A 144,179-nucleotide genomic window follows, 5' to 3' on the forward strand; every position below is an offset into this window, starting at 1 on the left:
TTTAATTTTGGCTTTATCCACTAATGGAAGAGCTCTTCCTCTGGGAACAAAGACCTTTAAATCTTCTGAACCTAGAATGTAAAGACAAGAAGGACAAATCTCCCTGTGTATCACAAAGAGAAATTGTAAGCATTACCTCCCCTACTTCAATCCCTTATTACCAGATTTTTGTGTTCTACTTGGGAACATAGCATCATGCAACTGTCATCTCAAATTTTCATGCGGCTCTCAAAAATTTAACTCCAAGCTGGTATAACAGTAATGCCTTCAAAACTCTCTTCTATGTTCTAACAGAATGGCAGCTTCTCAGGAATATGATATGTGGTAGAAGAAGTAGATCTCATAATTATTCATGCAGTACCATACCTCCCTTTAAAAAAACAGTTTGTTGTCTATAGTGATATCATGTAGGATCCCTTATCAGCAAAACAAATACTCTCTAAGCTCTCAGATTGTGGTACTGTCAAAATTGTGAGAAGAAAAGTCAAATTCATACCTAGAATATGTGTTAATTTCAGTCTGAACCACTCCCCCTTCCAGTGTAAAAAGGACACATTACAATAAACTCATCACCGTTTGAAAGCATTTTCACATACTAAGCAAAGCGTATTAAATATACCCATATCACAAGAATAGTTCTTCTAGACAATTTAAAAATAATTTTTATAATTTTGCTTCTGAAATTATTTGGCAGAAAGATTATATTCACAGTGGGTTACCGTTTTGGTCACCATTTTGCATATTTAGAAATGTTTTCAAAATAGGAGCCATTATACTAAGACTTGTTTTCAAATATATTGATATTCTTGAAGAATCAAACAATTAATAATGTTTACATCAGGTCATTTTCTGTAGATCTTTTATAACCTTAAATACTCTAATTTTTAAACTTTTAGTTTTATATTATAGAGCAAATTTAAGTTCTAAGCAGGGTTTTGTTTGTTTTCTTAGAAGAGCATAAAATAGCTCAGAGTCCCAATGCCTTGTGTGACTCATGGGTAAATAACACTTTTTGCAGTGACTATGACCTTTTTTCCAGCTTATTTTTTCTTCTGGCTAATTATTCACACTTTATTTTATTCATAACAAAAGTTCTCATAGCACTTAACTTTCTAGGCTTTTTACTTTCTGTGTGGTATTAAATACATTGTAAGGGAGGTTTGTTGACTTGTCAAATTTACTAACCCTGAGTTGTTTTTTTTTTTAATAAAACATTCTTTATAAACTCCAAAAAAGCATCTCTAAATATACACACTTGGGGAATAATTTACTGCAGTAGACTACTGTTTTTTGAAGTTGTTCATCCCTTATTGAATATTCTTGAGGTTTCTCTATATATGAAAATAAATATACTCAAAAGTAGGAAGATTTGCTGCAGAAATAAAGTAGGTCTGCTCCCAATTCTTTCTTCCTTTGACTTATCATTTGTTGGTGTCTTTATGATGTAGGTTTGTTGATAGAATTCCACTGCTTGGCCTACAGCTTATGTGAAGACTTCCACATATCTTATAAAACTCTCCATAAAACTGTCTTGAACACTATAAACTCCGTATTACTCATACACTGAACATGCAAAGATGAATAGGACAATTACATAGGAAGTGTTTACTTTAGGGGGCCATAGAAATGACCACAATATAAAATGCACAACTCCAGTGTATTTTAAATAGCATTGTGTATAATTAGCAATATCAAAATATAAAAATTAAATAATTAGAGGTTATTTTTCTATTATTTCTTATCTGTGGCCATATATATCATCATATGCTCTGTATATCTATATCTAAATCTGTATTATATCTAACCCACCACCCCTGCAGAGTTTTGTGATCATTTATGATGACTGGCATAAGCAGGCATTGACTTTTTGAAGACAACACTTACCTGATTATAATTAAGACAGTCATTATTTATGTTTTTCAATTGCTTGAATCCTAAGTTAAAAAGCTTAAAAATGACATTAACTTCAATGTAAGTTGTAATGTAAACTAGTTGTTTACATTAATGTAATATAATGTGACGTAAACAATTGTTTTTTTAAACAACTGTTGTTTTAAATTAACACGATTCATCTTGTGGAATGACTAATAAAAGATATATTCCTGGGTATTATCCCACATCAGTGCCATGGGAAATCAACAGCATTCGAAACTTGCACTGAAAACAGACTTTATTTCAGGTATAGCTAGTGCAAGAACTAATGCTTCCTATATAACACTGCTGTAGAGATTTGCAGTGTTAAAGCTATGTTTACTAAGGGACGCATGCAACTGCTTAAGAGCTTCTCTGTCCAAAAAGGCAAACATACAGTTTGTGTGCCCATAAAAATAAAATTATTTGTGCAATTTACATGACATGTATCACCCTATTTATAATTCTAGGTATTGAAGTAATATATTTCAATTCATTTCAATGTTCAGAATTTTTTTGTTAAAATAATATTGCTTTGCCATTTATTCATCTGTTTTTCCACAACAAAATCATTTTTAAAAAATACTTTCTAGGTGTCTTTCACATATGCAAAACAATAAATTTTGTTCTGGGGTGGCTATATAAATGAATAAACTTAGTCCATTCACTTGCTTTCCCTATAATAGAGTTGAAATTAAGCAGCAGCTGCTGACTTCATAGCAACATAAGTCAGAATGTAATGTACCTCTTAAATAGTATGATTATATCATAATGAAAACCATAAATATTTGAAAAAAAAATTATGCAAGAATAAGGCAAATAATAATGCTATAAATGAAGAAAAAAGAATTTAATTTTGTCTCCAGATAGTTTTTTGATCACAAAGATGCTCTAAGACAAGAACACATGAGTGAATACATAGAGATGATTAACTTCAGGATGTTTTCTAGAAAGATCAAGTTTCATGATTTGGCTAAGGTATTAGTAATGAGAAAAAAATGGTAAATAATGGTTGAAACTTGACTACAGGTAAGGGGAGGGGAGAAATTCTTCCAAGTTAAGAATTTATCTTTATTTATTAGGTGTTGAGAAGTCACTGAAATATTCAAAGAAAATGTAATGTTCTTTAATATTCCAAAATATTTATTGAAAAGGCATCACATTGTAGATCTTATATTTTTTTTTCTGAATATAGGCAGGGTCACAAATGTAGACAAAATATGTTATTTCCCATAAGAAATTCTTACTGTGATAGGAAAGCTAATAATATATTTCATAAGTGACAATAATATAAGACAGATGACAAGAAATCCCAGAAGAGAAACACAGATACTTCGATGGAAGAAACAGAAAAAGCATCTTGAAGAATGTTTATCTGAGATGAACATTTGAGGATTTTGAAAGTCCTAGATTAGGGTTAGAGAGGGGGTACATTCCAGATTCAGTTAATATATGTGTAAGCTGGCAGGAAAATAAACTTTTGTGATGATCTTAGGAAACATTTAATGGCTTATAGTTAGAGCAATGCAATTATAGTTATATGCAGAGTCCTAGAAGGCAGCTAGTTCGTAAATTGGGATGTGAATGAACTGTAGATTTATATAGAGGGGAAGAAGGGAACTCACTGATAGTTTGACAGTGACAAAATTTAAAAATAATCATAGAAGTTTTTAATGATCAAACAAAAAAACTATGGCTTAACATTTTTTTTTACAGTAAAACCAAATCATAAGTTTCCTCTTTCAAAACCAAATGAAGTAATGAAAAAATATAGTGATACTACCTCATGGAAGCTACAAATGTCTGCTTACTTTTTAAATAGAGCTTAATATATTAAAACAGTAAAAGAAAAAGTAAGAGAAGAAAAACACAGCAAGCGCAAGGGTAATTAAAAAGTGATGGGTGCAGCACACCAACATGGCACAAGTATACATATGTAACTAACCTGCATGTTGTGCACATGTACCCTAAAACTTAAAGTATAATAAAAAAATTTTTAAAAAAGTTATTATCTTATGCCTTCAGAGAAAGAAGAACTGTTTATAATAGAGAGAAAACAATCTACAATTTTAAAATGTAGTGCAAAGGAAAAAAATAACTTCGGTCATGGAATAACAGGTCAAAAATAATTTGAACACAGTAATAAGGAGAATAACTACTATGGAAAATGAAATCCATGAGAGTAACTAGAAGAAAGGAGACTAAAAATGAAAACGAAGAGAGAAGATATGATAAATGTGTAGGAAAACAAGGAAGATGGAGTGTTTTTTAAATAAATATTTACAAAGACAACAAAACAAAAACACATCAATTGGAACAAAAGAAAAATCAAAGACTACAGGAAAATTTGCCTGAGTTAAAGGAGAGACTTGGGAGGGGAGAAAAGAGGCTTATAAATATCCAGTCTAATTATTTGCAAGTATCAAGATCTAAACAGTCATTTCAAAAGACAAAGGAAGAGGAAACATTGTTAAGTACCAATTGTACTATCATTCAAGTTTTCTGTTATATATGAAAAGAACTAAAGAATATTTTTAACATATACAGGGATTGTATGAAACATTCTACACCGGTAAACAGGGAAGTTCTTTGAAGGCACAGACGATATCTACATTATTTATTACTTTATCAACAGCTATTAATGAGGATACTTACACATAATGCTCTTCACCAAATATTCACTGAATGAATTAAACATTCTTAAGCAAAATTAAATATGCTTGTGTGTGTCTGTGTTTGCGTGTGTGCTTATATGTGTACGTGAGTTAAAGTTATAAGTCAGCATTATAAGAGGATTTCAGGACCACCAATTAGCTTTGCAAAAATTTAACTCAGATAACCCTTTACCAGTAAATGAGAATATATAACCACAATCTTCACAATCTACAATAGAAAAACCCTGCTATGTTCAATCATCACAAAAAACAGTAACTTGTACTAAATTTTAAGCTCTATGATGCAAGGACTATGTTTATATTGTTCACCATACTAGTTACAGCATTGATTACAGATTAGCTTCCAGAGCTGATAGCCAGTCCATATTTCCTGAGTAACTGATATAATGAATTATCAGGGACAGAAATTTTAATAGTTACTAAATTATTATAACAGCACCAGAAAAATTGCTAAACAATTATATCGATTCATTCAATTGCTAAATGTTTGTTAAATTTACCACTGTGAGTCAAACTATTTTTGACAACGGAGAGACAGAAATAAAATAGATAAAGTCAATTCTGTCCTCATGGAGCTTGCACTCTGGGAGTGGGAAGACAAGGCAAGAGACACAGATGAATATTGAGAGATGTGTGCTAATGACCGAGAATAAACCTTTTCCAAGTGTCCTGATGATTCTGGAGTTTACCCCTAATAAAGGCAGTATATATATTCCTATGAAACATACTCTGCTTGGGAAGTTAAGAGTGTGCTATTTCTCAGTCTGTAACAGCCCAATGGGTTCTTCCTCACTGCTGCACAAACAAAAGCAATTCACCACAACCATGGCTTTGACACAAGGCTGGCCATGCCACGCAGGAGACACTTATTACTCGAATCAATCTCATCAAGCTCTCAGAGGTTCGAGTTTTTCAAGATAGTTCGGTGGGTAAGAGACTAGGTTATGGGGAGTGCTGATTGGTTGGGTTGGATATAAAATCATAGGGAGTCAAAGCTGAGTAGATTCTTGTGCTAAGCGGTTTCTGTGCGGGGCCACAGGAGGGGTTGGTGGGTCCAGGTAGAGCCATCAGTTGTCAGACATGCAAAAAGCCTTGAAAAAAAAATATTTCAAAAGGCAAATCTTAGGTTCTACAATTGTGATTAATCTGCAGGATTAATTGGAGAAGTTCCATGTCTTGTGACCTCTGGAATAATAGTTGATAGTCATTTACATCTACACTTTAGCAGAATTCAGGCTCCTGTATCCTCCTAGCCTGGTGGTGTCTCATTAGCTTTATTAAAGGGGCTAAGTTTTGGTGAAGAGCTATTATCATTTGAACTATAAATTAAATGTCTCCCGAAGTTAGCTTAGCTACAGCATAGGAATACTTAAGCACAGCCTGAAGGCTAAAGGCAAGATAGGAGTTGGCCAGATCAGATCTCCTTCACTGCTATAATTTTCTTGCTGATATAATTTTTGAAAAGGCAGTTTCAAGTCTAAGCCTTCAGAGACCTGGCATGTTTCCCCTTGTCTGTCCTTATGCTTCTGCCATGCTCATCACCATCAGAACATGCCCAGACCAGCCTGATGGAAGAAGAGAGCCAAGTGGACCACAGCCTTGGTCAGCTGAGAGTCACTTGCCACCATCACCAGTCCAGTGACCATCTGTAGAACTGTCTAACCAATCCCAGGCTGACCCAGATTCAGGACCAATATCTGCCAATTATTTTATGCTACTGAGATTTTATTTTGTTTATGCTGCATTGTGTGACAATAGATAACTGACCGGAAGTAATTATGCCAAGTTTCAGATGGTGATCATTGCCAGAGAGAAAAATAAAGCAAGGCAATGGGGACAGAGAATGGCAAGGGCAGGGGAAAGTTGCATTTAACAAAGTGATAAGAAAAACCTCATAGGTGATGTGACATTTGAGTAGAAACATGAAAAAGGGAAAATTCTGATGAAAATGGCTTTAAAATTTCCTTCAGCCTGACTAAACATTAGAAACATTCTTCCTGCCCCTAAGCCCCTGACCTTCCTTTTCATGGATCATTTGCTTTAGAAAATTGTAAATTCTTTCTCTACTGCTTTGAGATACAAATCCTTTTAAAAGCTTCTTGTCAACCAGTTTTGCAACATGGAACTGAGTGTCTTTGTCAAGGATCTGGGCATTATCCCTTTGAAAAATAATTATCAAGGAAGACAGTGAAAGTTTCTCCCAATTTCTGTGGGAGGGCAGGAAGCTAACTTTGCTCCAAGTTATGAAACTACCTCCTATCTTGAAGAGAGCATTTACTTTAAAAGATTCTACCTGATTTGCATACAGAAATTCATTTATTGGTGTTTAGAAATCTGTGCTAAATGTACATTAATTCTTAAAGTGCACTGTGTGTTTCTTAATGTCAGAGACATGGAATCAGGGCATGAATGTATTTTTCATAGAAAGTTAAATCTTTCTAATAAGAGCTTTGGTATTAAAAATATATATATTCAAGTGCAGGCAAAACATATAAGCAGTATAGTGTTAGAGCTCTTGTATTGCTCTCTGATACAAACTCTCTTTCACAGAACTTTAAGTCTCCCTCTCTATGGGTGTGTGTATATATATATATATATACACACACACACACACACACACACACATATAGGTACACAAACTATGTATAATGTATATAATGTGCACAAATAGATATGCCTTCATATGCTTGTAATACATAATAAATATTAATATGATTTCCCTGTCTCCCCACCCAAATATCATCTTGAACTCCAATGTGTTTTGGGAGGGACCCAGTGGGAGGTAATTGAATCATGGGGGCAAGTCTTTCCCATGCTGTTCTCATGATAGTGAGTAAGTCTCACCACATCTGATGGTTTTAAAAAGAGGAGTTTCCCTGCACAAGCTCTCTCTCTTTGCCAGCTGCCATCCATGTAAGATGTGACTTGCTCTTCCTTGCCTTCTGCCATGATTGTGAGGCTTCCCCACCCACATGGAACTGTAAGTCCAATTAAACCTCATTCTTTTGTAAATTGCCCAGTCTCAGGTATGTCATTATCAGCAGTGTGAAAAGTGACTAATATAGTAAATTGGTACCAGGAGTGGGATGCTGCTGAAAAGGTATCCAAAAATGTGGAAGTGACTTTAGAATTGGGTAACAGGCAGAGGTTGAAACAATTTGGAGGGCTCAGAAAAAGACAGAAAAATGTTGCAAAGTTTGGAACTTCCTGGAGACTTGTAGAATGTCTTTGACAAAAATGCTAATAGTGACATAAACAATAAGGTCCAGGCTGAGGTGGTCTCAGATGGAAATGAAGACTTGGTGGGAACTGGAGCAAAGGTGACTCTTGTTATGTTTTATTAAAGAGAATGGAGGCCTTTTGCTTCTGTTCTAGAGATTTGTGGAACTTTGAACTTGAGAGAGATGATTTAGGGTATCTGGCAGAAGAAATTTCTAAGCAGCCAAGCATTCAAGATGTGACTTGAGTGCTGTTAAAGGCATTCAGTTTTATAAGGGAGGCAGAGAATAAAAATTTGGAAACTTTTCAGCCTGACAATGTGATAGAAAAGAAAATCCCATTTTCTGAGGAGAATTTCAAATTGGCTACAGACATTTGCATAACTAAGGAGGAGCCAAATGTTAATCCCCAGACAAGAGAGAAAATGTCTCCAAGGCATGTCAGAGGTCTTTATGGCAGCCCCTCCCAGCACAGACCCAGAGGCCTAAGAGGAAAAAGTGGTTTTGTGGGCTAGGCCCAGGGTCCCCATGCTGTGTGCACCCCAGGGACTTGGTGCCCTGTGTCCCAGCCACTCCAGCCATGGCTGAAAGGGGCAAATATAGAGCTTGGGCAGTGGCTTCAAAGGTGGAAGCCTCAAGCCTTGGCAGCTTCCACTTGGTGTTGAGTCTACCAATACACAGAAGTCAAGAACTGGGGTTTGAGAACCTCCACCTAGATTTTAGAAGAGATATGAAAATACCTGAATATCTAGGTGGAAATTTGCTTCAGAAGCAGGGCTCTCATGGAGAACCTCAACTAGGACAATATGGAAGGGAAATGTGGGGTCGGATTCCCCACACAGACTCCCTACGGGGGACCACCTATTGGAGCTGTGAGAAGAGGGCCACCATCCTTCAAACCCCAAAATGGTAGATCCACCGACAGCTTGCACCGTGTGCCTGGAAAAGCTGCAGACACTCAACACCAGTCCATGATGGCAGCCAGGAGGGAGGGTGTACCCTACAAAACCAGAGGGGCAGAGCTGTCCAAGACCATGGGAACCTACCTCTTGCATCTGCATGACCTGGATGTGAGACATGGAGTCAAAGGAGATCATTTTGAAACTTTAAGATTTGACTCCCCTGCTGGATTTTAGACTTGCATGGGACCTGTATCCACTTTGTTTTGACCAATTTCTCCCATTTGGAATGGTGGTATTTACCAAATACCTGCATCTCCATTGTATCTAGGAAGTAACTAACTTGCTTTTGATTTTACAGGCTCTGAGGTGGAAGATGCTTGCCTTGTCTTGGATGACACTTTGGACTGTGGACTTCTGAGTTAATGCTGAAATGAGTTAAGATTTTGGGAGACTGTTGGGAAGACGTAATTGATTTTGAATTGTTAAGACATAAGATTTGACAGGGACCAGGGGCCGAATGATATGGTTTGGCTGTGTTCCCACCAAATGTCATCTCGAATTCCCATGTGTTGCCAGAGTCACAATGGGAGATAATTGAATCATGGGGGCAAGTCTTTCCCATACTGTCCTCATGATAGTGAATAAGTCTCAAAAGATCTGATGGTTTTAAAAAGAGCAGTTCCCTTGCACAAGCTCTCTCTCTGCCTGCTGCCATCCATGTAAGATGTGACTTGCTCTGCCTTGCCTCCCACCATGATTGTGAGGCTTCCCAAGTCATGTGAAACTGTAAGTCCAATTAAACCTCTTTTGTTAATTTTCCAGTCTCAGGTATTTCTTTATCAGCAGTGTGAAAATGAACTAATACAAATATGTAAGTGCGTGTATGTATATATATATAAATTTATATATATACATACACACACACACATGCTATCACACTTATATATTTCTTATTATATATTATAAGTATTTGAAGGAATCTATTGAGACACTGGCTGAGTAAAATTTAAACTAGTTTAGGCCATTCATAAGTAGGCTATCGTGAAATTTAGGTCTGTAAAAAGACTTATAAGGAGATTATTTTGTAAGAAAGAAAGAGAAGCTGAAATGATTAGAATATGAGGTGCATAATTTGTAGAGAAAAGACTGAAAAGGAGTAACATAGAAGTTATTTTGGGCATGCCAGTAGCATTTGGAATAGTTGAGAGAATGAATTAAAGATATTAAAAAGGAGAAGGTAAAAGGAAAGAGTAGAGAATTATTGAGAAAAGCATGTTCTATATGATGGGGTTGTACTTTTTCTATCAAAAACAAAAATAAAAATAATTTTCAATGTAGTAATTAGGCCAGTCAACATATTCACCCTGTTTCCGCTTTTAAGTAGTCTATTTGGGAAATACTAATACCACTGTGCAAATTACTTGCTGGATTTCTTTTTTTTCATAATTACAAATTGGTTTTCTTTCATAATATGAGAGCCATTGTTAAATATATTTTTAACACTGGTTAACATCTTGGTTAACATTTCTCTCAGCTCAAGGTTACAGATGCCTTTTAATGATATAAACAGCTATTTAATATTGTAGAATAATGGGCTGAACTTGATTCAGTTTAGGCCTCACCTAATGTTCGTACACTTATCCTGCTTATTGAGCTACAGCAACTCTCATTAAAGAAACAAAGGATCTCTAGACACAGTATGTGCTATGAGGGGAAAGGCAGCAGAAGGATCCCTTGGAACATCTGCTCTTAGGTACATTTGACTGGATTGGTATATCAGTCCCCAGCCACTGTGAGTATTGGCTCCTAAGTCTTCTCCTAATTGTTTTTCTCAGTTGACACAGACCATTGCACCTGTGAACATATAACCTAACTTGATTGCCTCAAGGGGAGGAGGGCAACTGTGTAGTGCTTATCGGTTGAAGCCCTCTCCTCGTCGATCAGACTAGGTCTAACTCTATCACTTCCCATGTATTTCTCCTTTCATATCTTGTTCTATTCAATAATTTAGAGGTCTACACTGAAGAGCAATCTTTCAGTTGATCTCCTATATCAGAATACTTATCTCAGACCCTGTTCTAGAGAACTTCACCTACAATGATGATTTTTCTGTTGCTTGTGGAGACAAGTGTTTCATCTCTCACCTGCAGTGGGAGCCTCTACGTTTTTACTCTAAGACTTCTTTATTGCCATTAGTGTGCAAAACAATCTGAAACTCACTTCCCACATAGGTGTAAAAGACCTCGGAGGTAAAATGTGTGGGAATTAATGGTTTGGGTCAACTTTCACTAGTGGGGGAAAGGATGCTTCAGATAGAGTATTCTTGCTTCCCTCTCCCTCTCTGTCCTTTGCCCCATGGACTGTTGGAACACAGATTCTTCTTTTTGCTCCTCTAACTACACTTGAAATTCAGTGTAAGATCAAGCGGTCTGCTTGTCAAAAGGTGGCTATTTTAGTAATATACCTGCTTGTACTTGCTCTTTGTATCACTCACTCATTAAGTCTTACTCTTTCTCAATCTTCAGCCAGGGATAGCAAACTAAATCATGACAAAATTTATTTTTTATGACTTTTGTGAGTATAAGAATCACATTTTTTCACAATGATTGTTGTTCCACAGGTAATAAGAAAGTAGAAGAAAAAAAGAAGGAAGAAAATTCTGGGGAAAAGAATTTAAGAAGCAAATTGAAGGAAACCAAGGTAGTAAAGAAAATGACACTAAGAGAGAAAAGATACATATGTGTCCCATAAAAGAAAAGAAAGAGAAATCTGTTGTAGTTCTTATAGATGAAAACCAAATTGGCATTAACAAGGATTCAGACACACTTAAAAATAACTAAGGACAGTTGGCTCAACAGGACTCTTTTTGCATGAGAGATGAATAATATTCTATGTAATGGCCCATTTTTATTGAATGGAAAATTAATGCATATACCAGCATTATCGAAAGCCAATGACTTAATATAAAAGGTATGCTACCATTCTGAGCATAGCACAGTATCTATTTCTCAAATCATAAAAAATTATCTGAGTTTTATGAAGACTCAAAATAAAGATAAAATAGTTATTTTCTGGTGGGCATTGTTTAGGAGTATAATACTGAATTTCTTTGTAGCTTATTCAAATGCAGCACCATTGGCAATTAATATATGCTTTCTGTATTGAGGGTAACAATTGCAGGAAGTGGGGAAAGAAAAAGGGTGAACTTACAGGCTTATGTCATAGACTAGAAATCCGGGGAAATAGAAGACTATATAAGTTTTAATGAGCTTTAAGGGGGGAAAGGATTGCAGTCATTTAAGTAGGCAGAGCTAATAACATCTGATAATATTAATAACACCCTCAGTTGCTAAAGGAATACTTTAAAACTGTATTCTATTTGTTTTGTTGTTGTTACATTCTTTTCCGTAGGAAGCATCTATTGTTTAGAGTGATCTGTGCATAAGAAATTTTGGCCCACGGGAGAGGTTTGAGGTGTCCACTAAGAAACAGGAGACAGTAGTGAAACAACACACAGGACAGGAGTGACAGAAAGTGATGGGTATCATGCCAAATGCCGTAAGATTGCTTATGAATGTAGTGAGACAAATGCAAGAATTCCTGCAAAAGGAAAAAGACTGTTGCATATCATGAACAGAAACAGTAAAACAGATGGTGAGTGGAAGAGACATCGTAAGAAGAAAAGCTGTCAGCATCGTCCTGGCAATGACTTTTTTATCTGGTCAGTTTGAATTTTTTTCTGTCTAATTTTTGAACACATTTGTTGTCAAAGGAAGACGACTAGATTGTTACCTAAAAGAAGAAGGAGAACTTAACTCATGCTGTCATCAGGTTTCTGGCATGGAGTCAGAAATACGAAAATCTACATTTCTGTAATCAGAGATAACAAACCTAAATAAAGTAGGCATGACAACACAGGCAACCAGAGTACAGAATTCCTCATGTGCAGATGCAGTGGTTGGAAAAGAGATGCTGCTTAGGCTAATGAAGTAAAAGAGTGTAAAGCCAAAGTAACTTAGCAGAGAGGGTCTCAAATGCACAGCTGTATCTACTGCTGTCTCTTTTCCCACCTGGTCTTCAGTTGCAGGTTAACTTTTTCTCAATGCAATCTGTTTGCTTCCCTACAGAGCCCCTAACATTTTCTGAGTTCAAGCCAAGTTGCTATCAATTATCTGTTTTGAGTGCCCTGTAACTGATAAAATTTGATTTTCTTCTGTTGGTGAGCCCTGAGCTGAAATTAGCTGTATTTGTCAAATCCCAAAGTTCATGTAAGATACCTGCATCAGATTAAATTATAAAAGTCCATTTTAAGTATCAAATAGCTAGACATGGCTTGAAACTATACAGGTACAAAAAATGTAGTTCATTGTAAAAATGTACAACAGGCAAGTTGTGTGTTGGATTTTTAAAAGACAATAAATGAAACACTTCTTTCTTCATCAGAGTTGGAACGAATTAAGAAGGATGATACAGGAGATGAACAGATGGCTTTATTGCTTTAACGCTGATTGGGAAATGTGGCCTTCATTTTGTCCAGATGGGCATGCGCATACTTGGTCTCTGAATTAGGAAAACTTACGATGCTAATCACTGGCAGAACTGGACAAATTTGTTTTCTCACGGATGTCAAAGATCGTATCACATAGTTCATTCCTACTCTGTGTAGAGAATATAACAACAACAATCACAATAACAATAATAAAATCTCACAATGTCCCTCTAGAGCATAAACATGTTGTGGTTACTCCTGTTACAATGAGATAGGAAAGCAGAGTGGAAGGATTTTTCTCCTGAAGTAGAGATGTTCTTCACTCTCTGGAACCTCTCTGAATGCTTAGGACTCTAACAGGTTTTTGAGAATGCGTCGGTAAGGGCCACTAAATCCGATTTTTCTCGGTCCTCCTTGTGGTCTAGGAGGACAGACAAGGGTGCAAGTTTTCAAGAATGCATCGGTAAGGGCCACTAAATCTGACCTTCTTTCGTCCTCCTTGTGGTCTGGGAGGAAAACTAGTGTTTCTGCTGCTGCATTGGTGAGTGCCACTATTCCAATCAGCAGGGTCCAGGGACTGTTAGGCAGGGGTTGTTTCTGCTGCCGCGTCGGTGAGTGCAACTATTCTGATCAGCAGGGTCCAGGGACGATTGTGGGCTCTCGGGCAGTGGGAGAAACAAAACAAACCAAAACTGTGGGCAGTTTTGCCTTTCAGATGGGAAACACTCAGGCATCAACAGGCTCACCCTTGAAATGCATCCTAAGCCATTGGGACCAATTTGACCCACAAACTCTGAAAAAGAGGCAGCTCATTTTTTTTCTGCACTATGGCTTGGCCCCAATATTCTCTCTCTGATGGGGAAAAATGGCCACCTGAGGGAAGTAAAAGTTACAATACTATCCTGCAGCTTGACCTTTTCTGTAAGAGGGAAGGCAAATGGAGTGAAATACCTTATGTCCAAGCTTTCTTTTCACTGAGGGATACTACATAACTATGCAAAGCTTGCAATTTACATCCCACAGGACCTCTCAGCTTACCCCCATATCCTAGCCTCCCTATAGTTCCCCCTTCCTATTAATGATAATCCTCCTCTAATCTCCCCTGCCCAGAAGGAAATAAGCAAATAAATCTCCAAAGGACCACATCCCCCCCTGGGCTATTGGTTATGTCCCCTTCAAGCTGTAGGGGGAGGGAAATTTGGTCCAACCTGGGTACATGTACCCTTCTCCCTCTCTGATTTAAAGCAGATCAAGGCAGACCTGGGGAAGTTTTCAGATGATCCTGATAGGTACAGAGATGTCCTACAGCATCTAGGGCAAACCTTCGATCCCGCTTGGAGAGATGTCATGCTACTGTTAGATCAAACCCTGGCCTTTAATGAAAAGAATGTGGCTTTAGCTGCAGCCTGAGAGTTTGGAGATACCTTGTATCTTAGTCAAGTAAATGATAGAATTACAGCTGAAGAAAGGGACAAATTCCCTACAGGTCAGCAAGCCATCCCCAGTATGGATCCCCACTGGGACCTCGACTCAGATCATGGGGACGAGAGTCATAAACATCTGTTGACCTGTGTTCTAGAAGGAGTAAGGAGGATTAGAAAAAAGCCCATGAATTATTCAATGATGTCCACCATAACTCAGGGAATGGAAGAAAATCCTTCTGCCTTCCTTGAGCAGCTACAGGAGGCCTTAAGAAAATATACTTCCCTGTCACCCAAATCACTCGAAGGTCAATTGATTCTAAAAGATAAGCTTATTACCCAATCTCCAGATATCAGGAGAAACCTCCAAAACCAAGCCCTCGGCCCTGAACAAAATCTGGAGGCATTATTAAACCTGGCAACCTCGGTGTTCTATAATATGGACCAAGAGGAACGGGCCTAAAATGGAAAGTGGGATCAGAGAAAGGCCGCAGCCTTAGTCATGGCCCTCAGACAAACAAACCTTGGTGGTTCAGAGAGGACAGAAAATGGAGTAGGCCAATCACCCTGTAGGGCTTGTTATCAGTGTGGTTTACTAGGACACTTTAAAAAATATTGTCAAATGAGAAACAAGCTGCCCCCTCATCTATGTTCACTATGCCAAGGAAATCACTGGAAGGTGCACTGTCCCAGAGGATGAAGGTTCTCTGGGTCAGAAGCCCCCAACCAGATGATCCAACAACAGGACTGAGGGTACCTGGGGCAAGCGCCAGTTCATGTCATCACCCTCACTGAGCCCTGGGTATGTTTAACCATTAAGGGCCAGGAAATCGACTTCCTCCTGGACACTGGGACACTGGTGTGGCCTTCTCTGTGTTAATCTCCTGTCCTGGATGACTGTCCTCAAGGTCTGTTACCATCCGAGGAATCCTGGGAGAGCCTGTAACCAAGTATTTCTCCCACCTCCTCAGTTGTAATTGGAAGACTTTGCTCTTTTCACATGCCTTTCTTGTTATGCCTGAATGACCCACACCCTTATTAGGGACGGATATATTAGCCAAGGCTGGAGCTATTATCTACATGAATATGGGGAACAAGTTACCCATTTGTTGTCCCCTACTTGAGGAGGGAATCAACCCTGAAGTCTGGGCATTGGAAGGACAATTTGGAAGGGCAAAAAATGCCTGCCCGGTCCAAATCAGGTTAAAAGATTCCACCACTTTTCCTTATCAAAGACAATATCCCTTAAGGCCTGAAGCTCATAAAAGATTACAGGATATTGTTAAACATTTAAAAGCTCAAGGGTTAGTAAGGAAATGCAGCAGTCCCTGCAACACCCCAATTCTAGGAGTACAAAAATTGAACGCTCAGTGGAGACTAGTGCAAGATCTTAGACTCATCAATGAGGCAGTAACTACTCTATATCCGGTTGTACCCAACCCCTGTAACCTGCTCTCTAATACCAGAGGAAGCAAAATGGTTCACAGTTCTGGACCTCAAGGATGCCTTCTTCTGTATCCCCTGCACTCTGCCTCCCAGTTTCTCTTTGCCTTTGAGGATCCCGCAGACCACATGGCCCAACTTACGTGGAGAGTCTTGCCTCAAGGGTTTAGGGATCGCCCTCATCTGTTTGATCAGGCACGGGCCCAAGATCTAGGCCACTTCTCAAGTCCAGGCACTCTGGTTCTTCAGTATGTGGATGATTTACTTTTGGCTACCAGTTTGGAAGCCTCGTGCCAGCATGCTATTCTAGATCTCTTGAATTGTCCAGCTAATCAAGGATACAAGGTGTCTAGGTCGAAGGCCCAGATTTGCCTAAGGCAGGTCAAATATCTAGGCCTAATCTTAGCCAGAGGGACCAGGGCACTCAGCAAGGAACGAATACAGCCTATACTGGGTTATCCTCTCCCTAAGACATTAAAACAGTTGCAGGGGTTCCTTGGAATTACCATCTTTTGCGGACTATGGATCCCCAGATACAGCAAGATAGCCAAGCCCCTCTATACTCTAATCAAGGAAACCCAGAGGGCAAATACTCATTTAGTAGAATGGGAACCAGAGGCATTAACAGCCTTCAAAACCTTAAAGCAGGCCCTAGTACAAGCTCCAGCTTTAAGCCTTCTGACAGGACAAAACTTCTCTTTATACCTCATAGAGAGAGCAGGGATAGCTCTTGGAGTCCTTACTCAGACTTGTGGGACACCCCTACAACCAGTGGCATAGCTACGTAAGGAAATTGATGTAGTACAAAAGGCTGGCCTCACTGTTTAAGGGTAGTTGCGGTGGTGGCTGTCTTAGTGTCAGAGGCTATCAAGATAATACAAGGAAAGGAGCTCACTGTCTGGACTACTCATGATGTAAATGGCATACTAGGTGCCAAAGGAAGTTTATGGCTATCAGACAACCACCTACTTAGATAACAGGTGCTACTCCTTGAGGGACCAGTGCTTCAAATACGTATGTGTGTGGGCCTCAACCCTGCCATTTTTCTCCCAGAGGATGGGGAACCAATCAAGCATGACTGCCAACAAATTACAATCCAGACTTATGCCACCCGAGATGATCTCCTAGAAGTCCCCTTAGCTAATCATGACCTTAACTTATATACCGATGGAAGTTCATTTGTGGAGAATGGGATATGAAGGGCAGGTTATGCCATAGTTAGTGATGTAATCATACTTGAAAGTAAGCCTCTTCCCCCAGGGACCAGTGCCCAGTTAGCAGAACTAGTGGCACTTACCCGAGCCTTAGAACTGGGAAAGGGAAAAAGAATAAATGCATATACAGATAACAAGTATGCTTATCTAATCGTACATGCCCATGCAGCAATATGGAAAGAAAAGGAGCTCCTAACCTCTGGGGGAACCCCCATTAAATACCACAAGGAAATTATAGAGTTATTGCACACAATGCAAAAACCCAAGGGGGTGGCAGTCTTACACTGCCAAAGCCTTCTAAATGAGGGGAGAGGGGAGAACAGCAGCATGAGCAGCTGGCAGAGGCAGCTGAAAGGAAAGAGACAGAAAGTCAAAGAGAAAGAGAGATGGAAGTAGTAAAGAAAAAACTGTACCCTATTCCTTTAAAAGCCAGGGTAAAGTTCTGTCTACCCAGCCAAGGTATATTCTTATTATGTGAAATGTCGACCTATATATGCCTCCCCACACCAGCACCTGCACCTTAGTCTTTAACATTGCCCCTGGAAATCAGACCTTATCAGTACCCCTCAAAGCTCAAGTCCACCAGCGCAGATCCATACAACTAATACCCCTACTTATAGGGTTAGGAATGGCTACTGCTACAGGAACTGGAATAGCCAGTTTATCTACTTCATTATCCTACTGCCACACACTCTCAAAGGATTTTTCAGACACTTTGCAAGAAATAAAATCTATTCTACAATCCCAAATAGAGTCTTTGGCAGCAGTGACTCTCCAAAACCTCCGAGGCCTAGACCTCCTCACTGCTGAGAAAGGAGGACTCTGCACCTTCTTAAGGGAAGAGTATTATTTTTACACTAACCAGTCAGGGATAGTACGAGATGCTGCCCAGCGTTTACAGGAAAAGGCTTCTGAAATCAGATAACGCCTTTCAAACTCTTATACCAATCTCTGGAGTTGGGCAACATGGCTTCTCATCTTTCTAGGTCCCGTGGCACCCATCTTGCTGTTACTCACCTTTGGGCCCTGTATTTTTAACCTTCTTGTCAAATTTGTTTCCTCTAGAATAGAGGCCATCAAGCTACGTTTGGTCTTACAAATGGAACCCCAATTGAGTTCAACTAACAACTTCTATCAAGACCCTGGACCGTCCCGCTGGCACTTTCACTGGCCTAGAGAGCTCCCCTCTGGAGGACACTACAACTGCAGGGCCCCTTCATCGCCCCTGTCCAGCAGGAAGTAGCAAGAGCAGTCTTCAGCCAAACTCCCAACAGCAGTTGAGGTGTCCTGTTTAGAGATGGGATTTAGAGGTGACAACATGCTAGCAGCCCTTGCTTGCTCTTGGTGCCTCCTCAGCCTCAGCGTCCACTCTGGCCATGCTTGAGGAGCCCTTCAGCCCACCGCTGCACTGTGGGAGCCCCTCTCTGGGCTAGCCAAGGCCAGAGCCAGCTCCCTCTGCTTGCAGGGACATGTGAAGGGAGAGGTGTGGGTGGGAACAGGGGCTGCACGTGGGCTTGCAGACCAGCACGAATTCCAGGTGGGTGCAGCCTTGGCAGGCCCCACCATTGGATCGGCCGGCCATCTCTGCTGGCCCCGGGCAGTGAAGAGCTTAGCGCCGGGGCCAGCAGCTGCAGAGGGTGCGCTGGGTCCCCCAGCACTGCCAGCCTGCCCACGCCATGCTCAAATTCTTGCCAGGCCTCAGCCACCTCCCGTTGGGGAAGGGCTGGGGACCTACGGCCCGCCATGCCCTAGCCGCCCTGCTTCCCCTGTGGGCTCCCACATGGCCCAAGCCTCCCTGACGGGCGCCATCCCCTGCTCCGTGGCACCCTGTCCCATCAACCGCCCAAGTGCTGAGGAGTGCAGGCATGCTGGGTGGGACTGGCAGGCAATTCTGCCCGCAGCCCTGGCGCAGGATACGCTAGTTTATTAGGGAAGATTGGCTCACATAATTACATGACGAAGACCCAAAATAGGCTGGGGAAAGCGAGAAGCCGGTACTGGCTTAGTCCAAGTCAGAAAGCCTCAAAACCAGGGAAGCTGAGAATGCAGCCTTCAGTCTGTGGCCAGAGGCCCGAGAGCTCCAGGAAGGTACTGGTGCAAGTCACAGGGTTCAAAGGCCAAATGACCTGGAGTCTGATGTTCAAGGGCAGGAGAAGAGGAAGCAAACATCCAGCAAGGGAAGAAAGAGAGAGCCAGAAAACCCAGCAAGTAAGCTTATCCCTCTTCTTTCACCTGATATATTCCAGCTGTGCTGGTAGTCAATTGGAACGCGTCCACACACACTGAGTGTAGGTCTTCCTCTCCCAATTTTCTGACTCAGTCAGTCTCCTCCAGCAACACCCTCACAGACACACCCAGAAATAATACTTTACCAGGCATTTAGACGTCCCTCAATCCAGACAAGTTGATACCTAATACTAACTATTGTAATAACCAAACCGAACATGACATGGGAAGGATGAAGGGTCTTCCTACCATCTTTGAGGTTGTCAGTCCGGCTCTATGAAACCAACCTAGTATGTGAATTTAAACAATTTTACATTTCATACAATTGTATCAAAATCCTACAGATTGTTTAAGCGATAGAAACAAGGCTTCAGTTTTTAGAACTATGAGTATTTGCCTTTCAAATGTTCACATATGCATTTAAAGGAAACTTGGAAAATAATGTTTTTGAACTGCTGGCCATATGTTATTTCTAACAAGCTAAATTTAAAATAGGTATAGAAATGAATTTCTATATAATTATTCAGTTTTCTTAATACCTTTTTATTGTCTAAATGTCAGAAGTGAGATAAAATAGAAAGTATTTTCATTAGTATTTATTTCAGTTGATGAAACATCTAACATTTTATTTGAAATTATAAAAATTATTTTTAAATCCCTAATTTTTCTATATATTATTTAGATAGATTGAAAAATATGAAAATATTTGAAGTGCAGATGTACTTTAAAATAATTGCACACTTTGGTAGTATATGATTCAAAGGTAAGTTTTCACTGTAAAGTACAGAGGAGGATTTCATAAAATTGCAAATAAGCACCATTTATCTGGGTTAGATTTTGTAGATGCATAGAGTAATATTTTATACTTATTGAAGTATTATAACAATATTTTTTATTATTTATTGCCATATAGTCTTATAAAAACTATTTTTTCCTATTACAGAAACATTTTTATTATGAGTGCCAGAAAAAAAATGAATATTAAATATTTATGTATCTATCTTGCTCTCAAGTAGAGGTTTTGATAATTTTTTAAATGACATATCAATATAATTCCTAAATGAATTTTTAGTAAGGATGATGGATTCTAGTAATGTACCATAAAGAACAGGGCAATTGAGCAATTAGATTAGTATGTAGATGGTAAAATATTCAAAGTTTTGCCATGCTTCATGAAGGCCTATCATTCTGTAGTCAGTTGTTAATGTGTAAATTCAACTTCCATGTGGACCTCCATAAAGAATTGCTTCTTAGAATCACAGAATAGTGTAGAACATTTTAAATAATCTGCTATAATTTTCCATTTTGGAAAAAAATAAGTAAATGCTGACACACTAAGAGCATACTTAAATCCACATTGGTATTTGTGGTAGAGCAAGGTATAAGACTCTGATAGTCTACCTCCCACATATATATTTTTACAAGTGATAATGTTTTAGATTATTTATTATGCTACTTAAGATATATATGTTAGTATATATAGAAACACTTTGTGAAATGCATATATTGTCCTAATATGCCAATAAAATCTCTCTAGAATATATTTCAATGGATCATTGACTATTTATGAATCAGTGACTGGAATTATTAAAATTAATAAATGTGATGCAACCCTTTAAAAACATATGCTCAGTAAAAACTTGATTAATAAAATATACAGTAATCATAATATTCATTTATATTTATTTAACTCTAAATGTATTATATTATTAATAACCTTCTAAAGTTGTTTTTACCATTTAGATAATTAAAAGTGCTTTTATTCAAAGTTATCAATAAAAATACCCCAAATGCCTATGCATTTAATATTTATTAATCCTTTTGAAAAATGAAACATAAATAGTAATTCAAAAATTTCTAAATTTTCAGCAAAATTAGTTTTCGAGATCAGCATGTTTAATATATATTTAAATATTTTTAATATATGTTATAACATGTAGTATAATTATAATAACATAGTTTATAATGATAACTGAAGGATTTGACTTAGGAGAAATTACTAATTGTGGTTATTAAGTGAATGAAATATTTGGATTCATTTACTAGTCTATGTACTCACATCCTTGTTTTGTTTGGTAAGTTTTAGTTACAATGCCTATTTTATTTTGTTTTTCTAAAAGATGTGGTAGCCTAAAAGTAATGTTTTTTCGATGGTAGTTCCGTGGATATGGAGACGTCTCATCTCAGCCAGCAGAATAACGCAAAAGGAGAAAGACAGGAAGGGAGAGAGAGAGAGAAAGAGAGAGAGAGAGAGAGAAAGCAAGGGAAAAAATACATTTTTAAGAGGAAGTAGTTATATAACAATGTGAATTATTTTCCAAGAGTATCTCACTGAGCATCACCTGAAATGCAGACATTTCTACTACAATTTTTAGATGCCGTGTGGTGGAATAAGTACTGCAACTGGAGTTAGAGGACCTGCTCCAGAAATACCTGTCATCTTGAGTGTAAATTTGGGTATCTCATGAATTATCCAGTCTCAGACTATTCATATTAAAATGCATATAATGGTACTGCATTTTATTTTACCACAATCTTATAATTATTGTGTGAAATCAAGGATATGAAAATGCTTTATAAGATAAAATCTGGAACTGTGTTTACCATTAGAAGTTTTATAAATGTTAAAATTTATTCATCTGTCTGTAGATCTATTTAAGACATTTGTATATTCTTGGTCACTGAAAATAAGAAGATAGTGTATGAAAATTTTCTTACTGGAAATATCTGGTTTGATGTTTGGAACATAAGATACATGGTATATTTAGATATATGAAATTCCTGAATCATCTGGTTGTTTTGGTTATTAAAGGAAATAACAACATATATAAATTACATCAGCTAATACCTTACACATATTAGATACTCAATAAAATGTCGAAATCACACTAAATATCAGTCCCAACAGAAAAGCAGTTTTTAGTGCTTCTGCCAGTACTATCAGACTATAATTCCACATTTTATCTCTTTACTATATAAAGCACTTCTTCCTTAATCATTGTTTGTTCTTCATTTAAGACCCTGAATAAGAATTATGCAAGTGTGGTGAAATGTAGAAGGGAATTTAAAAATGTCTTCAGTATTTTTTGTTTTCTTTACTGCCAAACAAAAAGCAATACTAGGAGTTAGCTGGCATATGTAATACTTTGACATTTGTAATCACCCTTGTTCTCTAGGGCCAGAATTATTTGGTGAGGGTATTGCATTTTGTGAATTGGTAGAAAAATTAATTTTCTTGAACATCCTTAAACTTATATTTTTTACCTGAAGTGTGAATTTAGATGGCTCTATGTTATGTTGTATCATAAAAAATTTAAGAATACCAGCTGGACCCAAAACCTGCTTAGACTTTTTACTGAGTCTGTATTCTGTTGTTTACCAGATTATCACCATTTATAAATTCAGTTTATGCAAAACAGAAAGATCTTAAAATGTAAAGCAAAGAGACTTAATAGCCCCTACAATTTTCTTGGCGTTTGCATGAGAATCATACATGTTTTGGTGTTTAAGGAAATACAATTTATATTAAATAGGATGCATTCTTAATAATAAAGTTAATCAGTTAATTTTTGAAATAAAAATATCTAGTACTTGTGAAGTTCACATATGCTTTGATATCTAATAAAATAATATATTTTAAATGCAAACTGTTTTTGAAATAATTAAACATAAAATGAGATTTGGATCCAAAAATGCTTTCGGTTGGTAAAAAAAAATATTTCATTACCATAATGTTCTTCTTATATAAAAATCTTATAAGTGTGGGTGTTTTATTTACATCATCTTTTAGTTTTTGCTATTTCCGTGTAGTTACTACATATCTGCCCCCCAATGATGGAACTTGCTGGCCCATATTCTCCTCTCACAATCAGACACACGCTTGACAATGTAAGTACCTGTTGAAAAGCCATAGGATCATAGAATGTTGTGCTCAAAGGGACTTGTAAATTGATGCTGTTAAATTTTTTACTTGAATGAAAACACCATTGTTTCCATCACATAAGAGCAGTGCAAATGTAATTGCCTAGTTGCCACTGAACAGGAGGGTTAGAATTCACCTTTCTTATTGTTCTCCTTTTTATCCCCCTTCTGATCCCCATCCTAGTGTGGTCTGAAATGCACCAATTCCAAGAACAAGCACTCTGTGGTAGATTTGATTTAGCTGAAGCTCAGAGAGATAAAGTACATGTTAATAGTCACACAGCTATTAGTGACAACCTTGATTGGAATTCAATTGCCTAGTGTCCAAATATATTATCCTTACTTCTTTATTGCATAATGTTAGCAACCAATGCTTTATTCTTTTTTTTTTTTTTTTTTAACCTTTTGATTTTCCTTTATTTCTTCTCTCATATGTTGATTTACAGCAATTCTGGTTAGAGATCTGGAAAAACGAATATTAATATAATTGATCCTTCCTTAAATGTTTAGAACTGATGCATATAACCCAATGTAATCTAATACTTTGTTTTTTTGTTTTTTTTTTTTTTATTATACTTTAGGGTTTTAGGGTACATGTGCACAATGTGCAGGTTTGTTACATATGTATCCATGTGCCATGTTGATTTCCTGCACCCATTAACTCGTCATTTAGCATTAGGTGTATCTCCTAATGCTGTCCCTCCCCCCTCCCCCCACCCCACAACAGTCCCCCGAGTGTGATGTTCCCCTTCCTGTGTCCATGAGTTCTCATTGTTCAATTCCCACCTATGAGTGAGAACATGCGGTGTTTGGTTTTTTGTCCTTGCGATAGTTTACTGAGAATGATGTTTCCAGTTTCATCCATGTCCCTACAAAGGACACGAACTCATCATTTTTTATGGCTGCATAGTATTCCATGGTGTATATGTGCCACATTTTCTTAATCCAGTCTATCGTTGTTGGACATTTGGTTTGGTTCCAACTCTTTGCTATTGTGAATAGTGCCGCAATAAACATACGTGTGCATGTGTCTCTATAGCAGCATGATTTATAGTCCTTTGGGTATATACCCAGTAATGGGATGGCTGGGTCAAATGGTATTTCTAGTTCGAGATCCCTGAGGAATCGCCACACTGACTTCCACAATGGTTGAACTAGTTTACAGTCCCACCAACAGTGTAAAAGTGTTCCTATTTCTCCACATCCTCTCCAGCACCTGTTGTTTCCTGATTTTTTAATGATGGCCATTCTAACTGGTGTGAGATGGTATCTCACTGTGGTTTTGATTTGCATTTCTCTGATGGCCAGTGATGATGAGCATTTCTTCATGTGTTTTCTGGCTGCATAAATGTCTTCTTTTGAGAAGTGTCTGTTCATGTCCTCTGCCCACTTTTTGATGGGGTTGTTTGTTTTTTTCTTGTAAATTTGTTTGAGTTCATTATAGATTCTGGATATTAGCCCTTTGTCAGATGAGTAGGTTGCAAAAATTTTCTCCCATTCTGTAGGTTGCCTGTTCATTCTGATGATAGTTTCTTTTGTTGTGCAGAAGCTCTTTAGTTTAATGAGATCCCATTTGTCGATTTTGGCTTTTGTTGCCATTGCTTTTGGTGTTTTAGACATGAAGTCCTTGCCCACGCCTATGTCCTGAATGGTATTGCCTAGGTTTTCTTGTAGGATTTTAATGGTTTTAGGTCTAACATATAAGTCTTTAATCCATCTTGAATTAATTTTTGTATAAGGTGTAAGGAAGGGATCCAGTTGCAGCTTTCTCCATATGGCTAGCCAGTTTTCCCAGCACCATTTATTAAATAGGGAATCCTTTCCCCATTTCTTGTTTTTGTCAGGTTTGTCAAAGATCAGATAGTTGTAGCTATGCGGCATCATTTCTGAGGGCTCTGTTCTGTTCCATTGATCTATGTCTCTGTTGTGGTACCAGTACCATGCTGTTTTGGTTACTGTAGCCTTGTAGTATAGTTTAAAGTCAGGTAGCGTGATGCCTCCAGCTTTGTTCTTTTGGCTTAGGATTGACTTGGCGATGCGGGCTCTTTTTTGGTTCCATATGAACTTTAAAGTAGTTTTTTCCAATTCTGTGAAGAAAGTCATTGGTAGCTTGATGGGGATGGCATTGAATCTATAAATTACCTTGGCCAGTATGGCCATTTTCACGATACTGATTCTTCCTACCCATGAGCATGGAATGTTCTTCCATTTGTTTGTATCCTCTTTTATTTCATTGAGCAGTGGTTTGTAGTTCTCCTTGAAGAGGTCCTTCACGTCCCTTGTAAGTTGGATTCCTAGGTATTTTATTCTCTTTGAAGCGATTGTAAATGGGAGTTCACTCATGATTTGGCTCTCTGTTTGTCTGTGATTGGCAAATAAAACCCGTGTGCTTTCCTCCTCTCTATCTCTCGGAACCCTTATTAGTCTTTCATTGTCCTGGTTCACTAGGAACTTTTTCAGGTTCTCAAATGTGCCAAGATCCTTTCTACTCATTTTACCCTGAATGATCTTCTTTTGATCTCCATGACGCTCTCTCTTGCGAAAGTCACCTCCTTAGAACTTTCCCTCTGCGCAATTTAAAAAAAACACCCAATAACTCTTCTTTTGCACTGTTTCTATTCATTATGTAGTGTGGTGTTCTCTATGGACAACAGTGCTTCATTATGTGCTTATTTGCTGTAACTGGTCACAAGAGCAAGGATCTTGGCCATTTTGTCTTCTGCTGAGTCTTAGACCATGGTGGGCATTCAATAAGCATTTGTCAACAAGAGGTATGCATAAACATCTGTGTGGTTTCAAATGGCACTCATCATTTTCTACCTGAAATGTATAGTTATTCACATATATCTCCTACCAATGATATTAAAGTATAACTCCAACCTGGAGCCATATTCCATATCTGTTTCATTTCTAGATGCCAGTTTTTTTAGTGATCAATTGTTTTACCACTTGAGTCATGTCCCAAAATCATTAGCAGCTGGTATAAGGCAAGAACATTCTGCTGCTTTATTTCAGTATTTTTCAATTACACTTAATTCGCACTCTCATTTTCTTAACCCTCTTAGGAGCTCTCTTTAGTATATTAAATGAATGCCCTCCTAATACAGCTGGGAGGGCATTCATTTAATATACTAAAGAGAGCTCCTAAGAGAGTGAAGAAAATTCACTCCCTTTAAATTTAAAATGTTTATTTATGTATTTATAAATATATATTTATTATATATTTATAAATATGTTTTATTTATATATTTAAATATAAATAATATATTTACATATTTATAAAAATGTAAATACATATTTTTATATCTATAAATATAAATTTATAAAAGATGTATTTATATATTTATATTCATGTATATATTTATATGTATGAAACATATAACATATATATCTTTTAATAAAAATAACATCTTTTGTATGTTTGTTTAATTTACATAAATTCTATTATATTAAATATCTTTACATTTTCTATTTGTAATACTCAGAGCAATGCTGTGAGGTCGATCTGTATTACATTAAATAAATCCAATTAATTACTTCATTGTACTACATGGTATTCCATTGTAAGCAAATACCACTTTATACTTCACTTATCTAGAGATAAAAACTAATTTGTGTTTTTTTTTATACCATCACATCTAAAATTTTATATGTCAAATTTTTTTCTGTAAGTCCTATACTGGACAAATTATAACTGAAAATGATGAATTTACAAAATCAAAAATGAAAGATTTGTGTTCAATAAAGGACACTATGATAATAATGTGCTATTGGCTGGATAATGGACTGGAAAAAGATATTTGTAACATCCACAATCGATGAGGAAAGCAAAGGTATAACACACAAGAAATTTAAGCACCCCATAGAAAACACATAAATGGGCATAGAATTCATGAGTAGGCAGCTGTTTTGCTTTAGTTTTGGCCTTTTTTTTTTTTTTACCTAATATATTGGCATTCCATTAGAAATGTCTCAAATATAACACACACTACACACCACACACACAAACACACAGACACACACACCACTCAGTAATAACTGAGTGAATGCATGGAAAAATTAATGTACATATGAAATATGGCATTATTATGTAGTCTCTTACCTATACACAGGTATATGTAAATCTAGTCTTATTTAACTCAACATAAATATATATTAAAATTGGATCTATGTCATAAAAAAATTAAAAAATAAAATCTTGGGCTAGAATATCATTCAATTCCACATGATATCCACTTAAAAACATAAATTTTACACTTAGGGAGGCCGAGACAGGCAGATCACCTGAGGTCAGGAGTTCAAGACTAGCCTCACCAACATGGAGAAACCCCGGCTCTACTAAAAATACAAAATTAGCTGGTGTGGTGGTGCACGCTTGTAATCCCAGCTACTCAGGAGGCTGAGGCAGGAGAATTGCTAGAATCTGAGAGGCAGAGGTTGCAGTGAGCCAGGATTGTGCCCATTGCACTCCCCTCTGGACAACAAGAGCGAAACTCCATCTCAAAATATACAAATTTTAATGTTTTATTAAGGAGAGCAAAATAGCTTTAAAATTTTTGTTTTCATAAAATGAAAACTTCTGTTCATTTATTCACCTCCTTCTTCATGATACATAATGCTGTGCATGATGACTCTTTCTACATATGCATAATGTTGTGCATACCTTTTGTTGTATATGGTTTTGCAATTTAAAACTATTTGGTTTATATGTTATAATTTTTTATTCGTTATCTTTGCCTTGGTACTGTTAAAGTGTGCATGTCTGATCTACAAAATGGACTCCCCATGTCTAACCGTGATGAGTTAAAATAGAACTAGTCTGCCAGAGTTGAGTGAGCAAGTGGTTACATACTCTGTGTTCTCAGAAAGGTGTTGTAAAAGTGTAAGAGGACTGCCCTTTCTATATAATCAAGCCAACCAGTTTCTGCTGTAGGTACTAAGAAAGATTACAGCAAAGCCTCTCTCATCATTTTAAAGAAACATTGACGGAGACTTCTGGTTTAGGGCTTGTAAATCAACCGATCAGAGCTTACCTGAACCAACCAATCAGAGCTCATCTGAACCAACCAATCAGAGCTCACTGTATTGACCAAACAGGACCCAGCTGTGTTGACCATTTAGAACTAAGTAAGTTGGATTCTTTCATTTGCATAAACACACTTGATTGGGAACCTGGGTAAGAACTATTGTTTTAAAACCTAAACCCTCTCTTTGTTCTTTAAAATACGCCTTCACTTTACTCTGAAGACTGCATCTGTTTGCTAAGCGTTCACTGGAATAAAGCCTCTGTCCTCCGAATTACTTTTCAGATAAGTTTGGTTCACTGTATTCATCATATTTTAATTTTATTACTTGATATTGCATTGTATATCCTAATCCTGTAAATGACTCTTTTAAAACAGAATATCCCTTTGTGTTTTACTCCGGCCTCTTGACCTTGGTTCTTTGAATTCATCACTGCTTGATGCTCTTGCACAGATGACACAGAACATTCTGTGGTATATAATGGCACTTGGAATAAGTCTATAAGTGACAGAGTTGATTGGAAGTTATTGGTCCTTCCCTCCCCTCCCAGCAATGTAGTTTGCTGTTAACAAAGCTAAAGAAGCAAGTATCGTACAGCAAAAGGGAAAGAAAAATAGATTTATCTTCATCATGAAAATGCCAATTTTTAAGGGGTTGTATTTATATAAACAAAAGAGCTAAGACTTCTACAGGTAATAGGGCAGGCTGTTAACCTTGGGCTATATCTTTTGCGGTGGTAAAGAAAGTCAGTTTGTTTCAAGATTATTAAGTTCGTTTTTCTACCAACCTTCAAAAACAAGACTGCAGATAAACTTCATGGCATTTTTTGAAGAAAATATATCATGTCTTTAAAAAAGAATCTGGATTCTCAGGTCAGCAGTAAAGCAAAGAAAATTACCTCTGAAGCAAGACCCAAACGGAGGTCACTAGTAATTCTCTTATATGTTTTTCCTAAAATTAAACTACAAATACTATAAATAATCGGTCATGAAACTTGAAGGAAATACTGCTTACCTAACATGGTGACCCCTGAAGTGACTTTCTAGATCAAAGTGGCACTTTATTCTCAGAAATAGGACACAAACAGCATGCTTGTGTTCAAAGGGAAAAAATAAGGTGCTCTAGTGTCAAATAGAACCAACTAAAATGAATGTAGCGGTGAGTTAAAACTGTTTCCTTAAAGCAGAGAGCCAGGTTTTCTTAGCTAATAGGTTTCTCGGCATACTGAAACTTTAGTATTAATTTTTAAAATTTATGTTTGCTCATTTTAAAAATAGGTATTAATATTCATAGCACAAAATTAAAAGTCTACAAAAAGGTATTATAGAAAATAAATTTCCTCACCATTTCTTCCCCAAGCCATGTAATTCCCTACCCAGAGGCCACTTTTAATACCACCTTTTGTGTATCCTTTCAGAGAGATTCTATCTCATATGTTAGAACAGGGATGCATGGCAGTACAAACTCAGCACTGTACAATCCAGGGACACCATTTATATGTATTAGGATGTAAACGATGCTTCTAAAGTGGTGCAGTCGAGGAGCTCTTTTATCAACAGACACATATTTACACACATTGTAGTATAAACTTCACCCTGTTCTGCATTCTTTTTTTCTCTCCACTTACAGTATTTCATAGTAATAGATATAAAGTTACCTCAATTTTAGTAGCTTTGTGGTGCTCCAGTTTATAGATATACTATAACTTATTTAACCAACATTTACTTTATTTATTAATTGATTTAAATTGACAAAAATTGTCTATACTTATGGTATGTATAATGTTTTGAGATATGTATATATTGTGGAATGTCTCAATGAAGCTAATTAACGTATGATTAACGTATGCATTACCCCACGTACTTTTTTTTTTTTTGTGGTCAAAACACCTAAAATCTACTCTCTTAACAATTTTCAATATATTGTTTCAAACTGTAGTCACTGTAATATACAACAGATCTCTTGAACTTATTCCTCCTGTCTGACCGAAATTTTGTATCTTTTGACCATCTCCCAATCTTCACGCCCTCCAGCTTCTGATAACCACTATTCTGCTTTAACCAACTTTTAAGAAAGGGTTAGTTTTTCATATTTAAAGCAATGCTGCTATAAATTTCTTATACATATTTATTTCACATATGCTGGTATATCTATAGGACAAATTCTAGTAATTTGAATTTCTGTCTCAAAGAGTATATGTATTTTTGATATTGAAAGTTATTATCAAATTGTTTTAATAGAGCTTACCCAGTTATAGTCCTACTGACCAACAGTAGAACATTTTAATTTTTGATCCTCATTCTGATAGGCAAGAAAGTGTATTTCAATAAAGTTTTAAGTAAAAATTATAAACCAACACATCCAGGAAATTCAGCAATCCCTCAAGGCAAGAAAATAAAGATAGATGTATGTGCATATAAAGAATTAAATTTTAAATTATAACTTCACAATTTACAAAATTTTACCAAAAAATGTAAATTATACATTTTAAATGTATGCAATTAATTGTATATCAAATATATCTTCAGAAGGTGTTATATAAAAAAAAGAATATTCTATAGAATGGTTATTGTAAATATGGCATTTTATGTAAGAGAACTTACTCTATTTGGCTGGTCTAGAATGGCCTTGTCTCTCATCTTTTACCTAGCTATCCTGGGCATGATTTCATTTTTGAAGAGGCAAGAGTCACAATAGACCAAGACATTTTCAAGTTCCTGCATCCTCATTGCTAACATTCTATGAGTTAAAGAAAGTCAAATGGATGGGACGGACCATCCCACTCCCAATGGGAAGAGTGAAGAAAAGCATGACCAAAACTACCCGCTTATTTTGAGGCTGACATTAAAGTACAAGTTTTACAACCATAATATGAAATGGGAGAATACGTTTATGTGGAAGTCTAATATTTAATTCACATTAATTTAAAATCATGGTGACATGGTATATAGTTATAAATCGAGTATACAAATTACAATTGTTCATGGAACCAAAAATTTAAAAAAAAATTACTCCATCCAATCTAAATAAAAAACAAAATTTCAATTTGTGTTTTTTCTCTTAGATAAAAAAATCAAATGTTTAAGACTATGTCCTTTTCTGTAAAACATCTGTTGATTTCTCTGGACATTTTTCTGTTGAGATGTTTTATCTTTTACTCACTTAATTACTTTGCAAACAAATTTATCTAATTCCTTAGATAAGGATAATAGCCTTTTATCTAGGAGTTTCAAGCATTTTATTTTTCGTTGTATTATTTTAATTTTGACATTATGGGGTTGTTGTTTTCTGAAATGTTTTAATCTTTTGAAGTCTTATTTTACAGCTTTTGATGGTTTGGGATTTGAGTCAAATGCAGAGAGGTATTCTGTAAGTTGAGAATATAAAGAAAATATCTCAACTTGTTTCAAACATTTTTATGACATTTTTGACTTTAAAGTATTTTCTTCATTCTTACTTTTTTAGTAAGATCTGTTGTAAGTATCCAGTTTTACTACTTTTTTGTATTTCTATTTGTCCCTGAAATTTATTGAATTATGTATATTTTCCTGACATTAATGAGATGCTTTTAAGTATACATTACTTTTAGTACATTTGAAACTATTTTCAGGCTTTGTTTTTTATTGACATTTTTCAGTATTCTTGTGCCATATAAAAATATTATCATGAATTCGCAGTTTAGTATATGGTGACAATCGTTCTTACTACCACTTTCTTTTCAGAAAGGTCTTTTTTCTCCTTTTTTAAAATTTTTTCAAATGAATTTTGTAACTAACTTCCTTCCCTACTTCCCCCAATTCAGTTGTTTTGCTGTTGTTGTTGTTTGGTATTTTTATTGAGATGGAGTTTCACTCTTGTTGCCCAGGTTGGAGTGCAATGGCACAATCTCAGCTCACGGCAACATATGCCTCCTGGGTTCAAGTGATTCTCCTGCCTCAGCTTCCCAAGTAGCTGGGATTACAGGCATGGTTAATTTTGTATTTTTAGTAGAGTAACCACGCCCGGTTAATTTTGTATTTTTAGTAGAGACAGGGTTTCTCCACGTTGGTCAGGCTGGTCTCGAACTCCCAACCTCAGGTGATCCACCAGCCTTGGCCTCCATAAGTGCTAGGATTACAAGCGTGAGCCCGTGAGCCACCATGCCCAGCCTCAATTTTTTAAATTAGGCAATGATCATTCATAGAACAAGATAGCAGCAGAGAAATCACTATGATGTTAACACTTTCTATTCAGATGTTCTTCTATGTGCCCCAGCAGCATTTCAAACAAATCCTTATATACACCATCCACATTTCTTACAAAGTTTATTTCTGATTATTTTTGCTACTTTAATACCCATTTTTATTATTCAAAGAATAGTGCATCAAATTTTGTGTGCAAGACACTGTTCTAGGCAACAGTTGAGATTTCAGAAGATAGTCCTCTGATAGCAATGCTTCTGCTCTCCATAGTGTACCACGCAACACCATCGTTTCCATGCTTAGAAGAGCAAATATAATTCTTTCCATATTGATGGTTTTTAGGAAGTAACGATTAAGTCGTTTTTTAAAGTTATACATGTTAATGGAGCCCTAATAAAGCATAACTCTAGTAACAATGAGTTAACAAGAAATTTCCTAGAGCAGAGAGACAAACAAGGCTAGAAGGAAAAATACACAAAAAGAGGGAAAAGGATAACTATCCCTTGAAATTTTGTCTTTATTTTTTTAATGTGCACAGAAAAAAAAATTAGAATAAAAAAGTACAGTTTTTTCCTCAATTCTATATACAAAATAATTATATAATTAGAATACTTAATCATTCCAACTCAAATCCAGGAAGTAAGAACATATACCTTCCTAAAAAATGCAATTTAGGTTCAATAAAGCATATTGACCACTTAATGATGTGCTAAGTACATATGCTTCAAATACTCATAGTGACTCATTTTAAAAATATTTTTTAAACTATTAGTTGAGAGAACTGAGAATCAAGGTGATTAAGTAATCTGAGGACATCATACTAAGGGTCTCTGAACTGGAACTGCCACACGTAGATTTTGTTATTATATTCTAATATACTTGATTTACCATATATTTATACACCTATTTATCTTTTCATTTATTTTGTGGGTTTTTTTGCATGTATATCAGTACATGTTATATAAAATACTTCATTGTGCGTAATTCTATTAGAAATCAGTATTTGCACATGCCTTTTTCTTTTGAACATATGATGAAATAACTAGATAGTTTGATGAACAAAATCCTAACCTCCAATCAAATATGAAACATCACCATCACCCCAGAAAGCTACCTCATTTTCCTCTGCAGTCAGTCCTTATTCCTAGAGGCAATCACCATCTGATTTTTCTCTACCATGTATTAGCTTTGCCTGATCTAGAATTTCACATGACTGAAAGCATACACTATTTTGTCCGTTCCATAGAGCTTTTTCAATCAGTGTAAGACTTTTCAAGATTCATGTATGTTGTGTGTATTTCCATAGATCTTCCTTCTTGTTGAATATTATTTATTATTTTTAGGGTGTGTATATATATGTGTGTGTGTGTGTGTGTATAGCTATATATATACACATCACCATTTGTTTATTCGTTCTTCTGTAGATGAACACCTGAAATGTTTTCAGTTTTTATTATAATTACAGCTGCTAGGAACAATTTTGCAAACTTTTTGAAGATAAAAGTTTGCATTTATCTTGATAAGTATCTATGATTAGAATTGATCGTGTAACTGCAAGATAGATAGTCTGACTGCTCACTACCTGTACAAGAAAGCCAAAGTAACAAGAGCAAGGTATGATAAAAAGAGTGAATTTTTAAATCTGTTGCCAGCAAAGGGTAATAAGACTGGAATCCTTTCCAAAAATTGCCACTTTCCAATTTCTGGAGAGAGGGCAGGAGTTTAAGGAGAGGGGCTTGGAATACAGGAGAGGCAAGGGGGCTACGAGGTGCTGGCTGTGTGACTTGTTCCTATGGCTTATCTTGAATTATTGTTTTATCTAGTGAAGGGACCGCATCATCTTGGGCCCAACCAGGTTACAAATCAACTGCAGTCAATTTTGCAGTGGATCCCTAGCCAGAGGTGAACTTGGGCTTTGAAGTAATCTTCTACTAGGGAGAGAATTCTCCGGGTGTCTGGTTCATGTCAGAATTTGGCCCCTGAAGCTTCTAAGGAAATATATGACCAGATAAGTGAGCATAGTGTGAGCCTAACAAGCATCCACGTAAATAAATGCGCATAAAGTATGGAAGCATAAGGTGGGAAAAGGAATGCAGCGAAGTTTTAAAACACCTGCGAAGGCTATATTTCCAGACAAAAGAAAATACACCTGTAGTTTGTCTCAAAGCTACATCTTAAGACTAGGGAGAAAGGAGGAAAGATCAAGTATTAAAACACGGCTGGAAGCTAAGCTGCTCTGTTACAATTGGTCATAGCGTAGTCATAAAAGATTGTACCATGTCACACTGCCACCAACAATGGATCAGAGAAAACCCAAAGTAGTACAGTCTAGAGTAACAATTATAACTGCCATCCTGTGTGTATATTTTCCAAGTCCACATGCCCAAACCCATTCTTCTTGTTCAGTATGTTATTCCCACATTTCAATTTTCTCACAAAAGAAATCCTGTGCCAGGTGCGGTGGCTCACGCCTGTAATCCCAGCACTTTGGGAGGCCGAGGCGGGCGGACCACGAGGTCAGGAGATCCAGACCATCCTGGCTAACACGGTGAAACCCCGTCTCTACTAAAAATACAAAAAAAAAAAAAAATTAGTTGGGCGTGGTGGCGGGCACCTGTAGTCCCACCCAGCTACTCGGGAGGCTGAGGCAGGAGAATGGCGTGAACCCGGGAGGCGGAGCCTGCAGTGAGCCGAGATTGCGCCACTGCACTCCAGCCTGGGCTACAGAGCGACTCCGTCGCAAAAAAAAAAAAAAAAAAAAAAAAAAAAAAAAAAAAAAAAAGAAAAGAAAAAGAAAAAAAAAAAAAAGAAATCCTGTGAGCCTGTCTAAGTCCTAAGGCTGGAAAGCCCCAAAGAGAAAACTACTGCTTGATATTTCTTGCCCATTGCTTCTCAGTAGGTTGCAGTTTTGTTTCCCAAGGAACATTTAACAAGGCCTGAGAAAATTTTTGACTGTAATAATTTGGGACAAAGTGCTACTAGCATCTGGTGAGTGGAGACCATGGATACTGCTAAACATCTTGCTATGCATAGAATAGCTTCTGAAAATGTGAATAGTGCAGTCTGAAAAATCCCACTTTACTGTGAAGATTATTTCTTCCTAGATTTCTGTCTTAACATGCCCTTTTCTCAGAAACAATGACATTAAAAACATTGACTGTTTCAGGAAATCGTCCCCTCCCCACCACACATACCATCATACATTGGAGGAAATTAGGATTTCGTTTCATTCTTTGGTCCCCAGGGAACTAATTACTTCAGAAACAGTTCAACATCTGTACTTCGGGGGTCCTGAATTAATACCAATAATTGTATTTAGTTCTTTTTTTTAATGTTTTCAAACATGAAATAAAGAATGTGCCCTTTGAATTCTCTGTAGCTGCCTCTGTTTTAGCTCTTCTTGTACTGGAAACAATTGCTCATAACGTTTAGAGCACACTGTTCCCCCAATTCAGCTTTCAAAATGAAAGAATTGGGTACAACAATAGAAAGATATTGACAAAACTAAGAAAACAGTACTGAAGTTTTAAATTTGTATTATTTATTCCATTGAAATAGGGACTGCATAGATTTTTTTTCCCAAAAGCAAGTAAATCTGGTTATAATCCTTTATGTAGAGCAATCAAGTATTTTTTATCAGAAAAAAAGGTAAGTCCATTCCAAGATGAGTTTTGGTATCTTTGCTCTTTAGGATTTCAAACTGCCTGATAATATGTGCTAACTCCTGATCCAATTCAATTTTGTCAATCTGTCTTTGGTTGGTGAGAAAGGTGTTTTGACTAGAAAATAGAAAATAGGTGTACCAGCCATACCCTGCTGTCTAACAGACATTCTGATTCTCCATGGTTGGTACTCTAGGAAAACAAACAGGCTATCTCTGCAAAAATGAACTTGCAACTAAGAAATTGGATACTGAATTCTTTCCATCAGAAAAATTAATACGGCATATAACAGCGTGATGCCCTATCCTTTTAGCTGAAACTCTCTCTCTCTAGTTTACTTAAAAATCAACCACTTAGGCAGTTAGGTTCTGTTAAATACTCTGTTAAGAGTGGAGAATAAAACTTTTAGGGGGCTGTAAATCTACAATCTCTTCTCAATCCCTAATTTTGACTTCTGGTGTTCATGAAAATGGCTGCACAAAACTAATTTCAGCCTTCTCTGTAGCTCTGCTGTTTTACTTCCAGTTTGATAACTTGATTCCAGCTGTTTATCTTGATTTGTTTGTTTATTTGATAATTTGCTTTGGAATTTCAAACCCCAGTGCATGACCTGTTTTCACTTAACCACAACTAAGCTGTAAAGTGACTAGCAACTTTCTCCTAAATTGCTATTTTTATCCTAAGATCAAGATTCTTTTAGTGCATAGGTTGCCGATGTTACTTTACAACAGTATTGATTACATATAAGGCAAATATAGATAAACGTGGGTGTTAATAAATGTATCATTTTTTATCTCATAAGAGTAAGAAGTAAGATTATTCGTTTTAGGTACTGTCAATTTTATATTCAACCTAGTTTTTAATTTGCTAAGTCCTTCTTTGTTTTATTATGATTTACAATCAACTAGGAAATATTGATATAAAAATTGATAATAAATGTGAAAATAAGTACAGCTTTTTCCACTTAAAGTGATTTTTTTTCTAAAATTTTGCATTAGAAAGGAATTTGACATTACTCATTGCATGTTGCTAGCATCGTTGCAGGAAGGCAGCTTGATTAACAATTCTCAGTCTCCACTTGTAATTTATAATCTGACAAAAGAGTCAGTGAACATTAAAAGAAGTTTTTACAGTAGATTGCCTTTTACAAAACAAAGGACAATACTTTCCACAGGAAGGATGATAACTCAAGACACCAAGTATATTTAGCAACAGGTAACTAACATGAGACTGTTCTCCCTGGAGCAAAATAGATTCCTGACCAGATAGGATAGAAATGAACTTCAGATAGAAGACTCAAGGGAATCTAAAATTAACTGCATATAATTTTCACACCTGAACTCAATCTTAGTAATTAATTAGTAGAGCACAGAAGACCTTTAACAAAGGATATTAGTAAAGGAATCTAAGAGAGAAATAACGAATATTTATTTGTAGTCTTTTATACCTATTGTTTGTATTCTAAAATTGCACTCATAAAATAAATCCAATATATTTAATGTTAAATGATTGGTAATTCACTATGTGGGAACATGAAGTAAAGGTGCAATGTATGTTTTGTACATTGTTTCTATTCATGGCAACATATTCACAAAATAAATAATAAGCATTTCAAAAAACATAATAATAATTATTATGAATAACTATTGCTGATTACTTACTTCACACCTGGCATAGTTCTAAATGCTTCATGTGTATTTATATTCATTTTTCACAAGAACCCTGGTAGGCAAGAACAATTACTACATACAATTTACAAATTAGAACACTGGAAATCACAGACATGGAATTTTTATAAACTCTGATATTGAGTTTTGTTATTTACACAACGAAGGAGTTCATTTGGAAAACTTGTAATTTCCAATATAAAATGGTATTATTTAGATTATGTTGTTTTTCTATTATTTGTTTTTGCAAGTGATTATTTGTAAAGTGATTATTTTAAATAATTTAAATTACAAATAAATAAATAATTGTTCTAATAAAAGTTTGAGAAATTCAAACAATTTTGAAAATAATATTTTGTGTGAATCATGGTAATATAGTGCTTTACTTAATAAAGATATTTTGTTCCTAGAGTGTGAATCTTACTTTTCACGGATTCAAATTTTAGAATTGGTGATTAGAATAAACAAGCACTAAGTGACAGTGATATCTTACTTCTACCTAGTTAACAATTTTATTTTTTTGCTATAAATCTAAGGGGTACAACTGCAACTTTATTACATGAATCTATTATGAAATGATAGATTCTGGGATTTGAGTCTAACTGTCAACCAAATAATGTTCATTTCACCCATTAAGTCATTTCTCATCCCTCACTCCCCCTCCCACCCTTCCATGTCTCCAGTGTCTATTATTCAACACTCTATGTCTATGTGTACACATTACTGAGCTCCCACTTATAAGTGAGAACATAAAATATTTGGGTTTATGTTTCTGAGTTGTTTCACTTAAGATAATAATCACCAATTCAATCCATGTTGGTACAAAAAATATAATTTATTCTTTTTTATGGCTGAATAGTACTCCATTACATTATTTGGTGTGTGTGTGTATGTGTGTGTGTATATATATACATATTTACATTATATATATATTTACATTATATATATATTATTCCATACATATATAAACACACGTGTATGTGTGTGTGTGTATATGTGTATGCTGTTTTTAGGTTGATTCCATATGTTTACTATTGTGAACAGAGCTGTGATAAACATATGAGTGCCCAGATATCTTTTTAATATAATGGTTTATTTTCCTTCAGATAAATGTCTAGTATTGGGATTGATGGACTGAATTGTAGATCTGTTTTTAGTTCTTTGAAAAATCTCTATTTTTTATAGAGGTTGTACTAATTTAAATTCCCATCATTAGTTTATAAGTTTCCCTTTTCTCTGCTTTGTCACCAACATTTATTTTTTGACTCTGTAATATTAATTTGTCTCTCTGACTGGTATAAGATAGTATGTCATTGTGGTTGTAGTTTGTATTTCCCTGATGAGTAGTGACATTGAACATTTTTGAATATGCATGTTGGCATTTGTATGTCTTCTTTGAAAACTGTCTATTCATGTTCTTTTCTCACTTTTTAATGAAGTTATTTATTTTTATTGTTGTTGAGTTGTTTGAGTTCCATATAAATTATAGTTATCAGTCCCCTGTTGAATGCATAATTTGACAATATTTTTCCCATGCTGCAGGTTGTCTGTTCACTTTCCTGGTTATGTGTTTTGCTGTGCAGAAACTTTTCCGTTAAATGAAGTCCCGTTTGTCTATTTTGTTGTTGTTGTTGTTGCTTGTGCTTTTGAGGTCTTAGTCATATATTCTTTGCCTAGATCAGTGTCCAGAAGAGTGTTCCCTAAGTTTTCTCTCAGGAATTTTAGAGTTTCAAGTCTCACATTTACATCTTTAATCCATTTTCAGTTGAGTTTTGTGTATGGTGAGAATCAGGGGTCTAGTTTTATTCTTCTGCATATGACAATTCCATTTTCTCAGCATCATTTTTTGAAAAGCATGTCCTTTCCCCAGTGTATGTTTTTGTTGACTTTTTCAAAGATCAGTTGGCTGTAAATATGTGGATTTATCTCTAGGTTCTTTACACTACTTCACTGATGTATGTGACTGTTTTTATACCAGTACCATGCTGTTTTGGTTACTATAGCTTTGTAGTATAATTTGTGGTAAAGTGAAGTGATGCCTCTAGTTTTCTTCTTTTTGATTAGATTGCTCTGGCTATTTGGGGTCTTGTTTTTTGTTCCATATTAACTGTAGGATTTTTTTTTCTAAGTCTATAAAGCATGGCATTGGCATTTTGATAAGAATTACATTGATTCTAAATATTGTTTTGGGTAGTACGGTCATTTTAATGATATTAACTCTTCCAATCCATGAGCATGGGATGTTTTCCTATTTGTTTGTGTCATCAACAATTTCTTTCATCCAGGCTTTTTGGTTTCCTTGTAGAGATCTTTTACATCCTTGGTTAATATAGCCCTTGTTATATTATATTTTTGTAGCTATTGTAAATGGAATTGCTTTCTTGATTTTGTTCTCTGTTTGATTGCTCTTGGTATATAGAAATGCTAATGATTATGTTGTTTTTGTGTCCTGAAACTTCATTAAATTCATTTATGAAATTTATGAGCTTTGGGGAGGACACTTTAGGATTTTTTAGTTACACAATAATATCATCAGGAAACAGATATAATTTGACTTCCCCTTTTCTGATTTGGATGCTTTTCATTTCTTTCTCTTGTTCAATTGCTCTGTTTAGAATTTCTAGTACTATGTTGAAGAGGAGTGGTGAAAGTGGGCGTCCCTGTCTTGTTTCATTTCTTGGAGGAAAGGCTTTCAATTTCTCCCCATTCAGTATTATGTTGCCTGTAGGCTTGTCATATATGTCTTTTATTATTTCAGGTATGTTCCTTCTATGCCTAGTTTGCTGTGAGTTCTTACCATGAAGGGATGCTGAAATTTATTAAATCTTATTTTTGGCATCTATTGAAATCATGCTTATTTTTCTTAATTCTGTTTATGTGATGAATCACATTTATTGATTTGTGTATGCTGAACTATCCTTACTTTCTTGTAATAAAAACTGCTTCATTGTGGTGTGTTATCTTTTTGATGTGCCGTTAGATTTAGATTGCTGGTATTTTATTGAGGATTTCTGCCTCTGTGTTTATCGGGGATATTGGTTTGTAGATTATTTATTTGTTGTGTCCTTGTCTGGCTTTGGTATCTGGGTGAAAATGGTTTCACAGAATGAGTTAAGGGAGGATTCCCTCCTTCTCATTTTTGGGACAGCTTCAGGAAGATTGGTACCAGTTCCTCTTTGTACATCTGGTGGTATTTGGCACTGAATCTGTCTGGTCGTGGGCTTTTTATTGTTGTTGTGGGGAAATTTTTAAATTATTATTACTGATTCAATCTCACTTATGTTATATTAGTCTGATCAGGATTTCTATATCTCCCTACTTCAACCTTAGGAAGTGGCATGCTTCTAGGAATGTAATCCTTTTCTCCAGGTTTTCTAGTATATGAGCATATACTTGCTCATAGTAGTCTTTTATATGATGATCTTTTGTTTTTCTGTTGTGTCAGTTGTAATATTTCCTTTTTCATTTCTGACTATGTTTATTTGGATCTTCTTTTCTCTTTTATTGGTTAGTCTAGCTAGTGGTCTATGAATTTTATTTATATTTTCAAAGAATCAAATTTTCAATTTTGTTGATCCTTTGAATTGTTTTTGGTCTCAATTTTATTCAGTTCTGCTCTGACGTTTGTTATATTTTTTTCAATTGCTAAATTTGAGTTGGGTTTGTTTTTTGTTTTTCAAGTTCCTTGAGGTGCAATAGATGGCTAATTTGTGATTTTTCTACTTTTATGATGTGAGCATTTAATGCTATTAACTTCCCTCTGATCACTAATTTTTGTTGTATCTCACCAGGTTTGGTATGTGTGTTTTCATTTTTATTATTTTCAAAACATGTTTGGATTTCTGTTTTAACTTCTTCATTAACACAGTGATCCTTCAAGAGCATCGTGTTTAGTTTTTGTGTATTTGTATAGTTTCTGACATTCCTTTTGGTATTGATTTCTAGCTTTATTTCACTATGGTCTCAGAAAATACTTGACATGATTTCAACTTTTAAAAATTTATTAAGACTTGTTTTGTGGCATACATGTGATCTACCTTGGAGAATGCTCTATTTGCTGTTGAGAAGAATGTGTATTCTGTGGTTGTTGGGTAGAATATTTTGTAAATATCTGTCAGATTTATTTTGTCTACAGTGTATAATTTATATCCAAAGTTTGTTAATTTTCTCTCTAAATAATATATCTTGTGTTCTGAGTGGGGTCTTCAAGTCCCCTACTATTATTGTATTGCTGTCTCTTTAGGTGTAATATTTGTTTTATGAAACTGGGTGATCTGATATTAGGTATATATATACTTAAGATTGTTATAATCTCTTATTGAATTGATCCCTTTGTCACTATAGAATGAGTTGTTTTTAATTGCTGTTAATTTGAAGTCTGTTTTATCTAATACAACTATAGCCACTCCTGCTTGCTTTTGGTTTGCGTTTGGCATGGAATATCTTTTTTCATCTCTTACCTTCAGTCTGTAAGTTTCTTTACTAGGAAGGTCTGCCTTTTCAAAGCAGCATATAGTTAGTTCAGGTTTTTAATCCATTCCATCTCTCAATATATTTTTAGTTGATCATTTAAGCTATTTATGCTCAAGGTTAATCTCGACATGTGAAGTTTCGTTTATGGCATAATGTTAATTTTTATCTAGTTGTCTTGTAGACTCTTTGTTTCATTTTTTTGTATGTTTGTCTTTGAGGTTTGATAGAGTTCTGTCATGATATCATTTTATTTGTTTTTTATCCTCATTTGTGTAATTGTTTTATAAGACCTATTTGTTTTGTACTTTGTGTGTTTTTATAATGGCAAATATTGTCATTTTGTTTCCATGTTAGAACTCCTTTGATCATCTTGTAAGAACAGTCTAGTGGTGATAAACTTCCTAAGTGTACTCTCTGGGACTTCCTTTCTCCTTCATTTCTGAAGCTTATTATGATAAGAGAAGAATAACCATGCCAACCATGAACTTATGATGAGATAAGTTATACTTACCAGGTATTACAATAAGAATAAAATCATGATTGGCAGGGATTTTTACTTTAAGTACTTTGAAGATAATATTCTGAACTCTTCTGGCTTGTAAGGTTTCTGTTTAGAAGTCCATTGTTAATCTGATGGGGGCTTTTTTTTTTTTGTAATAGGTGACTAGATGCTTTTCTCTTGTTTGACTAGATGCTTTTCTCTTGCTGATATTTAGATTTTTTTTTCTTCATCTTGTTTTACACAGGCTGGTGACTATATATTACGGTGAAGCCTTTCTTGCAATATATTTATCTGGGGTGTGTTTTTTGGGGGTCCTTGTATCTGGGTGCCAAATATCTTCCTAGACTCGGGAAGTTATCATCAACTATGTTCTTAAATAGATTTTGTAAGCCTTTTCATATTTCTTCTTCCTCAGGAATAACAATAATTTGTAATTACAGTCACTTTATATAGTTCCATAGTTCCTGAGGGCATTGGTTTTTTTTTAATTTTTTATTTTTGCCTGATTGAATTAATTCAAAAGATTTGTCTTCAAGTTCTGAGATTCTCTCTTCTACTTGATCTAGTCTATTATGGAAGTTTTCAACTGTAATTTGTAAGTCCTTCAATACATTTTCTTATTTCCAAAAGTTCTGTATGCTTTCTTTCCAATATCTATTTTCTTAGTAAACTTCCCATTCGTATTCTGAATTGGTGTTCTCATTTATTTGCATTGGCTTTCAGATTTCTCTTGCATCTCATTGAATTTCTTTAAAATCAATATTTCGAACTCTTCATCTGGCACTTCTAAGATTTCTTTTTTGGTTAGGATCTACTGCTAGTGTACTATTGTGTTCCTTTTGGAGTGTCATAACCCATTGCTTTTTTATGTGTCCAGTATTATTCTGCTGAATTATTTGCATCTGGAGAAAGTCACTTCTTTTTATTTTTGAATTTGTTTTTGTTGGGGCAGGTCTTCTGCTTTCTATTTTCTCCTTGAGTCACAGCCTTGAGGCTGTGACTATGATGTGTGTTGAATAAGGCTGTTTGGCTTTGCTTCTTAATATGTTTAATGGAGAAGACTCTGTATAATTTTGTTACTTATAAATAGCCTTTATGTGATGACTTGGCATGCCATTTAGCTGAGTAGGTTCTCTCCCTCCTTGGTAGCCAAGTTACTATGGGTAATAATGATAGCAGAGGTATCAGGAAGCTTGTCTATTTCCTGAGCACTGTAGTAATGAATTTTGTCAGTGGACCTCCAAGCCAGTAGGTAGAGCTTGGATATGACAGCCAGATGCAGTGGTAGCAGTATGGTTTATACTTAATCTTTGTTAACGAATAGAAGTACTCATGTCTCAGGTGATTAATTGGGCTGTGAAACTCTCAGTTGTCTGGAACATATGCTCTGCATCTAAGGTAGGGGGTGGGGCAAAGATGGTAATGGCTGGGTTGAGCAAGACTTTTCTTGGACCCCAATGGTAGGTGAAAGTGTTGGCCCTGACAGGGGTCAGGGAGCAGATCTCAGGCCCCTGGAGGAATGTCCCAGTGAGGAGGAAAACAACAATCACTGTTGTGCCAAAGTTCCAGCCTGGGTAAAGAAGGGCAGTCCTAGCTTCATTGCCAAGCAAGAGGAAGCGAGAGCCACTTTGCTCTCATGCTCCAGACCCAGGGGATTGCCCCCAGTGGCCCAACTCAAGCAGCAGGTGGTGACAGTCAGCCAAGTCACATGCAGTTTGCCTTCAATCCGTGAAACTGCCCCAGGTTGAAACCATGCCTCCCAGGCAAATCTTCCTCCCTCTCTAATCCCAGGAAGGAAGGTGCCCAACTCCAGCACACCTGGTCGGTGCCCATTCTACACTTGCTTCCCAGTTCTGGCCATGGAGGCCCCTCTCCTGCTTGATCAAGTCCAGATTGCCAGTCCCTTTCCTGAGACTCAAACCAGTGTCTGCCACCCTGGAGAGCTGACAGGCTCCCAGGAAGCCTGATATGTGCTAGGATGAGAAATGGTTTTCTTCTCTCAATGCCTGTGTCTGGAAGTATACGTGGGACACATCCCAATACTCTTCCTTCTCACAGTTTCTCTGCTACTCCTCAAGTTACATCTAGGGCTTAGGAGTATCAATGAGTTTCCCTGTGGCCTGGAATGCATGATGCTTAGTGGAAAGTTCGATCACAGAGGGACAGTCACTCACTCACTCCTGTACTGGGGCTTTACTGACAGTTCTCAGCCAGGCCTTTCCATGCAGCCTGCCTGTCCAACTTCTTTTCCCCATAATCTGAAATGTCCTTTGCTTCCGTTGAATTCCTCTGCTCTTTATTGGATAAAAGTTCACATTGTGAATCTCCACACACCACTTTGATTCTTCCAAGTGGGTGAGGGATACTAAAAAAGCCTCTGGTTTACCATATTGAAAAAAAAAAAAAACCTCTAGTTAACAATTTTAAGCAGTAGATATGTTTTATAGTTGAGCCTATTTTTAATATAATTAAAAATTAAAATAGTCTTCCAGAGTAATTTTATATTAAAAATGCCAAAGCACAGTTTATTAATATTGTCACTGCCTTATGTGCTTTCTTTTTTAATCAAATTTTACCTTTTTAGTGAAAAGATCCTCAGTTGTCTTCTGCCTATTTATATCAAGGATCAAGGACATTCCAACTGTCCTCTCTGGAGAGATATATGCTGGAGGAAGAAGTGCAGGAGGGACAAGCTAAATGAAAGTTAGAATTACCCCTCCTGCAGTTCACTGTTCTTGATTTTATGATTACCACCAACTAAGAAAGCAAAAATCATAAAGAAACCTACATGATAAATTATTAACATTATACTGACCGATAAGGATTTTGTTGTATTCACCTCTAACTATTCTAGCATTTCCTTAAAGTAGGTTTTTCAGGGTTTTAATTCTCTTTTCAGATCTTCTTATGCAGCTCACTTTGCAAATATGAGCTACTGACTCAATATTCCCTTATCATTTTAAAAAGTAAATATTTTATGCAAAAACAAAGATAAATACCAATATAACAAACACTTATATAAACCATAGAGTTTAATAACCAAAACATTGTAGATATAACTGAAGCTTCTTGTTTACTTAATTGATCTCAGTCCCCCACAATGATTCCAGAGATAACTACAATTCCAAATTTAGTGTCTATAATTCCTACTATGTGTTAATTTAAAATATATGTATAAATATAAAGAATATATGATATTTTAAAAATATATATGGTATTATTTCGCATGCATACAAACTCCACGTAAATGGAAATCTGATGTATATGCCTTTTTACCTCTGACATTTTCATGGAATGTCATTGTGTTTTAAGATCTTTTTCATTCTGCCAATAATATTAGTTTAATTATCTTCTAGATTACGTATAGGAATATACTTCAATACAAACATTTTTATGGTAGAATTTCTCTAGGGTATATACCTAATAGTATACTTTCTGGGTTATAGGATAGATTCAAGATTCATATTAATACTTATAACTGAATTGTTCCCCCACATGTTTTTTTCCGTGTATTTATTTTCACTTCTGTCAGCAATATTCCTCTGCATCAAATCTGAAATTTTATTTACATTAGTAAACTTTTCTTTTTGGTTTGAAGTGAGTAATATAAAATGATTTCCTTTTATTACTTTAATGTGTATCTATTAGACTACTTAGCTTTTATGTAGCTTCAAACATGTATTGTCTATTGCAATTCCCTGTATAAGTTGCTTGTTGTTATGGGTTGTCCTTTTTTCCTATTTTGATTTTAATTAATTTTTATAACATTTATTTTAGAAAATAACCCTTATTTCTGAGATATCTTTATCTGTAAATGTACATATGTAACTATCAATATACCCATCAACGAATAACTTCATTAAATGTAACTATTATTTCGCAAATCTTTTTTTTTTTTGGGGGGCGTGGATGGGGTGGAGCGAGTCTTGCTCTGTCACCCAGGCTGGAGTGCAGTGGCACATTCTCCCTCACTGCAACCTACACCTCCCAGGTTCAAGCAGCTCTCCTGCCTCAGCCTCCTAAGTAGCTGGGATTACCGGCATGCACCACCACACCAGCTAATTTTTGTATTTTTAGTAAAGACAGGGTTTGACCGTGTTGACCAGGCTGGTCTCGAACTCCTGACCTCAGGTGACTCACCCACCTCAGCCTTCCAGAGTGCTGGGATTACAAGCATAAGCCACGGCGCCTAGTCACTTTTCACGTTGTATTTGGTGTTTATATTTTATATTTCACATTGTATTTGGTGTTTATATTTTAATGTACTATTATTCTCTTCAGAGCCTCTTTATGTAGGTAGTGTATCTGATATAATTTTCAGGTATTTAGTATTCTAAGGATACCCGTGTTTTGACAATGATGAAAATATTAATGTGAATTAAATAAAATCCTATTATTTCAGGATATGGACATCAATCATTGTTCCATTTCTTCTTGTGCAACAAACTCCATGGTAGCTCCCAGAGCACTTTGTTTGTTATTTCATTTATTCATTCAACAAATGTACGGGGAGAAACTTAAGAAGAGGGGTCAGAGAGAAGCAAAAGATAAATATAGTGACTTTCAAATTCATTTGCTATGACATATTTTAACTTGAATTATAGAATCAAAATGATAGCATTATTATTACTGGTGGTATAGATGGGTATTATTTGGAGCCATTGAAAACAACATCCCAGTGGCTCACACTTGTAATCTCAGCACTTTGGGAGGCTGAGGCAGGAGGATTGCTTGAGCTCAGGAGTTCAAGACCAGTCTGGACAATAAAGTGAGACCTCATTTCTACAAAAATATAATAACAATCAAAAACTTAGCTGCATGTGGTGGCACATGCCTGTGGTTTCAGCTGCACATGAGGCTTAGGCAGGAGGATCTCTTGAGCCCATGAGGTCAAGGCTGCAATGAGCTGTGATCACGCCACTGAACTCCAGCCTGAATGATAGAATGAGACACTATCAAAAAAAAAAAATCCCCCCGAATATGCCTTTCATTCATTATTTCCCCAGATACTTGTTAGCTTAATACAAGGTAATGAGAGCTTGGGACACTCTGTGGAATGATAGTAAAAACTAAGTGACTATCTGCATGGGTGGGGAGTTTGAGAGGAAATTACTGAACATCACCTCAGAACACAGACACTTGAGCAAATTTTTGCAGGTTTGCTCCTTTCAGACACAATCTTTAAGGCTGACAATACCTGAATATAATTTTTTTTCACTTAAAAATTAAATCTACTTGCATAGATAGGCTGAAAGTGTTCAATTATACTTTATGATTTAATTTTTACTGTGAAGGTTTTTTATGAGGAACAAATATTATTTCTCAGCTAGACCATAATGAAGGAAAAAAGAAAGTTGAAGACCAGACTGATCCGACCACAATATTTTATTTGAATATTTAGCTAAATAAGACCTATTCTGATGTTTCAAATATAACTATTACTAGCTATAAAAACATTTATGTTCGTGTAGCAACTTGATACTTAGAACTAGAGTATGATGATAAGTGCATTGCATCTAAGTGATTATTATTTTCAATGATTTTTTTCTTGCCTACATTCAAAAGCTTTTATAATCACAAGTAAATGTTTTGCAACAAATGCAGATGATTTTAAATTACTCTTAAAAGTTGGGCCTTCAAATTCTGGTTCTTACTTTTCTAACTGTGGGTCTCCTTCTATGGTCTTGTCTTTTGTAAAAAAAATTGTGAGCTCACACAACAGAATTAGTGAAATTTAAATGAAATGTTGTATTTGTTTTGTGTTCGTATGTATACATAATTCATTTTATGTAACAACTTTAACTTGCAATTTGGCTTATTTGAAATCTTTAAAAAGAATTACAGAAATGTTCATTTAAAATTGTTTAGATCATATATCAAAAAAAGAAGTAAATAATTTATATGTGTTTTTATCTATAAATATCATGCAGCCTAGGGAAAGATATATTTGCAATTAAAGGGAATGCAAGTATCTTTCACACATGAGTGAATCCAAGTTATTCATGAGAACATAATGTGTTTGAATTTAGGTGGATTTAATTTACTTCTCTGATTGTTAATATAATTAAAAGATAAAATGAAATTCTTCTGACAAAAATAATGAATCATTTCTACTTATATAATTTTACATTAAGATTTTACATCACATTACAATTTCACATGAAGAACAATATTCAGTGTGAACTGTGCATACAAGATGTTCAGTAGTGGATATTGACTAAAATACAGTGTAACAAATTTATCTGGATTACAGGAAACCAATTAAATTATAAAAATAAAATATTTTAAAATAAATTTCGAACCTAAGGATCTCTTCTGGCTGGTTCTGATTCAAATTCTGGCAATTTGAATTGATGGTACAACAGCACCAATCAATATAGATAGATATTTTTGATTTAGTATTTAAACCATCCACAAAGAACATAACGCAGAGTGTACTAAAAAGGCCCTCCTGGAGAGCTTCAGTTATACAAATGACTTACTTTAAAATGCACTGCTCCCTTCAAGGGACTTTTATCATGTGTACATACGAGTTACCATACTTTTGTATTTCATATGCCTGCTTCTCCATTTGACTGTAGCCTCTCTGAGGACCTTCTGAGTCCATCAGTGAATAATCTTTGTTTCTCAAGAAACCAGCTGTGTCTGGCAAAAAATTACCAGTCGAACTAAACTGAAGCACATCGTAGCAAGCGAGGCTACTATAGTGGTAGATGTCTTCAGAGTTTTCAAGAAAAGATGAATCTGAAGAAAGAGGATGATTTATTGAGTTATATATGAGGGGGAAATATCAGAAAGAGAAAGTCCAGGAATACTTCGTAAAAATCTCATAATTAAGTCAGGAATTTGAGGGAATGAAGGAATACTAAGATACTGGAAAACATTATTTGAGTTTATAACATTCTCATATTTGTTATTTATATTCTCTATTGGTTTCTCTGTAGTGATTGGGGAAAAACCCCAAAAACCTAAAAGCCAAACATGACTTGTGCTCATTTGTAAAGAAAGCAAATATGTATGGGATAGAGTTAGCATATTTAACATTAAACATTTTCAAACTGTGTGCCACAGAAGACCCTAAGAGGCATCTGAGAAGCCACTGAAGTCCAAAAATGCTGTCCTAAGGCTCTCATCCAACCTGCTTAATAAGTTTCACTTACTGAACGTCAGAGTTAAATTTCATTTGAAGAAAGCATTCCCTGTCTTCAAATTTTGAAATCCACTATGCTTAATGCAAGCAAGTAATTTTGTTTACTTAAAAAAATTTACTCTTAGTTTGCTTTTTCTCTTGTCATTTGTTCTCCTACAGAACTCAATATTATACATGCATACACACACACACACACACACACACAGACGTAGTATATATATATATATATGTTTATGTAAAGGTCATCATTTGACTCTCTCTTGAGTTTAAGAAAAGAATTGCAAATACATGTCATTATTATTGTGATATAAATCTTAATTTTCTTAAAGCAAATTATATCTGCAATCCCAAGTGTATTGTTTAATTATATCTTGTAAGACTATTTTCTTCAGATTTTTCGTATATTGAAATAATAAGAAGCTCATTTTAGTTGTACCAAATCACCTAGTAATTGTCAAATGCAACTGTCTTCATTCCTGAACTGCTGTGGGGGCTGTAATCAAGGAACATATATAATTAGATTATGTAGATCTATGTAGATTTTTCTTATAAAAATGACTTTCCTTTCATGGTAAATTGCTACATTTAACCTAAGGAAACAATAAGAATAAAATAATGCATCGTTACCAGTATCCTCAGAGGAAGTTGGTATCAGCTTTGAAAAACGTTCACATATCACTGATAATCTGCCAGAGTGATGAACAAATGTTTCCACTCTTAACAGTATTAAACATATTTATGCAAATAATGTAGAGCCTAATGTAATTAATTGAAAATTTAAATAGGAAATAATGTCACTCTACCTAATATACTGCATATATTAATGCAAATATTGTTTTTTCTTCAGCTTCCCATTATATGAAAAGTGAAATACGAAGTGCTTTAAGAAATCATTGAGTGTACCAAATAAAAAGACAGAGAGAGAAGTCAGTATATAATTTTTTTCCAATGTAAATTTTTTCCAAATCGATTGCAAACATTCAGTGATTATACTAAAACTTAATAGTAGTTTATTAGTTTCCTGTGAATAATAGGGTTCTTAATAAGATTATTGGTTTGTCACAGGATAATAAAGCCCTGTCAAGTTACACAAATAGATTTATTCTTCATTAGATACAGCACGTTCTTTTAGCAGTCATTTAAAGAGCTTTGAAAATATGCACTAAATGAAGTTGAAACCTATCAGTTACCTCTCTACTACCCCCGCTTATAGGTTATCTCAATATAAGACAACTTGGGTTAACTAATCTTTTATAGTAGCCTCAGGGCATATAACGTGGAGTGAAAACAAGTTAAGTTCATGAATATTTAATTAGTTTATACAAAAATTAGAAAATATGCCCTATCTAGAGAACTAGAAATCTGTGTGAATTCAGTGAATGGATAATCCATGACAAAAGAAATATACTATACGATAATGGATGAACTCCCACAAGTTGCTTATTAGTGTTCTCCCCAAAGGGTCTATAATTTGTCAAGACTATCTCTTGTTCCATACCACCTGCCAATATCTGAAAATGAATAGATGGCATCCACAATTGCTGATGGCATTTTAACAGATGAGAAAATTAGAGTATTATGAAGTATTTCTACTTTTTCTTATTTTCAACTAAAACTTGAAGATTTTCCAGATGATAAAATCAGCCATTTATCTTAATTTGTTCTTTAAAGGTCAGAATGACAAAAAAGGGAATTAGTGACAATATAACACACCATGTAAGAAACAATATTTGGTATATGTCACATAATGCATATTGCTTGTTTGCGTATATCTACATATGCTTATATAAGTGTATATACTTATATGTCTTCATGAATGAATAAGAATAGAACTCATAATTTAATTGACTTTAAAATATGTTAATACTCTGCAGAAGTAGAAACATGGCAAACTCACACAACTAAATGTAAAAATCTTTCTGATTTCCAGATGCGTAGAGAAACTCTCTCTCTCTGTGTATAGGCACAGAGAGAGTTCATAGGTTCAATGCTACCATGTGTCATGGGTCAATAGTAAATATGGAAACTTTTTTTTAATTGCATGTTCAATTAAGTAGCTATTCTCATTTCTGGTAGAAGTGAAAACCTTGAGTGATTTGAACTCAAAGTAGAAAAATACAGAAACAAACAAGGACTAATAAGCCAGGTTTTCTGTAGTCTTTCACCCAAAATAAAATAGATGTCCGTAACAAACAGAGCTTACCAGATGTTTAGACCATAAAACCAAATCTTCAATCTTTGCTGCCACCAGTGGAAAGTAATATATCAGTTGTAAATGAATCAAAACACAAACATAATAGAGAAACGAATTAAAATTAGGAAAACAAGGAACCATCAATATTCTGTTTTCACTTTGGATGAGAAGTTATAAATGATGTCAGTTGGCTTAAGCAGCTGGTGAGATACAGCACTCTGGAGATAAAGTGTATCTAGGCTTGTCAGGTAAATCTACCATGCATCTTGGTGAGACCTCCAAACTATTAAAAGGTACATTTCCTTAAAAAACAAAATCACAACTCATACATTTAAAAATAGTACATATGAATAATTTTATTTAGCTCAATAATTAATTTGGGAAATTGGAAAGTTGTTACCACTCAGCTAAAAAGAAAAACCAAAAAATAGACCTTTTTATAGATTAGGAATGGATACAAAACTCTTAACATGGGTGGATTGTCTCTTCGTATTTATAAGCAAGAATAATTTTTGCAGTGTTTTCAGTTATCTACAAAGGTTAAAAAAAACTCAAAATGGATAAGTACTTCAGAGCTTTCGTAGAATCAGAAAATTCTGAAGGACATGCTAAAGAATGAAGTTTTTCGGGAGGCCGAGGTGGGTGGATCAGGAGGTCAGGAAATTGAGACCATCCTGGCTAACGCAGTGAAACTCTGTCTCTGCTAAAAATACAAAAAATTAGCCGGGAGTGGTGGCAGGGGCCTGTAGTCCCAGCTACTTGGGAAGCTGAGGCAGGAGAATGGCGTGAACCCGGGAGGCGGAGCTTGCAGTGAGACGAGATGGCACCACAGCACTCTAGCCTGGGTGACAGAGGGAAACTCCGCCTCAAAAAAAAATAAAAAATAAAAAATAAAGTTTTTCACTGGAGGACAGCTTTTTACTTGCATGGGGAACCCTTCCTTTGGACAAGCCTTAGTTCTGGTAGGTATTCAGGGCACTAGTGCTGGAACCTGACATCCCATTCTCTGGGATATAGAGCTGCCCCCACCACAGTGCTCAGGATCCAAAGGGATTCTCAAAGATTAAATCCCTTCCCCTGTGCTTTTAGCCACTGACTGAGGCTCAGCTTTAACTCAGACAGATTACTGGAAATTCCATGTGGTTACTTGCCTCAGAATGCACATTGCCATTGCTTGTTTGGGTCTTTTGTTACCATGCAACTGTCCATAACATTGAATTTCTTAGAAATCAGTAACGGAGAAATTGAGATTAATTTTATCATATTAAGTACTTTGGCATAATTTGGTCCTTGGGTCACCTCGGTGGGGAACAAATCCAGTCTATCAATCCACATACCTGGTTTGATCTCCTTCTTGCTCGCCAAACATCCTGGCGTAAATAGACCACAAAGTTGAGTACAGTCATTCCCCATATGATGACGTTTTGCTTTGCAACAGATCACATATATGATGGTGGTCCTGTAAGATTATAAAGGAGCTGAAAAATCCCTTTCGCCCAGTGACGCCAAAGTCATTGTAACATCCTATTGCAATTATTGTATGTTTTTAATAAATACAGTGTAGCCTAAGTGTACAATGTTTATAAAGTCAAGAGTGGTGAAGTATAATACCCTAGGCCTTCATATTCAGTCACCACTCACTGACTCACCCAGAACAACTTCCGGACCTGCAAATGTCATTCAAGGTCAATACCTGAAACAGATGAACAATTTGTTATTTTTTATACTGTATTTTTGCTGTACCTCTTTTATGTTTAGATATGCTTAGATACACAAATACCACTGTTATACAATTGCCTACAGTATTTAGCACAGTAACATGCTGTACAGGTTTGTAACCTAGAAGCAATGGGCTATACCATTTACCCTGGGTGTGTCATAGGCTATACCATCTAGGTCTATGTAAGTACACTGTGTTATGTTCATGCAACAATAAAATAATCTAAGAGGCATATCTCAGAATGTCCCCCCTTCATTACACAATACATGACTGTACTTGCAGCCCATGATTGAATTAGAACTCTAGTCTATTAAAGAATGAATAAAATACTATAAAACAGTTAAATGGTTTGTTCAGTACAAAAACTGCAACTAGAACTCAAATTGTATTTGTTCTATGATAGCCTATGTGCTATAATAAGCACTGGATTAGATATCAGAAAAATAATTATATTCTCACCCTTTAAAAACAAAACAGTTATTATGTGAGAAAGACAGATAATAAACAGTATGTAAAATAAAAGATAAGTGCAATGTACCATAAACGTCTAGTCCAAGTTTCATTACATGTTTCTCAGCTTATTACTTATGAGGATATTGGCATCTGAGAAACTGAGCAAAAATTTCAAAATCATTAGTCTACTAAGTGAAGAGCTGAAACCTAGAACAAATGTTATGATTCTGATTCTCCAGTTTACATTTCATTTCTTATCTTGATCTCAATATTTTAATAACTTGAAGTCATAAATACCTAGTCCAATCATATTTTAAACATACAAGGCAAAAATGAGCTAATTTATGCTTACCAAATTGTATTACTTACTGAAAATGACATACTTAAATAAATGTATTTTTTTATAAATATGTCTCTCTGCAACAGAATGACTTACGGAAAGCACAGCTATTATAATTCTGAATTGTACTATAGTTGTATCACACAGCATATTGAACTTGAGAACTGGAAACTAATCATTGTACCTTTTTAATTACTCACTTTGACTCTATTTAAAACCACGTATGTATAGAAATTTAATTTTTACTGTCTGTGTGTCCCTGCAATTTCCAGAATTTCACAATAAAATTTTCTAATGTAGCATACTGAGCATTATTTATAGTGTCTCTTATAAGCTAATAAGGTTGTCATAAATTCAGAATAAAATGCATTTAAAAGCCTGATTGTTATTACAATAATAAGACTTAAGAATTATATGAGAAAAGATGAAGGGGGAATTATTTGTGTTAGAAACCAAACTTAAGCATACTTTGCTTTACTCATTTTTTCCAGGTTTTCTAACAGCCATAGCAAAAGGAAAATTAATAGATTATGTAGATGCTATTATCAGTTTTAATGAGCATATTTATTTTTCAGAATAGACAAACATTTTTACCTTTTCACTAAACTCAAAGATTAGTATTCCGTATTAATTTTATTTGTAAGTTTAGTCAGAGTTTAAGACATCTTCATCAATATTTCATTTATTGAATTCTTATATAGCTTCTGTTAACATCTGAGAACATATTACATTACAGCTTTATGAAAACATTTTTCTATAATTACATATTAATATGTACTTTTGTTTGTAATCTAGTTTAGTGGAATCACAAATTCTATGTAATACAACAAAAGAATTGATGGTTAGCATGACCAACTGGCAATTTTGATCACATTTGTAGAGAGCCATGCAAACAAGTCTTAAGATTAAATAGTGGCATTTCTATTAATTTCCTGATGTAAAGATATTTGTTCTAATAGAAAATTATTACTGATTTATAAATGCGTACTTCATTATTGCCTAATAACAGTTATAGGATAAAAATCAAAGATGGTCGTTTTATTGAGCCTACTTTGTTATCCTGTTGGATTATTGACCAATTCTTTCACTAACCCAACATTCTTGCTGCTGTAGGTGTTTTGACTAATGACCTCTCAGCTTTACTAGACGATAATCACTGGGAAATTGGGACCACCTTTCCTGGATGTGCCTGGCAGTTATGCCGCTCCCCTATGCATGATGGTTTGTGTTCAATGATTTCCTGGTGCAGTGACTGACTCCCTGCAAGGGGCTACAAATTGCCCTTCCCCTATCTGAAGGTGGGAAAGACACTGGAGCTCCATGTGAGATCAGAATAAAGCCAGACCTCACCTCAAGCCACAGTTTTAAGGAGCTTCATCCCCATCTTCAATTCTGCTTCCCTCCTCCCAGTTTCTCCTGGTAGTGCTCTTTCAAGAAATCTTTACAAACAACTCCCATTTTAGTTCTGAAGCTAGTAAATCCAATACAAAATATTCATGTTCTGAAAGATTTGAATGTCTTCCTCTGGTTCCATTTTGTTCTATTATGGTGTGCTTTTCGTACATCAGGAAAAGTTATTCTTTTTAAAAAAAATTAACTTTCTGATTAAAATCCTATTACAGTAAGAATGTCATGAATGTTCTTACCGTGGTTTATAAGGATTGGTAAAATCTGTTCCCTGGTTACTTCTCCATGCAAGTATCCCACTACTGTTTTAAGTCGCCAAATCTTATCTGCAGGTTTTATCTTGTTTCTGAAAAATAAATAAAGAGGCAAAGTCTTGGGAGAAGAGTTCCCTAAGCATAATACAAATGACCCGAGGTAAAAATAAGCTTCTTATTTTTCTTTACTTCCTTCTCACCATTCAGATTTCTTTTCAAATGTCACCACTTTCAAGCTAGCACTCTTGAAAATGGTGTATAACGTATTAGTTATATACCACTGAAAGTAATGGCAAAAAAGACAATCATTTTTGCACCAACCTAATATTTTCATATACCTAGTAATAATCTGTCATGTGATGACATTGAAGAAACACAATTTATTCAATTTGTAAGAACACGTATGATAGCACTGGTGATGAGGGGAGTTATTTCTATAACCATAGATCATATAAAGAATGTTAAATGACAGTCCATAAAAAATACATATTTTTGTCATTATAGTCAATAATAACATATCATTTCCCCCACAATTGCAGTAAAAACGTCTATCAGTATCTCTCTTATTTGTTTTATTTTTAAATATAGAATGCAAATACTGTCATTAGTTTCTAATATCTTCATACTTGAAAAACATTTTTATAATGTCTAATTATGTTATTATAAATATAGTAACTATCATAATGAGTAATTATAACATTTATCTTATTATTATTTTTTAATAAAATAACTTTTTCCTTCAAAATTTATTTTTCTGACCTTCTGGTCCAAGTTAATAAATTGATTCCTTCACATTCAACTCTAATCTCTGCAATATTCTTAGTGAAATAATAAAGGACAAATTAATACTTGAATAAATATATACACTGAAGAGAATTTTCGGGATCTGTTTATATGATTATTTCTTCAGGTTTAGGTAATTCTTTGTTATTGTCTTTTAGTTTTAGGGCTAGTAATGACTGCAGGATTTTACTATGCTTGGATACTCCACCATCCTTTGTTGCTTTTTCTAAATTCTGGATTCACTTTCATAAATAATCTCTTTTTTTTTTTTTTTTTTTTTGAGATGGAGTTTTGCTCTTGTTACCCAGGCTGGAAAGCAATGGTGCGATCTCGACTCACTACAACCTCCACCTCCCAGGTTCAAGCAATTCTCCTGCCTCAGCTTCCTGAATAGGTGGGATTACAGATGTGTGCCACCATGCCTGGCTAATTTTTGGATTTTTAGTAGAGATGGGGTTTCGCCATGTTGGCCAGGCTGGTCTTGAACTGATAACCTTTATAATCCCAAAGTGCTGGGATTACAGTCTTGAGCCATCACACTGGCCCATAAAGAATCCTTTATTAAATTACCTTAAAATAATCTCACTTGAATGTGTCATCTGTTTCCTGCCAGGACCCTGACTATTGCATTATGACATTGATACAGGTTTAATATTCCTTATCTGAAATGCTTGGGACCAGAAGCATTTCGGGATAAGAAGGTTTGTTTTTTCTTTTTTATTTTGCAATATTTGCATGTACATAATGTGCTGTCTTAGATACGGGACCCAAGTCTAAACATGAAATTAATTTATGTTTCATATATATCTTACACCCATTTTCACTGCAGTCCAGTTTTCCCAGCAGCTTAATTGTGGGAAAATTATCTGTGCTAAAAATAAACATAAATACTTCTCTTTCTACTTTTCTTATCACTACTACCCATAGAGATATCTGCAGGCCTTTGTGACACTTTTGATAGTGTCTTTATATCACCAGGCATAGAATAAGCAGAAAAACACAATGAATAGTATACATTGGTCTTGGCCCCATGTGAGGCTTTGTGGGGAATTTGGTGTGTTCAGCCTGCACATGTGCCATTTTATTATCCTCTGTGAGTGTGCTTGAGTGGAGGAATATAGGCATACACAGAACAGATATATCAGAACTGAAGGGGGTTGGGAAGGTCTTTTTTCCCTTGGGAACACTGAATAAGATGTGTGTCTCCTTTTGACTACAACCCATTATATGTGGTCAGGTGTAGAATTTTTCACTTGTGGCATCATATCAGCACTTAAAAAGTTTCTGATTTTGGAGCATTTTAGATTTTGAATTTTTGGATTAGGGATGCTCAACATACACTTCTAAAAATTATTATCGTTTCCACAAAGATAAGAAAATTAGCACCATGTACGAGTTCTAAATCATACTTCATATGAAAATTATCTCCCATATCATACTAAAATGAATCCCACTTAGAAAACTCTCATTATAATACAAGCAAAAACATGCTTTTTATCTTAATAGGATATATTCAGCTAATGAGAATATGTTGTTGGTATTTAAAATTAGAAGAGGTATCTTTTCCTAAGAGAAACCTTTTAGAAATTAATTCTTCTTAACATTATGTCGCTTTATATAACCTTGTTTACATTTGTCCAACCAAATACTCTAACTTCAGACAATTTAACAGTATTATGTTCATATATTATGCTTGTTTTAAACTGGCTTCATCAGTGATTTTGAAACTGTATTTGTTGTCAATCTATTGTTTAAATAAAACTTTTTAGTCATATGCAATAAGAAAAAAATTGGTAAAATATTATTCAGTTTTCTCTTTAGTAGTTTTAAATATAATTGCATATTTAATTAAATATGATTTTATGAGAATATGAAGTAAATATTGATACTACAATATCAGAGATGACATAAGTGCTTCAATTTTTATTTTAGGGTAATATAATACATGTTCTTGCTACTAGGCAACCCTTTTATTTTATTATAATTCATGTTAAATAACTAATGTTGCAATACTCAATATATTATCATGATGAAACATCAATATTCCCTAAGCTCATTGGAAGACACATAAGATTTACAACAATTAAATGTAACTCCCTAATGACAAGACCTATGGGTTGTTCCCCATTGAATTTATTATGCATATCAAAATCATGGTACATAGAATGTGATAAGCATATAAAAGTTTTGAGAATTAAGACAGGATTTCTGTCTTCCATGAGTTTATATTCGAGAGACAATTATATTGTGATCTAATCATGATATTACAATATATAAGGAAATGTCTAGTCTTATGCTTCTAGTTGCATGTAACAAAATACCAAGATAATATGGTTTAAACCATGAATAACGATGTGTATGAATTTGCTGTTGCACTTTTTTACTCTTAATTACGACAGGACTACTTGTGGTTGGAGTACTCTACCATTCCAGTACTAAGCCTGACACATGAAGGACTGAGAATACTAATGTCTTATCAACTCTGGAATCATTCACAGTCAACATCTTGGTGATCAAGTTTAAATAACTGGGTTTTCGTAATTGGGTTTTGATATGACATCAAGCACAAGCATTGCTAATCAAAAGATGATTAATTTAATAACATAACAAATTCGGCAAGAACACTGGTTTTTTGCAATTCTCAACTTCGTTATCTTCATGTTTTTCTCTTTATCTCATGTTTATCTTATTAGTATTTCAAGATATCCACAGCTTCTGCCAGCATCAGGCTCATACATAAGTATTGCCAAAAGAAAGAAGTTGGAGAGTTTCTACTTATAAACTATGCATCTAATTTTACTGGGGAACACCACTTTTCCCATAAGCTCTCATATAATCTTCTCTTTAAGTCATATTGACTAGGAGCAGATCACATCCATGAAAGTTCAGGCACATGAAATACTAGGAAAATATTTAAACTTCCATGAAATCAATACCTAACATGTATTGATTTCTGCCCAATATGAAATCAGTGAGAGGGATCATGTGAAAAGGAGAAAAAGAAGTCTAAGGTTATTCAACAATTTGTACTGTTTGCCATGAAACTCAAAGAACAATTCAGTTCACAAATAGAAAGATATAAATATACTGGAGTAGCATACCGCAGATTAAAATCTTATTTTGGAGACTTTTTGTTTTTAAACTAGAAAATTGGAAAAATAAACAAATAAAATTTGCAAGATAGCATTTTCATTTGTGATAAACAGAGTGTGATAGAGAACAGTTTTAACCTAACACTTTAAAGAACCCCGATAAAATGTCAGACCAAAGGGCACTCAAACTAGAATTTAGGATAAAGAAACTCATTCAAAACTGCTCAACTACATGGAAACTGAACAACCTGCTCCTGAATGACTACTGGGTACATAACGAAATGAAGGCAGAAATAAAGATGTTCTTTGAAACCAAAGAGAACAAAGACACAACATACCAGAATCTCTGGGACACATTTAAAGCAGTATGTAGAGGGAAATTTATAGCACTAAATGCCCACAAGAGGAATCAGGAAAGATCTAAAATGGACACCCTAACATCACAATTAAAAGAACTAGAAAAGCAAGAGCAAACACATTCAAAAGCTAGCAGAAGCCTAGAAATAACTAAAATCAGAGCAGAACTGAAGGAAATAGTGACATAAAAAACCCTTCAAAAAATAAATGAATCCAGGAGCTGGTTTTTTGAAAAGATAAACAAAATTGATAGACCACTAGCAAGACTCATATAGAAGAAAAGAGAGAAGAATCAAATAGCTGCAATAAAAAATCATAAAGGGGATATCACCACCAATCCCACAGAAATACAAACTACCATCAGAGAATACTAGAAGCATCTCTACGCAAATGAACTAGAAAATCTAGAAGACATGGATAAATTCCTCGACACATACACCCTCCCAAGACTAAACCAGGAAGAAGTTGAATCTCTGAATAGACCAATAACAGGCTCCGAAATTGAGGCAATAATTAATACCTTACCAACCAAAAAAAGTCCAGGACCAGACGGATTCACAGCCAAATTCTACCAGAGGTACAAAGAGGAGCTGTTACCATTCCTTCTGAAACTATTCCAATCAATAGAAAAAAATGGAATCCTCCCTAACACATTTTATGAGGCCAGCATCATCCTGATACCAAAGCCTAGCAGAGACACAACAAAAAAAAGAGAATTTTAGACCAATATCCTTGATGAACATTGATGCAAAAATCCTCAATAAAATACTGGCAAACCAAATCCCACAAACCTTATCCACCATGATCAAGTGGGCTTCATCCCTGGGATTCAAGGCTGGTTCAACATACACAAATCAATAAATGTAATCCAGCATATAAACAGAACCAAGGACAAAAACCACATGATTATCTCAACAGATGCAGAAAAGGCCTTTAACAAAATTCCACAGCCCTTTATGCTAAAAACTCTCAATAAATTAGCTATTGATGCGACATATATCAAAATAATAAGAGCTATTTATGACAAATCCACAGCCAATATCATACTGAATGGGCAAAAACTGGAAGCATTCTCTTTGAAAACTGACACAAGACAGGGATGCCCTCTCTCAGTACTCCTATTCAATATAGTGTTGGAAGTTCTGGCCAGGGCAATCAGGAGGGAGGAGGAAATAAAGGGAATTCAATTAGGAAAAGAGGAAGTCAAATCGTCCCTGTCTGCAGATGACATGTTTGTGGATCTAGAAAACCCCATCGTCTCAGCCCAAAATCTCCTTAAGCTGATAAGCAACTTCAGCAAAGTCTCAGGATATAAAATCAATGTGCAAAAATCACAAGCATTCTTATACACCAATAACAGACAAACAGAGAGCCAAATCATGAGTGAACTCCCATTCACAATTGCTTCAAAGAGAATAAAATCCAACTTACAAGGGATGTGAAGGACCTCTTCAAGGAGAACTACAAACCACTGCCCAATGAAATAAAAGAGGATACAAACAAATGGAAGAACATTCCATGCTCATGGGTAGGGAGAATCAATATTGTGAAAATGGCCACACTGCCCAAGGTAATTTACAGATTCAATGCCATCCCCATCAAGCTACCAATGACTTTCTTCACAGAATTGGAAAAAAACTACTTTAAAGTTCATATGGAACTAAAAGAGAGCCTGCACTGCCAAGTTAATCCTAAGCCAAAAGAACAAAGCTGGAGGCATCATGCTACCTGACTTCAAACTACACTACAAGGCTACAGTAACCAAAACAGCATGGTACTGGTACCACAACAGAGATATAGATCAATGGAACAGAACAGAGCCCCCAGAAATAATGCCACACATCTACAACCATCTCATCTTTGACAAACCTGACAAAAACAAGCAATGGGGAAAGGATTCCCTATTTAATCAATGGTGCTGGGAAAACTGGCTAGCTATATTTAGAAAGCTGAAACTGGATCCCTTCCTTACACCTTATACAAAAATTAATTCAAGATGGATTAAGGACTTTAATGTTAGACCAAAAACCATAAAAACCCTAGAAGAAAACCTAGGCAATACCATTCAGGGCATAGGCATAGGCAAGGACTTCATGTCTAAAACACCAAAAGCAATGGCAACAAAAGCCAAAATTGACAAATGGGATCCAATTAAACGAAAGAGTTTCTGCACAGCAAAAGAAACTGCCATCAGAGTGAACGGGCAACCTACAGAATGGGAGAAAATTTTTGCAATCTACTCATCTGACAAAGGGCTAATATCCAGAATCTACAAAGAACACAAACAAATTTACAAGAAAAAAACAAACAACCCCATCAACAAGTGGGCAAAGGATATGAACAGACACTTCTAAGAAGAAGACATTTATGCAGCCAACAGACACGTGAAAAAATGCTCATCATCACTGGCCATCAGAGAAATGCAAATCAAAACCACAGTGAGATACCATCTCACACCATTTCGAATGGTGATCATTAAAAAGTCAGGAAACAACAGGTGCTGGAGAGGATGTGGAGAAATAGGAACACTTTTACACTGTTGGTGGGACTGTAAACTAGTTCAACCATTGTGGAAGTCAGTGTGGCAATTCCTCAGGGATCTAGAACTAGAAATACCATTTGACCCAGCGATCCCATTACTGTGTATATACCCAAAGGATTATAAATCATCCTGCTATAAAGACACATGTGCACGTATGTTTATTGTGACACAATTCACAATAGCAAAGACTTAGAACCAACCCAAATGCCCATCAATGATAGACTGGATTAAGAAAATGTGTCACATATACACCATGGAATGCTATGCAGCCATAAAAAAGTACGAATTCATGTCCTTTGTAGGGACATGGATGAAGCTCTAAACCATCATTCTTTTTTTTTCTTTTTTTTTATTATTATACTTTAAATTTTAGGGTACATGTGCACAACGTGCAGGTTAGTTACGTACATATACATGTGCCATGTTGGTGTGCTGCACCCTTAACTTGTCATTTACATCAGGTATATCTCCAAATGCTCTCCCCCCCACCCCCACCCCACAACAGGCCCTGGTGTGTGATGTTCCCCTTCCTGTGTCCATGTGTTCTCATTGTTCAATTCCCACCTGTGAGGGAGAACATGCGGTGTTTGGTTTTTTGTCCTTGCGATAGTTTGCTGAGAATGATGGTTTCCAGCTATTCAGTATGTCCAAGAAGATGAAGAAAAAATTGAGTATGTTAAGTAAAACCACTAGCATACAAAAAAAATCAAATTTCCAGCAGCGAAAACTATGATATCTGAAATGAAAAAAATGTGAGGGTACGGAAACTATAGAAATCAATGTAAAGACTCTTTTTTAAGTAGTTAAAATTTATTATAAGACAGTAAATGTTAAAAAGCATATACTAACCATATTTTGTGGTGTTAATAACTTACATAGTAAAATACCCTGAAAGACAACACTAGTATAAAGGGTGGGAGGGAGAAGTATAAGTATTTTGGTTCATGGAATAAATAGAATATTGTTTAAATATTAATATTTTATGTATATATTTTATAGGAAGATGTGATAAGTTAAATATGTATACTTTAAAACAAGCATGAAAAAATAAAGAATTATGTCTTATAAGCCAATAAATGTGATAAAATAGAATCATAAAAAGTACCCAATTATCCTTAAAAAATGGATGAAAAACAAACAACAGATAGGAAAATAGAAAACCAACAACAAGATGGTATATTTAAATATTTAAATAGTGATTCAACTTTATATCACCTACCAAAAGAGAACTCACTTTAAATAGAAAAATAAAAATGGATTAAATGTAAAAGGACAGAATATATCATGCATATGCTAATTAAAAGAGAACTGGAGTACTCACATTAATATCAGATGAATCAGGTTTCAGATAAAAGAGTGTTACTATGATTTTTAAATTATGTCATTTCATAATGATAAAGAGGTTTATACATCAGTAAGATATAATTCTAAACATATATGCAGCCAATATCAGAGCTTCAAAATACTTGATACAAAAACTGATAACATGTAAGGAGAAAAAGGCAAATTTAAAATTGGAGTTTCAGATTTCAAAACCATTTTCTCAGTATTTTATAAAACTAGTAGAGATAAAATTAGTGAAGATACAGGAGTTCTAAACAATACTACTAATCAACTTCACCTAATGGACATTTGTAGCACACTTCACCCAACAATAGCAGAATAGAAAATCTTTTTAAGTGCACATAAATAGACCATATTCTGTGCCATAAATATCTCAATGGATTTTAAAAGATTCAAGCAATCAAAGTATCTGACCACAATGTGGTCAATAATGAAAAAATAACTGGAAAAGTTTCAAATATAATAGACTTAAGCTGCTTCTACCTGATCAATAGGTCAATTAGAAATAGAAGTATAATTTCAAATAATTTGGAACCGAATGAAAATTAAAACACACCATATCAAAATTTGTAAGATGCAGCTACAAAAAAGGAGGTACTTAGAGAAAAATCTATAGCAATAGTATCTATATTAAAAAGTGAAAGATCTCAAACAAAGTTCTCAGATACTCAAGAAATTAGAATAAGGAAAGGAGACAAAAATGCTCAATGTTATGAATGAGAAGACATCTCTAACATATTAAAAGAATCAAAGATTATAAATGTTATGCCAATACATAGAAAACTTAGTGAAATGAACAAATTACTTGAAATATGTAAAGTATTAAAGTCAACCCCCAAGATAAGCATATACATATATATTAAATAAATCAAATGTAAGAAGTATTCTATAAATGTCAATTACATCCAGTTGATTAATGGCGCTGTTTGTTCAATTACATCTTTACTGTAGAGTGATGAAAAATGATTTTATGATCCATATTTAAAGGGTCAAATAACACTGTACCTCTTCAGAGTAACTGCAGGAATCTTGCAATAGAGTTTTACAAATTCTTCCCTTCTATCTATCTTAATATTGCTATCATTAACTATGCTAATCCATCCATAAGATATAATCCAAAATGCATTGTTGCTATTATTACTTCAAACAGTTTTCTATTAGATCAACTATGAATTTAAAAAAAAATAATTTCAACTTTATTTATTCTTTCTCCAACGTTTTACCCCTTTTTATACAGATCCAAGTTTCTGACATATTTTTTTCCTCTGAACAATTTCTTTTAATGTTTCTTGCAAGGCAGGTTTATTGGTACAAAATTTTCTCAGATTTTGTCAGAGAAAAATCTTTATATCTCCTTCACATTTGAAAGGTAATTTTGCTGGCTACAGAATTCTAGGTCAGTATTTTGTTTTTTTCTTTCAGTGCTTTAAATATTTTACTTTACTCTCTAGTTGCTTTTTTTAGAAATATATAAAAAGTGCAGTGGAACATCTTCCTTGTTCCTGTAGAGGCAACTTTTTTTTTTTCTCAGGCTTCTTATTTGCGTTTTCTGCAGTTGGAATATTATATGCCTAGTTGTAGTTTTTTGGTATTTATCTTTGGTGTTCGCTAAGCTTCCTAGATATGTGGTTTTGTATCTGTTATTAATTCTGAACAATGCTCAATTATTTTTGCTTTATTTATTTATTCTATTATATCTACTCTTTCTCTTCCTGTGGTATGTCATTTTCAAATACATTTATGTTACACATTTTAAAATTGTTCCACAGTTCTTGGATATTCTGAGGGTTTTTTTTCCCCATTCCTTTTCTCTTCGCATTTTAGTTTTGGAAGATTTTATTGACCTTTCTTCAAGTAACTATTTCTTATGTTATCCATGTCCAGTCTACTGATGAGCCCACTAAGGTATTCTTTATTGCAGTTACAGTGTCTTTGAGTTTTAGAATTTATTTTTGAATCTTTCTATGAATTTCATAGCTCGTATTACTCATTTATTCTCAGATGTTTTCTGCTGTTTTCCATTAGAGCCCTCAGCATATTAATTATAGTAATTAAAATTTCCTATGTGATTATTTTAAAATCTGTTTCATATTTGAGTTTGGTTCTGATGCTTGTTGTATCCCTTCAGGCTTTGATTTTTCTTGGCTTTTAATGTGCCTTATAATTTTTTGTTGAAAACTGGACAGAATGTATCTGGCAGTAGTTTAATGATTGCTATAGTTGTAGGTGCCAGTGGTTCCAATTTTTTTGTAATTTCCCTTTTTTTTATCCCTATCGTCTTTAGATGTTCCTAATGATTTCTTCTTAAATGCTGTCTGTGTCTTACAGCTTCTTAGTTGTAATCTACTGTTACATACTAGAGCCCTATTGATGGGGTAATAAGGTGATGGGGAAAAAGTTTTCTGTAAACTTATTATAAAACTCAAAATTTCAGTGAGTCCAAGTTCCTGGGCTGTGACTTTCAGAAAAGCCTTTCTTGGACTCTTTTTCTCCATTTGGGTGAGACAGGAGAACTACAATGGATGAGTTTTCTAATTGTCCTTTTCTCAGGTAAGGCAAAGCTCTCATAGTTTCTCTTGTGTACCAGCCTTTGTTATGGAGAATGTTCTGTGCTTATTTCAACATAGTTACACATACCATATTCTTGCTTGATGCACATGAGAGTTTTTCTCTGATTTTCACGTGAGAACTTACTGGGGCTCCTGAAAGTAAAATGCACAAAAGTGTGGACCCTCCTTAAGGCAGGAGCCTCAAGCAGTTTTTAACTTTAAGATGGCACATAATTATCCTCTTGCATTTATTGATTGCTATTTAAATGTTCCTACTAGTTACTCGTTCCGATGGCTTTTCCTCCAGGTAATCCGATCTGTGCTGTGTAATTTCCTATATTTACCTTTCTTTCCAGTTTTTTGAGTGATAGTTTGTCTGTGACCTCAATTCTCTGAAAGATCTAAGAAATGATGTTGATTTTCAGTTTGTTCATTTTTTTTCTTATTGTGAAGATAGATATGATGACTTCTAAGCTCTCTACTTGTCAAAGCTAAAACTGGAAACAAAAAATACACAAACTGCCCCAGAAACAGAGTAGGAGGAAATGTTTTTCAACTGTGCTATCAGCCTACCATTATACTGATAATCACAACCAATGACATTACAAGAAAAAAAAACTATGAATTAATATCCTTTATAAATACAGATCCAAAATTTTAATTAAAATGTTTGAAATGAATAATTTCTATTATGTAAAATGCATACTATAGTATGACTCTGAGAAGTTTATCCCAGGAATGGGATATCCCAGGAATATGACATCAATTAATAGGATTCACAATATTACTAGAGAAAAAAATAAATCCATATGATAATCACAGTGCACAGAAAAAAGTGCTTAAAAATCCAATATCAGTTTCTGTTTAAAACAAACAAAAAACCTCACATCTAGTGGACTGATAAATGACATCTAAGGAAAACATGTAGCTAACACAATTAATGGTGAAAGCTTAAAAACTTATTCCCCTAGGATCAAGGACTAGATTAGTTCAAGTTACCATTTTCAGTCAACATTTTAATGGAGAGTCTATCTAGGTGCAATTAAGCAAGAAAATAAATTATGTGCATCCAGATTGAAAAATAAGTATTAAAATTGTACTAAATCATAGAAAACACACATTTTTACATAGAAAATGTTAAGGAATGCATAAAGAAGTTGCTAGGATTAAGTACATTTAGCAAATGTTAAAGATATAGAACTAATATACAAGCGGGCGCAGTGGCTCACACCTGTAATACCAGCACTTTGGGAGGCCGAGGTGGGTGGATCAGCTGAGGTCAGGAGTTCAGGACTTGCCTGGCCAAGATGGTGAAACCCCGTCTCTACTAAAATTACAAAAATTAGCCGGGTGTGGTGGTGGGTGCTTGTAGTCCCAGCTACTTGGGATGCTGAGGCAGGAGAATTGCTTGAACCCAGGAGGTATAGGTTGCAGTGAGCTGAGATAGTGCCATTACCCTCCAGCCTGGGTGACAGAGTGATACTCTGTCTCCAGAAAAAAAAAAAAAAAACTAATATATACACTAACTGCATTTCTATAGTGTACATAGTAAAAAAAATAAAATTACCTATTTACAATTGAAGTTTTAGAAATACTTGAAATGCTTGGGGATAAATTTGACAAAAGATATGCATAACTTGTACATTGAAGATGATAAAACGTTGCTGGATAAAATTATGGAGGAACTATGTAAATTAGATTTATACATTATTAAGGGATTGGAAGACTCAATATTTTAAAAATATTGGTCATCCAAAAATTGATCTGTAGATTCAACACAATTCTAACCCAAATCTCAATTATTCTTAATTTTTTCATTTGACAATATCATTCCAAAATTCATATGTAAAAACAAAAGACCTAAAAAGCAAAAATAACTCTGAATTTATGTATCCAGTTGGAAGACTGACTCTACATCAATTATAAAGCTACAATAACTAAAACAGGGAGAAGTCAGCATAAAATTACACAAATAGATCAATGGAACAGATTAGAGTTCTGAAAGAAACTTACCTATATATGGCCAACTGATTTTAGATAAAAGTACAAAAGCAATTTAATGAAGAAAGAAAAAATTTTCTATAAATTATGGTGTAATACTTTTTTACATCAAAAAAATAAACTCCATCCATATCGTGTTAAAAATTTAACTCAATATTAATCACAGACTAAGTTTAAAAACATCAAATTATAAAATTTCCAGAAAAAAAACAACAGAAACTATTTTGGATCATGAGTAAAGCAAAATTTCTTTGATATATTACCAAAAGAATGTAAAAGAAAAAATGAACTCCATAAAATAGAGCTCACCAAAATTATAAATTATGCTTTCAAAAAACATTCTTAAGGAAGATAAAAGATAAGCCACAAACTGTAAATTAACATATGAAATAACAGACATATCCAGAATATAAAAAGAACTCTCATAACTCAAAACAAGAACACAAACAAAATAAAAACAAAAATGTAAAAAAGAAGATATACAGGTGACAAATGTTGAAAATAATTCATACAATTTACTATGGATATTCAGACCATTAATCGTTAGGCAATTGCAAATTAATATACAATGAGATACCACTGCTGGCCTATTATAGAATCTCAAAATAGAGATATCATTATGCCTGGGTTTGGCAAGGATTTGGAACAATTGAGATTCTTATCCACTATTCCTGGGAGTCTAAAAAGTCGACAGACACAGTAAAAAATGCTCATCATCACTGGCCATCAGAGAAATGCAAATCAAAACCACAGTGAGATACAATCTCACACCAGTTAGAATGGCAATCATTAAAAAATCATGAAACAACAGGTGCTGGAGAGGACATGGAGAAATGGGAACACTTTTACACTGTTAGTGGGACTGTAAACTAGTTCAACCATTGTGGAAGACACTGTGGCTATTCCTCAAGGATCTAGAACTAAAAATACCATTTGACCCAGCCATCCCATTACTGGGTATATACCCAAACGACTATAAATCATGCTGCTATAAAGACAAATGCACATGTATGTTTATTGCAGCACTATTCACAATAGCAAAGACTTGAAACCAACCCAAATGTCCATCAATGATAGACTGGATAAAGAAAATGTAGCACATATACACCATGGAATACTATGCAGCCATAAGAAAGGATGAGTTCATGTCCTTTGTAGGGACATGGAGGAAGCTGGAAACGATCATTCTCAGCAAACTATTGCAAGGACAAAAAACCAAACACGGCATGTTCTCACTCATAGGTGGGAATTGAACAATGAGAACACATGGACACAAGAAGGGGAACGTCACACACTGGGGCTTGTTGTGGAGTGGGGGGAGGTGAGAAGGATAGCATTAGGAGATATACCTAATGTAAATGATGACCTAATGGGTGCAGCACACAAACATGGCACATGCATACATATGTAACAAACCTGCACGTTGTGCATATGTACCCTAGAACTTAAAGTACTAAAAAAAAAGTTGAAGGAAAAAAATAAAAATAAATAAATAAACATTTTAAAATTCCTTGAAATTCAGTAACACAGACTGAGTTATCAAACTCATACACTACAGAACCATCTTATTATTCAATATTGTCTGATTTTTTGGTTAAGTGAACACTTGAGAAATTTTTAATGTTTTCTGAGTATACCAAGTGGGTTGATTGAGGTTTCTTTCTACATATTAAATATTTTTTATGAATTTGAACCTTTCATCAAAAGCACATGATACGTCTCTTAACTTCAAATTCCTTTAATAAAATCTCTGAGAGATTTTAAAATTTTTGGTGTAAAGTTCTTGCACTTTATCAATTTTTTCTGTTTCTATGCTTTTGTAAATACATGGTTTTTATATTCAGTCGACTGATACTGAGATATATAAATGCAATTGATTGTTAATACTGTATTTATCTTCTGGCCTCTGATCTTGCTAAATTAACTTCACAATTTTGATAACATTTTTGCATATTATTTATATTGTTGGTGTATAAAATCAAGCCATCCCCAAATAAATAATTATATATTTTAAAATGTATTTTAAAACCTTAATCTGTATGAGTTTTTTTCTTGCCTCATTTCACTTTCCAGGACCCCGGTATAAGTGATAGTATAAAAGAGATGAGACTGGGCATCTTTTCCTAGTTCCCAAACTTGAGCAAAATATTTTGTTTCAACACTAAATATGATGTTACCTTATTATGTTGAATAAGTATTTTCCCATGGAAATTAATAAAAGTTAAGTTAAATTACTAAATTACTATTATATAGTACTTAGAATAACTTCAGGATTCTAAGTATGTGAATAATTTATTATTTACTGCAAAATAGAGTAAGAAAAAAGTAACATTTACTTGATCAATATGTAAATTTCCTATGTATGGAAAGTTGTTGTTTTTCTCTGAATTTTGAGATTTTCAAATGTTTATTTACAGTTTTACTTAATAACCATTATAAAAACTTGCTCAATGAAATTATAGTCCCTAATTAAAAATTATTAACAATAGTAATTATACAAACAATAAGCATAAATTGTGTCTAAAGAAAACTAAAAAAATAACTTCAAAATTTGGAAAGTTCCAAGGTGACTCTAGCATATACTACTAACACTCTCCCATGTCATAGTCCTCTTCAATCACCAACACTTGAGTCTCTGTGTTGATGGACTTTCCCTAGGATACTGGGGCCTATTTTACTTGTGGGCACAAAGAGGCCCTAGGAAATAACACCTTTCCACCAGGTTACCACAGCTCTTGAAAAATGACTGGAGACTGAATGATAATGTACTATCTCCCTCATCCCCGAATGGGAACAACTCAGAGGTGTTAACTGAATTTCATGGTCTACAGGGCTGCTTTTAGATTTCCCCCCTACTGTATTGAGTCTAAGTTGACCTCTATGTTACTTTAGCTTCCTTTACTTCCTGAGGCTTCAGTTTTCTACCATCGTTCAACTAAAGAAACTCCTTAGTAAATCATTTTCTTTTTCTTTTCTTTTTTTTTTTTGAAACCAAGTCTCACTCTGTTGCCCAGGCTGGAGTGCAATGGTGCGATCTCAGCTCACTGCAACCTCCACCTCCCGGATTCAAGCGTTTCTCCTGCCTCAGCCCCCAATTACAGGCTCCGACCATCACGCCCAGCTAATTTTTTTGTATTTTTAGTACAGATGGGGTTTCACCAGGTTGGCCAGGCTGCTCTTGAACTCCTGACCTCAGCAATCCACCCGCCTTGGCCTCCCAAAGCACTGGGATTACAGGCGTGAGCCACCACGCCCAGCCCAATAGATCATTTTCATATGACCCTTGCATTAGTGTCAGTTTCTGGGGCCCGAAACTGAGACTGTGGCCATCTTGTAGTTATTAGCCAATAAGAAGATACTCTAATTCATCTGCAAAGGATTAGTGTTTGGAACCAATCAATATTCTGCTAAACTGTTGCTCTTTTGATACATAACTAGAGCACCCTAATGTATAGTGCATTTGTTGAAAACATTAAATGATGGTAGTGCTAGAAAAAATATGATTAATAACATGTAGACATTGGCTAATCAAACAATGACACAAATATTAATATTATCTATAAATTGTTGTGTGCTTTAACATTCTTAAATAGTGAATGTAGAGGTAAAGCTGTCTTTTCGGTTCTTCTAAATTGCTCTTTTAAATATCTATAATATATAACATCTTGAATAATATTCACAATAATTTTAAATTATTAACATACAAAATTATTTCTTTGTATGTAACTATTAGACACTTGGAAGCATGATTCCTTTAGTTGAAATTCAGTAGATTGTTAAAAATAAAAGAAAACTTATTTTTGAAATAAATAATGACATAAATGAATGAAGAGATTGGTATTGTGGCTTAGGTAGTGTTAACAACTAACAGACAAAATTGAGTCTCAAAGTCATAAATCCAGAATTAATACAATTCATAGTAACTTGAGTGCTCAGTTAGCCTTTTGCTTTTTCTTTAAACATTATTAAATAAAACTGTAATAAAACTATAACAAATGAAATATTTATTCCCCTATTTTTATAATAACCAAATGCTCACAGGTGTACCTCATCTGTATGTATTATGACTTTAATGATTTATCATCATACTACTTTTAGAACTTAAATTTGATAACATATGGATTGATGATAAAATGTTGACATTTCTTAGTCTTTGACTAATATCTGTGTTGGAGGTAATAACATAGCAGCAATAAGAAAAAAAAATCAAAACATTTAGTACTTCCCTAGTGCATCTCTGGTTTCAGTGATATCCTCACAGCATCCCGTTAACAGACTGACAGTAAGCTAATTTTAAGCTGGTAAGATACAGTAATGCCATTTCAAAGCCAACGGAATGTCAGAATCATTGTATATTGTGAAGCTGAACTGAGTCATAGGAAAAATTCTTTTAGTGAAAAGAAGATAATTCTGAAAGTATCATTTTTTAAAGAAATGCAGGGTGACCCTATAGTGGAGTCAAATGTTTCTGACTTTATCTTACAAAGGGACACATATGTCTATATCATAAATTATATTTAGAAGAGGGCAGTATACCTCTTATCTTTGACTGCAATCACACAATATAATTTTATGCAACACACCAAAGTGTCCCATTATCCACTTTTCTATTTATATTGAAGCAGGACTTTGATAATACAATTTCTTTTCTAAATACACTTCTTTATTACAGTATAAAATTTTCATAATTGGGAAACCCATTTCACTCTAATCTTTTTTTAATTGAAAGCATGTGAACTATAAAAGAGCAAAAAGGAATGTAACTTCATGAAATCCGCTTTTATCTTTCTGTGCACAAACGAGCACTCCAATAGTCTAATTAGTAATTGTGCTAATAGCTTTGGGAATATATTAAAGCACTAACATTTTTGGTAGGGCTTACAAATAATGACAGCTATTTTACAAATGTGTAAAGCTGCTGATTAGTATTTGATTCTAGTGAGTAATTCTAATTGAAAGAGTGGATAGATAATGTGTGTATATTAAAAAAGTTAAGAGTGTCATTATAGAAATTGTCCATGCTGTATAAAATATCCTTTTAGCTGTCCTAGATTTCATATTTTTAAGAGCAGTTGTAAAACATGCTCAACTGTGCAAGTTTGCAAGCACATACACATACATTTATACATTTAAAACTTAAAACAACTTGCTGCTTAAAAGTTCCAATATTTCTAAAAGGAATAAAATCTAGATATTCAGAAAATTCACATAATTCTGTTGAAGGAAAAACTAAAAATCCCATTCTGTTTTTTCTTTTGCCTATTGGCCATTTGTTTCTTCTCTTTGGAGAAATGTCCATTCAGGATTTTTGCACACATTTTAATCAGCTTATTTGGGGTTTTCTTGCTGTTGTGTAAGTTCCTTGTAAATTCTAGATATTAACCCCTTGTCAGATACATAATTTATATATATTTTCTCCCATTCTGTAGGTTGTCTCTTCACTCTGTTGATTGCTTCTTTTGTTGTGCACAAACTTTTTAGTTGGTGCAATCCCCATTTGTTTATTTTGCTTTTGAGGTCTTAACTAAAACATCTTTAACAAGTTCAGTGTCATGTAGCATTTCCTCCTTGTTTCTTCTAGTAGTTTGATAGTTTGGGGTTATACATTTAAGTTTCAGCCCATTTTGAGTTGCCTTTTGTATACGGTGAGAAATAGGATCTGGTTTTATTCATTTATCATATTTATTGCAGCACTATTTACAATAGCCAAGGAATGGAATGAACTTAAGTGCCCATCAATAGATGAATGGATAAAGAAAATGTGGTATATATGCACAATGGGATACTATTCATCCATAGAGAAAGGATGAAATTCTGTCATTTTCCATAAGATGAACAAGCTGGGAGGGCATAATGTTAAGAAATAAACCAGGCACAGAATAACAAATGCTGCAAGATTTCATTCATATGTGATATCTAAAAAAAATTACCTTATAGGAGTTGAGAGTAGGACAATGGTTACCAGAAACCAGGGAGAATAGAGGGGAAGGGGAGATGGGAAGATGTTGGTCAACAGGTACAACGTTACATTTAGGAGGAAGTTCTGGTACTCTATTGAACAGTAGGGTGACACTCATGCTAACAATCATGCATTGTATATTTCAAATAGCTAGAAGAGCGGATTTTGAATATTCTAACAACAAAGAAATGACAAATGGTTATGCTGATGGATATGCTAATTATGATGATTTGAACATTGTATTATGAGTTTAAGTATCAAACCATCCCATTGTGTCCCATAAAGATATGAAATTATTATGTGTCAATAAAAATTACTATTTAATTTGCTTCATTATAGCTACAAATATACTTTATTTGATATAATGTGACAAAACATTTTTAAATTGAAAGCCATTCTTTAAGGCACGGTGTTATCTGGCTTTCCCCATTTTCTTTAACTGTATTTGCCACTACTCTGCCTAATCTCTCTCTTACTGAATTCTTTACTGCCAGCATTACTGCCTCCTTTCTCTTTCTAGAATGTGAGGGACATTTACTTTGCCTCAGAACATTTTACTAGTTCTACTCTCTGTCTATTTCTCGAGACAAAGCCACAGCGTAGTCACTTCTGCTTAGACACTTCTCAATGTAAACTTTCTTAAGCTTTATATTTTTTTTGAGCAGTTTTTTTTTTATTATACTTTAGGTTTTAGGGTACATGTGCACAATGTTCAGGTTTGTTACATATGTATCCATGTGCCATGTTGGTTTGCTGTACCCATTAACTCGTCATTTAGCATTAGGTATATCTCCTAATGCTGTCCCTCCCCCCTCCCCCCTCCCCCCCCCCCCCACCCCACCCCACAACAGTCCCCGGAGTGTGATGTTCCCCTTCCTGTGTCCATGAGTTCTCATTGTTCAATTCCCACCTATGAGTGAGAACATGCGGTGTTTGATTTTTTGTCCTTGCGATAGTTTACTGAGAGTGATGGTCATCATTAAAAAGTCAGGAAACAACACGTGCTGGAGAGGATGTGGAGAAATAGGAATACTTTTACACTGTTGGTGGGACTGTAAACTAGTCCAACCATTGTGGAAGTCAGTGTGGCGATTCCTCAGGGACTTAGAACTAGAAATACCATTTGACCCAGCCATCCCGTTACTGGGTATATACCCAAAGGACTATAAATCATGCTGCTATAAAGACACATGCACACACACGTATGTTTATTGCGGCACTATTCACAATAGCAAAGACTTGGAACCAACCCAAATGTCCAACAACGATAGACTGGATTAAGAAAATGTGGCACATATACACCATGGAATACTATACAGCCATAAGCTTTATATTTTAAATTATGACCTATTTCATGCCCACATTTTTAAATCACTTTGCCATGCTATCTTTTTCATAGCGCTTGTCTTCCCCTTACATATTGTACCATTTACTTATCCATTGTGTTTAACGATTATCTGTTTACCCCACTAGAATGTAGATTCATGATTATTGGGTAATTTTGAAATAAATGTATCAGAAGCTTTGAATAAAGTATCTGGGAGATAGCAAGATGCTCAGGTAACTTTCAAATGCATAAACTGAACAACAACAATGAAAACACAGATTAAAAAAATACGGCAAACAATAAATAATGGAAATGTTATTATAACAAGTCCTATGCTAAAGACTTGATATTATATTAATTGCTTAGTTCAATAAATCAGGCATATTTAGGAACTAAAGCTAAATGTATTTTCAAACTGAGATTACTTACTTTCATATACATTCATTTTAGTAGCATTACAGTTAAATTACTTATCATTGGAAAAGAGTGTAGAGGAACAAGACTTGCATTTCTTTGTGTTTTGATGTATAGGTTGAAGGGATAAGTTAACAAATTATCCAAAGAGAAGCCCTCAAATACTTTAATCATAGATGTGCAAATATTAAATTCTTTTTTTTTTGTAAATGTGAAAGCTGCGTTCACATTTTTCTAACTGGAAATATTCCAGAGTAAATTAGAGATACTCAATCCTGGTTCAATTCTATTTCCAGTGAATGTGGTTACAAACAGGTCACTTTTGCTATCGATGTAAAAAATAATTTCAGAATATAAAAAGGGTAAGCCTGTTAAGAGGAAGCTTTTGAAAAGGCCTGAACACTTACAAAAGCATGGCGTGGTCAGGGAATGGTGAATCCTCCAATAGAATTAGTTGATATGGAATTTGCAATGAAACATTAAGCAGGAAAACAAAAAGGTGAGAATAATTTTATGCTAAACTAGCTTTATACTGGATTTATCCTGGATGTTTTTAAACATAACAAGGGGAGAACTAACTGAATAAAACATAAAACAAAATATGTTTTTTGACAAGCATTTGTTAGTCCCACTACATATATTTTGTATGAGTTTTTACTTGTGCACTTCTTTTATTAAATATAAAAATGCTGATTAGAACAAAAATGTAAGGCACATTTAAAGACAAAGATGAAAATGTAACATATTTCTACAAAAAGAAATTATATTTTTTAGAATAGAAAAAAGCTGAAATTTCTACTTGACAAAAGTAAAAGTTATAATATACTAAAGTTACCATTTGCTAAATTGCTTCCAGTATTTTAACGAACTTGTATGTGATTATAAAACCATAAAATTTAGTGATATAAATAAATATTAAAATTCATTATTTATCTCAGTAGAATGCTTTTCAAGTTTATTTTAATGCATAGTAAATTGGAAAATTCACTTGCTGTTAAGTGATGTGCTGTTTCTCTATTCTGTTTATTAGTTAATTGTAAGTATTTTCACTACACACTATTAGTTTAATTTCTGGAAAGTGATGATATATTATGACTTCACAAAACTATTTCATAGTTATCTAATATTCAAAAATGTATTAATAATTATTTTATTGGTATTTGTCTTTTAAAAATTGGCATAAAAATTGGCATTAAATTATTTTTAATATTTAAGACAATATATCTGTAGAAAGATGATAAATTGAGCAGTTTTCTGCTATAACTTTCAAGTGGGAACTCTTTGGAATCACCATGGATATGAAGTTACTTTTTAAATTTTATAAGTGGACTTTACAAATGTGCAAGATAATAGGCCTTTCATTAATTATTATACACAACACACACATAAGACTGATTTTTTAAAGAAATGCCCATTAAGAAAGAAAATAAACTTAAGAATTAGGGGGAAAAGAGAATAGAGTGCTTATTTTATATTGTCAGTTCAGTATTTTCAAGGAAGACCCTCTTTGTGAGGTGAATAAACATCAGAATGTTGTTTCATTAATGCAGAAAGCAGACAAAAGGAATGGAACAGATTCTCTTCCATAGTCCTCAGACTGAACCAATCATACTGACACCTCCATCTTGAACCTCTAGCCTCCAGAATTATGAGACAATGAATTTCCGATTTTTAAGCTACCCACCTTGTGGTGTTTAATTACAGCAGCTCTAGTAAACTGAACAGTTAGTCTGAATACTTTGTTCTTTAGAGGAGAATATTTTTAATAAAACTTCTCTTTCTCCTTATAAGGTAAGTACAGCATTAAAAACTTTGTCTTATTGATATATGTTGGTTGCTGGCGATAATCTCTAAATTCTGAAGTCTTAGTCTGTTGACACAACTCTCTTGCTGATTGCCCCATTGCTAATCAGTCAAACAAACAAACAATAACAACACCACAAAACAGCAGAAAGAGACACATCTTTGGAAAGCTTTATTCTGATAATATCTTTTTAAAGCAGATATTATCATCTACCAAAATAATGATACAAAATTTTAAACTTTGAACTAGAAAAAGAAATTAGACTAGTGTGAATTTTTATCAGGACACATATTAAAGCACCTTTTTTGTCCAATATATTGGGTTAGCTGTTTTTATTTTCTACTTCATAGCATATAGCAAGTTATTCACATAAATGTACAATAAAGTATTTTATTTAAGATAATTTATGTAATTAATAACACTTTATTTGGGAAGCTACAATAAATGAATTAAATTTATCTAAAGGATATCAAATATATTGAGAATACACTCTGTGTTTACTTTCCAGATGAATGTTTATTTTTACCTACACTATCATTAGCAGCAGTATTAATATTGCTAACCTCCATAATGAATGCATATTTATTTTTGCTATTGCCACACTACCTGTGACTATATATTTGCAAGGCAAATGCAAACTTTATAGTTGGCACTAAACAATGAACAACTAGAGATTAATTTGATAACAAAGTGAAGAACAAGCTGGCAGGTGAAAATGAGAGGGCAATGGCACTATAGAAAAAGAACCATATGGCATTACATAATTCCTTTCATACCCAAAGGCCCACTCCACAAACTGCCAAGACACATTTACTCATGATTCTCACTTGAAAGTATTTTGGGGGGTATATAGACGGATAATAAAGCATTTTGAGAGATCTTAAAATGCAAAATACAGAAGACTGTTGGCACTCATTACAAAAATGTAACATAAATAGTATTTTAAATTCATGCAATGATAGGCTGTTAGGAAGTGGAGAAATACATGAGCAAGATCATTGTTATAACAGAGACAGATGTTACAATCTGTTTCTTCTTTGGTCATTCACTGTCAAGATACTTAAGAAAATGCTATAAAAAGAAATGTCTTTGATAACTATTCATTATGGTAACATTAATCAGAGCACATATTAGTTAATACACTACTAGTACTACAAAATGATTAGTTAATTAAGAATATTTAAAAGATAAAGGTGGCAAGTAGAGAAATGAATCATTATTAGAAAGAGAGAGAATAGATAGATGGATAGATAGATAGATAGATAGACAGAGGATAGGAAAGAATAGGGAATTTGTAGTGAAACAAGAAACACAATTTTTAATTCTATTCTTTAAGAGCTGGATGTCCTTCTGTATTCACAAATACTTTAATTCACTTAATATATGATGTGAGAATTCTTCAGAGAGTTTTTTAAATCAAAGAGTATGTGTAATGATATGAATAAAAATGTTTAATCCTCAAATGCTTAATTAGCTAGTACTGCCAAGGGATTTTTAATGGCTTTACAGAGAATGCATTAAAAATGAGTTAATTTCAGCACCAACTCTTATAAAGCAGTGACTTTTCTTCCCAACTGAATTTTAAAAAAGCTATTTTACTGAATTTGCCAAAAACAAATTAACCCAGAAAAGAGAATGTGGACATTTTCAGTGCTCATTCAGGTTAGAAAGAAAGAGACTCAGGCTTTGTAAACAAATAAAACAATGATCAAAGTAAAAACAGAAAGAAGAGTATTAATTTTACAGCAAATATTATGGATTTCAAACCATACATAAACATCAACTAGTATAAATAATATGAGAGAGAATTATTAAGAAAAATGCAAGTAAGTATCTATTGCGTATCTGTTAAAATATAGTTTTTTAGAACTTACTATAGAAAAGTTAAATCTACAGAATCAAATCTGATTTATTTGGCAAAATAAAAACTATAAGACAACAATATACTGGAGTAAGGATATTCTAACACTGATAATGGTTTTGTACACACACAAAGAGAAAGAAAGAAATATAGTGGCTTAAAGGTATAAGGACTTAAGTTCTTCTGTTTCTAGCCAGGACAGAGTAACAGATTTACCTCCTTCATCACACAACCAAAAAATGGACAAATTATATTAAATAATAGTTCTTACGCATGAGAAAATAACTATCACATAACAGCGAATCTTGATACAAGAAAAAAGAATCAGCTGTAAACGAACTACTTGCGAGAGTTACCAGGCCTCAATATAAGTATATAGAAACTCGATAGAACATGTCTTCACTCTGAGTTGAGAAGACAGAGTTGAGTATTCAGAAAGTCAAAAGTAGCTTGAATTGGCAGACTGTTGCATCAAAGTTGAGGAATCTGTAAGAGATGAGAGGGTGGCCAAAGTCAGAGCCACATATATCTGCGTGGGTTTCTCCTCAAGTCTACAACTGAAGACTGCCAATAAGCAAACAGGGCATCAGTGTATGTGGGGAAACTTCTACTACTATAGATGTAGACAGAGTTACCGAAAGAGAGGAGAGAATGGAGGGTTTAAATATATTAAAAATAATAATAAAGACCAATTTTTTTTTCAAATTTGATCAAAACTCTCAACCTACGTATTCAGGAATACAAAGAAACATAAAATTCAATAAACAGAGAGAAAACAAAATGAGGGTATGTCACAATCAGACTGTTCAAAACAAGTAATAAAGAAATCTCAAAAGCAACCAGACAAACAGGATACATTACCTACAGAGGAATAATGAAAACAATGGTAGCAAATTTCTTGTGAGAATCAATACAAACAAAAAGACAGTACAGCAACATATTTAAGTGCTGAGTAAAGAAAACAGAAGAACTGTCAACCTATAACCTTACAGTGTATATAAGGTGTACGTATCTTTTTAAAATGTAGGTAAAATGAAGGCTTTTTTAGATATAAAAAAGCTGACAGAATTAATTTCCAAAGGATTAAAAAAAAAAACTAGCAAAAGAAGGTTCTTAGGCATACAAAATATACCAGATGGAAATCTACAACTACATAATCAATAGCAACAGAAGTGGCATATATGTGAGTAAATGAAAAGTTACTATTTTTTTTAAATCTCCTCAAAGATAATCAAAAACAATAATGAAAATGGTATTCTAGAATTTATGACATATGTAAAGTAAATGTAAAACAAAAATAGAATGAAGGTTTGGAGAGCGAAGAAGGAAGGAAGTCTTAAATGACAATTTTGACCAACTGCTGGAGTCAGTGTGGACTAAAATGAATACTTCCAGGGTCTAAAGTCTTGGAGGAGCCGCCACAATTATATCCAGAAACCCCACTAGGTTCTCACATTGAAATCTCAAAACAGTTTTCTAATTTTGGGGGTAAGGGAAAAATAATTAGCCATTTGAAATACACCCAGAGCATTATCTCCATAAGAAGCCTAATCTAAGAGGAGAGAAAATTTTACAATAGCCTTAACTTAAAAAAAAGAAAGCAAGCTACAGATGCAAATGTTATTTTAAAAGATATTCTGAGGGCCTGAAAAACAACAGGGAGATCAAATGAGGACAGTACAGTAAAATAAAACCTCAGGCATTCATATGCGCACTGAAATACATCAGTTCTTGTAACCAATATCCCAGCTGCTAGCCAGATAAACATAGAACCTCACAATAAAGACCTGTTTAGCTCAGTTCTTACTACAAGTTCAGCATTTTCAACACCCAACAAAAATTACAAAGCATGTTAAAAGGAAGAAAAAACACAATCTGAAGAGACAAAGCAAGCATCAAAATTAAGTTACAATGAAGCTTGTGAAGTGATCAGATAGGAAATTTAAAATAAATAGTAAGGTGTTCAATTGAAAAATTAGACAACATGAAAGGTGTTTTCAGCAGAAAAATATTTCTTCTAAGAAATAATCAAAAGAAAATGCTAGAAATTAAAAACATTGTAAAAGAAATGTATGCCTTTGATAGGCTCATAAGTATCCTGAACATAGATAAGAAAAGAATCATTGACTTGATGATAGGCCAAAGGAAATGCCCAAAGCTGAAATAGAAGGAGAGAAAAGAATGAAAAAGAAAATGACCAGAATCTCCTAGAACTGTGCAATAATTTAAAAAGGAATAGCATAAATGTAATGGATTGCCAGAAGGGTATAAAGATAGAAAGGAGATGAAGAAATACTTGAAGTAATAACGGCTGAAAGAATTCAGTAACAATGTAGGACAACAGACCACAGATATAGGAAGCTCAGAGATTACCAAGCAGGATAAATACCAGAAAATCTACACCTAGGCATGTCATATTTAAACTGCGTGAAGCAAAATTCAAAGAGAAAATTTTAAAAGAAGGCTAAGCAGAAAATAAACTTTATCTGTAGAGCAACAAAGATATGAATTACGGCAAACATGTCAGAAACCAGGCAAGAAAGAGAGTAGAATAAAATATAAAAAGTAAGAAAACATCAACCTAGAATTCTATATCCAGCAAAATTATCCTTTATAAGTAAAAGAAAAATAGAGACTTCATCAGTAGAAGTCTTTACAGTAAAGCTAAAACAAGGTTTATTTTGTTTTTTGTTTGTTTTTTTCTTGAGACAGAGTCCTGCTCTGTCACCCAGGCTGGAATGCAGTGGTGTGATCTCGGCTCACTTCAACCTATGCCTCCAGGGTTCAAGTGATTCTCCTGTCTCAGCCTTCCGAGTAGCCAGGATTACAGGCACCTGCCACCACGCCTGGCTATTTTTTGTATTTTTAGTAGAGATGGGGTTTCACCATCTTGACCAGGCTGGTCTTGAACTCCTGACCTCGTGATCCACCCGCTCAGGAAGAAAAAGGTACAGTTCACAAACTCTGATCTACAGAAGAAAAGGAGATTGCTGGAGTAGGAGCATATGAAGGTATATAAACACTTTTTTTTTCCTATTCCTAACTGACCTATAGATAATTATTTAAAATTATAATAGTAACATTAAATTTTGTGATTATATCATATAGATAAGTAAAATGAATACCTGCACTATCTATGAGCACTATAATACAATTTTTAAAAATCGATTAGTTGTAAATGGATATCACATACTCTAGGAAACTACTAAAACACATCTTTTATACAGAACTATAACTGATGTGCTAAAAGAAGAGAGAAAAAATAAGGATATAAAATTATCATTTGAAACCAGATAAATCAGAAAGAGATGATAAAAAGGAAACAAAGAAAAAGTGCAACAAACAGAAAATAATTACAAGCATGGGAGATACTATTCCAACTATATTAACAATCAGTTTATCTATGAATGCTTGAAATACACAATCAAAGATAGACATTGTCAGAGTGAAAGAAAAAAATATATTGTCTAGAGGAAACCCACTGTATACATAAAGGCACACATAGATTATAACTAAAGGGATAGAGAAAGATACGTCATACAAACACTAATTAATAGAAATATGGAGTAGCTATATTCATTTTGGGTAAAGCAGATTCCGAACACGGGGAATTTTCAGAGATAAAAAAGAGCATTATATAATGATAAAGGAGTCAATTGTCCAACAAGACATAACAATGATTACGATGTATGCAACTAACAGCAGCGTGCCCAAATATGTGAGACAAAACTAATAGATCTGCCAGGAGAAATAAACGAACCCACTATTACAGTTGGAGACTTCAGCATCTCTCATACTATAATTGATAGATCCAGCAGACAGAAAATCAATAAGTATATAGTTGAACTCAACAGTACCATTAATCAAGTGTATCTAATTGACATTTATAGACTAGCTTATCCAGTAGCAGTGGAACACACATTCTTCTCAAGCTCACATGGAACATTTACCATGATAGACCCAATTCTGGGCCATAAAATACACCTAACCAATTTAAAAGAACAGAAATCTTAGAGTATGTTCTCAGACCACAACTAAATTTAAAAAGATATTAATAATAGGAAGATATCTAGAAAATTACAAAGTATTTGGAAATTAAACACCATACTTCTAAATAGGTCATGAGTCAAATGATATATTACAAGATAAATTAATAAGAGAGCAAAGTTGGTATAAAGCACATAGGAACATTCTATTAGCTTTGAAATTATTTAGTAAATCTAAAATTATTTTTATAATTAGAGTCTTTAAAAACAGATGTAGCTAATGGACTGATAAAGGATATAAAAGATGGTAAAAAAGATACTCACCTAATAAAAATAATGCCAAATGCTGGAAAAGGGAGTAAATAGATGGGACATATAGAAAACAAGTGGCTAGGTATGAGATGTAAACACACCTATATCAATAATTATATTAAATGTAAATAATCTAAAGGCAGACAGATTAGATTAAAAAAACAAAATTTCACCACATGCTGCATAAACTATTAAATTAAATTAAAAGTAGAAATGCATCTAAATAAAAGTAATAGGAAAATACACAAAGCTAAGAGTAACCCATAGAAAGCGATAGTGGAGAAAGGAATACTGGGTGGAGCCAAGATGGCCGAATAGGAACAGCTCCAGTCTCCAGCTCCCAGCCTGAGCGACACAGAAGACGGGTGATTTCTGCATTTCTGCTTGAGGTACCGGTTTCATCTCACTAGGGAGTGCCAAACAGTGGGTGCAGGACAGTCGGTGAAGCGCTCTGTGCATGAGCCGAAGCAGGACGAGGCAATGCCTCACTCGGGAAGCGCAAGGGGTCAGGGAGTTCCCTTTCCTAGTCAAAGAAAGGGGTAACAGACGGCACCTGGAATATCAGGTCAGTCCCACCCTAATACTGCGCTTTTCCAACAGGCCTGGAAAACGGCACCCTAGGAGATTGTGTCCCGCACCTGGCTTGGAGGGTCCTATGCCCACAGAGTCTCGCTGATTGCTAGCACAGCAGTCTGAGATCAAGCTGCAAGGTGGCAGCGAGGCTGGGGGAGGGACGCCCACCATTGCCCAGGGTTGCTTAGGTAAACAAAGCAGCCAGGAAGCTCGAACTGGGTGGAGCCCACCACAGCTCAAGAAGGCCTGCCTGTCTCTGTAGGCTCCACCTCTGGGGGCAGGGCACAGACAAACAAAAAGCAGGAACCGCCACAGACTTAAATGTCCCTGTCTGACTGACAGCTTTGAAGAGAGTAGTGGTTCTCCCAGCATGCAGCTGGAGATCTGAGAACAGACAGACTGCCTCCTAAAGTGGGTCCCTCACCCCTGAGCAGCCTAACTGGGAGGCACCCTCCCAATAGGGACAGACTGACACCTCACTCGGCCAGGTACTCCTCTGAGACAAAACTTCCAGAGGAACTATCAGACAGCTAAATTTGTGGTCTCACGAAAATCCGCTGTTCTGCAGCCACCACTGCTGACATCCAGCCAAACAAGGTCTGGAGTGGACCTCTAGTAAACTCCAACAGACCTGCAGCTGAGGGTCCTGTCTGGTAGAAGGAAAACTAACAAACAGAAAGGACATCCCACCAAAAACCCATCTGTACATCACCATCATCAAAGACCAAAAGGAGATAAAACCACAAAGGTGGGGAAAAAGCAGAGCAGAAAAACTGGAAACTCTAAACAGCAGAGCACCTCTCCTCCTCCAAAGGAATGCAGTTCCTCACCAGCAACAGAACAAAGCTGGATGGAGGATGACTTTGACGAATTGAGAGAAGAAGGCTTCAGATGATCAAACTACTCTGAGCTACGGGAGGAAATTCAAAACAATAGCAAAGAAGTTAAAAACTTTGAAAAAAAATTAGAAGAATGGATAACTAGAATAACAAATGGAGAGAAGGGCTTAAAGGAGCTGATGGAGCTGAAAACCAAGTTTCAAGAACTACGCGAAGATTGCAGAAGCCTCAGTAGCAGATGCGATCAACTGGAAGAAAGGGTATTGCTGATGGAAGATGAAATGAATGAAATGAAGCGAGAAGGGAAGTCTAGAGAAACAAGAATAAAAAGAAATGAACAAAGCCTCCAAGAAATTTGGGACTATGTGAAAAGACCAAACCTACGTCTGATTGCTGTACCTGAAAATGACAGGGAGAATGGAACCAAGTTGGAAAACATTCTGCAAGATATTATCCAGGAGAACTTCCCCAATCTAGCAAGGCAGGCCAACATTCAGATTCAAGAAATACAGAGAACACCACAAAGATACTCCTCGAGAAGAGCAGCTCCAAGACACATAATTGTCAGATTCACCAAAGCTGAAATGAAGGAAAAAATGTTAAGGGCAGCCAGAGAGAAAGGTCGGGTTACCCACAAAGGGAAGCCCATCAGACTAACAGCTGATCTCTCGGCAGAAACTCTACAAGCCAGAAGAGAGTGGGGGCCGATATTCAACATTCTTAAACAAAAGAATTTTCAACCCAGAATTTCATACCCAGCCAAACTAAGCTTCATAAGTGAAGGAGAAATACAGTACTTTACAGACAAGCAAATGCTGAGTGATTTTGTCACCACCAGGCCTGCCCTAAAAGAACTCCTGAAGGAAGCACTAAACATGGAAAGGAAAAACCGGTACCAGCCACTGCAAAAACATGCCAAATTGTAAAGACCATTGAGGCTAGGAAGAAACTGCATCAACTAACGAGCAAAATAACCAACTAACATCATGATGACAGGATCAAATTCACACATAACAATATTAACTCTAAATGTAAATGGGCTAAATGCTCCAATTAAAAGACACAGACTGGCAAACTGGAAAAGGAGTCAAGACCCATCAGTGTGCTGTATTCAGGAAACCCATCTCATGTGCAGAGACACACATAGACTCAAAATAAAGGGATGGAGGAAGATCTATCAAGCAAATGGAAAACAAAAAAAGGCAGGGGTTGCAATCCTAGTCTCTGATAAAATAGACTTTAAACCGACAAAGATCAAAAGAGACAAAGAAGGCCGTTACATAATGGTAAAGGGATCAATTCAACAAGAAGAGCTAACTTTCCTAAATATATATGCACCCAACACAGGAGCACCCAGATTCATAAAGCAAGTCCTGAGTGACCTACAAAGGGACTTAAACTCCCACACAATAATAATGGGAGATTTTAACACCCCATTGTCAACATTAGACAGATCAATGAGACAGAAAGTTAACAAGGATATCCAGGAATTGAACTCAGCTCTACACAAAGTGGACCTAATAGACATCTACAGAACTCTCCACCCCAAATCAACAGAATATAACATTTTTTTCAGCACCACACCACACCTATTCCAAAACTGACCACATAGTTGGAAGTAAAGCTCTCCTCAGCAAATGTAAAAGAACAGAAATTATAACAAACTGTCTCTCAGACCACAGTGCAATCAAACTAGAACTCAGGATTAAGAAACTCACTCAAAACCGCTCAACTACATGGAAACTGAACGACCTGCTCCTGAATGACTATTGGGTACATAATGAAATGAAGGCAGAAATAAAGATGTTCTTTGAAAACAACGAGAACAAAGACACAACATACCAGAATCTCTGGGACACATTCAAAGCAGTATGCAGAGGGAAATTTATAGCACTAAATGCCCACAAGAGAAAGCAGGAAAGATCCAAAATTGACACCCTAACATCACAATTAAAAGATCTAGAAAAGCAAGAGCAAACACACTCAAAAGCTAGCAGAAGCCTAGAAATAACTAAAATCAGAGCAGAACTGAAGGAAATCGAGACACAAAAAACCCTTCAAAAAAGTAATGAATCCAGGAGCTGGTGTTTTGAGAAGATCAACAAAATTGATAGACCACTAGCAAGACTAATAAAGAAGAAAAGAGTGAAGAATCAAATAGATAAAATAAAAAATGAAAAAGGGGATATCACCACCGATCCCACAGAAATACAATCTACCATCAGAGAATACTATAAACACCTCTACTCAAATAAACAGAAAATCTAGAAAAAATAGATAAATTCCTCGACAAATACACCCTCCCAAGACTAAATCAGGAAGAAGTTGAATCTCTGAATAGACCAATAACAGGTTCTGAAATTGTGGCAATAATCAATAGCTTACCAACCAAAAAGAGTCCAGGACCCGATGGATTCACAGCTGAATTCTACCAGAGGTACAAGGAGGAACTGGTACCATTCCTTCTGAAACTATTCCAATTGATAGAAAAAGAGGGAATCCTCCCTAACACATTTTATGAAGCCAGCATCGTCCTGATACCAAAGCCTGGCAGAGACATAACCAAAAAAGAGAATTTCAGACCAATATCCTTGATGAACATTGATGCAAAAATCCTCAATAAAATACTGGCAAACCGAATCCAGCAGCACATCAAAAAGCGTATCCACCATGATCAAGTGGGCTTCATCCCTGGGATGCAAGGCTGGTTCAACATACGCAAATCAATAAATGTAATCCAGCATATAAACAGAACCAAAGACAAAAACCACATGATTATCTCAGTAGATGCAGAAAAGGCCTTTGACAAAATTCAACAACCCTTCATGCTAAAAACTCTCAATAAATTAGGTATTGATGGGACTAACATGAAAATAATAAGAGCTATCTATGACAAACCCACAGCCAATATCATACTGAATGGGCAAAAACTGGAAGCATTCCCTCTGAAAACTGGCACAAGACAGGGATGCCCTCTCTCACCACTCCTATTCAACATAGTGCTGGAAGTTCTGGCCAGAGCAATCAGGCAGGAGAAAGAAATAAAGGGTATTCAATTAGGAAAAGAGGAAGTCAAATTGTCCCTGTTTGCAGAGGACATGATTGTATATCTAGAAAACCCCATTGTCTTAGCCCAAAATCTCCTTAAGCTGATTAGCAACTTCAGCAAAGTCTCAGGATACAAAATCAATGTACAAAAATCACAAGCATTCTTGTACACCAATAACAGACAAACAGAGAGCCAAATCATGAGTGAACTCCCATTCACAATTGCTTCAAAGAGAATAAAATACCTAGGAATCCAACTTACAAGGGATGTGAAGGACCTCTTCAAGGAGAACTACAAACCACTGCTCAATGAAATAAAAGAGGATACAAACAAATGGAAGAACATTCCATGCTCATGGGTTGGAAGAATCAATATCGTGAAAATAGCCACACTGCCCAAGGTAATTTATAGATTCAATGCCATCCCCATCAAGCTACCAATGAATTTCTTCACAGAATTGGAAAAAACTACTTGAAAGTTCATATGGAACCAAAAAAGAGCCCGCATCGCCAAGTCAATCCTAAGCCAAAAGAACAAAGCTGGAGGCATCACACTACCTGACTTCAAACTATACTACAAGGCTACAGTAACCAAAACAGCATGGTATTGGTACCACAACAGAGACATAGATCAATGGAACGGAATAGAGCCCTCAGAAATGATGCCGCATATCTATAACTATCTGACCTTTGACAAACCTGACAAAAACAAGAAATGGGGAAAGGATTCCCTATTTAATAAATGGTGCTGGGAAAACTGGCTAGCCATATGTAGAAAGCTGAAACTGGATCCCTTCCTTACACCTTATACAAAAATTAATTCAAGATGGATAAAGACTTAAATGTTAGACCTAAAACCATTAAAATCCTACAAGAAAACCTAGGCAATACCATTCAGGACATAGGCGTGGGCAAGGACTTCATGTCTAAAACACCAAAAGCAATGGCAACAAAAGCCAAAATTGACAAATTGGATCTAATTAAACTAAAGAGCTTCTGCACAGCAAAAGAAACTACCATCAGAGTGAACAGGCAACCTACAGAATGGGAGAAAATTTTTGCAACCTACTCATCTGACAAAGGGCTAATATCCAGAATCTACAATGAACTCAAACAAATTTACAAGAAAAAAACAAACAACCCCATCAAAAAGTGGGCAAAGGACATGAACAGACACTTCTCAAAAGAAGACATTTATGCAGCCAAAAAACACATGAAGAAATGCTCATCATCACTGGCCATCAGAGAAATGTAAATCAAAACCACAGTGAGATACCATCTCACACCAGTTAGAATGGCCATCATTAAAAAATCAGGAAACAACAGGTTCTGGAGAGGATGTGGAGAAATAGGAACACTTTTACACTGTTGGTGGGACTGTAAACTAGTTCAACCATTGTGGAAGTCAGTGTGGCAATTCCTCAGGGATCTCGAACTAGAAATACCATTTGACCCAGCCATCCCATTACTGGGTATATACCCAAAGGACTATAAATCATGCTGCTATAAAGACACATGCACACGTATGTTTATTGCGGCACTATTCACAATAGCAAAGAGTTGGAACCAACCCAAATGTCCAACAACTGGATTAAGACTGGATTAAGAAAATGTGGCACATATACACCATGGAATACTATGCAGCCATAAAAAATGATGAGTTCATGTCCTTTGTAGGGACATGGATGAAATTGGAAAACATCATTCTCAGTAAACTATCGCAAGGACAAAAAACCAAACACCGCATGTTCTCACTCATAGGTGGGAATTGAACAATGAGAACTCATGGACACAGGAAGGGGAACATCATCCTCCGGGGACTGTTGTGGGGTTGGGGGAGGGGGGAGGGACAGCATTAGGGATATACCTAATGCTAAATGACGAGTTAATGGGTGCAGGAGATCAACATGGCAAATGGATACATATGTAACAAACCTGCACATTGTGCACATGTACCCTAAAACCTAAAGTATAATAAAAAAAAAGAAAAAGAAAAAAAAAAAAAGAAAGCGATAGTGGAAGTGGCATATTAATACAGAATAAATTAAACTTTAGAGACAAAAACTTTATCAGGGATAAAGAAAGTTGGTCCATAATGATAAAAGGGCCAGTTCATCAAGATGATATAAAAATACTAAATATTTCTGCATCTTATAGCAGAGTTTCAAAATCAAGAACCAAATGTTATAGAAATGCAAAGAGAAACAGACAAAATCAAATTATGTTTATATAATCTCATACCTCTCTCAATAATTAACAAAATTAATTACAGAAATCATTCAGAATGTAGGGGGCTTGCATAATACTGCCAATTAATTTAACCTAATTGATAATTATAGAATATTTCAACCAAAATAAACAGAATACGCCTTCTTCAATTTACTTATTGCATATACCAAGATAGACCATATTCTGGGCTATAAAACACCTATCAATACATTTCAAGGATTTGAATACATGTAAGATATTCTCTCACACAATCCAAAGAAAGTAAAAACGAGTAAATGTAGAAATCTAAAAAATCATCAAGTATTTGAAAAAAATTACACATATTAACATAATAATTGGTTAGTAAAGCTATATAAATAGTAATTAGAAATTAACTGAACTGAATGAAACTGAAAAGGTGACCTGTCAAACCCTGTAAGACATCTGAAACACTGCTTATAAGAAATTTCATAGCAAAATATGCCTCTATTAGAAAGAAAGGAAGGTCTTAAATCAATGACCTAAGCTTTCACCTGAACAAACTAGAAAAAGAAAAGCAACGTAAATCCAAGTAAGCAGAAGGAGAGAGCCAGTGAAAAAATAATTAGAAAGTAGCACATTAAAATGAGAAAAAAAAATCAATGAAATAAAAATCTTCTTCTTTGAATAGTAACAATGAAATTGATGAAAATTTAGGTGGATTAATTTCATAAAATAAAGACATAATGGAAGAAAGACAGTATCACGTATCTTATAAGTAATATAGACGTAAGAAGAATCATAAGGGATTATTATGAATAACCTGTATCAATTAATTTGACAACTCAGATAATATAAATAAATTTCTTGCAAACAGTCTGAACAGATTAACAAAGCTCACTCAGAAAACTTGAGAACCGGAATAGCTGTGTTAAGGCAGACTTTGTAACAACCTGCATAGCCTTGTATCTATCAAACGCATTGAACTTCTGGTTAAAAGCTTTCCCACAAAGAAAATTCTGATGTATATTGCTTCAGCTGTGAATTCTATGAAATATTTAAGGAAGAAATAATACAAAATGAAACAAACTTTCTCCAAGAAAATTAAGAGGATAAATCACTTCCTAATCTATTTTATGAAGTCAGCATTGCCAGAAAAGATATTAAAAGGAAAAGAAAACATCAAACCAAACTCTACATACCAACAACTCTCATGATGAAAAAAGCAAATATCTTCAACCAGATATCAAACTGAATTCAGCAATACATACAAAGTATAATAATACATCATGATAAATCATGTTTCATTTCAGTAAGACTGGTTTAACATTTGTAAATCAATCCATAATTTATCAAATAAACAGTAAAAAAAGTTTTAAAAATTATCTCAATAAAGGCTGAAAGTACACTTGATAATATTCAACAGTCATACATGACAAAAATCCTCAAGTGAACAATGAATAAACAAACACACTCATACTTATGAAAATCATACAAAAAAGACTTGGCATTTACATCACCATAAATGGTGAAAGACTGGTATTTCTTCTATGCTTAGGAATATTCTACAATATATAAAATGTGACATATACAGGAATAAATTTGGATAAGCATATGGAAGACATACATCTTGGAAAATAGAATTACTGCTGATAAAAAATTTAAAAGACCCATACTGATAGATAGGAAAACTCTTTATTATTAAGATGTCTATCATCTCAATAAGTTATTTATTCAAGAAAACTTCAACCAATATTCCAGCAGGCTCTTAGTAGAGATTAACAAGGGGATTCTAAAATTATACAAAAATGCAAAGAGTCTAATATAGTCAAAAAAAAACATTGAAATAGACAAAAATAAGAGGACTTACACTACCTAATGTTGTCTTATTTTAAAGCTTATAGTAATGAAGAGAGCAAGCTATTAGCATAAGAGTAAACATATTAAATACTTGGTATTTTATTCTGTAAACAAAATACAGAGTCCTTAAATTGGCCCATAACCTATATGATCAATTTTCCACAAATATGACAAAACAATTCATTTACAAAAGAATGTCTTTTCACTAAAGAATGCTGAAAACAATTTGATAAACATTGAGTAAGCACCTTGGCCCTTAAATAATATCACATGCAAAAATTAGCTCAAAATGTATCACAAATCTAAATACATGGACTAAATCTCTAACAAGTATTAAAAATAATAGTGAAAAATATTATTAATAATGGTTTTCGCAAATTTTTTTTTTAATTATACTTTAGGTTTTAAGGTACATGTGCACAACGTGCAGGTTTGTTACATATGTATCCATGTGCCATGTTGATTTCCTGTACCCATTAACTTGTCATTTAGCATTAGGTATATCTCCTAATGCTGTCCCTCCCCCCTCCCCCCACCCCACAACAGTCCCCGGAGTGTGATGTTCCCCTTCCTGTGTCCATGAGTTCTCATTGTTCAATTCCCACCTATGAGTGAGAACATGCGGTGTTTGCTTTTTGTCCTTGCGATAGTTTACTGAGAATGATGTTTTCCAGTTTCATCCGTGTCCCTACAAAGGACACGAACTCATCAAAAAACACATGAAGAAATGCTCATCATCACTGGCCATCAGAGAAATGCAAATCAAAACCACAGTGAGATACCATCTCACACCGGTTAGAATGGCCATCATTAAAAAAGCAGGAAACAACAGGTGCTGGAAAGGATGTGGAGAAATAGGAACACTTTTACACTGTTGGTGGGACTGTAAACTAGTTCAACCATTGTGGAAGTCAGTGTGGCGATTCCTCAGGGATCTAGAACTAGAAATACCATTTGACCCAGCCATCCCATTACTGGGTATATATCCAAAGGACTATAAATCATGCTGCTATAAAGACACATGCACACGTATTACGCAAAACTTCTTAAATACAGCACAAAATGTATGAACTATAATAGAAAAAGGCACTAAATTAGATTCATTAAATTAAAAATATTTTCAAAGCATATATTTGACAGTTGACTGATATTTATAATATATAAAAATTCTTACAATTGATGTCAACAGAAGTCAAACCATGCAAATTTTAAAATAGAAAAACTATTTCAGCAGACATTTTACCAAAGGATATATATAGATGGCAAATAAGCATGTGAAAAGAATGTTGAACATCTTTAATCATTAGGAGAATACAAATTAAAATTATAATAAGAGACTACTACCTACTTCCAAGAATGGCTAAAATTTATATATACACCCAAACACACATATATATGCACACACATATTTTTATATATATATATATATATACAAATACATATAAAAATACAAATTATAGGTTAAGATGTAGAGAAACTGGACCTCTTTTACATTGCTGGTTGAAAAGTAAGATTGTGTGCTTTGGAAAGCACTTTTTTTCACTTTTGTAAAAAGTTAAAGATATGTTCACCATATCGCGCTTTATTCCATTTCTACAAATTTACCAATGAAAAATGAATACACATGTGAACACAAAGACTTTGGCACAAATGTTTACAGTAGTTTTAATTTTAATAGCCCCAAACTGGAAAGAATCCTCATGTTCTACAGTATATTCACAAAATGAAATACTACTAAGCAATAAAACATTGAATCACATATTGTTACATGAAATATCAGTGAATCTCTAAATAATTACCATGTGTGAAAAAGTAAGTTTAAAAGTACTACATATTTTTTATTGTTTTTATATAAAATTCTGGAAAATGCAACCTAATCTAAACAGAATAATGGTTGATTGAGAATGAAGACAGTAAGGGAGAAAGGTTGAATTTCAAAGAAACATGAGAAAACTTCTCAGAAGGACATATATATGTTTAATAGCTTAGGTTTTGAGGGATTCACAAGTGTTTACACGTTTTGAAATACATGCAGTTTATATACATCCATTATATCTCAATAAAATTAAAATGTAGAAATAAAGGCATTTTCAGTCTTTGTGTGAGTATAAATTCATACATTCTTCTGTAAAGCTCTCTAGAAACCATAACAAAGGTTTTAAATAGCATTTATTCACTTTGACCATTATTTCAACATCTACAAATTTAATGAAAAAGTAAATAATAAATGTCCATGAAAAAAATGAGGAAAGAGTGTTTTGCCTTTTTATCTGAAAGTATAGCCTGGTTTAACCATATACACACATGATTATCTTTTTTAAATTTAATTTAATTTATTTATATATTTATTTTGAGATAGGGTCTCATTCTGTTGTCCAGGCTGGAGTGCAGTGGCAAAATCACATCTCACTGTGGCCTTGACCTCTCAGGCTCAAGTGATTTTCCTGCCTTGAGTAACTGGGACCACAGGCTCATGCCACGATGCCTGGCTATTTTTTTTTTTGGTAGAGACGGGGGTCTCCCTGTGTTGCCTAGACTGGTCTGAAACTCCTAGGCTCAAGCGATTCTCCCACCTCAGCCTCTGAAAACACTCAGCCTCTCAAAGCGTGAGCCACTGTGCCTGATCTCATAGTGACTACCTTTGCAGTGATTGTGATTATTAAGATTGTCCAAAGAGAATCCACTAAATTATACTCCCACCTTAGGACATAAACCTGTTTATGTTTACTTTAAAATATTAATTACCATTTATATCACAATCAATGTTTTTCAAATGCTTAACAGACATCAAAAAATTAAATATTTAAAAATAACACTATAAGTGGTACTGATAAACATATTTTCCCAAGGCAGTTACCAAAATATTGGTGCCTTCCATAAACGTTTTAAGTACCACAATCAGGAAGAATTGTGTTAGGTAACGATAAAGTTAAAAAATTGTTGAAAGCAATTAAATGCAAATATATATATGTGTGTGTGTATATGTATATGCATATGCATACGTATACATATACACACGTATACATACACACATATATACATATACATACACACACACTACATATACACACACATATATATGTATACACACACACATATATATGTAGCAATTAATTATATGTTCTCTTCATTATCTCTCAAAATAACTTGTGGAATCCTGTAATGAGAGTGAGTAAGAGAACATTTTTTATACTCGTCTAATTTGAACCCCTCCTTATATTGTCCAATTGTATAAATTAAATTTTCTTCATCCAAACTTAGTTTCTAATGCTGATTTGTACTGAGATATTACTCACATGCTGGTGAAAAAAATGTACAATGACAAAAACATCAAATATATTTTTAATCTCTGGTGTTTCAAGAGGAATTTCATTTGTATAATTCAGACTACCGAGCTCTTTGACATGAAGGTCTGGTCCTAAAATGACCTGACATGAGGATCAGATATATGAGAGTCAGATGGTGGGAAGAGAAAAGTAAGAAATGGTTAATAATACTTAAATAAGTAGAATATCGATTTATATTTAATAAAAATAAAATTATATTTAATTATTTAATAATACTTAAATAATTAGAATAGCTAATCTAATTAGATTATAAATCTTTACTTCCATCCTAACAGTAAGAAAACACTGGTTGAAGCCAGGCACGGTGGCTCATGCCTGTAACCCTGCCACTCTGGGAGGCCGAAGCAAGTGAATCACTTGAGGTCAGAAGTTCAAGACCAGCCTGGCCAACATGGCGAAACCCCATCTCTACTAAAAATACAAAAATTAGCCAGGTGTGGTAGTGCACACCTATAATCCCAGCTACTCGGGAGGCTGAGGAAGGAGAATCGTTTGAACCCGAGAGGTGGAGGTTGCAGTGAGCCAAGATCACGCCACTGCACTCCAGCCTGCATGACAGGAGTGAGACTCCATCTAAAAAAAAAAAAGAAAAGAAAGAAAAGGAAACACTGGTTGAACTGATAAGCAACATCTTTTCTTGGGGCCATCAGAGAACTGAGGTCACTGGAAAACCTGCTACTCTGAAATCCTACAACAGACTTACCAAGAGAGATGCAGAAACAAAGATCAAATTGTTGGGAGCATAGGCACAGCTTCACATGGCTTCAGAGAAATAGATTGGGAATGTAGCAGCCAGGGAAAAAAGTAGGAGGAAGTGAGAAAAAGCTATGGAGAAACACATGTAAAGAACAGAGCTCTCAGACACAGGTGCACTAAAGGACTGAGTTAATCGGAAGTTTAGAGAATGCTTCCCCTCCCTTTCAAAGAACAACGTAACACTCACAGGCCTACAAAATTAAAAAGTATTATATATTACAAGTAATATTTAATAGCATGGCATATACTATAATATGCAACATATCAATATTAATATGTTATATAATATACACCATAGTATATACACTATACTATTGTATATTATATATACTAATACATACTATAATATATTAACATAATATATGTCATATTAATATAATAGATATATAGACATATATATTTAATCAGAGTGGATTATAGCTGAAGACTCTCTGTGAAGTACATAATAAAAAAATAAATATAGGAGACAAAAATAAAAATAATAGAGCAGCACCTGGTGTTGTCAAAGAAAAATTGCACCAGATAAAATTAAACAGGAAAGACAGACTTTATTTAAGATTCTCTTGTTCCTGCTCCTGCCATGTGACATGCCTGTTCCCACTTTGCCTTTCACCATGGTTGTAAGTTTTCTGAGGCCTCCCCAGAATTCACGCAGATGCCAGCATCATGGTTCCTGTTCTGGTTGTGGAACTGTGAGCCAACTAAACTTCTTTTCTTTTTAAATTATCCAGTATCAGGGTTTTTTATAGCAATGAGAGAACAGACTACTACAATGCAATATTCCAAGCAAAGCTGCCCAATTTCTTTGGAGATAATGGAGCTCTGTTCTTTAAGGCATTTTCTGTGAACAGTTATTTTTCATTAGAGTCTTCAGGCCTCTTTGAGATGAAAAATAGCATTATTTATTTAACTCTCAGAGGCTGATTATTTACTTTGTGAATCAATTAGATTATTTGTTTTTCTTTTCTATAATCTGCACACTGTTATTGCTCAATAAATAGTTATTGGTAAAAAAAAAAGATTATCATAATAAAAGAGAGAATTAAACTCTGTTAAAACAAAAAGCAAGAGAGTTTTTAAGCATTCAGGTGAACTAGTGGAAAAGTACTAGTATTATTGTCTATTTAAAAATAAGCTTTACTTATTTGATAACTTATTCCAAATAAAGTAGATTCATTGTTTAAAAATCAATCAATGCAATTCACTATATTGTATCAATTGAAGTAAAGCAATCATATGACAAAATCTAACATCCGTTCAAGATATAAACTATCATTACATATGAATAGGAGGAGATTTTGTGAAGTTTATGAGGAATATTTCCAAAAAAACTGACAGCTAATATTATGTTTAATGGTAAGAGATGAGAATTTTTACCTTATTATTGAGAAAGAGTCAAAGATGTTCCCTCTCATCACTCCAAGTCAACATCATATTGAAACTCCTAGCTAGTGCAATAAGATAAGAAAAATAAATAAAATATATGCAAATTGGAAGGAACAAAATAAAACTACTTTTGATTCATTGTGTAGAAAAGGCCAAATAATTTATAGACAAACAAATTACCTGCAATGAATAGGTAACTAGAGCAAGGTTATATGAGATACAAGGTCAATATGCAAAAGTCAATTTGTTGTATACATGCCAGCAATGAAAAATTTAAATTTAAATTTAAAAATGCAATACTATTTGCAATAGCACCCCAAAAAAGTAAAAATCTATCAAAATGTGTATAGAGTTTATAATGAAAAACTTCATAACTCTAATAAAATTAATCAAAGATTTAAATAAATAAGTTATTCTGTGTTCATGGCTCAAAATATTTAATATTTTTGTAATTCTTCCCAATTTGAATTCAATGAAATCAAAATTCCAGCAAATTATTATACAGATATTGTTAAACGCTTCTAAAAATGCATATAAATATATATACAAATCAAAGGAGCTAGAATAGCCAAGGGAATATTAAAGAAAAATAAAATTGAAGATGTCACATTTTCAGATTTCAAGACTTATTGTTCTGAAGTACAGTAATGTGGGCAGCATAGTATTGGTGACAGATTAGGCATATAAATTAATGCAACAGATCAGAGAGCACAGAAATAGACTAAGACAAACATAGTTAATTTCTGACAAAGGCACAAAGGCAATTCAGTGGAGCAAAGGGTAGTTTTTAACAAACTGGAAAAATAAGCAAAACAGAGACAGACTGCCCAGAAATAGACCTTACTTGGACAAAACTTAACTCAAAATGCATCATAGAAGAAATTGTACGATGCAAAATTATAAGCTTCTAGAAAACAACAGAGGAGAAAACCGTGTTGACCTTGGATTTGCTCCTAAGTACAGTAAAATAACAAAAGCATAATGTGTGAAAAACTAAGATGGACTTTTTAAAAATTGAAATCTTCTGCTCTGGGAAAATACGATATGAAAGACAAGTTAAAATTGGAAGGTAATATTGCAAAGCACATCTGATAAAGGGCTTACATCCAAAATAGTCACAGGTTCTAAAGATTAGGAAAGAAATCCAAAATATAACTGGAACTTAAAGAAAATCAACAGTAAGAAAACTAATTGAAAAGTGGGCCAAAATCTCAACAGACATCTCTCAGAAGATATTCAGATGGTATGTTAACTGATGAAAAAATACCCAATGTCATTTCTCATTAGGAAATTGCAAATTAAAACATCAAAGTGATACGATTATACACACATTATAATACCTAAAATCCCAACTACATAAATATCGATTGCTGGTGAAGGTACAAAGAACAGAAACCTCCCATTCCTTGCTGGTGGGAATGCACATGACACAAGTAGTTCTTTGGAAGACAGTTTGGCATTTTCTCATAAAGCTAAACATAGTCTTAGCATATAATCAAGTAATCCTGCTCTAACGTATTTACCTAATTTACTTGAAAAGTTATGCCTGCACAAATAACTGTGAGAAAATGTTTATAACACATTTATAAATAATTGCCCCAAACTGGCAGCCATCAACATGTCATTCAATTCAGGCGTGGTGTTGTGCACCTGTAGCTTGTAGTTCCAGCTATTTGGGAGGCTGAGGTGGGAGAACTGCTGGAGCTCAGGAATTGAAGGCTGCAGTAGGCTATAACTGCACCATTGCAGGCCAGCCTGGGCAACACGGTGAGACCCCATCTCTAAAAAAATAAAAATACTTACATGAAAATATCATTCAATAGGTGAATGAATAAGCATACAGTGAAATGCTATTCAGTGATAAATAAAAGACTTCCATCAAGACACATAGAAACACAAATAAATCTTTTTTTTTTTTTTTTGAGATAGAGTTTTCCTCTTGTTGCCCAGGCTGGAGTGCAATGGTGCAGTCTTGGCTCACCACAACCTCCACCTCCTGGGTTCAAGCTATTCTCCTGCCTCAGCCTCCTGAGTAGCTGGGATTACAGGCATGCACCACCACGCACGGCTAATTTTGTATTTTTAGTACAGACAGGGTTTCTCCATGTTGGTCAGGCTGGTCTGAAACTCCCGACCTCAGGTGATCCGCCCGCCTTGGCCTCCCAAAGTGCTGGGATTACAGATGTGAGCCACCAAGCCTGGCCGAAACACAAATAAATCTTAAATGGATAATATTATGTAAAAGTTGCTAGTCTGAAAATGGTGCATATAATTTCATTTATATGACATTTAAAACTCGCCACTCTTGAGTATGTACTACATGTACTGACTTCCTTTTTACAATAAAAAATGGAAATGGGGTGAAATAAGTTATGTACAATGGAGAAGATTAACAAACTGTATCCCAGGAATGGGATCGAGTAAACATGAAGAATGATTAAGTAATGATGATAGTGTGTTTCCTGATATGATGCAATTAGAATGACACTTTATCTCTGTGTGGTCTTGTTCCAAAAGTCCATTATTATACGCTAGTATAATAATGAAATTTCTCTATTCAGGAACATTCTATAAAATGTCTTAGCATTTATCAAAACCTTCAAGGTCATCAAAACAAGGTAAGTTTGAAAAACTGTCACAACCAAAAAGACCCTTGGAAGACATTAAGACCAGTTTTAATTTTATTTTATATGATACATGGGATGTAGGAACAACAAAAAAGACACTGTGTAAAAACAAGAAAATCTCAATAAAACATGGATTTTAATTAATAATAACGTATCTTCAATCATCCATAAAAGGTGGTAAATATATCATATATTGAAAGATTTAATAGTAGAAGATACTGGGTGTGCAATATATGGGAACTTTCTGTTATGATTTTCTGTAAATCTAAAACTGTTCTAAAATGAAAAGTTTATTTAAAAAACAAAAATGTGTAACTCCGAAAGGAATAAGCTATGATACTTCCTAAATGAACCCCATGTTGAGGGCAATAAAATTAATGTGCACATTGTTTAACGAAAACCTGAAGATTTTTAAAATATATTTTTGGTGGCTTTTTTCTATACCTTACTGCTTCTTTGAGTTCTAATCCCATAATGATTAACAATCCTTAACATTAGAGAATTTTCTGGGAACCATTTATTTAGCAACAGTACCAAAGAATATGGCATAATGAAGAATGGTGAAACAACAGATAATTATTTCTTACTTTTCAATTAACATGGGGTAAATTTTTTGGCAACATGGGATGCCGTAAGTCTAAGTCAATTATTTAATCATGTTTCATGTCTATAATATCTATATATGATACAGATATTAATACCATGGTCGCACATCCTTTTTTCTGCTAGCTGAAATATTTTTTCATAAAATCTGCTAATATATAGCTTTTATGCAAAATTTCCACTATATCTTGTTTTAGAAAAATGTAATTAAGGTATATAACTTATTTACTCCTTAGATAAATATAAAAATCTATACCAACTCTTTAAAAATATTTATATGTAATTGTATTACCTAATCCAAGTAGTTTTCTATGTGTGACTCGAGTTTTATGCTTCATTCCTATTTTGCTCAAGCAAAATGAATGAATAGCTCAATCAAGCAAATTATTCTTCAGAATGATTAATACTAAAGATGAGTGCCTAAACACACACACACACACAAACACAAATGCACTCTCTCTCTCACACACACACACACACATAGAAACCCGCATGCAGAATCCTTAAACATAATTCTCTTTTAACTTATCTTTTGGAACTGACCTTCAATGATACCTGGCACAAATGGTAAATGGAAGTAAATTGTTTTATTATGTGTACGTTTATCCTGTCATCTAGAACTACTCTTTCAAGACTTTGTTCATACGAGATAAGTTATAAGCAGGGCTTTTCCCATTTTTTTCTGTAAGCTCTGTCTTTTCTACCAGATCCCATTCTCCACTTGAGGAATCAGGAATCCTTAAAAAAAAAAAAAAAAGTAGAGCAGTAGGTGGTGCATCAGAGTCAGTTTGGGGACATTTGTTTCCTTGCCTGTTATGCCAGAGCATCTAAGAGAATCATATTTATGCCACTCTACTGAAGTTTTATGAGTCTGTATAATAGTGGTACATAGTTGAGATTGATTCAACACATTTCAAAGTGGGAAAATAAAAACTTTATGTTAAAATAAGAAAATAGTACAATAGAGCCATCATTTCTAGGTAACCCCAAAGCAAGATGCATTCTACATGGATCTGCAAGTAATTTTGCAGCATAAGGAGGACAAAAAAAGAGAAAAAGACACAGACATACATACATGCACATGTATTTTTTTTTACATATGCTATACTTCTGAGGTTAAAAGGCAATTTCTCTGTGTGAATGTATTGATTCTTTTGCCTTTTGAATAGCCCAAGCCCTTTCAGCTGTCATTAGTGAATTGAGTTTTTGTGGGATGACAGTATATTATGTTTGAAAACCTATATGCAATCCTATGAAACCTAAAGTTAGACCACCTAGATTTGAATTCTATCTCGGCTATTTACTATCAGCATAACCAGAGGAAATTTTCTCCAATTTTCTCATATTTAAAGCTGAAATAAAAATAACTTATTCATAGTGTCATTGCATTGATTTTCTGAATACAAGCAACTTAATGCATTGTTGAGCATAATAAACATATAAGAAATGGTAGGTACTCAATATTATTGTCTACTAGTAGACTGCCTCTTCAACAAAATAGTCAAGAGACTCATTTCTATTGATAATCTCTTAGGTAGTACTGAGGTTTTGGAATATTTGAGCGAAAGTATTATTTTACCATAACAAAGCCGTATCTTTGCCAGATAATAGGGATGCATAACGTTTGTGTCTACATTCTGAAACCAGAGAAGTAAAAAAGTTTCTGTCACATTCTTACATCAGAATGAAGTGATAGTAATGGAAGTTTACTGCAATGGGCATATTAGATTATTACTTGTGACTAGAAAAAGTTGTAAGTACATAATTGACAAACAATTTATGTGGTCATTATTTTAAAAATGAAAAATTGGCTGGACGCAGTGGCTCACACTTGTAATCCCAGCACTTTGGGATGCCGAGGCAGGTGGATCATCTAAGGTCAGGAGTTCGACACCAGCCTGGCCAACATAGTGAAACTCCGCCTCTACTAAAAATACAAATATTAGCTGGGCATGTTGGCGGGCACCTGTAATCCCAGCTACTCGGGAGGCTGAGTCACAGGAATCGCTTGAACCCAGTAGGCGGAGTTTGCAGTGAGCTGAGATCACACCACAGCACTCCAGCCTGGGCAACAGAGTGAGACTCATTCTCAAAAAAAAATAAAAATAAAAATAAAAAAGAAATACTGTTAGGATGCAAGGATAAATTAATCACAGCCAGGAGTACCAGTTATTATTCAAGATTATTTGGCATCAAATCTTGTTTTGTCTATTTGTCAAAAGGGCCATTTGTCTAAAAATCACTTTATTTTAATTGATTGTATTAAATATCATCCTAAATTTTATAATGCAATTTTTAAGATGGTAAAATAGTCACGTTTATTTTTATTTCCAAGATGTGAAAATCAAGTGTGAGGTGAATTATTTCCTAATGGCTTCCTCCGTTGACCTTTTTGATCAACATCCTATAGGAGCAACTTTTTTGTGTGTGTCTGTTTTTATCTCACTTACACTGTGTGACAAAGACCAAAGCTTCTTCTCATATATACTTTCCTCACTTCAGATCTTAGTTATAGGAAATCAATTTTGTTACTGTTTTATTGTCTCTTTCCTGTATAAAGACAGAGATTAGTGAATGTTTAACTGACATTCCAAGAAGAAAAGGCCCTGATTTGTAGTGTTTGCTGATTTCTGTGGCAAAAATGCTCCCATCTGGCCAATTTCAAACTACCAATGTGATGTTGCTGAACTAGGAGTTCAAAAAAGATGTGAAAAATTGAGTTGTGTAAACTATTAAAATCCAGCTCCAGCACATTTTGTGTGTGTGTGGGTGTGTGTGTCTTGATATGCCAGGATTTGTTTCAGATAATGGGGAGAAAACAGACAAGAATATAAAATGTCTGTTTTTGTGGTATGTATAATTTAGGGGGAGATACAAACATTGAATTAGTAAATGAATTAATAAGCCCAATGATTTCCAAAACACTAAGCAGGGAAAAAAATAATACAAAGATATGTTGGAGAGTGACTTGGGGGATTTGATGGTCAGGAGAATTCAGACAGTTGTGTCAGTAAATCTCTTTTTAAGAAAGGGGCATTTGAACCGAAACATGTATTATATCAAGGAAAAACCTTACAAAGTATTGCGAGCAGTATGCTCAAAACTGCCCTGAGGTAAGAACATGCTTGGTGTGCCTGAGGAGCAGAAATAAGCCCAATGTGACAACTGGGAAAGGAGCGAGGTGAGATGTAAAAGATGAGGTCAGAGAGATAGGGTACATTATGTAAAGCCCAGCTGTGTATGATACTACATCAGAATTTTAGTGTTACAGGCCATAGTGTATTAGAACCGAACATTTGCCTCTAGAGAAACAGTTTTAGGCAGAGACTTCGGAAAAGTATGAGGATGTCTGTACTTGGCATTGAGAGAGACAGCAAGTTAACATAGAAGCCTTTTGTCTCAGTAACATTTTGACTTTGAAGCACTGCTATGGAAGTCTTCATATTTTGATGAGCAGGCAAAAGTTGCATGTTACATACAAGATTAAAAATTAGGACTCTTCCAATTGCTATGGACAAATTATACACTGTACCAACATAATGAATATCAGTGATTTGCATTTGTCCACATGTTGAAATTTTCAATAATTTTCTCACTATTTATTTTCTTGTATTAACATAATTAGTCTGGAGATAAGTCAGGTATTTCTTATTATTCAAAATTAAAGTGTAGAAAGTGAGAGTCAGGGAATTCTGGTGACTGGACCATGCCTGATACAACTTTAATTCTTATCTTTTCTATTTCTTTCCCATGTTAATTATTGCTTCCATAATTTTTATTTATTTGAGACATCCTAATTACTTTTTGAATGTTATTCATCTCATTAAATATAAATTAATGAAATTTAACAAGCCATTAAAAATAGATTCAATTGTCATGTTTAAAGCGTTAAGTCATAGTGTAGTAGCTTTTCCTCATAATACTCTACTTCTGTGTCCTATTATCTCTGTGAATTTTTGATCCATAAAGATCCATAAGTACTATTTAAATTATAAGAGCCTGTTCAAATATTAATATGATCTCAGAGAGTATTGAGTTATAAAATATATAATATATAATATATAGTATGGTATAAAAACAGCAACTTTTTTTCCTCGATCCTCAGTTTTATGTATGATATTTTTGAAGAATTTTATTTCAGTTTAGAAGTAGCCTTCACTAAGAAACTTATTAATGTCACTTTGATAACTCTGCTCCATGCCTTAATATTTCAATTAGATAACATATAATTAAGTTATCTTAACTGTCTTTCAAAGAAATAGCTCAAAAACTTAGTGCATTAATGGAAATAATTTAAGAAGTATGGAGGAATAAACTAGAAAAAATTTAAATGTGAATGATTATAAGTTACTTAATTTATAATATTTGATAGAGTTTACAAAATTGATTTTGTCAATTTATTATGTACCTATATTTAGCCTTCACTAAATATGGATGAAATGAATAATTCAGTAGCATAAAAACATTTATTACCACCAGAAGAAGGACTTTTTGACTCTCCACTGCTGCCCAGGCCTACATACAACAACTCCTTCTTAGCTCCTCTTACCTTTGGGAGTTGGAGTTTATAGTCTGATTTGTCAAAGTTAAGGTCATCTTATAGCTATTATGATACTTTTATTTTCATTCAGAGATTCTCTGTTATGTGTAGATTTCCCTTGAAAGTCCTCTAGGAAAGTGATATAAATGGCAGGCTAAATTTAGCTATCCTTAGACCCCTGGCCTTCATGCCATTATAACAGCACAGAAAGAAACCTGGGACTCTTTGAATTTTTTACATCCTCATAATTATGGTGTTCAGGGGGATAGTTATAAAGATGGAGGACAGTATACCCGCCATCAAGAAGTTCATAGTCTAACATAGGAAACACTCATATAAATAATGAAATCTTGTTCCATAAGGACAAAAATATAGGGGAACATATTTGATTCTGCACTGGTGTACAAAGCAGGAAAATTTTTCATGGAATGTGATATTTGACTTTGACCCTGAAGGGCAAATTAATTTATTTCTAGATGTAGAATAAGAAAGCACATAATAGGATATAAGAAGCAAGCTTGAGTAAGTATTTGAATGTCCATGACTAAAATAATCAGATAGTTAACATAAGGGTTGGGACAAGAAGTGAAGATGAAATTTAAAAAAATGCTTTATGTAGGTAAGAAACAAGATTGGGATAACCATAATGTCTTTGAATTGAGAGGGAAGAGTGAGGTGAAGAAACTCAAGTGTCTCTGTGGATAGAGATCATGTTGGGCCTCAAATGGGAAACGAAAGTAGATAAACATATTTGGAAGGTGAGTTATGAGAAACCTTTAGAGATTGGTTTGAGGAATCAACACAAATGTAAGTAGAGAAGTATAGGGGACAATCAGACATGAATATATGTTGCTCAGGGTAGAAGGCAGTTTTTAAGATATGACTTTGAAAGCCATCGTGGTATAGAAAATACCATGTAAGCTGAGAAAAATATATACTGACAATACACCTCCAACAATCTAGCTAGTGAATTGTGGTTTAAAATTTCCCTTTATTTCTGCAAAAGATATGAATGTTGAGTTGAAAGATGGATAATGAAGAGTGGGAAGGATGTTGATAAAGCCTTCAGAGACTTGCTGGATGCTCCTTTCTGAGATTCAAGTGACCAGAGTCAGGCAGATATACAGGGAGGGACAGGAAATAGAAGCTTTAATAAAAATCATTATCTGGTGAAAACAAATGAGACCAAAGGCCAGTCCTAAGCTGAACAGGGTGATCAATTAGTATTTCTGAGTCTACTGCTGGTAAATATAATAATCTCACTGGAATAAAAAGACTTTATCTCATGTAAATATCTCAGGAGCTCCAATACTGTCTGAAAGTCCAGCCCTTCATGGATACAGAGCACTCAGCTGAGCGCACCACCAAAATCACTTCCTGCAAGCACAGACATTTCTTTGGCCATAGTATCTATGCATGGTAGAAATGCAGAAATATTTCCTCTCTGCATTGCCCATATTACAGCTGTGTTAGGAGGAGAGTTCATTTTCAATAACCAATAAATCACCATGCTTGTGTTGTTTCTAAACCTCTGGAGAGAATTATCTAAGTACAGTGATAGAGCAGCACATCAGTTCCAGTAGAACAGAGGAGGGACCCTAAAAGAAAAACTGAATTTCCTGCTGTGAGAGGTAGCAGTTATATCATTGTTCTTTGCAGTATTACGGTGCATGGGAGAGCGTTTTATTTCCTTTCCTTTAATTTCAGGTTACTCCCATATCATATAATGATGACACTAGCTACTGTATTAGTCCATTCTCACATTGCTATAAAGACATACATGAGACTGGTAATTTATATAAGAAAAAATTAATTGGCTTACAGTTCTGCAGGCTGTATAGGCTTCTGCTTCTGTGGAGGCCTCGGGAAACTTACAATCACTGCACAAGTTGAAGGGGAAGCAGGTATGGTCTTCACTTGCCCAGAGCAGGAGAGAGAGAGAGAGCAAAGGGTGAGGTGCTATACATGTTCAAACAACCAGATCTCTTGAGAATGCTATCACAAGAACAGCAAGGGGGAAGTCTTCCCCATGTTCAAACACCTCCCACCAGGCCCCTCTTCCAGCACTGGGAATTACAATTTGACCTGAGATTTGGGTGGGGACACAGAACTCAATCACATCATTCTGCGCCTGGCCCCTCACAAATCTCATGTCCTTTTCACATTTTAAACACAATTATTCCTTCCCAACTGTATTAGTATGTTTTCATGCTGCTGATAAAGACATACCAGAGACTTGGAAGAAAGAAAGAGGTTTAATGAACTTACAGTTCCACGTGGCAGGAAAGGCCTCACAATCATAGCAGAAAGCAATGAGGAGCAAGTCACATGTTACATGGGTGGGAGCAGGCAAAGAGAGAATGCTTGTTCAGGGAAACTTCCTTTTTATAACTATCAGATTTCATGGGACTTATTCACTGTCATGAGACCAACATGGGAAAGACCTGCCTCCATGATTCAATTACCTCCCACCTGTCCTTCCCACAACACATGGGAATTCAAGATGAGGTTTGGGTGGCAACACAGCCAAACCATAGCACCAACAGTCCCCAAAGTCTTAATGTATTCCAGCATTAACTCAAAAGTCCAAGTCCAAAGTCTAATCTGAGACAAGGCAAGTACCTCTGCCTATGAGCCTATAAAGTCAAAAGCAAGTTACTTACTTCCAAGATACAATGGAGGTATATTCTTTCAGTAAATATTCCCTTTCCAAAAGGGAGAAATAAGCCAACAGAAAGGGGCTACCGGCCTTATGCAAGCCTGAAACCCAACAGGGGAGTTATTAAATCTTAAAGCTCCAAGACAACCTTCTTTGACTCCACATCTCACATTCAGACCACACTGACACAAGGGGTGGCTTGCAAGGCCTTGAGAAGCTCCGCCCATATGGCTCTGCAGGGTACAACTTCTGTGCTGTTTTCACAAGCTGGTCTTGAGTGCTTGTGGCTTTTCTAGGTGTATGGTGCAAGCTGTCGGTGGATCTGCAATCCTGGGGTCTGGAGGACAGCAGTCCTCTTCTCACAGCTCCACTAGTCAATGCCCCAGTGGAAACTCTGTATGGGGGTTCCAACCCCAAATTTTCCCTTCACACTATCCTAGTAGAGGTTCTCCATGAAGGCTCTGCCCCTGCAGCAGACTTCTGCCTGGACATTCAGGTATTTCCATACATCCTCTGAAATTTCGGTTGAGGCTCCTAAGCCTCAACTCTTGTCCTCTGCACAGCTGCAGGCTTAACACCATGTGGAAGACTTGGCAGCTTCCAGCTGAACCCTCTGGAGCGGTGGCCCCAGCTTTATTGTGGCTCCTATTAGCCACAGCTGGAGCTGGACCAGGACCAGCTATGATGCAGGGCACAATGTCTCAAGGCTGTACAGAGGAGTGGGGCCCTGAGCCTGGACCAAGATACCATTTTTCCCTCCTAGGCCTCCAGGTCTGTGATGGGAGGGGCTGTCATGAAGGTCTCTGATACACCCTGGAGACATTTTCCCATTTTCTTGGCTATTAACATTTGGCTCCCCTTTACTTATGCAAATTTATACAGCTGCTTGAATTCTTTCCCAGAAAATGAGTTTTTATTTTCTACCCATGGCCAGGCAGTGAATTTCTCAAATGTTTATGCTGTCATTTTAAATATAATTTCCAGCTTCAGGTCATTTATTTGTTTATGCAAATAAGTACAGACATTTAGAAGCAGTGAGGCTGTATCTTGAATGCTTTGTGCTTAGAAATTTATTCTGCTAGATACCTTAAATCATCTCTTTCAGGTTCAAAGTTTAATAGATCCCTAGAGCAGGGACACAATCCCACCAATCTCTTTGATAAAGCATAGCAAGAGTGACCTTTATTCCAGTTCCCAATAAGTTCCTCATCTCTATCTGAGATCCCCTCAGCCTGGACTTCACTGTCCGTATCACCATCAGAATTTTGGTCACAATCATTCAACAAGTCTCTAGTTAAGTTCCAAACTTTCCCTTATCTTCCTGTCTTCTTCTGAGCCCTCCAAACTGTTCCAACCACTGCCCATTACCCAGTTCCAAAGCTGCTTTCACATTTTCAGATATCTTTATAGCAATGCCTCACTTCTCAGGTACCAATTTTTTGTATTAGCCTGTTTTCACACTGCTATAAAGGCTTACCTGAGACTGGGTAATTTATAAAGAAAAGAGGTTTAGCTGGCTCACAGTTTTGCAAGATGTACAGGCTTCTGCTTCTGAAGAGAACTCAGGAAACTTAACAATCGTGACAGAAGGCAAAGAAGAAGCAGACATAGCCTTCACATGGTCAGAGCAATAGAAAAAGAGCAAAGAATGAGGTGCTACACACTGTCAAACAAATATCTCACGGGAACTCTATCACTAGAATGGCAAGGGAAAGTCTGCCCCATAATTCAATCACCTCCCACCAGGCCACTCCTCCAACACTGGGTGTTACAATTCAACACAAGATTTGAGTGGGGACAGAGAAACAAACCATATCAGCTATCAAGCTAGAGAATTTTTCTTCATCATAATATTAGAGTTCATCTGGAACTTTTATTTTATTTATTTATTTATTTTTATTTTGAGATGGAGTCTGGCTCTGTCACGTAGGCTGGAGTGCAGTAGTGCGATCTTGGCTCACTGCCACCTCTGCCTCCCAGTTTCAAGCAATTCCCAGTGAATTTTTGTATTTTTAATAGAGACAGGTTCTCACCATGTTGTTCAGGCTGGTCTCAAACTCCTGACATCAAGTGATCCACCTGCCTTGGACTCCTAAATTTCTAGGATTATATGTGTGAGCCACTATGCCCAGAAATCTGGACTTTTCCTGAAATACTATCCATAAAATAAAAGTGACAGTGTTGTTACTATAAAATTAACTAGAGATTTTCATAATACAAATGGTAACAGAAAATAATGACATTGTGTTTGCATATGGTTATAGATTTCACAAATTGTCATAGTTTTGGACAGACATTAGTTAGCCTTCTCTTTTTATTTTTTGAGATGGAGTCTCGCTCTGTCAGCCAGGCTGGAGAGCACTGGCTCAATCTCAGCTCACTGCAACCTCCACTTCCCGGGTTCCAGCAATTCTCCTTCCCTGCCTCAGCCTCCTGAGTAGCTGGGATTGTAGGCATGCACCACCACACCTAGCTAATTCTTGTATTCTTAGTAGAGACAGGGTTTCACCATGTTGGTCAGGCTGGTCTGGAACTCTTGACCTCGTGATCTGCCCACCTCGGCCTCCCAAAGTGCTAGGATTACAGGTGTGAGACACTGCTCCCAGCCTAGTTAGCCTTCTAATGTCAAATATAGACAGTTCTGCAAAGGAAACAAAGAGATTTGCCCAACTTTAAATAACAATGGTTTAGGAAGACATATTACATTTGATAATTATTCAACAACTTCTTAATTTGAGGAAATAAACTAGAATTTATTAATAGTACTTACAGAACAATTTCTAGCTGTTATCATGCTGAAGGTATTTTAAGGCCATTTTATTTGTTGTTTTTCATCAGTCACTAAGTGACATTTTTCTGCCTGGCCCTCAAAGCAACATAAAACATACTGGCACAGGTAGTCCTGTTCATTGCTATCACAAAAAGGGAAGATGATAATATTACAGAGAATACCCAGGGTTTACTTTTCAAACAGCAAGTCAAATACTTATACTTTTTATAATAATTAACAGAATAAAAATGTCTTTGAAGTGATTAGGTTATGAATGAGTGATAATTAAGTTTACCTATACATAAATATCAATGTGTTTATTCTCTCGACACTGAAAGAAAATGTCTTTCCCTGGCGTCTAGTAAAATAAATTTCATAGTAATAATTTAAATAAAAATATTTTACTGAGTACAATTTCTGGAGAGAAAATGAAATATCCACATTAGGATGGTTGTTAGAAGCTATAGCCATTGAACAATTGCTAAATTGTATCAGGCCATCTTCAGCAAAATACACTGGGGTTTTTGTTAAAATGTATGTTTCTGATCTCCAACCCCTTCTGATGATTGACTCCTATGAGTAAAAAATTGAATATGCACTTTTTAATGAGCTGAGATTTGTATGTGATTTTCATGCAGACAAAGACTTGAGAATCTCTGGTATAAAAGTAGGCTCCTCTTATTTTTTGTTTGTTTTTCCTCCTGAATCTTTTATAATGCAATAAGTAGTAAGTATAAACCTAGGAAGACCATATTCTCTGTAAAATGAGACTATGTTAATCAATCACGACTTTCAATTATTAGGCAAAGGTCAACATTAGAACATACAAAAAAGGAGGCTTGAAAAGCAGTTTATGTGAAGGGCTAGTGAGCTGACTTTGTATAAACTATGAAAAAGAACAAGGCACAATTAAAACTAATCTGATTGTAGTTTGCAGATGGATTGGGGTGTTGACAATAGGAAAAGAAAAGAAGAAGAAATAGAAAAGTGTTGGTCAGAGTGTGCCCTAAAACTTCTCAAGGAAAATGGAAAAAAGAAAATACACCATTATCAAAGTTCACAAGTATGAACAAGAAATGTTGGAATAAACATACTGCAAGTAAAAAAATTAACAACAGAAGATCCAGAAAGAGGAAAAGAATTGCTGAGAAAGCTTCTTATATACAAGAATTAAGGTGGAACACAGCTCATGCATCATCAAATTCTTATTCATTTAGGAAGGAAGTAGAGAGACCTGGAAAATAATTCACTCTAATGTTGGGTGTGGAATGTTGTAAAAGTTGTATCACTATAAGAAATATCATAGCAAATTAGGCCATTGAAATTGTGGCCTAAATGTCAACAATATAATAAATGATATAATGATGTTTTGCTTCGGCAACTAACAAAATGCACATTACACAGAATAGTCATTTTGTACAGGTGAAACTATGCTGAGGGCTTGCTACCCAGTCAGATGAGTTATAGAGATATGACTGGTTTGCAATAAATTACTTTGATAGGGAAATGCCTTGGCATTTAGGGGGCAAGCAATTAATCCTATACAAGTAAGAAGGCTATATTTTAAAGAACAGTGAGTAGGGAAATGACAGAGTTCCCAGAGCTAAATTCTAGGACTTGAATGCATTTCTACCTAGTTCCTGCTTTAACCCATCCATAAATATTTGAAAATATCTTTCATTTTCCAATACAATTCAGCTTATAACACTATCAAAGCTGGACTACTAGACATACAAACTGCTCAGCTGCAGTCCTTGCAGAAGAAATAGAACTTCACAGATGTAGACATTGATTATCTTTTTGTGTGCTTTTGGTCATTATGCAATTTGTTGTGTGTGTGATACACAATAATATATATAATATAATATAATAATGTCACAGTTCATATCATTGTACCTGTGAGCAGTAACCAGACTGCTTTACAAAACGGACATGACATATGTGAAATTAATGGTTGATTTCATTTTAAAAGATCAGTAATGTAGAGAAATTTTCAAACCTGATATCTGCTCTGCCTTATTGTCCATGAAGATATTTGAAATTGGTGAGTATATGCAACTGACCATGATAAGAATCCATTTTACATAATACAAGAATTGAAATTGTTGCATTATAAGCATATATTATATGCATCATCAAAAGATCATTCTATTTAATACATAATTACTAAGGATTATGAGAAAGAACAATTCTGAAAAATTTACTTGTTGGACACCAGTTTAAAACAATTGCACTCTTTTGAAAAAGCCAATTGAGAACCATAATGAAGATTTTACTTAATCTTCCAATGATCGCAATTGCAGTATCCTGGTCTTCATAGGAAGAGAACATAATTCTGATATATAACTTACTTATAATCAAATCAAAATATAAAACAATATGGATGGTTAGATACAAAAGGTAGGGATTTGTTCTTAAGGCCATTCAACAATTACTGTTCTGTTTTGATTATCTCAATCTGCCCCCAGGTAGTTCAAATGTATCTTAAACTCATTCCTTAAAGTAAAAAATCTGAATAAATTATGTAAATCTTTAAATAAACAGTATTTTATGTTTGGAAGAAAAATAAGCCAGGATACTCATTATGTACTTACATGAAAATTTAGATTTTAAAACTCAGGCACTTAGCACTTCATTTAACTCACTTCATTAGACTAGGAATATAATTGTTAAAGAACGAATGTTTTATTTATTTTTTATAATTTTTGTAGTACTTAACCATACCTATTATGAGGAAATTGTGAAAAATATCTATAAAACAGACACTGAGTGATATTTACATTTATTATATAATTAAATAATGCTTTTCAGTAAACCTCGTATTCTAAAATATTTTTGGTTATGTTTTGTAAAAAAGTAAGAATTACTTTTCTTGACTATATTTGAAGAGGGATTAAGTTCATGTTCATTTTTTATTACAGAACAATAATCCTTTAAAAAACACATGAACACACACAGAACACACAACCAAAAGTAAAACCTTGAAGTGTACTTTCTATTTTATTTAAGACCATCAGGAGAAAGTAAAATGCTTTTTCTTTTATTCCACAAGGCATATAATCCCGAGCCTTGATGGTAAAATCAGATACTTTGTGTTTCTCTGGAAAAAAGTGAGTAAAGTAAAATCAGTCTATCAATTCAACATTATTTTAGAAATATAATAATATATAAACAATATAATCAGCAAATACAGAACTTCTAAAGTGAGTATAAATATGTTTTTGAAAGTGTAAAAAAGGAAAGGTGAAATGTGATAAATAAGTTAATATTGTCAAAAACTTTGAAAAGTTGATTTTATAATAGTAATGGATTGTAAATTCAATAGTAAAATTACATATCTATCTATCTATATTACTGTGAATGGGATATAATATGCAAACACATTTGACCATTAAAAAGATATTTTGATATTTTATCTATGCAAAACAAAACTAAAATATTACCATAGATGTAAATGCTTATCTTAGCATTTTTTTTTCATTTATATAATGAACTGTTCAATTTATGTGCTGTGTTACCTCTAGCAGAAAATGCTTTGGCAAGATGTATTTGATGGTGTATTTGCAGGACAGTAATTTATGTGAAATACAAATGAAAAAAGTGGCTTTATTTCAGATGAAATAATGAGTAGAAGTTGCTACTGTAGAAGTCATATAGACTACACACACACACACAAACATATTTTTTATATATATATATACACACATATATATATGCCATCAAGAGATGCTCTACTGGCTTAGAATAAATTTTACCTATTTAACCAGCCATAGAAGACATTTTATACATGACCCCTGCCAAAATCTGATAAGCTAATTTATTACTATATTTATGGAAACATGCATGTCCATAAATATACAGATCCCTATATTTACAGTCCCAAGAGCATATTCTCACAATTGCTAATCTTTATACATATCCTTCCCATCCCTGCATTTTTCATCGAATGTCTCTTAAGCTTTAAGACTCTTCTTTAAAGTCATTTTTAAAAATTTTTACCATTGGTTACAGTTTAATTCCCTATTTTTTAAAATAATTCCCTATTCATATCCCTGTCCAGGTGTTATTATATCATTTTGTGATTAATTTACTTTGATCCCACCCTTCGACAAAACAGGAATAGTGTTATGTATATCTCACTTTGTATCTCAGGGAAAGGAACAGAAGAGATATGTACTCCAAAATATGTGAACAATAAAATATATATATTTATTAAGCACCACCTTTACTCCTTGCAATGTCTATAAGGCTGTTGATTATCACTGTCATTTTATAGATGGAGAAAATATTTATTCAAGGTCACATCAATAACTGGAATTCCTGGGATTTGGACTTAATTTTTTGATAATTTACTAGTTCTCTTTATTTTGTATCACATGAATAAATTAGTCTAACTGGGGGTTACAAGATGGCCGAATAGGATAAATTAATCTAACTAAATAATATTTTGCAACTTATTTTTCTTTTTATTTTATTCATTATGCCACTGCTTCATATGAAAATAGGCTTCCAAAGGCAGTATTAGGGAGGTCACTCTTCCATATTTTTCTAAACTATATACTGTTTGTAAAATTGTGGTACATCCTAGTTAAGGCAAAACCATGGTCATGGTTAGAGGCAGTAACTCAAGGCTGATCCACTTATCTATCTTTGATTTATGATGGATGAGCTCTTTTTCCATGGATGTTTGAGCAAAGTTGTTTCATTCACCCACAGATGATTTATTTTGGGTGATCTACTTGTCCAGTGAAGATTTATTACAGAGGATCCACTATCCACTGTGATTAAATACGTGCAATTGGCTTGTCCAGAAGTAAGCAAGAAAAACGCAGACACACATGTACATTATATCCCCACCTAAATCACTGAACCTAAGTACAAAGCGGAAAAGTAAATCATAGATTGAGAAATTATAGATGGCCCTTTGTGATTATATATTTTTAAATTATTTTATTACTCTGTGTCAATATAGGATTATAACATTAGAAATATATTTATGTGAATATAGGTGGGCTAAATTATTGCTTTGAGTAAAATCTTGAACAGATACTATTCGAATTTATGTTGTTCAGAAAATTTTAAATGAATTTTATAATTTCTGATTAGGAATCATCTGAGTCAAGTCGGTTCAGTATGTGAACTAATGAACAGTTTCATAAACATGTATTAAAGCTTAGAGAAATATTATATTTTTATTGTCTATTTTTCTAAATAAATCAAACCATTTAGAATGTTAATATATATTTTATTTTTCCAAAAACAGCTCACTGGTAGTCACATATTTTTTCTCTGATATAGATAATTATCATAATTATTCACTTCTTCCTGTAGACATTTATCCAATTATTAAAAGGGTCATAATCTCCCCTAAATGTTTAAGCTCATTTAAAATATCTTTTTGTCTCTTTTATAAAAGCTCCGTCTCCCAGGTTCACGCCATTCTCCTGCCTCAGCCTCACGAGTATCTGGGACTACAGGCGCCCGCCACCACGCCCAGCTAATTTTTTTTGTATTTTTAGTAGAGACGGGGTTTCACCGTATTAGCCAAGATGGTCTCGATCTCCTGACCTCGTGATCCGCCCGCCTTGGCCTCCCAAAGTGCTGGGATTACAGGCGTGAGCCACCGCGCCTGGCCGGCATGGGATAAAAATATTCTTGAAAAAATTTGTACAGATTGTCACTATTCTTTCCCTTTGTCTATCTGATCTTTTTATTTATCACAGGGTATTAACTGAGGTTAGTACAATTTCTCTTCAGAGAAATAAAAAATTCCAGTTTTTTATATTTGCCTAGATAACTGCAATTTTATTCATGTCTTATTCTAATTTACTTGCAATGCTCCATGTTATGGTAATCTATCTGTAATTTTTTTTTTTTTTTTGACACGGAGTTTTGCTCGTCACCCAGGCTGAAGTGCAATGGCAAAATCTTGGCTCACCGCAACCTCCGCCTCCTGTGTTCAAGCGATTCTCCTGCCTTAGCCTCCCGAGTAGCTGGGATTACAGGCATGCCCACAATGCCCGGCTAATTTTGTATTTTTAGTAGAGACCAGGTTTCTTCATGTTGGTCAGGCTTGTCTTTAACTCCTGACTTCAGGTGATCCGCCTGCCTCGGGTTCTCAAAGTGTTGGGATTACAGGCATGAGCCACCACGCCCGGCCCTCTATCTGTAATTTTTATGTCTGTATATATTGATGTATATATCTTATTGGAATCTATATCCACATGTGTAGCTATCCATTTTTTATTTCTATTTTATTTTATTTTATTTATTTTGAGACGGAGTCTCACTCTATTGCCCAGGCTGGAGTGCAGTGTTTCAGCCATTTTAATGGGAATGTAGTAGTGGTTTTAATTTTCAATTCTCTGCTGGCACCTGGTGTTTTCTACCTTTTCATATGTTGATTTGTCATTTGACAATCTTCTCTGGTGAGATACCTGTTCAGATCATTTGCCAATATTTCATCGTGTTTAATTTCTTATTGTTGAGTCTTAAGAATTTTTTGTATATTTTAGATAACAGTCTATTATCAGATATGTGTTTTACAAATATTTTCTTTTTGTCTTTGCCTTGTACTGTCAGTCTGAGCAGTGTCTTTGGCAGAAAAAAGTTTTTAAATTATCGTCAAGTTCACTTTATAAAATTTTTATTGTGTTAATTATGGCTTTGGTGGTGTATCTAAAATGCCATCACTGAACTCAATGTGATCAAGATTTTTTCTTATGCTATATTCTGAAAGTTTTATACTTTTGTGTTTCACATTTAAGTCTATGTAAAATGTATAGTTTGTTTCTTTTTGTGTCTATTTTGAGCTATATATTCTGTTCCATGGATCTATTTGCCCATGCTTTTGCAAATACCACACTGTGTTGATTATTGTAGTTTTATAATAAGTCAAAGTCAGTCATGCAAGTTTGCTCCCCTCCAATATTGAGCTGGTTATTCTGCATCTGTTACCTTTCTTTATACACTTTGAATCAGTTTGTCAGTATCTCCAAAGAAACGTACTGAGATTTGGGGGGAGCTCCATTGAATCTATAAAGTTTGGAAGAACTGACATCTTCATGATATTGAGTTATTCTATCCACGTGTGTGAAAAATATCTCCAATTATTTGGTTCCTAGTTTTCTTTCATCAGAGTTTTGAAGTTTCCCTCATATGGATTTTGAAGTTTTTTTTTTTTAAGATTCATGCTTTACTTTTTTTGTGCTAATGTAAGTGGTATTGCATGTTTTACTTCAAATTTCACTCTTTTATTGCTGGCATATAAAAATGCAATTGAGGCCAGACGCGGTGGTTCACGCCTGTAATCCCAGCACTTTGGGAGGCCAAGTCGGGCGGATCACGAGGTCAGGAGATCGAGACCATCCTGGCTAACACCGTGAAACCCCGTCTACACTAAAAATACAAAAAAAAAAAAATTTAGCCCAGCGTGGTGGCAAGAGCCTGTAGTCTCGGTTACTTGGGATGCTGAGGCAGGAGAATGGCGTTAAACCAGGAGGTGGAGCTTGCAGTGGGCCGAGATTGTGCCACTGCACTCCAGCCTGGGTGACAGAGCGAGACTCTGTAAAAAAAAAAAAAAAAAAAGCAATTAAATTGTCAATTTTCTTTTATTCTCCAAACTTGTATAACAGCTTATGACTTCCGGGATTTGTTTTTGTTAATTATTTTGGGTTTTCTACAGATGATCATCTCATCTTCGAATGACATAATTACACTTTTGGTTCACTTCTCAATAATTACACTTTTGCTTCAAATACTGCACTTTTTGCTTCATCTAGGACTTTCATCACAATGTTGAATAGGAGCAGTGACGGTGGAGGACATTTTTGCCTTGTTCCTGATCTTAATGGGAAAGTACCTAGTTTCTCTCTATTAAGTATGATGTCAACTATAGATGTTTTGTAGATATTGTTTATGAAGTTAAAGTTCATAGAAGTTTCCCTCTATACCTAGTTTTCTGAGAGTTTTTATTACCAACGGGTGTTGGGGATTTTGTTGTTGTTGTTGTTGTTGTTGTTTTGTTTTGAGATGGAGTCGGCTCTATTGCCCAGGCTGTAGTGTAATGGCATGATCTCAGCTCACTGAAAACTCTGCTTCATGTGTTCAAGCGATTGTCCCACCTCAGCCTCCGGAGTGGCTGGGATTACAGGTGAACATCACCAAGCCCAGCTAATTTGTCTATTTTTGTAGAGACGGGGTTTCACCATGTTAGCCAGGCTGGTCTCGAACTCCTGACCTCAAGTGATCCACCCGCCTTGACCTCCCAGAGTGCTGGGATTAAAAGAGTGTTCCACTGTGCCTAGCTGGGTGTTGGGTTTTGTCAAATACTTTTCTGCACCTATTATGATCATATGATTTTTCTTTCTGAGGTTATTGATGTTATGGATTATATAAATTAATTATAAAATGTTGAGCCATCTTGCATTTGATTAAAATTCAGTTGGTAATGGTGTATAACTATTTTATGTATTGTTAGATGAAATTTGCTAATATTGTATAGATTATTTTCATGCATGTTTATGTTGTATATTGGCATGCAATTTCCCTTTTTCCTTTTGTATAATGTCTTTATCTAGCTTTGGTACCTTTTATTTTTACTTAAGAAAAAGCAACACTGTAGATATTATCTTTGTCTATGTTTGATTGTTGAAAATGGTGGCTTTATCAAAATGTAATTTTTCACTGGTTTAAATTTATAGTTAAATAGGTTTTGACACAATAGGTTTTGTTATTATTTTTTTTAATTTAATTAATTAATTTATTTATTTATTTTATTTTATTTTTTTGAGACAGAGTCTCGCTCTGTCGCCCAGGCTGGAGTGCAGTGGCACAATCTCGGCTGACTGCAAGCTCCGCCTCCTGGGTTCACGCCATTCTCCTGCCTCAGCCTCCAAAGTAGCTGGGCCTACAGGCACCAGCCACCACGCCCGGCTAATTTTTTTGTATTTTTTAGTGTAGACGGGGTTTCACCGTGTTAGCCAGGTTGGTCTCGATCTCCTGATCTTGTGATGGGCCTGCATTGGCCTCCCAAAGTGCTGGGATTACAGGCATGAGCCACCGCACCTGGCCTAGATTTTGATACAATCATGTAACATGGCACTATAATTAAGGTAGAAACATTTTTCTCCTTTCAACATGTTTCTTCTTAAGTTAATTATTTTCATCTGCATACTCAGTTACTAATTTACTCTCTATCACTATAGTTTTGCTTTTTCTCTATCATATATGGTATGTTGAATCCTGGAACAAAAGAAGTCAGTCTTTTTTCTGACTTCTTTTATATAGTAAAAACTCTTTTGCAAAGCTGAATAGAATTTTGTTATATGAATATATCTGTTCATAGCCTATTGATGGATGTTTAAGTTTGATCTACTTTTTTGTTTGTTTTGAATTAGCTACTATGAATAACGCTACTTAATATTTGAGTTCATTTTTTTGTGTCCACATATGTTTTCATTTATCTTGAGTAAGGACCTAGGAATGGAATTGCTGAATCATTTATCGAGTGTATATTTATTTTTTGTAAGAAGTTGCTAACATAACTTCCAAAGAGGTTGTACCATTCCTCAACTCCACCAGCAAAATTTGAGAATTCAGTTTCTTCATGAATACTTAAAATTGCCAGTCTTTTCCATTTTGACAATTGTAATGTATACAACAGTACTATTTCATTTTGGTTTAATTTTAAATTTATTTTATTAAATAATATTATCGAGCTTTTTCTTTTGTTCTAATTGCCATTCCTGTTTCACTTTTGTTAATGTCTTTTTCAGTCATTTATCTTTTTTTTGTTACTGAGTTGTTTGTCTCTTTGCCACTTAATTGTAAAGTATCTTTATTATTCTGGACATAATGTCCTTTAACAGATGCATGTTTTATAGAAATTTTCTTGCCCCATTTTACTTCCTTAACCTGTTTTAGTTCCTCTTTACTGCACTATTACAATCTTGTAATCTGCCTCAAGGCAGAAAATCGGAGTAACCTAACTGATCACCTGTCTGTCTTTCCCCTCCTCTTAGACACCATATTCCTGCTCTGCATGCTGTTCACCGGTGACCTTGAAACTTTTGTTTGATTTATTTTGTACAGTTTTCTAGTTGTTTATAAAGGCATGTCAATTTCTGTAACAATCATTCATGAGTGTAGAATCCCTTCTCAAATTTCCAAAGGTTGACATTTTTAAATAAAAATAATGTTAATTGGGTATACATGGACACAAACATGTGAACAGTAGACCCTGGGAATTACCAGAGCAGGGGAAAAGGGAGAGAGGTTAAGGGCTGAAAAACTATCTATTGAACACTATGCTTACTATCGGTATGATGGGATCATTTATACCCCAAACCTCAGCATCACGTAATATACCTATGAAACAAAGCTGCATATGTACCTGCTGAATCCAAAATAAAAGTTGAAATTATAAAACAAAAAAAATGCTTAAACTTCCTTTAAAATAGAAATAGTGATTCAATAAGTGATGTTGTGGCAATTGGCTATCCATTTGATAAAAGTAGTTATCTCCTTGACTTCTGTAATTAAATCATTTATTGTTAATCTCAAATGGCCCCGAAAAATAAAGAAAAATTTATAACAATGTTAGAAATAAACACATAAAAATATGTTTAAGATACTGCAATATTTAAGGACTTCTTGAACATAAAAGGAAAAACTGATGAATTTGGTCATACTGATTTCTTAAACAGATATATTCATATAACAAAATTCTACCCAATCATAATTACAAATAATCCTTTCTTTCACTGTCAACAACATTCTAGTTTAAATAATAAATTATATGGTTGCCATATGCCAAAAGGTATGTAAACTCATAGGAAATTTGGATGTATTTATTGAAATCAATGTGCCAACTTTTTACTTCTTTGCATTTATTCCATAGAAATTTTTACATATTTGCCTAGAAGACCTCTAAGATGATATTTTTGTAAGCATCATTTATAACATTTGAAAAACCAAGTCAGAGAAAATGAAAATTGTGGCAGATACTTTCAGTTTCTTACCAAACAACCATTTCCTCATTTCCCTTGCTATATAAAAAATAAAATAAAAAAATAAATAAAAATAAAAAAGTATTTTTTCCCCCAGGTATTGAACATGTGTTCATGTGCACCTTCTGAGCCACACCTTCTGAGCCACAGCAGGAGAGGAGGGTGTGTGGCATAAATGTTGATTAGTCTGTTAATGATGTTCGTTTCATTGACCTTGATGGCCATTACTGTAAGCATAAGAAGGTAATGCCAGTATAGCTAGTGAGACCTGAGGTAAGTTTACTGAAGGTATTCTAGGAAAACAGCACTTCATGTGAATACTGATCATACAGAAGTGACTGGTCATTTTCTACCTATGAATATGGATAGGTAATGAGGTAATGACATGCGTTATTGCATTAACTTATAATGATGAAATAAACCTTAAAAACAGTGAAGGTGGGGCTGGGCACAGTGGCTCACACCTGTAATCCCAGCACTTTGGGAGGCAGGTCAAGGCGGGTGGATCACTTGAGGTTAGGAGTTCGAGACCAGCCTGGCCAACATGGTAAAAAACTGTCTCTACTGAAAAAAGAAAAATTAGTTGGGTGTGGTAGTGTGCACCTGTAATTCCAGCTACTCAGGAGGCTGAGGCAGGAGAATCAGTTGAACCCAGGGGATGGAGGTTGCAGTGAGCCAAGATCACATCACTGCACTCTAGCCCAGGTGACAGAGCGAGACTTCATTAAAAAAAAAAAAGAAGAAGAAGTTGGCTAAGTTGGCTAAACACAGATATAAACAGTAACTTGGGAATTTGATGATATAACAGTGCTCCTGGTTTACTTATGCTGGAAAACACATACCTGTCACATATCTTGCCATGTGAGATAATACCTTTTTTATTGTTTAAGCTTCATCGCAGATGTCAGTTGATCCAAACGTTCATCTATAAGGTAAGGAAAAAACAAACTATAGTTTATCATTATGCAACCTTTCACTTAGGTAAAAAAGATTGAACAGAATACCTAAATAGGTCATTTTGTTGTGTGAAGGGGAAATACAGAGATTTTTATAAACTCACATCACATGTACCGATAATACAATGTCTTCTAAGATATATATGCATATGATTTGCATTTGCTATGCACGCAGGCATATGCATTTGATGGCACAAGCATCCTTTGGATGAATATGAACTAAATGGACAACCGTGATTATGTTTAGAAAGGGTGGTGGGAACTGGTATGCAGAGTTGTTCAATGTTGTCCTTATTTGATCTATAATTTAAAAAATATTTATTGTACAGAACATATTTATGTATAAATGCTATAATTAATATAATTACAGGAAATAAACAATTAAAATATATTGGATAAAAATGATGAAAACTTATAGAGATTATTACTTTGTAGAAAATATGCTGGTAGTAGATTACACATTTATAGAATGCTTCGGGCACAGAATAGGGTAGGAGGAAAATCTTTTTTATGTGACAGTGAAGCAAATGTCTCTAATCTCATCTGTAGAGGTTTGAAAATATACCCTGACTGAGTTATCATGAAAAAGAAGGACTGCCTGACTCTCAGGGATCCATCAACCTCTGCCCATCATTAGCCTCTCCTTTGATATTCCAACATAAAATACCCTAGGCTACATTTATCTTTAATAGTTGAAAAGTTCAGGGTTAATATAAGAGACAAGTTAGTGCTATAATGATTTAGGTAACATTTAATACACTAAAGCAGTAATTTACCAAATGGTACGCTAGAGGCTTAAAAAATTAATATATTTTCTAAAAGTGCCTAAATTAATCCCAGGGTATAGTTAATATACCGTGAGCCATTATTTCAATATTTCTATAAATTCTGGAGGGATTTAATTTTTGTTATTAATTCAAGTGGAAAACATAGTTGTTTTACCTGTGTTTGAATTTAATTTTTAAACACTAATTGTTAATGTTTTATTAGAACTTCATTTGTTGGCACATTTTTCAAACTAAAAATTTGTTAATACTATTTAAATTGTGAGGAAGAAATAAATCATTACATTACCAACCTCGTGCTCCTTATATTATCTTACAAGCTAGACGGAATCCCTACAGTTCAATTAATAAACCCTTTTTTTTTTAACCATTTTTTCTGTAGTTCAGGTTGGAGTGCAATAGAGCGATCTCAGCTCACTGCAGCCTCTTGCTCCCACGCTCCAGCAATCCTTCCACTTCAGACTTGTGAGTAGCTGGGACCACAGGCGTGTTCCACCATGTACAGCTTTTTTTTTTTTTTTGAGAGACAGGGTTTTGCCATGTTGCCAGGCTGGTCTTGAACAACTGGACTCAAGGAATCCACCCGCCTTAGTCTCCCAAAGTGTTGGGATTACAGACGTGAGTCACTGCCCCTGGCCAATATACCTATTTTTAAAATAGGCTAATGGAATGTGAATTCTGCCACAGCTTCTCTCTGGAAACTGCAAATGGATTGGTGGAAATACGGATGTTCCAAGTGGTTGATTTGTATTAGGCAAAAAGACAAAGCTTTGTCAGAATAAAATAAAGAAAATCATGTATAATGTAATTTTAAAATATATCCCTAACATTGAAAGGGGTGAATATAATTACAGAATCCAAATTAATACAATCCTAATATTTAATAATCCTTTTGTGTACTTTTGAGATGCTGCCTCAATTATTTTGATTATAGAGTTTTCCGTGCATCACAATCGCTCCATTTGTAATTTAAAAGCACCAAACTATACAGACTATATAATATCAATAACCTGCAATGTAAACTTATATAATACCTTCAATTTTTATGCTTGGTTTTGGTAAACGAGTTACTGAGGAGGACTCAATTCTCTTTCCACCAAATATTCTCCATGTCACAAGTGATATCACTCTCCAGCCTGCTGGTCTACCCTGAAGATTTTTGACTTGCCAGTTTTCACTTGTGTGATACCGTTCCCTAAATCTCTCTCTCTTTCATATCTGTGCATATATATGTACATACATATATTTATATATTTTGTTTGTAATACATTTGTCTCTATTTTTTTCCTAATAATATCTATCCTTCATGCCTCTTGTCTCACCATACATAGTTAAGGGAAACACACCAACCGATTTGCTATTTCTTGACATCCTATGATCTCATTGTTGATTCACTTTGTTCACTTTATTTGTTTTCTTATTCATCTATACATACAAAACATAGCTTTGAGGAACTGCTATTCCATAGAAACTGAATGGAGCTCCATGCCTGGGAAAGTAAGCCAGTCATGTCATAGAAGGAATACACACTATCACTTCTGTTCATACTTATACAATATGATAACCGCTAGCCTCATGTATCTAATGAGCACTCAAAACATGTCTAGCCAAAATTGAGATGTACTATGATTGTAAAATACACACTGGACTTCTAAGACTTAGTACAAAATAAAAAAATTATTCTCATCATTTACTTTTTACTCTTTTTAGTATGTTTACTAGAAAATTTAAAATTCCATATGTGACTCTTCTGAATTCTATTGGCAGTGCTGGGCTAGGCCATCCTATCTTCTCCATCATCCACACATCCTTTCTCAGATACAATATTCTCCATCATTGACATGTACTTTCTCAGACTAATATAAGATTTACTTTACTGTGTTCCAATCTGTATATGAATAATTATTATATTATAATTTTTCATAGTATATTCCAAATTACCATTTGACAAACATTATCACTTGAACATCCTTGGCAAGTAGTAGATACTCAAGAAATGTTTGCCAGGTTCATTTTATTAAAGAATAAAACAGTGCATATTTCACTTACAGATGATAAAGAGATCTTGTAGAGAAGTCTTACAAATCATTTTGTTTTTCTAGTTAAAAATATATTTTTGCTATCTGAATCCTCCCTCTTTCTCTATGTAATATCTTCATTCTGTGTTTTCTGCAGACATAGTCTCCATTTGCCTTAACTCTTGACTAACAATTCATGCCGTGCTAATTTCAACTCCATTCATTCTGCCATGATGTAGTTAGCAACTACTATGTGTCATGCTCTACGCTAAAAGTAGAGCAGTGGACAAGAGAGAAAATTTCCTTGCTCTCATGGACTTAAATTTGAGATACAGTACACATGATGAAACAAGAAAACAAATACCTTCATTAAAAAATGTGTCAAAGACAAAAAGATTAGTAAAACAAGAGAGTAGTTTTAGATTATCTGAGTAGGGATGTGAGCTGAGAACTCTTTAATGGAAAGAAACAGCTAATCAGTGATGTGAGTTCAGAGGTACTGAATCATGAGTAGGCTTGGAGTGTGTGAGGAATAGCAAGGAAACAAATAAAGCTAGTATATAGTAGGTAAGAGTGAGTAGAGCAGGAAAAGAGGTCAGATGAGTGAGGAGCCCTAGCTCAAATACTGCCCTATGCAGAAGGCAAGCAGTTTGGATACATCTTATAAATGCATTGGGAGGTCATTGGAGTGCTTGGCACATGTGGGTAACATGATCTAACATACATTTTAAATATGTCATTTTTTTGCATAAAGAATGGATTTTAAAGCAGTAAGTGTAGCTTGCTAGAATCAAGGAGACCATTTAGCAAGCTGTTTTAGTTAAAAAAAAAAAAAAAAGGAAGAAGTTGATGTCTTGGAAAAAGAAGTTTGCAGTAGAGATGAAATGCAGAGACTGTGGTTTTATACGCCAATTTCATCTTTGCCCTACACATACTTTCTGGCACATTCTAACCAATGATAGCTATTTTTGTTGAGTGCATTTACAGTGTCCCAAGAACCATTTAAAGCACCGTATACACACACACACACACACACACACACACATATATATAAATTTCTATTCATATTTAATAACCTAATTAGGCAAGTACTATAATTATTCTTAAGGAAACACTGACAATAAGAGAGTTTAGTCAATTATTTTCTTAATAAATTGTTAAGCATTGGGGTGAAATTCCTCAGGCAGTTTGACAGTTTGAAACCATAGAACTACTCTGAAAATATACTATCACACTTATTTGTCAAAGAACTTATTGGATATAATAAATTTAAGTCTGAGGAGCAGATATAATGTTTATATACTATGATTTATATATGTAGAAATGCAGCTTCCCAGATATCATGCATGCCTTGGAGGACAGGAAGTGCTATCTAGGCCTCTCTCTTCTGAACCAAGCATGCCACTATGTCTGCTCTTCTTGGTCTGCCTCCTGTTTCTGTAGGAGTACCTGGTAAGCATTCGGTTCCCACAGTCAAAGTGGGCCAGTAAACAGAGTCTCCTTCAAGTTTTAAGTTCTTCCTCAAAATAGCTCAGGTTTCTATATCCTTACAACTTAAATTTCCTTTTCCTGTGAACAAGATCCTAGGGGGTCAGATGCCTACATCCCTTTTCTGAATTATCTCTCTCTCTCTCTCTATCTCATCTATCTGTATTATCTATCTATCTACCTATCTATCTATCATCTATCATCTATCATCTACCTACCTATCCATCTCTATCATCTATCTACCTACCTATTTACCTATCTCTATCATCTATCTATCTATCTTCTATCTATCGATCTCTATCATCTATCTGTCTACCCACCTACATATCTCTATCATCTATCTATCTATCAATCTATCTATCTATCTGTCATCTATCTATCTGTCTAATCTATCTATCTATCTATCTCTCTCTCTGGCATCTGTCTATGTATCTATATTAGTGCATTGCATCTCCAAAACTTCTATATTTTTCCAGGTTCTCTCATTCCCACACCAGCAAAAAAACAATGTTTTTTCCTTCATAAATGACAGGAATTTCCTTCATAATATATCCAACATGACCACTCCGTGAGTAAACATGCTTTCTGAATTATCTAATTTGTGTATTCATGCTTTTTTTTTCAACTTTTATTACATGGATACAAATTAGAAAACAATAGCCACCGGGGCCTACTTGATGGTGGAGGTGGAAGGAGGAGGAAGATTAAAAACCTACCTCTTGGGTACTATGCTTATTACTTGCATGATAATTCTTGCATTGGAATACATTGGTTTTTTTCTTCCCCACTGAAACTTAAGACTTAATTTTTGAAATCATCCTGGGTTTTGGTCTTGTTTTATTTTCTCAGTTTAAGTAATATATGCCTTATCTTTAATGGCTTAATAGGTTGAGAAGTACAGGGCAAAATAGTAATAATTAACAACAACAAAGAGTATGAATAAAAGGCACATTGGGCAGTGTTTCAAACTGTCTTTTACCCTTGCAGGCTGTTTTGTGCCTCTCTTTTGATGTTTTGCTATCCATCTGAATATTAGAGGATTAATTAGCCTGTGTTCATTTGTATTTGAGATTTTCTTTTAGTTTTTCTTTGTTGTAATTACTTTAAATAGCCTTTCCTCACCGTGCAAAAAAAAAAAAAAAAAAAAAAAGGGTGTATTGAATGTTGGAAAATGCTATTAGTTTCCTGAAATTAAGTTTTTGGGTGGCAGAAACAACCTGCCTGTCCATAATTTATATTTATCTCACAGCTCACAACAACTGGATTAAAATACTAATATTGCCTGCTATATTTAATGACCAGGGAGAAAAGAGAGAACGTCATCTAATCTTGATGGTCTTCTCAATTAATAATTATTAAATGTGATCCAAGACTCTCTTCAGCTCTTCCCATAAGTTGACTCTAAGCTTGGAACATCATCATGGTTACCTACAGTCACCTTTCTGTGTAGTTTCTTATAGTTTTATTTGCACATAAAGCTGTTCATTCCAATCAGCCTTCTGTCTTTCAGTAACTGCTCAAAACTATATTTTGGTGACATTTTGTTATTTTCTAGCAATGCAATAAATTTATTTATTTTGAAATACTTTTTTTTCCCAAAGAATTAGAGATTGGAGGGAGAATAGATATACATACCAATTTTGGAGTATTGATCCATTCTCAAAATAATTTGATTTTTCTTTCCTAAAACACAAAGTTGAAATTCTCTCTTTACAGTTTAGAATCCTTTATGGCCTGCTTATAACCCCTAGGGCAATAACCACATTTATTAACACATCACTAGAAGGCCTTTATTATTATTATTTATTACTTTAACTTAAACTCTAATCAGTCTCATCCCTCCACCCTGTGTTAGTCACAGTGGAAGATAGAGGTTATAATACTTGAAATCAATATGCCTCTGTTTACCTTTCACTGCAGTATTTTTCACTTACTCTTTGCCTGGCTTGAGTTTTCTCAAGCTTTATGATACAACTATGAAGTCAATCTAACACTATACAGTGAATTCTTTGACTTTCTCCTCAATCTAATTAGATGGCTTGTCTGTGCATTCTTAACATTTTAGGCATATATCTATTTCAATTCTTGTTATCACATTATGTTACAATTTTTCACATAAATGTCTCTCTTCTAGGCTGTTAGCTCCTTAAACAAAAGCTATACCTTCTTTATCTTCACAGTTTCAGTGCCTGGTGTCTTATAATATGTATGCTAAAACATTACTGTATAATTCAATGAACCACAACATAGTCATGAAATATTATACACCTTTTAATAGTATCAGCAAAGGAGAGCATAATATCAGTAACTCAGTGACAATCGATTTTATAAACACAGTATCTTTCCAAAGTTAATCACAGGAACTTCACTTTAGGCCAAGCTCGACTTTGGTCTTCCTTATGAAGACAGAAAAAAACTTTGATCAAACTTGAAAGCATAATTAAATCACTCTGAGGAGTTATCTTCCCACTTGGAATAGCTTAGACATGTTTCATCTTTGTACATAAGTATTCCTAAAACTTAGTCATCTTACACTTCTTCTCTGGAATGTATTTGAATTTTTTATCCAAGTCTTGTTAAAGGAAAATGGAAGCAACCACAAATTTTAAGGTTTAAATTATTATCTAATATAATGAATTATTTTTCATTGTTAAAGAGCAGAGTTTCTATTTTCTCAATGACTGTATATGATTTTTCCCTATTACTTCAAAATTTAATTAAGTTCATCTGAAATCTATGTTTCTATTCCTAATGAAATTTTGAATTTTCATTTGCCAGCTAACCTCTTACCAAGGAAATGTGTCTTGTTATCTATTAATTTAATATCAATCTCTTAGGAAAACAAAAATTTTTAACACTGATTGTTAATGCTTTGAATATTCGGAGATAAAACCCTTAAAATACAAACTATTCAGGGACAACATATTAATATTATGTGAAAGCTCCCTTCCACAGATCTATGAATAACATTTAAGTTTTAAAGTTACTAAATTTAATTAGGCAATTAATTGGCATTTTCATGGTCGGAATGAAAGATTTCCTTAGGTTTCATGACATATAAGTTGTAGAGTTCACTGCCAGCCATCAGTGAAATTAACCATCTCAATTTTTTCTGCTAATCATTTCCAAAGCAAACTCATGATAGAAGACTAGCTAGCTCAGTTATTCTATCAAGTTCGAAAGTTCAACTCAAAGAAAAGTTAAAACTGGCAAATGGGAGCATAATTTCTGATGTAAATGATACCCGAGATTACTAGAAATGGGGTTGTGCAGATGATAAACTTTTCAAGGTGCAAACATTATATGTAATGCTGTACGATTTTGTGCTGTCATAAAATAATTATTGTCAAGGGAGGACACGTTTTTTGTTCTTTCTTTATACACTTTTCTAATGTCATAGTCCTGGAACAAGTATTATATGTACATTCTTTATCATTTTTTTGATATAGAGTTCAGTCCGGGTACAGTAAAAGTCTTGAACACAACAAGAGAAAGAGAATATAACACTGATGATGGAGAAATTCAATGAAATATCGAGGGTCTAGTCTAGGCCGAACCTGTGTGTTGAGCAAAAACAATTTTATTCAGTGTGTACATAATAAAAAGATCTAGCAGTTTCATAATGCTTTACATGTGTCCACTTATGGTCGAAGAACTTTCAGATGTCAATTCATCATTTAATTGATTTTTTTAAGTGAGAATTGAAATAATTATCATTTCAGATAGGTGAATTAACTCAGGTAGCTAAGTAAATGGTAGAGCCAAGGATTTGAAGACGCCAAGGAGTCTATCTTCAGAAATAATGCCCTATTCCTTAAACGACACTCTCCTTCCAATCTATCGATGATGTAGCTAATTAGAAGGGACTAAGTTTAGATTAAAAATGTCTCCCTTCAATTCCTCCGTACTATCTAACTAAAATATTGAATAAAAGAAAGCAAACCAAAACCAACAGCAATTTTATTAGATTAGTTGAATCTTGGAGGAAAACTTGAGAGATATTGTATATAAACATTCAAATAAATTTATTTTAAAAATTAAACTTACTTCCCAAATAAAAATTCAACAGGATCATTAGTAATCAGTACTCCTGTTTCTTGGTCACACATGTGAAAGATATACTTAGGCATAATAATTTGTTTAACCAGTAAAGATTGAAGGAACTTAACCTATATTTACCATTGTAACTAGTAATTTTACCTCAAGAAAAAAAGTTACAGTAGTAAACTGAAATTATTGAATTAAACATAGAAATGTTTAACCTTTTGTCCTCCAAGTAATATTTTTAATCCCATCCAGATGTCCATTCATCTACTGATTCCTTTTTCTTCATCTAGAACAATGCTTTCCAAACTTATACATGGAATAGCAAAAGTAGAAAATGTCAGCATGTGTAAGCACATGGGGCAAACTAGTGAAGATTTTGAAGTATCTATATGTAAAAATTATGTTTCTTAATGAAAGAAACATTTTTTCTTGCAGTTACATAAAGAGGTAAAGAAAAGTGAAGCACACATTTTTAGAGAAGATGTTAAATACTAAGTCAGTATACAATTTCCAAAATATTTTATTTTATAAGAAAGTATATTTGTATACCTTCACAGATCAAAAATGTTTTATTTCATATTTTATGCTTGAAATGCTGTCTTCAAATTCTTGATTATGCAGCTCAATAATAAACTTTTTCAATGTAAATTTTAAGCAGCAAATGGAAGAAAAATCAAAATATAACTGATAAAACAGCAACAAAAATTGTTGTTAACCTTATTTCTGAAATAAGGTTTGACTTTTGTCAGTAAATATTAACATATATTTTAAGCAGTTATTGAACATTTCATTACAATTAAATTTCAGTCGATATAATAAATTTCAGTCAAAACAGTATATTTTAGTGATTAGTACTATTCAAATAAATTGCAAATAGAAACAATTCAATTTTTTTTTCATTTTTTTGACTCATAACTTGTTGATAAAATTCTACTTTTGGTCATCAACCCATTATCATGTTTTATAAAAGCAATTTGTTAAGGAGCACTCTAGTTTTGATGTTGACACATACATGGTTGATTATGTCACTTTGGAAGCATTTAATATAGAAATCAAACCTAGAAGCAAGCTTGTATATAAGAGAACTCCTTTCCCTTTTTATGTTATACTGTCATTGAAGCTTACTTTTACAACACACACACACATACATGTTTATCTAATTTTTTAATATTTCATTCACATTCAAATTGTTGATATATCATTATACATAATTTATTCACAGTAACTTCTTTAAGAAATTATATAGAGAATGCACAATATTCTCCTCAGCCCTTTTCTTCATTAAATCTATTAATATTTATTGAGAAAAACATATAAATAACTGTAGATTTATCAATCTTCAAGGAAAACATTATAAATTTAATAAACTTCAAGATAATGTTGACACCCTCATGAACGCATAACCAGTATGTTCACTAATACCGTCATGTGAAAATGGCACCTTTTCTATTTCCTTTGATTTGTTAATCTCAAACGTAACAGTGACAATTTCCAATATAAGGAAACAAAAATTAAACTATTTTTTGGGGCTATTAATTGTTCAACTTTGGCTGTTTACTGGAGCTGAATCTGATACTTTAGTTGCATCTGCATAGCATACTTTGTAGCTAGCTATGTGATTTATTTTTATTATTTCTTTCTATAGAAATAAGACGTTTGGGCAGAAGAAGAGACGAATTTTCAGAATATACTAATGCGTAATTGTGTTAATCTTCATGCTGCTTATTTATTGATTTAAATTATGTATTTTGACATGTTCTTTCTGTGGATTGATAACTGTTGATTTTATTTTAAAATTGTTGATTATGATGTGCAAGAGAATATCAAAATATTGTATTTAAATACACTTAAAACATGTAATAATTGCCAACCTTCATGACCAGAAAATTCTTATTTTTACAAACATATAATAATCTGTATTTATAATTTTTATTTATATAAAATAACCAATTTATTTAATCACACATTTTGAAAATACTATGTGATAAGCAAAATGGGAAGAGCTAAATATTACTTCTCACTTATTTTAATATTAAAATTTGGGAAAAAATACAGATTTCAATAGTATTAACTTATAGGATGAAAACATAATGCAAAACATATTTTTGAAACTCTTGGCACCCATAGTACCTTAATAAATCACTAGTGCATCGTGCACTGCAATAAATTATGTTTTCCATTTAAGAAATATTATTTACTTTTGAAAACAAATATTAATGAATTAAAAATTTTATAAATGTTGACATCAATAGCCAATGATTAATAAATGCTTGAAATTAACTATTCAATAAAATCAATTTTGTTCTTTACATAGAAATATCTAATTCCAGGTAATAAAAATAGCAATCATAGATACTAGCTTAGAAAAATCTTTTAAAAAAGTTTTAATAACAATTCTAAGTACTTAAATGCATTCTAATGATAAAGAATTTCTCTGGTGATATAAAAATCTTGACAATAATGAAATCAGATTAAGTGGTTTTACTCAGCAGAGAGTCAGAGAAACTCTTCCTATAGGCCTGGACACAAGTCCTGCAGATAACAAAACTAATTACTCAATTCATAACAATCATAGAGAGGAGTCATCTAAGGACTCTTTTCGTAGACTTTCAACTGTTTAAAAGTCAATAATACATTTTAAATATCATCTTACTATACATGTTTTACACCCATCTTGGAGCACACCTCTAATCTGGGGTTCAAGTGTTCATGTACCTCAGTGCACTGGTGAGAATTCCTAGCTTTGAACATCAGTGACTATTATTTTCTGCAGAAGCCTAGAGGTAAATTCCATATGTGGTACTTTTTAAAAAATCAAAAATAATGTTATAAACTTTTAATGAGATTTAAAAAACTAAATTTGCCACCACAGTAATGTAACAAATTACTAAAGAAAAGAGTGCCACATAAAATCAGTGGATGAGTGGGATACCATCATGTGCTAAAGCAATTTTAGGAAACTTCATTGCTTGTTTTTAAATCTTGATTCCCAAGCTCAAAATTATTATTCTCTTAGTATCCATTAGGTTTGATGTGCTGCCTTTTCAAAAAAAAAAACAACTGATGGAAGATTTACACTGTTTGGTAATTAGACCAACATATTTCTCTCTATTCACACATTTTGGAAAATAATAAAAATAAATGCTAAATATATAAGAAAAATATGTTCACGTATCATTGTGACACATAGATTAGACCATTATTTTTGTATTTAAATTCTTCACTTTCATTAAGTAAATAGTGTCTCTCATCTCACTTCTCATGAAGAAAATGCTGCATATGCTAACTGTTTTATTAGGGTCTGTATCTTTTAATTTGTATCTTTATTTACTATTAATTTCAGGAACAAATTTTGGATAAATGTGAATGTTAATTTGTTAAAATTAATAAAAAGATAACACTCTAATTTATTGACTTGCCATATTCTGTAGTATGCAGATTTATACTGTCCTTCAGAGGAAACAAATGTTATATCCTCCTATGGCATGTCTAATATTATCAGTTGTTGCTCTTGACCTTTGAATTAGAAGAGCTTTCAAATGTTAATTACCTCTAAACTAGGCATTCTCAAAACTGGGTAAAACTAAAGGATAACCCAGAAATGTAAGGCCATTCTGCAGGTTCTGAGACCAAAATCTCTCTGAAAAAAAAATTGGAGGAAAGACAATTCTAGTGAACAGTTTGCCAACTGGGTAGACAGCCTTCAGTGCAAAACAAAGATATATTCCAGAGAACAAAGAGAGGGTATGGGTTTTATAGCAAAAGTTCCTTCCCAGGTTCCCAAACAGGTCTGTTTATGCAAATGAAGGATGGAAACTATCTAAGTTCTGATTGGTTGGTACAGCTAAATTGTTATTGGTCAATGTAGCTGAATCCTGATTGGTTAATACAGCTGAGCTTTGATTGGCCCAGGTAGGTGAGCTCTGATTGGTTGGTTTCCAAGCCCAAACGCAAACACCTCTATTAGATGTTTATTTCAGATGGTGGATAGGCAGGGAATTTCTGGCCAGAGTTTATGTTGGCACAGCCATCAGGAACTGGTTTAGCTTCACTTTAGAGAGGAAGGCCCTGTGATACATTTACAACATCTTTCTGAGATCCCAGAGCATGTGACTGTTTGCTCACCAAATCATGGCTCCCTGGTTCTGTTTTAACTTTTTGCACCTCCTTAGCCATGGGGAATTAATTTCCACTGTTAGCCAGAGACATAAAGTTCTGATACTAACACACAGAGTGGGTACCTGCTCCTCTCTTGGTTAGCCTGCACTAATTAGAAAACAGTGAACTAAGAGTTCCATGCAGGCACTCTCAGAACATTCAATTTATACCTACTCCTCCTCTTTTCATCTTTCCTTCACTTTTTTCCTTATGATACTTTTACACACGTAACCACATGAAAATTTCCTCAAGATCTTGTTAAAATGCAGATTCTTTTTAGAAGATTCATGGTGGGGCCTGATTTTCTGGATTTCAAAGAAGTCCCAGGATTGGTGCAGATGTTTCTTAAACTTTTAATAGCGAAGCACCAAATCACTTCTAAGCTTTGTCATTTACTAAATCTAAAGAATGAATAGTTCCCCTTTTATTATGCCATTATGGGCTTTTATATTTCTACAAAATGTTATGAAAAATATGGACAACCTCTTAAACTTTTAATAAAATAAGGATATACAGTCTGTCTTTTACATTTATGGGTTTTACATTCATGGATTCAACCAAACCTGGATTGAAAATATTTGAAAAATATATTCCACAAAGTTTCAAAGAGCAGAACTGAAATTTCCCACCCACTACTACGTTAAATTCACATAAATGAGGTGATGTGTAGGCATTGTATGAGGTATTATAAGTAATCTAGAGATGATCTAAAGTATATAAGAGGATGTACACAGATTATATACAAATACTTTGCCATTTTATAGAAGGAACCAGAGCATCCGTGGATTGTGGTATTGGGAGAGTATGGGAACCAATCCTCCTCGGATATTGAGGGATGACTGTAATCTCCAATGATAATACTTTGTATCTGATATTTCACATGTATTTCTACTATGTTTCTTAGTGAATGAGCAAAATTAGCTTAAATTAACCAAGCATTTTGAGACAATTATTTTGGTGAAATGGTATGTTGTTTGAATTAAAGTAATATTTCATTAATCTTTTTATTTTAACATTTTATTTTTAACATGAAAATGATGACTGACCTAAACTCTGGGATATTAAGAAAATGCAAGCCAATTAAAATCAAATTTAAAATAGTCAAATATTAGATTTGTGGCTAACTGATAAATATATTCACATTTTTCGTTTCATAAAATTTCTATTAACATTTCAAATTTTACAAACATTGGAAATCATTTCCTAGAATATATAAAATCTATTGATGCAAAAAATTGAAAAATAGCACAGAACAAAACTAGAAAAGAACAAAATAGGAAAATGGGCTAAGAGGTTAAAGGTCTAGTTTTTAATTTCCACTGGAAAAATCAAAGAAAATTAGATTATGTAACTCTATAGAAATTTTACCAACTTATTTCTTGCATATGATTGCATTATATTGTGTTTCCAAAGAAGATCATTTCCAATTTGACCTCTATTAAATCTCAAAGCATCCAATTGTTTCAATATTACCATTTTTTTTTGTTACTATGATTTCATATCATATTTTTATGCCCCCCCATTCTTTATGTTGTTTCTACTATTAAACAACTGTAAAGTATCATTAATTGATTAAAAATTAGAGTAGATGGATCTCACTACCCCTTGACGAGTACAAGCCTATACCAATTTGACATATGGTGTAGATTCTCTCAATTATTTAGCTATATTTAAATTGTGGATAAATCTCTTTCCCTACCTCAGGTTGAGTGAAATTACTAGTGCAGGAAACTTACGTCATATGAGTTGTTCATATCAAACGAGTGTGAGAAATCTAAAAGATAGTCTACTATAAATATATGCACACAAAAAATTATTGTTTTGTTTGTGTGGCATCAGCAAGGACAGGGATAGAGAGGAATACAGTTTATATAATCTGTGACATCAGAAGTGAAAGAGGATTACGTTGGTTGCATCTGGGACCTTGAGTCTGAAAATTCCTTGTTTACCTATCACCAACCATGCTTCCAGAACATGGTGCTCAAGTCTGCATCTTGGAAATTCATAGCGCCAGATGTCCCCAGAAAGGCGGTAGGAAATAAAATCTCTCAACTTGAGATTTTATCCTTGTTCTATCTACCTTTTCTCCTTGTCCCTTTGGGAGTTTGGCTAAGCAAAAAGAAGAATATTAATTCTACACATTTTATTATTACCTAAGGAATTCTGTACTTTCCCCACACATCTTCAGCCTTTCTCTTTTCTCATCTTTTATGGCCACTGGAAAAACAGGTAATATATAATTAATTATATATAATCTATAAATCATATATATTATAAATAATTATATAACTCACTAGTCATTTTAAATGTGCAATGTTTTAAATTCTATCCACAATTTAAATATAGCTAAATGATTGAATCTTTACCAAATGTCAATTATTTATAATACATGTTATATATATGACATAGTATACAATTCTACACTACTGAAGTAATGCTAGAGTCTGAGTTCATCAAGCTTGATCTTGATATGAAAGCCAAGGAAAACCTAGTGATGATAAATTTAAAAGGATAAAAAATATTTTTTTAACATGCCAAAATATTATTTCTGCTCCAGTATAACTAGATACAACATTTCTAAGAAAATGCTTGAATCTTCCCAAGAGGTTGAGAGTAATATTTAAATTTCAATCTCATATTCTAGCATCATTGCTGAATCCATATTATGGTTGCTAATTTTATTAAAAGTTTTTTTCACTTGACTACCAAGATTACTCCAGACCTGCCAAGGCAGATGAAGTAAATGAGGGTGTAGCTGAATCACGAGCTGAGGATGTTTGTACAATGCCTTGCATTTCTTGGTAAGGAGTTTAAATTTTATAGAAATTTTAGCAGGTGAGTAGAATGTTCCAATTTATTCTTGCTGCCTTTGTTAGAAAAATGTTGTAGGGGCTGACAAAAGTTATTGCAATAATTTAGTTTGGAGAAAATATTTTTAAAAATAGTGGTTTGGACAAATGTGAAAATAATATAGTTCCTAAGAAGTTGTGGCAACCTTTCTAACATTTATTTTGGTAAAAAAGATGTATTTTATAATTGTAGGTGTATTGTCGTGGAAAGAAAGTAAGCAATATTGCTCCATTTTTTTTTTTGCCCTAGGCTATGAAAGAATGCTGGTGCCAGCTGATGGAGAGTGAGCGTGAAAGAAAGATGTGTTATGATTTATATGCCTCCTTGAGATTCAAGTGGAGAAATCAATTCATATAAATAGATCTTGAAAGAATTACAAAAGCTTCTAAAGTTATTTATCTCTTAGGAAATGCTTGGATTATATAATGGAAACTTGATTATTGACCTAAATTCTCATCTTAATCTTTAGTGGAACAGTGCAATCTTTCAAAAAAATGAGTTTAAAATTATTTTATTTCTTTTTATTTGTAACTTCTCTATATATTTTATAGTAAATATATATATAGAAGCCTTATAGTATATATATACTATATATATACACACTATATATGCTATATATATACACAGTATACTATATATACACTATATATACTATATATATACTATTTAAGCCTATAAATACTTGAAATCATTTTCATTGGTTTTCATTTACTGATATTTTAGAAGGCCAAAACTCATGAAACAATTAAATTAATCCATTTCGTAAGACTAGGTTGTTTCTTAAATATAGATAAAATCTTATTGATTAATGGAAAAAATAGTGATACAATGGTTAAATTATAACATAAAAACTCTCCTAACAGTAGATATATGTACACAATACAGACACACACAAATACATATACATATATGTGTTTTAACATGTAGAACTTATTACTCAAGTTTGCTGAGGCCAACAGATGAGGAGATGATTGTTGCTGAAAAGATAGTTTCACAGTTCCCAGGAGCAGGGGGCACACTATGCCACACAAGGCCACACAGAGACGCTCCAGGGTCAGTCAGGAGGAAGAAGGAATGAGGGAAAGGTGTGGACAGGAGACTTTCTTTTGCTTTCTGTGGGGATGGCAAGGCATGGTAACAAGATTTAGAATTAGCCAGTTTCAAATAGCATTAGTGGGCTCTAGGTGGTAGGAGTTGTCTTGAATTGTCTGTTACCTGGCCCTGAGGTGATGTTAGGCAAGGAAGATAGTGGCTCAACCTCTGAGAGTGGAAGAAAGAGCGAGTTGGCCAATATGAGCTCTGAATTGGTTGATTTGCATGTGACTTGCATATGATTTGCATATGACTTGCATATGATTTGCATATGAAGGTTACGCTAGCATTAAAGTCATTTGCTCTTTCTAGGAATTAGCTAGTTACGGGAGTGGTAGTGTTTTTAAGATTAGCAAGATGTCAAAACATTATAAAATACAAAAAAAAGTAATTCATATAATATGCTTACACACTGTGCATATTATGTTTACCTAGTCTATGTTATATACATATACATTATACATATATAATAAATATGTGTTTATGTAGTAGATATTGTATGTATTATATATATCTATAAATACATATCTAAGGAAGCCACAGAATATACAAATGTATAGTTGAAAATTGATGGCTTCCTTACAGTTTTCTTTTAATCAAAATATGTTTTCTTAGAATAAAGTTTTTAAAGTATTTTTACATAGACAGATAAAATTACATGTATTTGCCGTGTACAGCATGATATTTTGAGTGCAAGATTCACTTTTTATTATCCTTCTGATGCCCCTTGGTTTCCATTCATTAAGTCAGCAAAGGAGAATGAACTTCCTCATTGACCAAAATTGAAACAATATTAAAGTTCTAGCTGAGTGCTCAAATACATTTCCAATTATTATCTTGAAAATAAAATGCTGTAGCATCCTTCTGCTTTCCAATATAGTAGAAGATGCCAAGTTCTAATCAAGATCACAATATTTAACTATGAGATTCAAAATCTCTGTGTATGTGTGCTTTCTTTTCTATTTTTGAAATTCTAATTTTAAATCAATTAAGACAAAAAGCTAAAATAGGACATTAGAATAAACATAACAAAAACAAACTATTTAAAAAAATTTATTTGTCTAGTGTAATTTGAATTTGCTTTCAAACCATTATGGATAGTGTTACATTACAGCATATGAGTATAAGCATTAAAAGAAATGAGGCTTCAAAATTACAGTGAAAGTTGGACTAAGAATATTATTTAAAACTTACTAATAAAGCTAATTTGAAAGTGCATTTTAAACTATGTTACAATGAATTGAAATTCAAGTATTTTTCAAACTAATTTTGCAAAATTCAAGTTTAAGTGAGGCAGGTAAGAGCCTTCCTTTGAATTTCAAATCCAAAGCCCATTATTTTCCTCCCTAGAAGAGAGATATCAATTAGATTTTAAATCAAATACAACTCTAATCTATTGGTGTTTTCTCTCAGTTATGCCATAAAAGCAGTCAAAATAAAAATGGAGTCACTAATGTTAAGAAAAACCTCAGAAATAGAGCCAAGGAAGATCATGAAGAGAGTCCTCACACTTGTATGCCTGACAGTGAAAAAGGCTGCAAAAAGCGAAACTTCTACAATGACATCTGCCCAGAAATTGCCTGCTCTACCTCAGACTGCTGTCATCCTTGTTATTTATCTCTGTAGGCAAAGATAATTATTTCAAAAATAATTATGTAATCCTTCTTATTTTGTCCTTTAAAAACCTTGGTCTTTTTTACCTTTCTATATATAGCATGCATATTCTTATTGCAATGCTCTATTGCCAAATAAATACGTTTCCTTTCAGAGACCCTCTTTTTGTTCGTTGTTTTGTCATGTATATAGTATCTGAAATGGGACCTGAATAAGATCACTATAAGAAGAAATCGGCAATTCTTGGAATTAGTGTGAAGGAGTAACTTGAGCCTCTGCTTCCATGCTTCACCGTGTCTGGCCTTGCAAATCTTCTAGGTTCAGCCTTCATCCTTTTGGTAGAGGCTTTTTGATATAAGTTGGGGAACCTTATTTGGATAAGGCTACCTTAATAAGGAATGATATATTCCTCCAGGGATGATAAAAGATGTTTTGTCTTTTCCGCTCATTCCTTTCTGGTATAAAGATAAGGATCTTTCTAACTGAGTAGTCTTATTTCTATAGGTCTCACATTCTGTCTTTAAGGCATATCTTCTGGTGAGTAATTTCAGTCTAGACTGTGCATCTGGTTTAATATTTTGTTGATCTGCACACCTAGGTTAAAATTTTTGTGCTTATGCTTATTTTGGTTTCATTGAATTCTGTTTGACTCTTTTCCCTTGCTTGTTTCTGAAAATCTTATGAGAGCAAAAATAAACATTCAAAATAGCAAATTCAGGATAGCTAATTTAAAGCTACTAGGGCAATTGTCGCAATCTAAAACAGCAGTCTAAACTCCTGACATTTCCTGACAAAATTTACATAATTTTTTTTTTTTTAGTATTTGTGAGATTAATAAGAAATGGAATGGTGAGAGGTGACAGCGTGCTGACAGCCCTCGCAGCTGTCGCTTGCTCTCGGCGCCTCCTCTGCCTGGGCTCCCACTTTGGCGGCACTTGAGGAGCCCTCCAGCCCACCGCTGCACTGTGGGAGCCCCTTTCTGGGCTGGCCAAGGCTGGAGCCGGCTCCCTCAGCTTGCAGGGAGGTGTGGAGGGAGAGGTGCCAGTGGGAACCAGGGCTGCACATGGTGCTTGCAGGCCAGCTGGAGTTCCAGGTGGGCGTGGGCTTGGCGGGCCCCACACTCAGAGCGGCCGGCCGGCCCTGCCAGCCCCAGGCAATGAGGGGCTTACCACCCAGGCCAGCGGCTGTGGAGGGCGTGCTGGGTCCCTCAGCAGTGCCAGCCCACCAGCGCTGGGCTCGATTTCTCCCCGGGCCTTAGCTGCCTCCCCACAGAGCAGGGCTCTGCACCTGCAGCCCGCCATGCCTGAGCCTCCCCCAACTCCTTGGGCTCCTGTGCATCCGGAGCTTCCCCAACAAGTACCACCCCCTGCTCCACAGCATCCAGTCCCATCAACCACCCAAGGGCTGAGGAATGTGGGCACACAGCCTGGGACTGGCGGGCAGCTCCACCTGCGGCCCCGGTTTGGGATCCACAGGGTGAAGCCAGCTGGGCTCCTGAGTCTGATGGGGACTTGGGGAATCTTTATATCTAGCTAAGAGATTGTCAATACACCAATCAGCACTCTGTATCTAGCTCAAGGTTTGTAAACACACCAATCAGCACTCTGTCTCTAGCTCAGGGTTTGTGAATGCACCAATCAGCATTCTGTATCTAGTTAATCTGGTAGGGACTTGGAGAACCTTTGTGTCTAGCTAAGGGATTGTGAATGCACCAATCAGCACTCTTTATCTAGCTCAAGGTTTGTAAATACACCAATCAACACTCTGTATCTAGCTAATCTAGTGGGTAGGTGGAGAACTTTTGTGTCTAGCTCAGGGATTGTAAACATGCCAATCAGCACCCTGTCAAAACGGACCAATCAGCTCTCTGTAAAATGGACCAATCAGCAAGATGCGGGTGGGGCCAGATAAGAGAATAAAAGCAGGCTGCCTGAGCCAGCAGTGGCAACCCGCTCGGGTCTGTTTCCACCCTGTGGAAGATTTGTTCTTTTGTTATTTGTAATAAATCTTGCTACTGCTCACTCTTTGGGTCCACCCTGCCTGTATGAGCTGTAACACTCACTAGGAAGGTCTGCACTTTCACTCTTGAAGTCAGCAAGACCATGAACCCACCGGGAGGAACGAGCAACTCCAGACGTGCTAACTTAAGAGCTGTAACACTCACCGCAAAGGTCTGCAGCTTCGCTCC

The sequence above is a fragment of the Nomascus leucogenys genome, chromosome 21, assembly GCF_006542625.1.
Source record: "Nomascus leucogenys isolate Asia chromosome 21, Asia_NLE_v1, whole genome shotgun sequence".
Lineage (NCBI taxonomy): Eukaryota > Metazoa > Chordata > Mammalia > Primates > Hylobatidae > Nomascus > Nomascus leucogenys.